The sequence below is a fragment of the Rhipicephalus sanguineus genome, chromosome 3, assembly GCF_013339695.2.
Source record: "Rhipicephalus sanguineus isolate Rsan-2018 chromosome 3, BIME_Rsan_1.4, whole genome shotgun sequence".
In the NCBI taxonomy this organism is placed as follows: domain Eukaryota; kingdom Metazoa; phylum Arthropoda; class Arachnida; order Ixodida; family Ixodidae; genus Rhipicephalus; species Rhipicephalus sanguineus.
Window position 1 is genome coordinate 176,537,645 of NC_051178.1, and position 122,720 is coordinate 176,660,364.

At 47.1% G+C, this 122,720-nt stretch overlaps 2 protein-coding genes across 2 annotated transcripts; both read right to left on the minus strand.

Annotated features, from left to right (window-relative positions):
* Positions 1-2,527: 2,527 nt before the first annotated feature.
* LOC119387716 (sodium/potassium/calcium exchanger 5) lies at positions 2,528-46,871 on the minus strand. Its single transcript, XM_037655194.2, has 9 exons — positions 46,415-46,871; positions 40,614-40,817; positions 39,116-39,199; positions 38,625-38,731; positions 23,574-23,674; positions 21,980-22,205; positions 12,658-12,871; positions 11,117-11,452; positions 2,528-3,039 (listed from the first exon to the last, which is right to left on the minus strand). Exons 1-9 carry the CDS (start codon positions 46,614-46,616, stop codon positions 2,717-2,719), a joined length of 1,797 nt encoding a protein of 598 aa, XP_037511122.1. The 5' UTR covers positions 46,617-46,871; the 3' UTR covers positions 2,528-2,716.
* Positions 46,872-56,226: 9,355 nt separating this feature from the next.
* Positions 56,227-102,621, minus strand: LOC119387714 (sodium/potassium/calcium exchanger 5). Its single transcript, XM_049413620.1, has 11 exons — positions 102,163-102,621; positions 82,441-82,625; positions 79,956-80,282; positions 79,591-79,674; positions 77,239-77,345; positions 74,211-74,311; positions 72,232-72,322; positions 62,396-62,705; positions 61,010-61,255; positions 59,038-59,139; positions 56,227-58,113 (listed from the first exon to the last, which is right to left on the minus strand). Exons 2-11 carry the CDS (start codon positions 82,619-82,621, stop codon positions 57,791-57,793), a joined length of 1,872 nt encoding a protein of 623 aa, XP_049269577.1. The 5' UTR covers positions 82,622-82,625; positions 102,163-102,621; the 3' UTR covers positions 56,227-57,790.
* Between the last annotated feature and the right edge of the window lie 20,099 nt (positions 102,622-122,720).

Genomic DNA, 122,720 nt, shown 5'->3' on the forward strand with positions numbered 1-122,720 from the left:
ACTACGCTTACAAAGCACGTCTACCCACCTCGTAATGCTTGGCTGACAGCCATGAAATGCAGCATAGACAACTACTCGCTGATTGCTTCGCATGAAACCGATTCCCACAAGGCGTGAGATCTGCCAATTTTTTTTTTTTTTCAGAGTTTCTCTGTTTCGGTAATCTTGTTTAGACCACTTACCACGCGAAACGTATCCGGTTCTGCTACGACTTCGCAAGGCCGTTGCACCTCTGATATGTAGGATCTCTTTTTCACATGACCTTCATTGTGTCTGCAAGTAGTTCACCTAATATCTACCGGTAGTTAAAAATCCTTACAAAATTACATGCGTCATGAAGACCATGCACGCTATCGGCGGCAGCGTTCTTTACTCGCGGCTCACGTACCGAGCCGCTTGTCGCTAAGTTGTGGCCTTCGAGAGCCGTTCTTACTTTCAACAGCTGCCACGACACAAAACTTGTCCGTAAGACAGGAAATTCACAAGTGCCCGAGGCGTCGACGCGCGGCCGCAAGCACACGTCCAAGACGCATTCCATTGCCTGAAACGCGAACGGGTCCGCATAAATATTCATTCTAAAAAGATAGGGTTTTTTGCAAACACGGACACAAGAAAGAAGTCAGGACACCACAAACGCCGGATATTTTTATTTTTATTTTTTACAGCTGAGCTGTTTAAGCTTGGCGAACCTCCGTGCAGTGTTCGCAGAAACTGCGCCTAGCCTCGCCGGGCGATAACGTGCCCATGCGCCATCTAGCAACGCGTCGGAGGAATAGGGGACATCGGAGGAATAGGGGACATAGGGGAATAGGGGACAATAGGGGATATAGGGGACAACTGCCGGTCGCATTTTTTCACGACTTTGACATCCCTGAGGGATAAGGGACTCAGGGATGTCGAAGTCGTGAAAAAATGCGACCGGCAGTTGTCCCCTATATCCATAGGGTGTCGCATAACCTGAAGAATGTTGCCAATCGTTATGGTGTGCCGGTGGTGTTCTCTGCCCCATGCAAACTGGCGACACTATGCCCCCGCATCGCCTCTGGAAATAGGAGCGTGCAAGCTTGCACTAAAAGCCACGCCACTCAGTTCGTCGAGTGCTCGACGGGGGTGGTATATGAAATCCCTCTGACGTACGGGAAAGTATACATCGGCGAAACGGGCCGGTGTATAAATGAACGACTAAGGGAACACCAGCTTTCGATAAAGAACGGACAAGGTTCTAATTTGCCTATTCACTGCAGCGCATGCCCGTCGGCTGCCTGTGGCAAACCGTGCCAGCCTTTGCTGGCAACAACAAAAACTTTGAGGCGTAGTCAGAACCAATTGGCACGTGAGCTTGCCGAGGCTTTCTTCATCAAGAAAAAAAAAAGAGACATTTGCGTCAGTGATACCTCCATAACATTGTACGATAATGAAAGCAGGTTCCTCGCATGCGCATAGATGATTTTGCTGTTTGTGTCGTATAAATGTGCGTTTTGTTGTTCAATAAAATTCCGTCGCGAGTCTGCGCCCGTCTTCGTTCACTTCCTTTTCCGTGTTTACTTCTCGCAGCACCTTGTTTCATGATGTACGACCGACTCGCCCAGCAACATGCATTATTGAACTAATATTAGTTTTCAGACTTTATGCACTGTTTTTCCAAGCTTATAGAGGAGATTTATTCAGACCTTGTCTTTTATAAAGTTACCTTGATGCAAACACTCAAACTGAGATTGCAAGGCACCTAATATTCATGGCAATTAGCGAAGACTAATTGTTTTATGGTGTAAGCTAGTGTCAGACACAAAGATACCGAATCACTTTACCTTGAGTTCTGATAACGAAAAGAAAATGTTTTGACTATGTAAAGTGATAACCACACTTAAACTTCAACGTGAAGTTCAAGAAATGCTTCACAATGAGTAGTTGTTTTCTAATTTTGAGCGGCGCTACGTGACAAACAATACCCAATAGCACGAAGAGTAAATGGCTTTGTTAATCGTAGGAACGATACGAAGTTCACAGCACAGCCGAATTCAACAATTTAACAACCGGACCGCCAAGCAACGTAAAGCCTCAGGGCCTATTTTAAAGGAAGATATATTGCGTAAGAATGACAGAAGTACATGGCACGACACATCACGCACGCGCACTTTGCAATTTTTCCCCAGGACCTCGCTTTACACAGGGTGTCACCATCAGGCGCACATTTTCTTACCGAAGGTCTCAGGAGAGCCTTCACAAAGTCTTGTAATCGCGTGAAGGCTTCTTCGTCGACGCAAGGAGCTTTAGGGTGGTCACGACTTTGACAGTTTCTTTACCATGCTCCACCTTTCAATTCCCGAAAAAAAAATTAACTAAAACAAATGATGACTGTGTGATGCGCCGTGCAGTTTCCTTCAGCTGGCATCGACAGCAAGAAAATCGGCGCCATAAAAGCGTCAAGAAATACTTACGCTGATCTTCGTCATTCAGCACTATCTTCTGACCCTTTGCCTATACAGAGCTCTCGCGAATTGAAGTGAGCGGTGGAGCTTACGGAACGTGGCCTGCAGCTTGTTTTACTTACGCAACTGCACGCCAGAAACGAAACATTGGGTAGTTATATTACAAAACACGTTAACGTCGTTTAAATACTACAGCAGCGTTCTGTCGACGCATTGTGTCAGAAAAAGTGTCCAGCGCGTGTGCACAGTCAGTCCAAGAGCGCGAGTGGCGGCGACCACTGCGCCCCCTACGTACACGTCGGCGGGTTGAAATCTCCGAAAACGTTGAGCTCGTACATGCATGCGAGCGTGATGAAGATGACGTACATAAAGACGCAAGCAAATCCCACTTTGTAGTTGAGCGTCCAGTGCGTGAGCACAAAGATGACGAAGAGAAGGAGCACCGTGGACAGGAGCGTGACGCTCGTATACGTCATTGCGGCGCTGTTGATGAACACCTCGTGAGAGGTGGACGCGAAGAGGGCCTTGAACAACCACGGCACGCCCAAGCAGAAGAGCACGTCGAAGATGTTGCTGCCCAGGAGGTTGCAGATGGCCATGTTACCCAGTCCTGCGCGGAAAAAAATCGAGAACACTTCAAATATCTGTCAACCTGTCTCCTAATAGCGTAGTTGTTTCCAAATTCGACGATAGTTGATCTCTTGATTTTTCCTAAATCGATATATGTCCCTGTGTCTATGCATGAAGAGCACAATAAATGGAAATCGATAATAATATCAGCTCGATCTTCACCACATTTCCACAATCTTTTGTGAATGTTCTCAATAATTGTCAATCAAAAAGGAGTGCGAGCATACTGAACTCTGACTGATCATGCTCGGAAGAATGCAAAAAAGTATAAATGAAAGGCCGGAAGGTTAACCAGGACTCAGTCTGGTTGACTACCCTACTGTGGGGGAAGAAAAAAAAAAGGAAGAAAAAGATGAGTGAACAGAAAGCACACTGTTGATATCATCGACGTAGTAACAGTTATGTGCTTCATGTCACAGACGGTCATTAAGAGAACAGCAGTTCTTTTACTGTAATAACACTTTCAGCATGATATCTATTGTTTCATCTGTAATCGTCACGTGAACCGAAAGCACACATGTTGCCCATAAAGGCACCAACTGTATCCCACGAATAAGAAAAGAAGAATAGACGACCCAAAATAACTCACGAAACAGGTATACGTTCTTTCAACCTCTGCCTGCCTGCGGCTCCCGCTTTCTCCCGACTTGATACATTGGGAATCACACTTCGAGCACAGCGCGGCTTTTTACAAGAATTTGCCTCTAAAGATAACATGTTCTTTGTTTAATAGTAGGTGTACAGCGGCGTCTCGTTGACACAATGTCCACGAGGACTGGCAAATTAAACGCATCATCTGAAAATTGCATTGTCCAGTGCAAGCTGTTATCTAAAGAACCTGTTATCTAAAAAAATACGTATTATACGGAATAGTATCAGCGAGATTCCACTGTAATTACAAGCATGGGTTCTTGTTTTTACAGCGAAAGCTGTGATGAGATCACAACAGCTGTTTTTGGCGCCGTAGTTGTCCGCCACTGCCACCGCCGGTGTCCGTAACCGCTATCGCGCGAAATAAAAAAAAACATGGCTGATCCCTCCGTCATAGGAATCGGTATAACACGAAACTGAAACGTGTCTTCACAGAGGTAGTTGAGCGTTTATTGTGCATTGATATGTCTATTGTCATTGTCATGTCATGTCATGTCTATTGTCATTGTCATGTCTATTGTCATATGTCATTGTGCATTGACAATGTCTATTGGGGTTTGGCAACTATAGCACCGTCAAACACAAAGAAGGAATTACGCACGAAACGAACGCACAAGTATACTCAGGACGAGCGTGAACTACAACTGTCACAGTTGTTACTTTTTGTCTTTGGGCAGCGCGCTCCTTTCGCAAACACGGCCGCTGCAGCAAGCGAAGTGACCTTCGTGCGCTCTCTAACTTCAACGCAACCTTTGCGGCAAACGCACAAGATGTACAAACTGTCCCAATCACGAGATAAGCGTCGGACACGAGCGACCATGCCCTGTAGGGAAAAGCACGGGTGGGAGATGTGCGAGCATCGCAACGAGCGGGGCGACGACCTTTAAAGCGCACCCTTCGCGCCATCTCGCTGGTGATAACGAGAACACGCTGAAGTGCCACCGAGCTCTGAGTGCCACCAGCGGTAAATGGTGTATATATATAGGTCGCCGTTAATGCACTGAAGGACGTACGCTCTGTGGTCGAGTAGTTTAGCGCCGCGCGCTATGGAGCAAGGGGTCGTGGGTTCGATTGCCAGCGACGAAACTTTTTCTTCTAATTCTTTCTTTGTCATCTGTTAGTGTACATTTTACAACGTCATATCCGTGACGGAAATACTTTAGTGAAGTCTTGGTGGCACCTGGCATAAATTACTTTCGTGTTAAAAACGAAATAAGAAAAAATATCCTGGATGGAACGGGGTTCGAACCTTGATTCGAGCCTAGTACTCTACCACAGAGCCATGCCGCTGCTTGAAACCCCTTCGCAAAAAGACCCTATACAGGCTTCATGTCGGGATGGAACCACATTAACATATGTAATATGTTGTGGTAGAAGAGTAAAATAAGAACCAGGCGTCACACAACGCGAATTCTGTAACCAAGCGTCACACAATGCGAATTGCGCAACGGGTGGCTCGGATGCTTCCAACCCGTTACATAGGGCTCAGCCATAATTCTTCGTAGCGGGAACCTCGCAAGTGCACTTGTATTAGTCGCCAAGGAAGCCCATAAGGCGCCCATGATCCATTTCCTCAGGGCCTCCCTAAAGTTCTTTCTCTTTCACTCAGGTTAACATATTGTTACACTTGAAGGAGACCGTCAAGGCTAAAAGGGGCCGTTTATTATGTCGTGAGGGTGAGCTCAGGAGCGGCCGACTAATTAGTGATTTTCACCTCGTCTTCTTCTCCCTCTCTAACCCGGAGCGGCAAGCACGTTCACTTCGTGGTCCTCGTCCATATGCGCAACAATATGTAATGTAGCGTACTAGGAGAGTAAAATAACGACCGGGCGAATTACGTAACTAGTGGGTCGTTTAAAGCTTCCAACCCATTACAAAGGGCTCAGCCATAACTCTTCATCGTCATCAGCCGCCGCATCAACAAAGTGCACATAATGCCTTACAGATGTGTAGCGGGTACCTCGATTCTCCGCAGATTGACGAATAATGGCGTACTGGGTGCATCCCAACTTCAAAAAAAGTATGATTTATGGCGTAGTAGGTACCTTGCAAGTGTACTTGTATTAGTAGCGTACGATGGGCTCTAGAAATGGCGCTCTTTCAGCTTTCGCTGTGACTGTGCTGCGCTTTCCACACAGGCCTGGCGGTTTTTTTTTTTCTTTTTTAGTTATGACGCGCATTGCATAAAGCTAAGCGAAAAGGATGAAAGGGAAGAGCGAACACGACCGACGTATCTCCTAGATCAGTGGTTCTCAATCAAGCTTGTTTTGGGGACCCCTTGTGGACCTGTGGAAGTGATTGGGGGACCCCTTGCAGCGAAAGAAAGTGGGGGTCATAAGTTAACTCAACACGCAGCGTGAAATAGGTGCCTTTTATTTCCACCTGGCCAGCAACGGTCAAACTAAAGTGCAACGCCGATTCGATCTCAACAGCTTGCCGATTAGTTGCACGGTCTGCCGCCACATTCAACCTGTTTCTAGCTGCGTTTGCTTTTAAAGTATGCAAGCCTCGAAAAAGCATGCTATGCAGATGTTGTAGAAAACTGCAACAAAAGCTTTACAGCCATCTCATGGAGAAGGAAAAACATGTCAGCTCCGCCGCAATGCAAAAACGTTTGCAGTGAAGCATACTAAAAATCGGAAAGGGCCGCTGCCACGCGGCATATTGTGGCTTAAAAAGACGCGTTTCTTTTCTTTTTTTTCCCCGACCATGGGTTTCGCGAGCTCCCAAAAATAGTTTCGCAGGCCCCCTGGGGTCCGCGGACCCCCATCTGAAAACCACTGTCCTAGATCATGATTTTTCTTCGTGTTAGTGATGCCAGTCCCCATGCTCAGCGTCCTTGTTTTCTAGATGTTGTACAGAAAAGCCGAGCTCGTATCTGATTTGTGTTAAACACAAAACCACGATTTTCTTGCTTTTCTTCAAAGTTTCTCACTGACTTGTTGCCTCTAACTAAAGTTTCGTTGTAGCTATAGAGCACTGTCACCCAAAAGAACAAGGTTCGAAGAAACAGGAGATCTCACAAGGTTGTTCATCAGCCGAGTCTTACCTCGGCGGCGCTGTGGCGTTTTCCCTTGTGCGAACAAAATAACAGAGAATAGTTTCGATCGATCTCCTGTGAGTGCATCCATCGTGGCGTCTCTGGCGAGACTGGGAGCTACGCGAGCCAGCTTCTGAGCCAGCTATTCGAAAGCCGCTGCTTCATCCTGTGAGCCTGCTGAGAAGCATTAGAGGTATACTTTTACCTGAAGCTCAGAAATTCCATGCATCTTCTTTTTAATCGATTCTGCATTAAGCCGATACCGGCATTTCATTTTTCGAGTTTCTGCGTACACGTTCTCGCACCGAATATTCTTTTCTCATAGAAGTATTTCTCGTCCCCTTCTCGGCACCAGTACTTTCCGAACTGTCATCATCATTAAAACAAGGTCGATTTGAATGTCAAAGTTCAAAAGAAACGTGGATGGTCTAAGGCTGTTACTAAACGTCGAGCCTGAAGACAGGACTTAATACTTTCAGAGCGCAAAGGCACACGCCTCGCCTTATCATGATGCAGGTTGTTCTTGCTACCGACGCGCTTCACTTAATTTGGTTCAAGGCAAAACTCGTGTACTTTATTGCGAGGCTCGCTGAGGTGTGGACCTTTTCAAATAACTAATAGGCGATGGTGGTAGGGGAATCCCTTAGTATTTATTGAATGCGAAGCATTTCTTAGATGAATATGACTGTCTGGTCATGACATGAATGACGTGAATATCCTGTTGCGTACGTCGTCAAACCCTTTCCTCCAGACACGTGTGGCCCATACCCGTATACCACGGGCAGTGGCATACGGATATGCGCCACAGGTGATTGACAGTTTATATCTAACCAGGAACGGCAAGAATAGACATTGGCAATTTGAATGCGAGAGTGTTAACAAAAACCGACACCGGCAGGATTGACACGCCGAAAGCAAAGAATAAAAATTAAGATCCCAGCAGGAATCAAACCGAAGCATTCTGCGTGGCAGTCAGGTATTCTACCACAGAGCCAAGCCAGGACTATACAAACTGCTTTGAAAAAAGACCCTATGCAGGATTAATGTCGCTGCAACGTCACTTTTAATTGTAGTGCTGGATATCTAATTTTATAATAAAGCAATAAACACTACATATGTACTCCTATGATACATTCGTCATGTCGGGTTAACGTCAATCGTGGTTCCAGTGTTGGCTCCGCTTTTATAGCAGTCAAAAAAGCATTACATTTCTATTTCTATGATTCAGGAATGGAAAAGGTTTTGAACAGGAGAAAATGCCTCAGACAGGCTGGCCTAACGTTTTAATAGGAAGACCTATCTTTGTCAAAGGCGCCTTGTCATCCTTGGCGTGTTAGTTTTAAAGGGTTAGTGATGACGTCATGTCCAGCGGTGGCGCTTGTCGCTGTTGGTAATTTTTGCCTGGAAAGAAAAACTAGAGCGAGGAGTGTAGCCCTTGCCACATCATGTCAAGAAAGCTTGCAACGGCGTTCCGGCCCCTCATCTCAGAGGTAGGGGGAGCTGCAAAGAAGGAAAAGAAAAAAAGGAAGAAAAAAGGAGGGAAGAAGAAAAAGAAAGGAAGAAAAAGAAAAAAAAAGGGGGGGAGGGGCGGTCTACCAAAGCGAGAGCCGTAGAAGGCTCGACAAAGCAAAGAGCGGAGTATGGAAGCAACTTGGAAAGGCTGCAGAAGGGCGGCGCGTCTAGCACTCACAAAGGGCTGCAGAAGATGGTGGGAAAAGCGGGCGGAGTACTTTTAAAGCCCACACGTGCTAAATGGGTGAAGTCATTGGCGGACATACGCATCAAGTGTCATCGATGGCCTCAAAAGTTGGGCGGCAGTCCAGAAAGAAGAAGGAGGAGAAAAAAAAGGGGGGGCCGGGGGGAATAGTCGGAATAAGGCACGGAGAACTTCTTGAGAAGACGAAGACTGTTACAATGCGGGGCAGGAGCGGTCGTAGAAGCGCGGGAAGGGGAAAGGGAACCGTGGTCCGAAGGTTCTGGAAAATGAAGGCTACTTAAGGGTAATATATGTATATATAATATGTACCCCCATACATACAGATTTATATATATAAGATTGAAATATTTTTTAAAAAAGAACATTGTTAGTGTATTACAGAGGCTAGTAGGGATTTTATGTTGCGAATAGAATATTTGCCCAGGTTATTTGAAGGCTGAGCGCGCTTTATGTTTCCTAATATTACAGAAATCATGCTATGGCTTTTAGTAATTCCAAATTACCACGTGCTAGATTTATTCCTGATGGGTGTAGGGATTGAAATTTGTGTATCAAATACGATTCCATGTATTTCCTCTCACGTGGTGACCGGAAATTTATTTGTAGAATGTAAAGTTTGGCTTGATCGAAATTGTGGTCTTGTTGGTTGAAGTGGCTGGCTACTGCTTTTGGTAAATTGTGCTTTGTGTCTGCGCGGTGGCCATTCAGTCTTACATGAATTGGTTGTCCAGTTTCGCCTATGTATTGTTTTTTACAGGTGGTACATTCAAGCTATATTCAAGCGTTGCTCGACCCCGGAGGAATACACTAATCAAAGGTACGTATGATATTCACATCATCGCACCATGGTATGCACTCCGTTTCGATAACACAGACGTCGGTGCTCTAACGCGAGTGCTGATACTACTGTTATAAAGCATGACACTCAATTAACGAAACATCTGTGGCATTTTATTCCACATCAGCATGGAACAAAGCAAACCCGAGTTCAGTCGTAGCGCGAGCGTCACGAGCCAAACACGCAGCCGGCGAGCCGCGCTGCTTGCTGGTGATGATGATCGCAGTATCCGATGCCACAACTACGTCAGACCATAAGTCACCATATAAACATCAGTCTGGTCGGCGTGCCTGGTAAGCCCACGATGCGCACACAACTCCTCAGTTTACAAAAACACGTCGATCCACCTCGTAACGCTTGGCTCAAGGCCAAAATATGCAGCACAGAACTACTGGCTGCCTGCTTCGCATGAAACCGATTCCCACAAGGTGTGGGATCTGCTCAATTTTACCGCTCCATTGCCTTTTAATCTCTTTAGGCCGCTGTAAACGATTTTTTTTAATAAATCAAATTTTGCTCTTTTGTTGGTATTTTTGCCCCTTGTCCATGTTTTTGCATGGATATCTTAGGCTTGGGCGGTTGTTCTTGTTTTTGGTTGTCCTTGTACTTATGACTGGCTGTTTTAAACATGTACCAACCCATCCTCCAACGCTATTTAGGACCTGAGAGTGTCATAATAAATGAATGAATCATTCCTTTGCAGCCCCTTCATCTCGGGGTTTAAACTTGTGCCTAAAGCTAAAAGGAAAACTGAGCCTAAAGGAACTACGAGACATTCCACGTTTTCGCGAGCGCAGGAATAACGTTGGTCACGATCAAGGAAAATCCACGTTTGCTTTTGTTTGTTTAGTTTTTTTTTATAAACTTATTCTGAGTGGTAAGCGTGAAGTCTGTTATTTTTTAATTTCGTTCACCTCTATTCTGATCTTCGGGCGCGCACAAATATTCGAATTAAGTGCGCTCGGTACGACTCCGTCTCTAAGTGGTGGAAGTGCGGGGTTAACGCTGAGCTGGACTTAGCTCCAGGACGACCCGAGACGACGAGGACACCGAGATTGTCGTCAGACAGTCTCTTAACAACGCGTTTATGGGTGTGTTCACACCATATCCCAGTACGCAGAGAGCGACGGCTCATTAAATGACCTTGTCTCTAACGAACATTTCCCTTTCGGACATACTAACGATACTGTTAGATTCTAGAGTCTTCTCGAGTTTTGGCGAGTTTTAGTGACGCATATAGTAAGTACATTATAGCAAGCAGATTTCTCAAGTATGCTATTTGGTAAGTCCAATGCCTCGCTATGGTATTATCCTAAGGGGTAGGCGCCACCACCTGTTGCTATTTATGAAGCCCCACCAGACAGCTTGTTAGTGAGCAATGTTGGTACATCGAAGCTTCATTTCTGGGCAACGTACGATCTTGTGACGTTGCACCGATTTAGAATGTCCGGATTGTTTTCTTTTCCACACACAGGTGCGAACATAGTGCTAGCTTTAGTTATAGTAAGAAATTCAACTAGGAACAAATAAAGCTTTACAATATTAATAGCAAAACATAATGAGCATCGTCACAAAGAAATAAGCCACTTTCGCTAAAGATGAACTACATTGGGTCTCAACTTGGCCACACTTTACAAACACACGGGGCGATCAGAGCTGTTCGGTAGCATTGGACTAGTCGAACAATTACGTTATGTCTACAAAGCGCCTCCGTGAAACAACGTAAGAGGAACTAGAGGGACGGGAGTCGGCGAGGGAAATGATGACACCCGCGCGTCAACACTCTGCCATCCGCACCAACGTGCACTCACCGCTTCGGGCCACGATGACACTGGAGAAGACCTCCGGGATGCTGGTGCCGGCAGCGAGGAGTGTGATACCGGCCACCGAGTCCGGGATGCCGAGGGTGAAGCCGATGATGGTGACCATCCAGACAGTCACGTACGACACGGCGCCGATCCAAACCACGGACAGGGCGAAGGTTAGCGGGAACCACTTGAGCAGCGACGGTCGCCTGCAGTCCGGCACCGTGAAGTGCAGCAGAAACCGGGCGGGCCAGAACAGCACCCACAGAATTTGGGTGACCGAACCCTCGTCGGGCATCGACCACAAACTCTCGTGCTCTTCTTGCTCGACGATCTTGCACACTAAATGAAGAAGACAGATAATGAGCTAGTCTCGCTATACTGGCTTACATTTAATCCGAACGTCTATGCAAAAACAACACTATTAAGCGAATATACAAACGCTCAAATAAGGCACCTAACTCGGATGCTGGGTTCCTGGCCTGGTCAGTAAGAACAGTGTAAAGCCCTGCATTACTCGTTTACACACGTCCTTTTCTCTCCAACGTTTGCTTCATCCGTCGAGGAAGTGTGTGTGTCTGTGTGCCTGAATGTTCGTTTTCATTATCATACATCACTGTCGAGACTTTCTGCCTTCATCAACTCGGACATTTCTACAATACCTGCATTTTTTACGCATTATGACGCCTACATTCTCTGCCCCCGCCCTTTTCCTTTACATCTCGCTCACTCGAGAGTAGCACGTAAGAGAATATACGCTGGCTGTATAGACGCTCTGCTTTTCAATAAATAGTTCTCTCTCTCTCTCCCTCTCTCTCTCTCACAAAAGAAATAAAGGTTACACTCAATCTAAACCAGCAAATTATGTAGGTTCTTGAAACAGCTGCAGTGCGATTTGTGTGGGTTGGTTTGTCTAGACGGTGCACATGAAGCAGCACGAATCACAACTGTTAAACAAGGACCCTGCGAAGCACCAGCATTGGTCTCGAGTTTTGTGTTCGTTTATGTTGACGCACGATTAATCTATCACAACATGCGTGGCTACGCGTTGTTTCCTGTGTTACCCGCGTGTTGCCATTGTCCGTCTCGACGCTGTAGTTGCTGCCCTGACAAATACTGGTACTTTTCGTTTCTTGTGTGATTGCTATCACACACGCAAGACATTCTCTTGCTACCAGGCAAAATGATAGCGCATGTCGGGTAGGCAATCCCTTTCCATATCGGTGTTTATAAAATTTTGTCATTTCTGATTGTGAACGAATATGTAAACTTAACTTATACTGCCGAATTACACGCCTTTAAACAAGAAATGGATGACGAACCCCCTAAATATCACTGACTTTCTTGCTGCAGTAGAGAAACATAATTCTTAAAAGTGCCGGAAACTAATTCCATAAGCTTAGATGACAAGAAGAACGCCCAGTCCGACGACTTCCAATTTTTTTTTTTTTGCGATGCTGCTTAGTCTCTTATCTACAAATAACGGGCTTTTCCATGATCGCGCGATCACTTGTTGGTTCGATAAAGGAGTCAGTCGGCACACGCACCACTTCCGGTCAGAAGAACGCTGTCCCGTCGCAGCCGCTCTTCCCCCGCTGACATGGCCGAGTCCCTCCTCCTCCGAGCCGTCGGCTCGGCGGGTGCCTCTTCGTCCCCACCTCCGAGCAGCGGTGTGGATTCTTCGACCATTGACTTGCCGTTTGACTTCACTGGGTTCGGACCTACTGTGCCTGGGAACCACCGATTCCGCAGGGCTTCAACCTACGGTTAGAAACCAACCAGGCAGTGACAGCGTCAGTGCTCCCGCTATACTCTGAAAATACAGTCGTTCTCGGTTTCGTCGCAGCTACGACGGCCCCTCGATTTACAGTAGAAGTTTCGTATCACGGCTGGACGAGTATCGATACAATGCAATTACAAGTACCGCAACGACCTAATATGCCCAAGCTGGACCACGAGCACAAAAATAAATATCCTTCTTTCGCACTGCCATCTTGTTCACTTTCCCGCTCTCTTCTTGCTATCAAAACGGCTCCTACGATTATAAATTGTGCAATCAGTCATTCATGTTGACCATGTGATAACGACTGCAGTAACACTGAATTCGGCGAGTTGGTTCATAGTTCTCCAAATGTGCAGTGCGAGTAAAACAGGACAAGAAGCAATACACACAACGACATCACAAGCGCTGACTAACAATTGATGACTAAAATCTGTGTTGCGATATGACAAACATTCGTGCTTAAATAGGTAGGGTTTGGTGCAAATAAAACCATCTGTTAGTCAGCTCTTGTGATGTCGTTGTGTGTAATCCTTCTTGTCATGTTTTATTCGCGCAGCGCTTATGAATAACGATTGCCTTCAGATCTTTTCAGCTAATCTTCGTTTGCTATTATTTTACTTCAAATACAGGCAGACACTAGAAAATTTTACTGCTTTACCTACAGCATATACCCCGATGATAATAATATCGTAAACTTGAATCGTCTTGCCCTTCAAGTTACTGCAGAGCTTACCGCACATTTTCATAATTCTTGTTGCGCTGTGCATATATAATTGAAGCTACTATACCGTCTAACCAAGCTTGCATCAACGAAACATCTCTGTTCGGGCGCAATTTTTAATACATAGTACACAATTCTGACATGCCGACCTAAACAGTCGTCGTACCTAAATCCAGTCAAGGCATAATTGAAGAGTTCACGAAGCAGTAGCCATTGTAGAGACCGTAATTCTCCGTCCCACACCTCCTCACTTCTTTTTTTCTCGCGCGCTACTTCTTGTCTCCGCTACTCTTCCAGTCTTCTTTTCATCTTCCTTCTCGTTTACCTAGTGTAGGGTAGCAAATCAGAAGTTTCTCTTCTGGTTAACCTGTCTGCCTCTCCTTCCTCTGTTCTCTCTCTCTCTCTCTCTCTCTAACATACATCATATTTTACCTATGTTGAAACTTGATTCAATTAATACGTTAACGTCATAGTTTATAACGTTATATAAAACTGCCAATAAACTTATAATTGTGAGTTAGATATGAGAGAAGGGCATAATTTGACATACAGGTGTTGTTAGTGTAAAGATGGGGCACACGCAATGTAATCTCTACACTCACGCATGCTGTAAATCAGACACGGTGCGCTTTCCATTTGCCGGCATGCATCACTTACACCAAAAGTGGAGGGTAAGGACGTGAGAAAACGTACATTCAGATTACGTAATACTGGTCCTGTTTCCAAGATATATGAGTTGGTATTATGGCGTGCAGGTCTCCTCAAGCTCGCCGCCTTCCGGGATAAGGACTTCGGGATAGGTTCACATCGCGCCATCTCTTGCAAGCGGCCACGAACCCCGCCATAACTGAATAGGAAACGTGCGAGAAAAAAAAAAATCCGGCGACGAAAACTATTTGTTAAAATCAACTAACAGTTATATATGGGTCATTCCATGCCAAATCACCCAGCGTTTTTCCGACCATCACAAATATGGCTGAAAAAATTTCCACGCTTTTCTTGAAGTTCCAAACTCGTTCTGCTCGTTTATTTCTGTTGCCAAAAATTTTCCCGCCTGTTTGTGAGGGTCTGTAGTTTTGCGCCGACTGAGCTAAAGGGCATTAAACAACAATTTTTTTCAAAGGGCGTTTATACGATGCACTCAATAAAATGGTATTTCCGGCAAGCTAATGAAGTGATGTACATGTAAAAATAATGACTTATTTATGTATATCGATTCTTCGAGGGCTTTTCGCACGAGCAAAATTGAATAAAGTTGCAAAGTTTGATATTTTTTTCTAGGAACAAGGCAAGCTCAAAGGGTAGCAATTAATTATATACTGGAAGCCTGTTCGACATACAACAAAAGAAAAAGAATTTAGTCGCTGAAGGTGTAGCAAATCGTCTGAAAAAAAAATTGCGAATTTCACTTTTTTTGAGAAAAGCTCTGTATTCATCGTCAAAAAACTTGCCTTGGTGGTCGGATTAAAAATATGCACGATACTTCATTTGAAAGCTCTATGTACTAGCTGAACATAGACAAAGTTACAAAAGGGTATTATTCTTAACTTGAGAAATATTTTTTTGAAATTTTGTATCTCCACCAGCTTTTCGCCGACGTAACTCAAGCGGCATGAAGCACTCGCAAAGGCAATCTTCAGCCCATGCCCACTGACCTGGGATGCAGACGTCAAACATGTTGCTGTCTATAAAGTAATGGAAAAGGAAATGGGGTTGCTTTATAGAGAGCACCATGCTTGACGTCTGCATCCCAGGTCAGTGGGCATGGGCCGAAGATTGCCTTTGCGAGCGCTTCATGCCGCTTGAGTTACGTCGGCGAAAAGCTGGTGGAGATACAAAATTTCAAAGAAATATTTCTCAAGTTAAAAAAATAATACCCTTTTTTTAACTTTGTCTATGTTCAGCTAATACATAGAGCTTTCAAATGAAGTATCGTGCATATTTTTAGTCCGACCACCAAAGCAAGTTTTTTGACGATGAATACAGAGCTTTTCTCAAAAAAAGTTAAATTGTGAGCGCGAAAAGTGAATGACTCTTCCTCCTCTTTACATATCATCATCACTTGTGCATCTTCGTCATCTGTATATATCATCATCAATGTGATTTCGGCTCGAGCACGGCTGAATAAAGCGGTTCCTCATAAGTGGTGGAGGTGCTTTTCGATCCTCAAGTCCTCTCGCCTGTTCTCGCTGGAGCTTCGCTCGGGTCGTCGCGTCATACCACCTGCCATGCCCGGTCAAGAAAATCCTGGCTCGTCAGACACCGCCGCCCCTCTCCAGCCTCCACCGCCCGCTCTGCCCATAACCAACCGCCTGCGTGATCCACCTGTGTTCTCTGGTCTTCGAGGGGATGATGTAGAAGATTGGATCCAAAACTACGACCTCGTCAGCGACTTGAACAGGTGGGACAACCCCCAGAAGTTGCGCAACGCCCCTTTCTACCTGTCTGACGTCGCGAAAACCTGGTACTGGAACCATCATCCAGATCTTCCAGACTGGGACACGTTCGCGCAGCACCTTCGGCAAATCTTCGGTGCCCCCACAGTTCGAGCTGAAGCAGCTAAGAAGAAGCTCGCTGAACGCATTCAGCTACTCGGTGAGTCATACACCTCGTACATTGAGGATGTACTTGCCTTGTGCAAGCGTGTAAACGCCACCATGTCCCCGACCGACCAAATACGCCACATTATTAAAGGCATCAACACCATCGCCTTTAACGCACTCGCTACGCAAAATCCTGTCACCACTCAGGATGTAATCACCATTTGCCAGCGACTCGAGGAACTCCAGACTCTTCGCCTATGCTACGATGCCACCGACATTCGTCTTCCTGCGACCCTCGACTTGCGTACGCTGACTCGCGACATCGTTCGTGAAGAGCTTCACGGGCGCTGCTCTTCCTGCGCTACGGAAACTCTACCTTCTGCACAAACCGGCTTGCGAGACATCATTCGCCAAGAGATCGCGGCCGCCTCGCGTCTGACGTGTTCCGACAGCCCCTGCGCTCGCCAGGCGCCAACGTACGCTGAAGTTGCGGCGCTCTCTGCTGCCACCACCGTTCCTGGGCCTACACCAGGAGACCACGCGTCTGTGGCTTCGTTGTCCCCGCCGGCGCGTGCACAGCCTTACTACACCGCTCCGCGCCCTCCTCGGCCCATATGTTACTACTGTGGCTATCGAGGACACATATCCCGCTTTTGTCGAAGGCGCCAACAGGACGAGCAACGCGGCTACGTTCCCGACGAACGCCCAGGCATCCGACCAACCACCAGCTACCAACGGACGACCTACCGCTCTTCCTACCATCGTTCACCTTCTCCTCCCTACCGTCCTGATATGGCTGTGAATTCACGCGAGTCTCGTCGCAGGTCACCTTCTCCACGTCGCCGTTCAGTGTCGCCTCTGCGACCCGCCTCCCACGTCACGAACGCCCACTCGGAAAACTCCCCTATGCAGTTTCAGGAGGGGAAACTGCATTTACCGGACAGCCAACAATTCCTCCAGAGCGACCATCAAACTTGTTAGTAGTGTTTGTAGAAGGTGTACGCGTCGAGGCTCTCGTGGACACTGGCGCTGCCGTTTCGATTATTCGTGCTGATTTTTGTTCCCGCCTTCGCAAAGTGACCACGCCTTACTGCGGCCCACCTCTCCGTGCAGCGACCAACTCTATCATTCGTCCATTGGCACAGTGCACGGTTCGCGTCTGCATAGATGGCATTCGTCATCACATTGTGTTTGCGGTATTTCGTGAGTGCACCCACGAACTCATTTTGGGGTGGGATTTCTTATCTTCTGCGTCTGCTTCCATATCTTGTGATCAGCGCCTCATACATCTGAATGCCACTGACTCTTCTTCGCCTGAACACGAAGGACGCATTCGACTTGTCGCCAGCTCAGATTATGTTCTTCGACCATCTATGGAAGAGATTATAAGCGTTAATTCCAACGACATTGTGGATGGTGATGTCCTCATTCTTCCTTACGGCCATACCCTGTCTCGAGGCATTGTGATAATTCCAGGCCTTATTCGCTTCTCTGACGGCTCTGCCTTCCTTACCGCTTTAAATCAAACCCCCGAATCTTTACTGCTGCCCCGTGGATCAACCGTCACTTGCGCGGTCGACACTCATCCCGTTGCGATTGTTGCCCTTCCGAGCCAAGAACTACCAGAGTCAACTTCGCCGCCACTCAATGCCTCTTCCACACCTTTGTTGGCAACCATAAGCCCTGACCTAACACCTGCACAGAGTCAAGATTTGCTCGCCCTATTGAACCGCCATCGTTCTTTGTTTGACGTGAATTCGCCCGTCCTCAGCATGACTACCGCCGCTACCCACAGCATTCAAACTGACGGCTCCCGTATTATTCACCGGCGCCCATATCGCGTGTCTCTCGCAGAGCGCAAGATCATCGAGGAAAACGTCTCGGACATGCTACGACGAAACATCATACGTCCTTCCTCGAGTCCCTGGTCATCCCCAGTTGTTCTAGTACAAAAGAAAGATGGCACAGTTCGTTTCTGCGTCGATTACCGTGCACTAAACAAAATAACGCGCAAAGATGTTTATCCTCTGCCACGGATCGACGACGCACTGGATTCATTACATGGCGCCGAGTATTTTTCTAGCCTTGACCTCAGATCAGGCTACTGGCAAATACCGATGTCGGAGTCTGACAAAGAGAAGACCGCCTTTTCCACCCCAGATGGCCTCTACGAGTTTAATGTGATGCCTTTTGGGCTTTGTAATGCGCCCGCTACCTTCGAACGCATGATAGACAGCGTACTGCGTGGTCTGAAATGGAAAACATGTCTCTGCTATCTCGACGACATAGTAGTGTTTTCATCCACGTTCTCGCAACATCTGCGACGTCTTGAGGAAGTCCTCACCTGCCTCGCAAAAGCCGGCCTACAGCTCAATACGAAAAAATGTAGCTTTGCCAGCAAGACAATTAAGGTTCTCGGCCACTTAGTCAGCAAAGAAGGCATTCGGCCGGACCCTGAGAAGCTTGCCGCCGTTCTCGCTGCGCAGCTTTCTGCGCAGACCTGCGCAGCTTTCTTGGGTTGGCTTCTTACTTCCGGCGCTTCATACGCGACTTCGCAGCACTTGCGTCTCCGCTCCATCAACTCCTCGCAAGTAACGCGCCCTTTGTTTGGTCCGAAGACTGCGAGAGTTCTTTCCTGGCGTTAAAGCAAGCCCTTACGTCCGATCCGGTACTGTGCCACTTCGACCCCGACGCACCCACCATCCTTCACACTGACGCTAGCAGTCATGGTTTAGGTGCCGTTCTCCTGCAGCGTGACACCATCTCGCGCGAACGCGTCGTTGCTTACGCTAGTCGTGCTCTCACCGTTGCAGAAAAAAACTACACCATCACTGAGCAGGAGTGCCTTGCTGTTGTTTGGGCAGTACAAAAATTTCGCCCATATCTCCCCGGCCGCCACTTTACAGTCGTTACCGACCATAACGCACTGCGCTGGCTTTCGTCACTGAAAAACTTATCGGGTCGCCTTGGTCGCTGGGTGCTTCGCTTGCAGGAGTACGATTTCGATGTCACCTATAGGTCTGGAAAGAAGCACCAAGACGCCGATGCCTTATCACGCTGCCCTCTGCCCAGCGAAGATAACCAACCATCGTCGCTCCAAAACGACACCGCATTTCCAGTCGCAGCGCTAAGTTGGCTATCATCCGACACCCCATCCGTCCTCGTTTCGCACCAACGTGTCGACCCTTACTGCCGCACTATTGTTGAACGCATCAACGGCTCTTCTCCTCCTCCAAACGCCCGACTCCGTCGACAACTCAGACAATTCAAGCTTAACGGTGGTGCTTTATATCGCTATGTTTACCACCCCGATGGAAACAAATGGCTCCCAGTCGTACCACGTTCTCTCCAACGTGAGGTTCTGGAAGCATTTCACGATTATCCAACTGCCAGTCATCTAGGCTATCATAAAACTTACGACAAAATACGAAGTCGCTGCTCCTGGCCTGGCCTTTCTTCAGCCGTAGCCAATTATGTCGCCTCCTGTGTCCATTGCTAACGGCGAAAGCGACCAACGACTGCTCCTGCTGGCTTAATGCAACCACTTCCCTGTCCCGCCTTGCCTTTTGAAGTCGTCGGAATAGACTTGTACGGCCCTCTTCCTACAACATCGAATGGGAATCGTTGGATTGTCACGGCCGTTGACCATCTGACCCGCTACGCGGAAACCGCCTCTCTACAATCTGCGACTGCCACTGACGTCGCCGATTTCTTTCTGCGCAACATCTTTTTACGCCATGGAGCCCCACGCGTTCTCCTCAGCGATCGCGGCAAAGTCTTTCTGTCTTCTATTGTTGACCAAGTTTTGCGTGCCTCCAACACCATTCACAAGACAACATCTAGTTACCATCCGCAGACAAACGGATTGACAGAACGCTTTCATCGGACCCTCTCGGACATGATCTCAATGTACATCCACCCCGACCACACGAACTGGGATGCAATCCTGCCCTTCGTGACATTCGCCTACAATACGGCGACGCAACGCACTACCGGCTTTTCTCCATTTTTCCTCGTCCACGGCCGCTCCCCGAGTTTCGCTCTGGACGTCTCGTTCCTTTCGGCACCCGCACCCTCAACAGCTCCTTTCTCTGAACAATTTTTGTCTCGCCTCGCACACTGCCGTCACCTGGCCCGTGTTAACACCGGCCTTTCCCAGGAAACTCGAAAGGCTCGCTATGACTCGTCTCGGCGTGTTGTGACTTTTTCCCCTGGAGACGAAGTTCTTCTCTGGACTCCACTGCACGTTCCCGGCTTATGCGACAAGTTCACCAGTCGTTTTATCGGACCGTACACGGTCGTCGAACAGACATCCCCTGTTAATTACCGCGTGTGCCCTCTTAGCACTCCATCTGATCCCCGTTGCCGTGGGACAGAGATAGTGCATGTATCTCGTTTGAAGCCTTATACCCGACGCATTTCATAGTACTCTCAGGCGGCCAGGCGGCCGCTTCCATCGCGCGAGGGAATTAGTGTGAGCGCGAAAAGTGAATGACTCTTCCTCCTCTTTACATATCATCATCACTTGTGCATCTTCGTCATCTGTATATATCATCATCAATGTGATTTCGGCTCGAGCACGGCTGAATAAAGCGGTTCCTCATAAAATTCGTAATTTTTTTTTCAGACGATTTGCTACACCTTCAGCGACTAAATTATTTTTCTTTTGTTGTATGTCGAACAGGCTTCCAGTATATAATTAATTTCTACCCTTTGAGCTTGCCTTGTTCCTAGAAAAAAATATCAAACTTTGCAACTTTATTCAATTTTGCTCGTGTGAAAAGCCCTCGAAGAATCGATATACATAAATAAGTCATTATTTTTACATGTACATCACTTCATTAGCTTGCCGGAAATACCATTTTATTGAATGCATCCTATAAACGCCCTTTGAAAAAAATTGTTGTTTGATGCCCTTTAGCTCAGTCGGCGCTAAACTACAGACTCTCAAAAACAGGCGGGAAAATTTTTGGCAACAGAAATAAGCGAGCAGAACGAGTTTTGAACTTCAAGAAAAACGTGGAAATTTTTCCAGCCATATTTGTGATGGTCGGAAAAACGCTGGGTGATTTGGCATGGAATGACCCATATTCTAGAAGCCCACTGCAGTATTCAGGAAGGACTCCAGCAGCATGCCGCAAATTGCGTATGTTACCAGGGCGTTTCAATATCTTACAACAACGACCATGGGAGTCTTATTCCCGGCCTTGTAGGATATGAAAGTGTCTTGTGATCCCTACGTGCTCTGAGGCGCAGTACTAAAATTTAACCAGAAGGTTCCAGAGCCTTTCCAGTGGCTTTCCAGTGTATATATAACTGTGACAACAGTGATAACAACGTATTTTGATCAGATACCCGTTTCGCCTATATCCTATTCCGCTGTGGAGGGGCCCACGTCCGTGAACCCCGCCGTGCGCCCAGAGGAAATGGTGCCAAAGAAAAGCGAACGGGTGGGAGCGTTATTCGAAATAACCGATGAAACTGGCAAGCGAAATTTGCCAGTGGGACAACAAAACCAGGGGCGTAGCTACGCCAATGAACAAAACCAAGCACGAAGTTTCTGACGATGCAGGTTACGTGCGACTGCATGTGCACGGAAACGGTTTAGCGTGAGTGTTGATACAAAATACGGGATTAGCACAGTAAGGGTTAGCCAAGTGAAGGTTAGCACAGAGTCTCGCAGGGACGCAGACCACGGATAGACGGTCAGAGAAGTACAGTTAGCGGGGTACAGTGTACGTTAGTACAGTGTACGTTCGAAAGGTGTAGTCACAGCGGTCGTCTGCTGCCATGCGAGGTGTTTGCCGTCCTTCGAGACGTGCCTTAATGTGCCAATCGTAGCAGTGGTAATGGTAGGTGTCGTTGACGCAGCTCTCGTCGGGGCACGGTGTCATACCGGGCCCGACAAGGTCTCCGGCGCATTGGTACACCGCGGCACGAAGCCACAACTCGCGTACCTGAAGCAGCGCGAGATACTCGATCTGCGCGTTGAAGTAGAGCACCACGATGTAGGCGCCGAACATGAGGATCAGTATCATGGCCTCGTACCTGTAAGGCAGGCGGGGTGAAAAGGAGAGGATGAAAAGAAATTGAAAGCAATTGAAAGGATGGTGACAGTACCGATAGTAAAAATAATACCCGCACCTCCACCACGAGTGACTCAACAGTTAATGCGACCTTTATTAGACCCCAAAGACGCGGAGGAGAGACCACACACAAAAGCACAGGTCACACACAACGCGAGTCCGAGCAACCGATGATGAAAAAGAACGCCACGTGATGATGAGAATCATCATCTGCAGCTAGCATCCTTGTCCTTCCGTTTGCCGATCACTGTGAGAAGACTGCAGCACGCAGTTTCAAATTTCATTGCTTCTCTGCCGTGCCACTGCTATCATCTAATACGAAATTGTCAAAAGAAACGCGTAAAAGCCACGTAATCAGTATATCACTGATGCAGAAGCACGAGCTTAAACTTGAGCTCTTGACACCTGTCGAACAGTTCACCTATTCACCAGTACATTTCATTGTATGTTTCCTATTCCACGTTACAGCAATCGATAGTCTTAGAGTGCGAAACATGAATATTGTGGAAGAAAGCGGAAAATACAATGAACACACAGGTCACAGCGCCGTAGAATAAATGTAATGCACAAGGGTGGGCAAGTCGGTGCATGAATATTGTGGTAGAAGAGAGCGAAAAATGGGGCAGAGAACGAGCGCCGTGTGTTGTGCGTTCACCGTCCCACTTTTTGCGCTGCTCTGTCACAAAAAATTGCAGGACACTTTGTAACTTCCAAAGTGTGTTCGGCGAATGCATGTGGCCATTCGACTGACTATGACATGGTACGAGGGAATCCACATTCTTGGGGCGCTTCTCCAAACCGCTTGCCGTGGAATCATCACCGGGCTGCTTGGGAGCCATCCGACTAACTCGACTGCTGCAACGAGACGTCTGACGAAGGATGTTGCCGCGCGCGCCGCTGTGCCATCACGTGATTGCTGAGAGAGTGGGAGGCGGCACGGACGGACGCCGCCGCTGCTGGACAACGCGCAACGCGCGTTGGAAGGATCAGCGCGCAACTGTTGCGCGTTGACGGACAGACGCCGCCGCTGGACGCCGCCGCCGCGTTAGCAACAGTTGCGCAACGCGCGTTGGAAGGAGCAACGCGCAACTGTTGCTATGCGCCGCTGTGCCTACACGTCATTGCTAAGAGAGTGCGAGGGGGAAAGGCCACAGCTGGCACCATTCCAGGGCATGGACGGACGGCGGACGCCGCGAGTATGAGACATTAAAGGCTTTCGCCTTAATATTCATAAACCAACCAGCCCGCCTAAGGAGCCTTGTGCGAAACATGCATTCTCTTTCATTTCGGCCGATTCTGTACACATTTTCGTTTTAAATCAGATACTTGCCATTCGACGACGTTGTTGCTGATGACGCCGATGAGAGCCAGCACTGTGATGGCGTACATGAGGCAGTCTCGAGTGATTGGGAACCAGTCGATGGGAACATCCTGCGGTAAAGTGATAGAAGTCGAATGATTATTCGTATTGTAGCATCATCTAAGCGATCAGCTGAACCGGCTACATCAAGCAGTTAGTCCAGTAGAACAATCTCCCTGCTCCTAATCTCCGCTAGTTCTTTCTACTCACAGTAACTGCTTTTGTACGACTCATTGTTCATGCTCTAAGGTGCCTACGAATGTGAATGCACCAAGCTCAACTGCGTGCAAAAGCCGTTAATTATAAAACGTAATCTCACTTGCTAAACGAAGATCTTATATGGTTAGAATGCAAGAAATGAAACTAAGAAAGCCTGAAGGCGAAGTATGTGTTTTCGTAGAAGATGTCACCGAATCTATTGAAGTAATCGTTGTCATTTGGAGCGTTGGCCCATATCGAAGCCTTGCCTAGGTTTAAGAACACTCGCTGCATAAAAAAAGGAAGAGTAATCCCTCGTCAGCTTGAGCCAAGCCAAAGAACACTTCGCTGGATGCACAGCGATGTATGACAATTATCGGTGTTTCGCTTTTTTTTGTATTTTTTCTCTCGCTATTCGAAAAATTGCACTTGAAAACTACTGGCTTGTGTTCTCGTTAATCATTAACCTTTGTTCTCATTAATCCCTGTTCAACACCAGCATAGAACGTACGAAGGTTTCTTCATGATATCGCACACATCAATTTCAACGCGCGAGCAACAGAGACTCGTCTCCTCTTCCCATTACATGCAATGGAAGCTTCAAGAAAAGCTTTTATTGATTATTACGCCCGAAAAAAATCGACAAGTCCGTTCGTACTTGACGGTCCACTCGTTTATGTGTAGACTAGGGATGGTGGATTAATCTTTTAATATAGGTTACCAATTACTAATCTTTTGCCAACTTAGCCATTAATCGGTGAAACCTTATCGATGAAAGCATTCTCATCAATTAATCAATTAATTGACATCTTTGTCGGGCGCATTCAAAATTGTTATTAATTTCTGGGGTTTTACACGCTAAAACCAGGATATGATTATGAGGCACGCGGTAGAGGAGGTCTGCAAAAATTTCGACCACCTGGGTTTTCTTTTTTTTTATACCGCGTGCACCTAAATTTAAAGGGGCCATTACACCCAATTTTCGCTCGTAATCTGTGTTATGTGTGTTAATCTTTGGGTGTTCACAAACAATCTGGCGAAATTTCAGCGCATTTGGTCGAGAACGTAATGTATAACGAGCATTTTTATAAACACGCGAGCGGCCAGAAAGTCTGACAACAGTGGCGCACTCGCGAGCCGTGACGTAAGAAGCCGCTTGTTTTGCAAGCGTCTGTATTCCGGCCAACAATATTGTTTCGTGGTTAGCTTCGCGTGCAATGGAGCTATTAGAGCTTTCTTCAGTTCGGCATTGAATATTGAACCGTTTGCAACGGCTGAAACTTAGGTAGAAGACGACGGCTCCACTTCATGAAGCACATGACGCCACACACGCCATCGCCATATGGCGGTCGTCGGCGGTGGGCGGGGTTTCTAACCGGCGACTTCCAGGGCTCATATTGCAATGAAATATTCTTTTACAGTCCATTTTTCATGCATGTACAGGCACAATAGACCCTCTACTTCTATATTTCGCTGAAAACCGCAATTTGGTGGGCGACCATGTCATGGCCCCTTTAAGTACGCCGGCCTCTAGCATTTTCTACTCCATCGAAAATGCAACCGTTGTGGACGGGATCGAACAAGCGCCGTTAGGGTATGCAGCCTAGCACCGTAACCACTATACCACCGTGGCGGCTGATACTTCAAAAAGGCTGAAACAGTTTATACTCATATGCAGCGTATACAGTTCCAAGCTCAACGACGTAGTATGGAAGTCAAGCTCCGTCACCTAGACTCAAGACCGCTGACAGAAAAGAAGATCTTGGGACCTTGGCCTACGGTCTCGCATACACGCAAGGCCACGAAAGCCCTCTTGTGCTTCTTGAGGACCACCGGACTTCACGAGCGCCTGTGAACTAACAGCGCGAGTTCGTGTTGTGTAGTTCATCCATCCCTTTCTTACTCTTCTTCTTTCTTCTTTACCCTTTCTTTTCTATTATTTCCCCTTCCCCCACCCCAAGTGCAGGGTAGCCAACCGAGCCAAAGCTTGGTTAACCTCCCTGCCTTTCCTCTTCGTATCTCTCTCTCTCTCTCTCTCCACCTTCCAAACGAATAAATAGAGCGCGGGCTTCATTTATTTGTATGGAAAGCAGAACAAAGATGAAAAATACGACTGCGTAACGGGTTTATAAACCGCATTTTCTATGTCTAATAATAAATATCATCATCAGCAGCAGCAGCCTGACTACGGCCACTGCAGGACCAACACCTCTCCCATGTTCCGCCAATCAACCCGGTCCTGCGCTTTCTGCTGCCACGTTGTACCCGCAAACTTCTTTATCTTATCTGCCCACCTAACTCTCTGTCTCTCCCTCAAGCGTTTGCCTTCTCTTGGAATCCAGTCAGTCATTCTTATTGACCAGCGGTTGTCTTGCCTACGCGCAACATGCCCTGCCCATGTTCATTTCTTCTTCTTCATTTCGACTAAGATACTAAATATAATTGGTACTAATAGCGGTGAACAACATATAACGTAATGCCTAACAAGACACGAATTCAGAGGATGATGAAGCCTTGAAGTGATTAAAAAACATGGCTCGTCCCTCCGTCATAGGAATCGGTATAACACGAAAGTGAAACGTGTCTTCACAGAAGTTGTGCTTATCGTGTAGTGATATATGAGAGCTTCTACAATGTCTATTGGTGTTTGGCAGCTATAGCACCGTTTGACGTCGATGCACCCATGTTGACGCCTAGTGGCATGTCTCCATTGCGACGACTAACGCCCATGATCAGGATTAAACCGTTGTGGTAGCTGAAGTTGTGAACATATATTTGGAATCAGCGAATCGTGAATCGCGCGTAAAGATGACATCAACAAGCTCATAATCAACACTGGTACCCGATATGCACTTCTTCAAAACGTCGTCAATTAAGGAGAGAAGCGGCGCGGTGTGCGCTTACTAGTAATGAGTTACCGACGCCTGTGTTCATGCATGCACTACCACACTGCGCTTCAGCAACGCGGGAAGCAGAGGTTCGTAGCTTGAGCCGCAAGTGCGTGCGTCCTTCTGGCCTCTGTCTCGCTCCACCAAGGCACGACCACGGGCACGACATTCGCCCGTCGAAATCGCGTCCTTTCTGCAACGCGTATTGCAGCAGTTTTGTTAGTCGGGTGCTCTCGCAATCGAAGCAGTCGGCGGCGGAGAAACCCCGTTGGTGCACGTGGAACTTGCACTAATCCGATGAGACAGCGCAGGCTAACACGAAGCGAAAGGCAAAGAACGTAACTGCGTCTAGGTTCCCTCGGCGACGCCAGCGCGGCCATGCAGTGTCCCTCGCTGGTATCGAGACGCTTTAACCATGACCTCCGATATCACGCGCAATCTCGGAGTAAGCGCTAGTAAATGTCGATCGTGACGCATTACTTCTTTTTACCTCTCACAGACGGCGGCACCGCACCGCTCCGCCCCGCCTACCTACACCGCCAACAGAGAGCACCGTGCGAGAGAGCATGTGTGAAAGATATAAGGCGCGTTCGTGGAGTGCCCGCCATCTGCCAAGATGGGTTAGTCGGTTGAGCGCCGGGCGCTTACCGTCGCGGCCGCAAAGTCGTGGGTTCGATTCCCAGCGGCGGACCTTTTTCTTAGATTTTGCTTTCTCACCCGTTGGCGTCCATTTTATCAACGTCATAACCGTGAATGAAGTACTTGGTGGACCCCGGCATAAAACACTTTCGTGTCAAGAGAAAGGAACAAAACAGATACAAGAGAAAGAAAGGGAACAAAGCGAAAAATAGACAGAAGCAAGGAAGGCAGCCCAGCTCCGCTCTTTCTTCAGGCTTGGCACCACTAGTGCGAAACTGCCGTATTTTTTTTTATACACTCATTTCTTTATCGCGATGATCGTCTAAGGTGATAAAGGGATGGACATACGGACGGACTGTTTTCTCGATGAGTCAGCATAGACAACTTTCTTACGCATTTGAAAGCACTCTCCAGGACAAGGTGCAGGCTAAAGCCTACATAGAGGATTGTGCCAACAAGGCCAATTTACACCCTGCGAACATTTACCGCCAAACATGCGTTTCGACGGTCGCGGATGCGGCTACCGTAGGGCCGTTTCAAACGTTGACGAACGCTGGGAAGAAGCTGAATGACAAGGTGAATGATACATTGACCAAAATGTACACGCGCCGCTCGGGTATTCGGGTCGTAATGGTAGCCCGCCATTCTTGAGTAGGTGTTTGCCAATAGATGACGATGAAGGATTCCCGTACGACTAGATCACGCTTATGGGCCTCCGCTTTCACTGGACTGAACACCCAATATTTTTCATAGTGTGAAGACATCTGAATCATATGAATGTGTTGTATACGCTGTGCAAAACAAGTGTAAAAGAAGAACACATTCTGAGAGAGCTTTGTTGAATTTCGTGGCCGTGGAATAAAAGGCCTCTCTAGGACAAGATGTAAAGCCGACATGGAGGATTTTACACATCAGGAAAATTCGGACATTGCGAAAATTTGATGCCAAAGTCGCAGTGATCGCGGGATGCGCTTTCTGTGGGGCCGTTACAAAGGGGTGAAAGACGCCGTGCCGATGCCTCCCAAAAAAAAGAACGTTCCGGGTAAAGCTGGAAGCTGCAAAAACATGGTTGATCCCTCCGTCGTAAGAATCGAACACGAAAGTAAAACGCGTCTTTACAGAAGTAGTTGAATGTTTACTGTACATTGATCTTAGTCTATTGGTGTTTGGCAGCTATAGTACCGTTTAACGTGGATGCACCCACGTTGACGCTTGGTGGTACATCTCCATGCCGTCGACTGACGCCCATGATCAATGATTAAAGAAGCCCTGGTTGTAGCTGTATAGTAGTTAACGGTGAGAGCTTAATTAGAGAAAGCGATATCACAGCCAGAAGAGCGTCCCTGACTGGATGCGGAACTTGGGCATGCGGCATCCCGCCGCATGTTAAAGAGTTATTGAACACCACAGCGGGCTAAAGGGAAACGCAACGCTCGTCGTGTCTACCCCCTAGGCCGGCCGTGATTTTTCTCGGTTCGTGCGTAAAGGCTGTTTCACATGCCGCGATTGCAGCGATAAATAGCTCGGTTCGCTCTATTCGCTCTGTTCGCAACCGCCGCTAATGGCGGTTTCGTTTCGTATGGAATGCGAATGGTGCGCGATTTTCGCTCTGCGACTGGTGCGGCGCGCAAAGTTGCTTGCTGCCGTTGTTTGTGGCAGACACTGCATAATTTTGGAATGTAATTAACAATCTGTGCGTCATGATTTTCTTAACTTTTCATCGCCGGTAGCGAAGAGCACGCGTGTTTTGTCATTTAAAAACACCTTCGAATCTAAATTCACTTCGGAATACGCAACAGCTAGCGGCCATAACCAAAGCAAACTCGTTGGCGCAATTTCGACGGCTCGGCCGGGTCGGCGCAATTTCGACGGGTCTCGGCTGAAAAATCGCTCCGCCGCTGCGAACAGAGCGAAAAATTTCCAACGTGTTGGTCGCTCGCCGCCGACCGCTGCGGCAAGGGCGATCGGCCGTTCAGGTGTTTTTTGTTTGTTTGTTTGTTTTTTCAGCGAGCGAATTCGCTGCCTAAAAATCGCTCTGTGTTGTGCCATGTGAAACGGCCTTAAGCGGAGAACGCGGTGTTACAGCCATGCGACCCAGGCGCGCGTCGCAGATGGATGCTGTGAGCGAGGCCTAAGCTTGGGCTAAGCTCGCCACCTCGCGGTGTGTTAAGGCGTTGAAAAAATTGCATTTCTCCGGAGAAGTGCAATCGTTGCTACGCACGCGTAGCAACGACGCGTTACAGCAGCTAATAGCGGACACCAGGGTCATAATGAATTACTTCACTTTACCGCTCCCAGAGGGCGACACCACCCCGCCAACCAAGTGTCCTGTGAGAGGAAAGTGTGAGATATGAAAGGCGCGTTTGTAAAGCCTCCAGTGTGTGTGACCGTGGCGCAGTGGATAGCGTGTCGCAGACCGAGAGGTCGTGGGTTCGACTACCGTTGATGGAACTTTTTTCCTTTGCCATGAGATCGCGTGCATTTTTTCGACGTCATTTCCGTGACGGAAATACGCAATTTAAGTCTTGGTGGGCCCCGGAATAAAACACTTGCGTGTTAAAAAGGCTCTACGCTTACGCATTACTTATAGACAACTCCAAGGAGGCTAAATAAACCTCCTTTGACAACTCCCAAAGGAGATCCTGCGTGGATTTTTCATTCATTCATTCGTTCAATGCTATGGTTATTAATGCTTCTTTTGGTAAATCCTGTCCCTTTTGGGGGGACGAATCCCTAGCAGTCATTTAAACGGCACCATTCAAAGAATTTTGTTATCTTGTGACTGCTTGCCTAAAGGGTAATATGGAAACTTAATTTAATTTTTCCATTATATTTTATTGTGCAGATTGCAAGCAAATATATTTTGGATAAGCAGACGAACTCTGAAATGTAACCAGACCTAGCACGAAGGCTTTTCAGGATGACTTAACCCTTTACTGCACATTGTTGCACTTGCACAACGTTCCATGAAATGGTGTAGAGGACTAAGATATGTACCTAGCTTTTTGTGACATTATTTGCATTTGTGTAAATGTGCTAAACATCAATTGTACTTGTTACCTCCGCGTCATTTCATGTGTTTATTTATGTCCATGTTACCGTATTATGTTTTGTCCTTCTCGTTAACGTATTTCTATCATGAAAACGTCATGTTAAATTGTTATTGTTGTTAACCGTCTGTGATACAATAAATTTTTCTAAACACACAGGAAAGCCGGTTTAAGCCGCCTGTGCATGTTGCTGCATTTCTGCAGCATTGCCTTGAAAAAGGCAGCGCATTGTGTTGACGTCAGTGCTCATCCCATGCGACTATTTCGAAAACGTCCACGGCAGACGTTGCACGCGCCAGCGTGCAGTGATACAGGCAAGTTTCGGTAGATTCCAAAAAACATTGTAATCTCGTAATAGTTTGTTCCTGTCGCTATGTTTCGCAAATGCAACAACGTGTACATGGGGTTAGTTCTCCTCAGAAATGGAAATTGACCCTAAATGCTTCTATGCCACAGTAGTTCCTTCTGATAGTGAAGACAACGACCTTCCGGGATTGACGATGACCGCCAGTGTAAATCCATTTCGATCCAACATGTGTGCAGCTTGTTTTTAGGTCATATGTCCAAATTTTCTCAGAGGAGCTCGGGGTATTAGCGCGCTACTGTATCGCTTCGTCCCGGGTTTACCCCCAGGTCTCTGCTTCTACGTTGTAAATTTTGGGCATGCATACCGCACTGTACGTCGTGGTGGTGTTTTGTAACACGTTCCCCTCTGCCCTCAGTTCCGAGCGCCCCGCTTCTCGTGCGATCGTGATCCTCTGCCTCTTCGTTCCTTCACCGAGCCCGGAACGTGTAATGAAAGTAGTTCTGCCTGCTCTAAAATTACAAAGGCTTTTTAAAGACGATAGCCTTTCTTGGGGAATTTAAACGCAGAAATTTTGGTCTGTCTGTCTGTCTGTCTATCTGCCTGTCTGTCTGTCTTTCTGTTTGTCTGTCTGTCACCCGATTCAGCTAAAGTCACTGGAACGGGAAAAGTACCGCGACCGTCATGCCCGCCGCCATATTTGGTCCAGCGCGGCCGAAGCTGTGGTGGTGCGGTGTTGATTTCACGCGGAGTAACGTATGTTTTACGCATTGCGTGCGCTTTTGCAGCCCTAATGAAGCATACCGTTGTTCTCTAACTAGTTAGGAAAGAAAGAGCGGCAGTTTTCACTTGCCTACACGCGCACGCACGTGTACTAACGCGATAAATAAAAGCGAACTGCGCGGCATTTATGCGCTCGGCTGTCGGCATTTATTAAATGCGAAGCATTTCTTAGCGAACTTCTGCGATTTTCAACGTATCTATCTATCTATCTATCTATCTATCTATCTATCTATCTATCTATCTATCTATCTATCTATCTATCTATCTATCTATCTATCTATCTATCCATCTATCTATCTATCTATCTATCTATCTATCTATCTATCTATCTATCTATCTATCTATCTATCTATCTATCTATCTATCTAGCCGCCCACGACTTTTTGCTCTCCTGGTCGTTTCATTAATGAGCTGTACACCAAATTTGGTATGGCATAACATGACTGTATGACGAATATATATTACAGGTGATAACATGAAAATAATGACATGCATGCCATGTACGACATGATTTACACGCCACGCTCATGGTGTGTGCTCGCGGCCGCTTCGCTTGCTTGATACACACCAAAATTGGTATGGCGTGACAAGAGTGTATGACGAACATAAGTTACTGGTTATAACGTGCAAATCGTGACAGGCATGCCATGTAAAACATGATTTACATGACGTGGTCTTGGGGCGCTCGCGGTCGTTCAATAAAATGCATATATACAAAAACTGATCTGACGAGATATTTGTGTATGAAGAACGTTAGTGACAGGTGGTAACATGTAAATCATGCCTTACTTGACAGGCCTACCATCATGTTACCTTCTGTTCAGAGGGACCTTAACGCAGCGGGATTTTAACGCCCTATCAGAGGGACCTTAACGCAGCGTAAAGCGCCTTGATCTTGTGAAAGTACCGCCATTCATTGTACTCGCCGCCACGCGCGCGTCCTCCTTTCTCCCTCCTCGCCCTTTCCGCGTCCTCCCATTCTCCGCCACTTTTCCGCGCCGACGATTGGTCTCCTTCGCCGTTTTAGAGACGCGTGGATCTTGCGTTTTGCTGATATTTTTCTTTTTCGCTAGCGCCATTTTACGCCGGGGCTCCGCGTAGCGAACGTTGCGCGCGCTTTGTTTTCTGTGCTTTGTGTGGACGCTATGCCGTGCTGTTGCGCCTATAACTGTAACAACGAGAGTGCAAACGGTTATGCACTTTTTACGATTCCCCAAGGTGAGCGTCATGGCTGGCGCAAGAAGCAGTGGCTGCAAAACATCGGCCAAAGAAACTTTGTTCAGACAAAGAACAGCGTTCTTTGCGAGGTAAGGCGCCTGTCCTATTGCTCGTATCAAAGCATCGCCGAATGCTACATTTTAAATATCGTTCCGGCCTGCTCATCAACGTCTTTTTTTCCGAGGCTATTTGGGCGTTGCTTAAAAATGGGGTTGTCCTCAATATGCTGAATATTCAGCTGAGAGTCCATCACCTCGCACGTCGGCAACTCTTATTCAGTCTAAAGTGCACAACTATAGGATCTGCTTTCCGCTGCGAACAATCACGCGCGATGATACAGATTCTCGATCGCGCTTGTCGTGATTGCTAGATTCCGTTTATTGTGAATGTTTGGTGTAAAAAACAAACCAATGGATGAATATAGATGAAACTTACTGGCGCTGGTCCCCAATTAGGTTTTTTTTTTTTTTGGGGGGGGGGGGGGGGAGGAGAGTTCACACATAAAAATCGTGACACAAATGCGATCAGTCGCAAGAACAAAAGAAACACACAAGCACAACGCACAAAAAAATAACATTCTGATAGCGAAAGTAAGCCGTTATCTAGCAGGCCGCGACCGAAATGGCTCGTCTTGGTCACACCTGCATTAGCATGTCTTCCGTTCATTAATGAAAACTAGATTATCTCTTATACCGATGTCACACGGGTAGTTTTGATCGTGATCAGAATCAGTCCGGATCGGATTTTTTAATCGCGACCAACAATCATCGATGCTATTCGGTCCAAACTAATGCGGATCGAGTTTGGCGCAAACGTCAGTCAATTCGCAATCTGGGAGCCAGATATCGATGAGCAGATCGCGATGATATTGATCCCGATCGGGCCTGATCGCGATTATAAGTGACGGCGTAGCAGCACCTGACCGGGAACGGCCCTGATCGCGATCAAAAGGGCCCCCGTGACACCAGTATTGCTTACGGCGTTGTCCTCTACATGACGAATCACTTTAGTGATCAGTTTTTTTCCGTGCCGTGTTTGTGCTTTCCTATTTTTCTTGCTCAGATTTGCATTTGTGACTACTAATATGCGTGCTTTCCAAAATAAACCTCAGGTACAATTCAGCGCTTATCCGTGTTGCCTCTACTCGCCCGTTCGTTTCTTTTTCCGCTTGTAACATTCTTGCAGGATACGTTGTCTGTTTTACTGAAAATTGGAACAGCGGCTTGTAAAGGCGTTATTATTCCAGCTTACTTTGATATGCGCTTCAGCCACACAAATGCAACGAATGCAGGCCCTGAAATAATGAAATGAATGAAAGAATGAATGAAAGCATGAAATGAAAGAATGTAGGCCCACGGTATTGTATCTCCTTCCCGACACGGTATCTCCTTCCCGACAACTAACGCCCATGATCATGATTTAACCCTTGCGGTAGCTGAAGTTGTTAACATATACCTGTACACCACATACGGTGAATTCCGCGCAAAGATGACATCAACAAGCGCATAATAAACAATGATACTCGATATACACTCATTCAAAGCGTCGTGAAACGCGAAGAGAAACGCGACGAGCGTCGTGTCTTCCCTCTAGCCTGGCCGTCAATTCTCACAGGGCAAGGAAGGAACGCGGTGCGACAGCCAGGCGAGTATCGGAAAGCTATTTTTAATATGGATGGATGGATGCCACCTAGAAAAAAAAATATTTTTTCTAGGTGGCTTTGCTAAAGCCCCTGAAACTTCGTAAAGTAGCGGCACTCTCCTCCTCCGCTCTCGTTCCTCCTCGGTCTCCTCTCTTTCGCACCCTTTTTTCGAACATGGCGCCACCTACCTTGCTCCTGCGTAGCAGACGTCCTTTCGCGGAGATAGCGCTTGCTTGCCAGGCAGCGCGCTGTAAGCATTCGCACCAGCCGCCTATATATCCCTTATAAAAATGACTATTGAGTAAATGTTGACAAATGATTGAAGAATGGTTGAATCAATGACTTTTCAACTAAATCTCAAATGTCGTTGAATCTTCTCAATGACTAGACAACGTAATTGTCATTGATTATTTTCAATAAAAAGTACATGTTGAAAGATATAGCGTTCTTTTCTTGATTTTATGTTGTACAGTGGTTGAGTTTAGGACCGACCGGCCCACGCATGAAGGTTGGCGTGAAACTTATTACAGATAATATCACGAGCACTCCTGCCATCTTATTAAGAAACCCAAACACACATGCGCATATAGTAGGTTTATTTGCCTTTTTTTTTGGTAGCCGGCATACATGACATTTAGTTTCCTGCAAGCAACAAATACTCTTGCACACAATCAACACTACAGCTCTACTTGCATCATAGACGCTCTCTATGTGTCAGCTAATGTAAAGCAAAATTTTCTTTTAAGCATATGCAGAACTTGCTGCTGCAAGTAATGGAATAAATTGCAAAAAATACAATTTTATTTTTAAATACGACTCCACATTTTACGCAACCTTATACAGTAATGCAGAGATGTAGCAACGGTAACTGATATTCAGAAGCGCATGAGGCTTGGGAATCCCCGAACTCAATGACCAAACCATGGGCATCCAGAGTGCCCGCGATCGAGCCCTCAAGTTTGACCTGGCGGTCCCTACGTGGGATTATATTACTAGCTACCTTCGGCAACGTGATTTCTCAAGCCTGTCCGTTTTAATTAGCTCTAACCGAATGACCCACTACATAACTCTTCATGCGGCGACAAAGCATTTCTGACTTCTTGCTTTAGTACCCGAAGCAACGCAGGCAACTGTAACCTCCTAGGACACGGTATACGGTGCGCAGAAACTGTACTGCAGCTGAATATACAAAGAAAGCTTAATTAATAAATTACTGGGGTTTTATGCGCCAAAACCCCAATATGATTATAAGTCACTCCGTTGTGGAGAGCTCATATCCGGAAATGTGAGACACCTGGCTTTTTAACGTGCACCTAAATTGCAGTAAATGGGTCTTTAGCACTTTCGCCTCAATTAAGAATGCTACCGCCGCGGCCGGGATTGAACCCGCGATCTTCGGGTCAGCAGCCGAGCACCGTAACCACTGTACCACCGCTGCGGTCCCAAAGGAAGATTCGTTTGAGGATTTAACGGTCATAAGCAGTGTTTAATGATAGGCACCATTCATGTACCGCCGTAGAGGCATGCCAGCAACAAAAATTGAGAAACCGTTAAGCTTGCACGCGATAGCGATATCCACACGCACGCACGCACACACATACGAAATACGTATAGTAAAGGTAAAGGTTTGCGCCCTCTTCAACAGCACATTTATGACAACAATATTTTGTGTGACCAATGTATACGGGTGAGTATCGCCTTGCCGATCGCTAGCCCGCCCTCGCTTCTCGGTAGAGACCGAAATCGCGCCGCAAGAAAAAGCCAAAGTGCGGTGCCTCCTGGCTGATATCTTTATTTGTATCTACCTCGAATTTTCGCTCACGGCCAACGTTGCGTTTTCACTCACACCCAAAGAAGCGGCCGCCGACACCGGAATTTCGGCGAAACGAGCTCTTTAACGCTATCGCGGGCACGACGTAAAAGTATCTACCTATGGATGGTGGGGGCCTCGGCGCGTAATACAGCGCCTGCCTGTACGCGGTGTCGACTAAACCATTATCTCAAACCTCACCGCATACATCTACCAGAGGAACGTGATGTACCAGCGACTATCTTTCCTTTTCATTTTATTTTATTACTATCCCTGCTGTCGCAAACGTACGCCACTGCGCCGTTTTCTCCATGAGAAACACGTTGAAACTTGAACGCTTGAACTCGAGCTTGCGCGCCATGTCTTATTGCGACTAAGCAAATAACGCCAAAAGAATAATAAATTTGTTGCGTTGCGTCAGCAAACATGCAGAGTGCGAAGATCGTTAACTAGCAAGGTTTACGTAACTTAATTAATTATAGCAATTACCGCCTAACTTTGTGACGGGCTTCGTAGCGCTGGTGCTCTATCCGGTGTATCCACCCGCGCCGTATGTGACGTCAGTCGAGTACGAGGTGATTTTAGCTTCCAGTCATCAGGTGTTTTTGTAAATTTGCGGAATAACTTGACCGATAAGTGTATCGAAACAATTCCATGCGATATTGCCACGCTCATTCCTCGGCGTAGTTGCGGATATTGGTGCGTGGAAATATTTTTCTTGATATCATATTCCTCTTGAAAAGTAGGCGCATATATTCAGGGACAACAGCTGCACCCGACAATTTCGACAGCCAAAGCAAAGACAGGCAAATGGACAAAAAAATGGTTTGCGCATGCGGTGAAGTAAGCTTTACAGGAACAGACCACAACGCTATGACGGCTCACAAGAGGCGCAGGTGCAGGTGGTGTTCTACTGCTGGAGTGAGATCCCCACAAGTTTCCTCCGCACACCTTGAAAAGCGATACCCTGTGCCACTAGCGTCGGCCGTTTCATCCCCAATACCCGTTAATGCAATCTCAAGATGGTGCCTTCATGAGACAGTGGAACAGTGTGCTACGTACCAGCGTAGCGTTTTCCCACTTTTTGAAAACACTCTCATATGAGAGTGTTTTTTTAGTAAACTACTAGCTTGATTTATATAAAATTTGTTTTATACTATTTCTTTTTAGCTTATATGAATATACCGCAGCTGGTTTTTATATGATCGTGTCGAAAATGTAGGCAAACCTGCAAGGAGTTAATGTTCATGTGAAAGTTCAATAAGTATGTGAAACGCACGAATGTCCTTTTCAAGTGCTCCTTTGGTGAAACACTCAGTACACATAGAGTTCACAAAATGTACTCATCAAATCAATTAAATTGTTGTCTATGAGAAAATCTTATAAGGCTGTTAAGGCACATTTTTGTTTATTGGGACATGACCCCGGCCCAAGTATTTTCCCAAAAGAAAAAAAAAACACGTTTGTCCAAATTACGCCATTCATCGCGCTAAAAACTTGATCGCTTGATCTTCGCCTTCAGAAGTAGAACGCGGTAGCGTAATCGGGCCCCGTGCGCATCACCTTCTCAATTGCTAGCCCGGTTTCGGCTCTCGGTGGATGCCTCAACCGCGCCGCATGGAAACGTACGTCTGTGCGCATAACATTGGCCGTTTCAAACTATCCTAGAATGCCTACTGCAAGTACAGTTTCGAAGTGCCCATTAAGACATAATTGTTCCTCTTGCAAATCAGCGAAGGACACACTACGCGTCCGTAAGGCAGCACGCGTACCTACGATGCTACTCACTCATTTTGTTGGTGCTTTCGCTGATGATGATGATTAAATATGTGTCAGCACTTTGTAATGCGTGGACCTTTAAAACACCCACTCGTCGTGCAATTTGCATGTTTTGTCGCCTGGCGCTGTTCTACGCTTCTGCCACACAATATTACATGCGGTAAGTAGACTGCTCCCACAACATGACATTCATGTAGCGTTTGTTTGGCTGTTCTTTTTTTTTTTTTTTTGCAGCGGTTACAAGCAATGGCGTGGTTCTGTGGCAGAATACCTGCTTGCCACGCAGAAGGCCTGGGTTCGATCCTCACTCGAACCTAAGTTATTTATTATTTATTTTATTTGCGGCTTTCTCGATTTTTGGATAACAGACAACGTTGATTTTCCGCTCGCAACCAACGACGCCGACACCGAAATTTCTGCGAAACGAGCTCTTCAACGCTATCGCGTTAATATTTTCTCTGTTGGTCATATCGTTGGCAGTCTATGAGCAAGTGCCCTACAGAAGCGTCAGTAGTGTCGCATTACGTGTCCGTGCATTGCAAAAAGCAGACGCAGACTTCCCTTGGGCTGTCTAATCTATGTATACTGCGTTCGGCCTGTCTACTGTGCAAGGCAGCCAACGCAGGCTTACTGTATGTAACTGGTGTCTCTGCTCCTGACAGGGCAGTCGAAGGCTGCTCAAAATGGCAAGGGAACAATCTCCAGCTTACGTTTTTCCACACGGCAAGACCGGCCACGCCCGTGACTCCGAGGATGTTGAACACAGCTGATCCAACAATGGTGCCCAGACCGATGTCGCCTTCCGTTATAAAAGAGCCTGCGTGCGAAAAGAGATGGATGGTTTCTAAGAAAGGAAAAACAGATGTGAACTGAACTGCCATAGCAAGATCTTGTATTACGGGCCTGGAACAATGTTAAACAAGGAAGATAAAAGCATGAACACGAAGTTGTGACTTAAGCAACCTGCATTATTCAAAATAGAGTGCAAATATACGCTTTTCGACTTCGCTGACACAATCAGGTTCCCACCTCGCTGTCTATTGCCGGACTGTCCAAATAACGCAAAGAAATTGCCATCCATATATTTTCTCTTGTACTTAGCATTAGTAAAGGCCTAGCGTGAATCGCTTGTCATCTGGCTAGCCATTCGCTCTATTCAACGCAACAGCCGAGAACTGCCTTAAAGTACATACCAGCTTACCTATAATTGAGGAGAAGAGCTCTGGTGCCGAAGTACCGACGGCCATAAATGTTGCCCCAGCAACGTCGCTTGGAACGTTAAGAGCTGAAAAGAAAAAAAAAATGTCGTGGAAGTTCTGTAAGACCGCTGTTGTCGTGGTGCGAAAATTGGAGGACCCTACGAGGAGGCTAAAAAAAACTTGATTTGGGCTATTCTGTATTTTACACTACTTAAAAAAAAGTGGGACAAAAAAGGCATATCAACGTGACCATTTTCGCGGCTATCATAAGGCATGAAGGATAACTGAGTGAAATATTTTTAAAACCAACCAATAAATTGAAGTAAGCAGCCACCTAAGTTTTATGGCCTCGACACATACGTACGAGGTGAAAAAACTGTCTTTACTTGCACTATATTAAGTATACATCGCGTCCCTAAAACAGCCCCTTATGAACGTACGGAAAAGTAACAACGAACAGTCACCCATCTCTATTTTTTTTTTCGAGAACGCAAATATCCACCACCCCACGCCAAACTAAACAAGAAACAGCAGGTTGCCTGGCGACAACTACAGACACACACGTACCCGAATCCGGTGATCCTTCGCCTCTGCTACCCAGACATTTATACGTCCGACGCGTGTAAAGCGTGCGGAGCCAGAGCGACGCTGCAGCACATGCTGTGGAAGTGTACCGGTAGCGAGCAGCAGCCCCTACGAACCCGGTAGACATGGCAGTCTCGAACCGCGAGGCGCGGTGGGAGGCGGCTCTGCTCAGCCACGACCTTGCCGATCAACTGTGGGCCGTCCGGCACGCCCAGGATGCCGCCCGGGTCCAAGGACTCGAGGCCGTCACCTAGGCCGGGGTGCTTGTAGCCCCACCGCGCCCACTGACGCCGGACATGTCCAATAAAGTTTTTACTCACTCACTCGAGAACGTCCATTTGACACGAAGATGAGACGCCCAGTCATCGGAAGTGACCATACACAGTGACGGCGCCTAATTAAACTAGAACGAATGGGAATTCCGCATAAAGAAAAGACTGCAGTTCATTGATTGATTGATTGATTGATTGATTGATTGATTGATTGATTGATTGATTGATTGATTGATTGATTGATTGATTGATTGATTGATTGATTGATTGATTGATTGATTGATTGATTGATTGATTGATTGATTGATTGAACACTGTTGGCATGAAGAAATTCGGTAACACAGTTTCTTTAGGACCGCCACTATGCCTCGGGCTTATCGAAGCTGCACGCAGAAGATAAGGCGAATTAACCGATTGGAATAACGGACATTTATCAAGCAATTCACTTTTGCGGAAAGCCCGCAGGATTGGAAAGACACCACGGAAGCTTTGTACCTATGTGCCACTGCCTAGGCGATGACAGCGTTCCGTTCACTTAACATATAATACCTATAGTTTACGCAACGTTTCTCTGTTGTATCCACCAACTGTATACAATGCGAGCGAAAACGTGAACGCAGACATAAAGAGAGGGTCGCCTCACATTCAGCGATGATCTCCAAGGAAGGAACGAAGTAGTCGTCGCAGATGTATCCCAGGACACCGCAGAGGTAGATGACGATTATGAAGTGGATGACCACGCCCCCTTGTTGCCGCTCCTCCTGGGTGAAGAAGTCGCCGGGAAAGTCCTCGATCGAAGGCCGCACGCAATCCGGTCGACCGTCACTGTCTTGCAGTAGGCGTCGGCCTGCATCGCGCGACGACGGTGGAAAACACTTAGCGTACCGCTACGAAGCCAGTCGATACTCGCCACTTCACCATGTGTAATCTAATGTAAGGAGACAATGGGTGTTCAGTTAATTCCGCAACGGCGCTTACAAAAGTCATACAAGGTTAGTGTGAAGTCACATCGCACCCGTAAGCACTATACGAAGAAATCAGCGCCCAAGCACTCCGTACAGATAGTTAACCGGCAAAGCGGAAACGTGCGGCCCTAGTACTGGGTTAATCCCGACGTTTCATTATAGTCTATCCGAATTATTAGTTGCGTCTGTCCAGAAATATAAGTTGGTGTTCGTGCCCGCACCCGTTCCCTCGTTCATTTTCAGTGCACTAATAACGAGTAGTGGGATTTGCCTATTTTCTACGACCACATACTTTGTCGCCTGCGGACGACTTCTTCACTTTTAGTAAAGCAGTGGTGAGTAGTAGGGCTTGCCCAATTTCTGCGACCACATACGTGCTACGAGTTATTTTCGCACTCGCGCCGCATTCGCACCTGCTGTTCTTCATTTTTAGTGAACCACTGACGAGTAATGGGCCTTGTCCTATTTCTGTAACACACACGCGCTATACGCGTTTTTGAGCACATCAGACTGACGAATTTTAGTTTCGCCTGGTCAATCTAGTTTCGCGGTAAAACAAAGGAGCTTAGGGGGACACCTAGGGAATACCTTCGAAAGAGACAGTATTATTTACTTCGTATTGTTTGTTTATCCACAGATATGGTGAATTTCGGTAAGGCACTAAACGGGTAGGTTAAAAATAACATACTTCTGATTATTCCATTTAACCTTTCATAAAAGTAAACTACTCTTTCAACATTTTCATGTTCTTTACAAATAGCATGACTTGTTCCTTCGTCTAAATCCGTAAATAAAAAAAACGCAGATTTGCAAATAAACATAACACATTTTTTTTTGGCCTTGTAATAAACAACCCACTGGACAAAACCACGGCTCAGCTTAACTAACATTATCAGATAGATTCTACAGCAGCGCGTTTTGTATTTCACAACTTGAAAAGAGAGCCATCCTTTGTTCGCTCACTGTTGATCTAACATTCGATGATCATGTTATCGCGCACATATCCTGCGACAGAGACAATGCTTCCTGTTTTTTTATCACGAATCGGCTATTTTAAACGGCATCTGTGCGTCACAAGTTTCAAGAAGCAATACAAAGAAAATGCGTTACAAGCGAAATCCACAACGGCACAGAATCCGATAAGCAAGCAGAACCTGATATCCGAAGCCCAAAAGCGAACCCTTTCACTTCTGCGAGCGTCACTGGCCACAGCCTCCGGTAAACATCCTATGATAAAAGGCCGGTTCCAGCTGACCCGTCTACGTCATTCATACTGTAGTAGGCGGCGGTCCTGGGTTCGGTGGCGTGCAGCTATCACGACTGCTAAGTTCTAACGCTTTGTCAAAATGTGCGTTCTGTATACAGAACTCATCAACTTTCACCATGTTAGATATCAGCAAAGAAAGCAGGGGAGACAAAAGAGAGATTGCCACCTCTACGGTCGCTATTTGCTTACGTGCGCAATCGATGTGTACCGAAGATAACGTCCCGGTGCCGTCAATGGAACAACGCAAACTCAGGTCCTGAAATCGCGCCGCTTCGTGCTGCCCCCATGCTGCGCACGTGGGTCCAGTTATCCGTTGCGCGCTGGGCCGCATGACAGTGTAAGGTGGAGAATGCCGCAGGTGACAAAAATGAAGTTTTCTGGTTGCTTGTTATAACGTGTTATCTCTCACTTTATTTTTAACATTGTACGTGTAAGCGTCATTATTCATTGCTGCTCGATACTCTCCAATATCGTACGAAGCCCGCACCACCGTCACTTCAACGTGTCTGGGCCTGGCTTGGTTACAGAAGGAATCTGGTTCAACACAGTAACTGACTTATTAGATGTTTCCAAACCTGACAAAACATTACTTCAAGTGTCTGAAGAATGCATGGAGAAAGGAAACCCCGCGCTGGCTGCTAGGAGTAAGGACGACTGTTTCGTACAGCACCGACGCACGCAATTTTGTTTCACATTTGAGGGATCTCTCCTGCTTTCTTTTTTTTTTATTGAAATAGAAAATAAATGAAGGAGTTGTTGTCACCATTGCTTGGTGACGGCTACCCCTTTCCACATAGTTCTTAAGATAACAGAATACTTCACTCACTTCTATTCTCATACATACATAGAAAACCGTGGCTCTATTGCATAGCGTGAACCTTGCCTTGGCTGAAAGTCGTGCCAAATATCGGTCAAATGGTCTTATTATCCTGTATGACATGTCGCATCGTTACTCCTCTCCAATTGATCACCGACACCAACTACATGCGCAATATCCGACTGATCTCTTTCTTTTTGCTCTTTCATTGCCACCTTTTCTCCAGTCCTTTGTGATGCAGGTGGATATCAGCATTTCCAAAATCAGTGCGTTCTTACGAATCGTTTACTAAAAAGATATGCGGAAACGCCGGCAGTCTCACCTTCTTAGAGACTTGAAAGAGTTGTCGCGCGCTTTCCAAATGGACGAAAACGAAAATGCTATATTCTAAATTTTGAGAGTCCCGGACAAATAAGTAGGCTGTAGGTGGTATTTTAGGCTGTAGCATGAGAACAACAATAAGGGATCATGCATTTAACGAGTTCTTCAAATAATCGCACCTCAAGATGTCCCAGTGAAACTGCTTTTGAAATCACTGGTATCTCTTGTTGCATTCGTTGTCTTTTCCAAATTTCACGCATATATATTTCCCACCAAGCTTCAGATATACGAGTATTTGAGTCCCTGACCTTACGTATAAGTGTCTCGTGTTATTCAGCGTCTCACGCAGGTTACCTCGTGCCATTGCAACGTCTCTGCCCCTTTATTTTTTTTTTCTACATTGCAGTTACAGAGCGCTGCAGTTTTTCTATTGCTCGTTGTAAAGATTGACGGAAGCGCAAAAAAATATAAAAATGTTCTTGGAAAAGCGAGCGTTCTTCGTTTCGCCGCAAATCGGATGTTGCGGAAGTTAACGGCGAGAGCTTTCAAAGCCTCCGACAGAGCGGAAGAGATGACGTAAGGTAGTTTACTTCCTGTTCGTACAAAGCTTGCGCGAACACGACATCTGATGGCGCTACTGCGCAGTGGAGTAGCCAGATATTACTTTTTTCTGGGAAGGCGGGGAGGGGACAATCACCCTTCACGTATGTTCGTGCGTGCCTTTGTATGTGCGTGTGCATATATACGCATGCAAACTTGAAAATTTTCGGGGGCAGGGGTGTTCAACAACCTCCTAACCCCTACCCCCCCCCCCCGGCTACGCCAATGGTCGGCGTTATAGATTAGTTCCTCGGGTAGCAGGTCAGAACATTGATTCAGACCGACCTCTCAGCTTTTCTACCATAATAAATATGTCTCTCTCTCTCTCTCTCTCTTGGCACTTCTCAGCGGAGCTCTATAAAAGCCCCTCAACCAGATCGCTGAAGTCCATAGCAATGATTCGGAATTTATTAATTCTAAATAACTGTAGCACAGTTGACAACGAGCTAGTTTTTTATTTTTGTAATAAAAGATAGTTGTCTAACTTTCATTTTTTAAGCATCGCAAGCCGTGTTAACTGCGCGAATTGTACTTATTTCCGTAATTCGTCCCTTTGGTGCTTTCCGAAAAATGTGTCTCTAGAAAACCGTTGGAATTTGCACTGCGTGTATAATCTAAAGTCTAAGAACACTATGTACGATCTCTTCATAAGGAATAATTCATAACAGTACCGGACATCGGTACAGAGGAATTAGCAAAGCACAAAGAGCACATCCGCGATTCTCTTTCGCCGTCTGTATTTTTTCACGTAATTTGTGTACAGCATATGCGCATAAACTTGCACGTTGCCAAGCAAAGCGGCGTATTGCGTGCCTAAGCAGCTCTGCCACCAGCGTGCCAATCTGAAAAAAGCAAGGAACGCGTTCGCTTATCATTCTTAACTGCTGGACGAAACCATTGCGAAATTGATCTATAGACTGATAAAAAATAAGTAAGTTATCTTTTTGGCACACGTTCTCGTCGGCAAAGATGACGCGCTGTGTGCCCTGTTTCACAACGGCCGCCCTCGATGGCAACCTGGAGAATTAATCTGCGACAGTCCGAAGGACGCTCCGATAGGCAAGATTGACCCAGACAAAGTTCGTCACATCGATTATGCGATATGTAAGTCGGAGTTGGGTCGCCAACATCGGTTCGCCGCATAACCTCATACACTGAGCCTCGATCATTTGAAGCAAGCGCTTGCCAGAGATCGAAGGCATGTTGTGCAACAACACATGCGCCCATGCCCAAGTTTATGAGAAGAACGCACGCAAGTCTTCGTCCGTTAAAAAAAAAACTAAATACCATCGAAACTTTTTTTTTTTGCAGTGGGAACGGTAGCTTCGCTATAGCGCGTGGTGTGTGTGTTATTACAACCGGCACGAAAATTCGGCGCTACTAGTGCTTGAATTGTGTCAGCTATACTTAAAATATTGAACATGCGCACCACAATCAACGCATTGAATACGCTCGTCAATGCTCAATGAAACATTTTCATACGGTTTTCGTCTATATCGTTCCTATGCCTGCGCTCGTCTGTTTTCTCGTAAGCGCGTGCTCTTAGTGGCAGAGCAGTACGACGCTGTAATGGTGTCATGAACGCTTGCAAACACTCGCAACATCAGTTTTTTTTAACCATTCAATTCTAGCTGCAGATAGCTTTCTTCAGTTCAGATTTCCGCTGTTTTAAGTGAATACAACGTAAAAAAACTGAATTAAGGTCCGAATGACATGCACCTAAAGTCGATCGTTTCACGTTCAAATTATAATGTAAAAGCATTCTTTTTGTTTGTTTAACATGACCCAAATTCGCATTATCTGCACCTTGTGGTAGTGATAACGATGCCTTTGAATGTACAGTACACGTGAAGATTACTTCCATGCGTTTTAAATTAAAGGAAATTTAGACACTAACGTCCACAGAAAAAACATTCACGCAATCCGCTGCCGCTATTGATTGAACCGCGGAATCGTAGTATCGGCAACATTTCTATGATGGTTTGCTTCAGGTAAGATATACTGTCTACAACCGTTGCACCGCGCAATTTTCATTCATAAACGAAACTGCAACATTCAGGTTATCTGCAGAGCGGGGACAATTGTTGACAAAAAACCAAAATCTTCGTTTAAATATCGAGCCTCAGTCCTGAAGCCTCAAATATCGAGCCTATGGCGTTCAATTAATAATCAACCTTCCAACAAAATCTCTACTTAGGGGCTCAAATGATGTCTTCAACGAGATCTTTAAACGGTGCTTACATACTCTCGGTTCAGGAGTGACGTATCTACGACTATTCACATTGCGCCCGTGTACTTAGATTTAGGTGCACGTTAAAGAACCCCAGTTGGTTGAAATTTGCGGAGCCCTCCACTACGGCGTCTCTCATAATCATACCGTGATTTTGGGACGTTAAACCCCAACAATTATTGTTAATACTACTCACACTTCGCTGTCGGATATTTGGGGAGTAAAATGTACTGAGCATCCTTACTCGAAGCCAAAGTTTGTCCCTCTTCCGAGCGAGCCACGTCGGATGAGGCCTGCTGTCGCTGGAAGAACGCAACCTGGACGATCACGAATACAGGCACTAGCCACAGGAGTCGACGACGTTTGCTGCTCATTCGCGGCATCGCAACAGCCAGGCTCGAAGGCCGCGAGAAAGGGGACACAGCTCTTCGCGTCGCGACGCTCATCGTGTCCGGCGTGGTCAGTTCCAGGCCATACGCCGCTTCGAGGGTTTCCTCTTGCCCAGGTGACGGCGCGCTGAGCGGTGGTACTAGGCGTTACGGCAGGCAACTCGCGCAGCCTACGCGCCTACTCTACCTTTGGCAGTCGCAGGCAGCGCGTTTCAAACCGTACGCGCGGCTTCGCTCCACTCCCGTCCCTGATGCGATATGGCGACGGACACTAGTGCGTCATCAACTGGGCTGATACGATACCCGCTGGCCGTCCATCGCCTCACACACCCACCAATGCTACATGCCCTCGCCTGCCCTACACCTTCTCGCACACTGCGCGGTGCAAATCGTCCAGCGGGGCTAAACACAAGGCCGCATTGTCCGCGAGCTCGCCTTTCTCGCGGCGTCGGGTCGTGGACTTTGTCGTAGATATCGCTCGGCTGCTGCCGTCATCGATTTCGATGGCCGTTTTTGCTTCTTTGTACCGCCTCCGAGTAGTAACACTTGTCCGGAGCCCGCGATGCTGTGCGTTGCTGATCAAATAGGGCACGCTAGTGCGTGGCTCTACTTTCGCGCAAATGCGCAGATGCAAGCGTCATGTATACGTTTCTGTCCTAGCAGCTGCACGCACCGGTCGGGGATGGACTACCGCACTTTTTACAGCGTACTGTGCCACTAGCTTGCTTTAGAAGCACCAGCTATGGAACGCATGGACTTGTGGATGCTTTTAAGTGCGTCGTTAGTGGCCTCGAACAGAACGATCTGTACGAAAACTACCATAAAGTTAATGGGGTTAAGAACAAAAATCAAATAAGGACGACAGGTGCGCGAACAGATTCCTTACCTGCGTAAAGAATCTGTTTTATAGCTCTTCTTGATAACAAAAGATAACAATTTTAATTTTTTTTTCTTTGACGACAATGCTTTTACGACGGCTGTGCGTGCCGCTCATTAGAAAACTTGTTCCCTTGTCTTTGATATCACTGAAATATCGGAAGCTCGTTCAAGTCTGGCGGCAGTGAAAGACTGTTATGGTGACATCTTGTCGTAAACATTCCACCAGGCATAAACGTAATTCACGGGGGAGATTGACAGCGGCGCTGGGTCAAGTTATCCCTTCAGTGATAAGACTGCTGAAGGAAAATGATATCCACTGCATGTCATATAGATTACTCGGTAAAATTGCCCCCCTTACCATTGCATCATATACCGCTGCAAAATACGCACCAGCCGTGCAGGGATATATCTCTACGGAAGTCGACATATTCTTTGCAACAATTTTCTTGTCAAGCGCATCGTTTTCGTTTTCGTGTAAAATTCGTTAATTTGTTTCAGCCGCATCTTTCGAATGTGCAAAATAGTGTCATTTGTGTGTCGTACAGCGATGATATGTTCCTGCCGACTAGCATGCGCTTAAGCATGAGAAGAAAACTTCGCCAGTTTTGGACCACAATAATAAATCTTCGAGGCCCATGTACTTTGATTTAGGTGTGCTCTAAAGAACCCCAGGCGGTCGGAATATCCGTAGCCCTCCACTACGGTGTCCCTCATAGTCATGTCGTGGTTTTGGGACGTAAAACTCCAGCAATTATTATTATTATTATTATTCGTACCCGTGGTTGTATAGGCTCTGGCTTTGCGCTGCTCGCGTCATACGCAAGCATGTTCCGCATTATGTCAAGTAAAACTGGTGGCTGCTCCCTGGGTCTCTACTGCGCACGGGAAGGTCTCCTGCACGAGAGTACGGGCTCGATTCCGGACCACAGCAGCCACATTTCGACGGGGCCCGAAATGCGAAAACGCACGTGCATACTTAGACTTAAAGCATTCAACTATGACGTCTATCGCAACTATATTGTGATTTTGTAGTGTAAAACTCCGATCTTTACTCTTTAAGTTGGCACGGCTTTGTTATCGTCGATGCAGAACAGCTCTTGACACCATGTTCGACTGCTTTAGGTCAGCGGGTAAGTGCTGGACATCGAAATGACAGACGCGACCCACAATTATGACATTTAATCTTGTTTCTTCATGGTCATAGTCGTTCACATAACGCTTGCCAATCCAGCGAACGGATGAAAGGGTGCGAAAGAAAAGAAAGCAGTAGACAAAAACATTAACTTCGGCCAGGCCGGCTACCTTTTTCACAACGCGACGGAAGCGTAAGTGGCAAGGCTGGATAATAAGAAATTATGACACAGTGGAATAAAAAGGGCTATAATATATGTGGATGTACCCATATCACGTCAGACAGCGTAAAGCGATTCTGCAGAATAGGCGACTTACGAACTGCGGCCTTGTTCACGTACAACACGTGTGCTCAATTTCTCCATATGGTTAACGCCTTCACTTGGTATTCCAATCGTTCATACTATATTATCAACTGAAAGTTCGAGCTCCGTCATAAGGATGAGACAGTTGAGAACAAGTAATTGCGCCGATATTTTTGGAAAGCGCAGGCGAGTTCGATAGATACATATTTATCGGAACTTGGCTAATGTCTTTACGTTTCGCATTCAATTATCCGTGACACGACAAGTTCAGCCAACGAATTTCTATTTCAAACAATTGGTGAGCACGAATTCAACAATATCATTACGCGAAAAAGAAGTATCTAGTCCTACTAGAGAAAGTAATAATATGCAACATCAAAATTTAACCTCTGACAGGATATATGACATCCTACTTTCCTAAGGCTATCGTAGCTGACTTCAGCAGCCTAAGCAATAAAAGCGTTGAATTCGGAAGGCCTTCTTCATATAGGTTAGTAACTAGTGGTACTAATTAACGGTAGCGATTACTGTCATGTCATAAAAACATTCGTACGAGCACGCTATTTCGAAATACCCAGCGTTTTTTTTTTCTTTCTTTCTTTCTTTCTTTTTCTCTTTTGCTAAACTGCAGAGCTGCGTAACTCTTACGTGCTTCAGTTTTCCACTGAAAGTGCTGTCACGTCAGATGTCGCATCGGTCAATGTCGCTGCGTTCTGCATCTCGTGTCCTTCTAAATAAACAAGGGGAGAAATGGTGAGTGATTGCAGTTGTTTCAGAGATATGCGGGTTTTCGCGAACGCATGATGAACGAAAGCATTGTTCTCTCGGATATTTCGGGTACGTTTTCCTTCATCAGCCGTCCTTCTTGTTATTGTAGCTTTTTTTTTTGCCTGCCCTGAGAGTTTGTCAACTGTATTTTTCACACTTGCTCTTTGTGTAAACAGTAGCTGTTTCAAATAGCTGTTTCGTCATTGCGTACTTTCAAGTAATATTCCAAGTAGCTGGCCCAACAAAACATACTTCGATAACATTTTATCAGGTTGTTCGCAACTCCTTCGCTGAGAAAAACGACAATCATGCAGTTCTAAATAAGAAATAACGTATCGCACGAGGTGTATGAAATTTTTCACAATTATTCATGCATAATGCCCTACAGAACACATGAATTTTTAGCGAAGCCACAAGAGTTTTTCGCACAGCACAAGGTGGAGCTATATGAATGGAGTCTCTTCACTGACACAACATGTACACTTGCTATCAGTGGGCTATCAGTGGCAGATAGCAAGCGCCCAATAAACTGTCATAAGAGTTGAGTGCACCAAACCAACGACAAAGCAGCGCAGGTGTATTCGGGCAGACTATACCGATAAAATTTCTACGTGGCTTCCTCAAATAAAGTGTTTTTCTTGGTGCATGGACGTAATCCGCAACTGACGAGCATGCCTAGGCTACAATGATCGTACCTTTGCCAGAAATCATGCGTTCTCTATCATAAAATTCAATGTCATCGCGAGTGCAGTTGTGTGGAGATAGTCTATGAATCCACGCATCCTTAAGCGGAGTTGACAGCCTGTGACTCTCAATTCCGCCTATAAACTGTATCTCGCTTTTTTAGAGAAAAACGCTCCTCAATTCTCTCAAAGCCACCCGAAGGTCGCGGGGTCGAATCCCGGCCGCGGCGGCCACATTTTCGATGGAGGCGAAAATGGTTGAGGCCCGTGTGCTTAGATTTAGGCCCACGTTAAAGAACCCCAGGTGGTCGAAATTAACGGAGCCCTCCGCTACGGCGTCCCTCAAAATCATATCGTGGTTTTGGGACGTTAAGCCCCAAAAATTATTATTAAAAATTAATTCTCTCGAAGCCAAAACCGAGCGCGGCGTACTAGCCTGCAGCTAAGGTCTTCTAGCCGACAAAGAAAAATGTAACAAAGTACAAATAAAAGTAACTCGGAGAGTGATCACCTGCCTGCGCTGATAAGATAACATTATTACCTCTGCGAATTGCGCTGAAGACCAAACAGCCGCTTCCGTTCGCCTAACTCCGATAAGGCCGAGTTACGAGTGAAAACATAGGCGAACTCCAAGATCATTGTTCAAGCACTACGTTGATTATCGCTCTCCACGTGCACACAAGAGAAAAAAAATTACGACATCAAGCCACACAGCATGCCCACTAGTACACCTGACCACATATTGCATCCGCTGGTCTCCTGGCACAGACGTGATGATTTGCGTTGCAATAGGCGAGCGCAGAGCTTAAAACCAGCCACGTAAGTCAAGAGGTAAAACAAGAGAAAAAATTCAACCAGCTCCGCTTCTCGGACACCGATGAAACAGCAAAGCTGATGGCGTTCCCTTCGTCAGGCTAACGCATTTCTATGTTTTGCAAGTCTTTCAGATATGTTATATCACTGCTCTTTATTAAACATTCCTTGTTAAGCTTTGAGGAATAGTAAAGTTTTATTGCATCTTGGGAGCGGCCCGCTGCGCGTTGAGTCGTGCACCTCAGGACTTACAATAAAGTTTCGCATCCATCCATCCATCCATCTTGACCATACTACTATTAGATACAAGTTTACAAAGACGCCTTCGCTTAAGATGCTCAGATATGTTGTATCACTGCTCTTCATTGAACACTCTTTGTTAAGCTTTGAGGTGGTATAGTATAGCCACCACCTTTTATAACCGCAAAAGTATCGTGTGACAGTGTTTTTAGTCGGAGCTGTGTGTAGTGGGATTTACCCAATTTCTGTCGCACACACGCGTTTATGGTGATGATAGTTTTCTGAAAGGCCGCGTAGATTCCTGTGGCACATACCCGTATGTTGGGCTAACTGTTGCCTTCATCTTTAGTGGACCAGTGGTGAGTAGTGGAATTTACCCGACGTCTGTGGCGTATACCCGTTTATCATGCCCACAAGCATTACCACGGATCCCGGACATGAAAGGCTCGACCAAGAAGAGTTTCGCTGTTAAAAATTAAGGAGCCCTTGCCCTATCGGAAAAATGGGAGCAAGGGAAGCTTGGCGTGGGCGTGCCTGACGTAGTACTGTGCTTGCTTTCTTTCTTTCTTTCTTTCTTTCTTTCTTTCTTTCTTTCTTTCTTTCTTTCTTTCTTTCTTTCTTTCTTTCTTTCTTTCTTTCTTTCTTTCTTTCTTTCTTTCTTTCTTTCTTTCTTTCTTTCTTTCTTTCTAATTGCGTGATGCTCCCTCCTAACGTTTTCCTGCCTACATGCTGAGAATTAGAGACCTTCATCCATGTGCTTAGCAGTACAACACTTCAGTTGCTACAGGCAACAACGACGGTCATATCCTCACACTCCGGCAAAAATGAAGTGTGAAAACGTGAAATGACGAGTGATCTCCATGAAAGATTAGATTAGGTTGTCATATCAGAAACGGCTGATCGCAGACAAGCTCACGATCGAGAGAGTATTAATTATTGGAAAACGGCGCATACAAATACACAGGTGAACCGCGCATCTTCGAGAGTCGCGTTTCTGTACGCACGCCGGCGCCGCCACCACAGAAACTTGTAACCCGCAACAAGATTCGCTTGAAAAAAAAAAGGAATAAGAGGAAGAGAAGCTATGAAGAGAATGTGTCCGCACAAACACAAAAAAAAAGGCGCCTGACAACGGATACAGGCTTCAACGTAGTCTATACCTTTCTATACAAGAGCACGCGGTTAACTTATCCCAGTCTTTCTCTGGCTCTATTGTCTATGTCATTCATATCGCTGCAGCTAGTAAAAAAAAAACGAGTCCCTGCAATTCTGTTATCTTTCTTATCGTATAGCGAGGGCCTCAACTTCGGCCCATTTCGATATATTAGCACACGAACTACGTGCGCGGCGCATGTCGGTAAATAGGTGTTCCACAACGCCGCGCCGGCTGACACTCCCAGAGCTAACCTTGTACGCATGCGCAAGTATGGTGGAAAGTGGGCGGGATAATGGCTTATCATGCTTCGTTGTTTGCCTCCTACGGTTGTGACACACAGAAAAAAAAATAGCCATTTAGATTCTCAGTGCTCTCGTATCAAGTTGAACAGACGTAGACTGGGTTTTCAAGAACTCACTTGTTCACCCGAGAGGCGACGACTGTCAAGTGCACTGAACCTGGCGCGGAGCGCTGTTCTTCGTGTGCACCGTGTCCTTTCATTTACCCATCAAATTTGAGTTTGACAGTGAGTTAGAGCTGGTCCCCAGCTTGCCAAAACACCTTCGGTTTCGAATTATGTTTCACTCCGCATATCAAGCGCGCACAAACATTTCCCGTGGCGTCATGCACAGAGGTGCAACGATGTTTTGCGCAGCAACAACAACGAAACAAACAAATCCTTCGATTCAATCTCTTTCGTTCGTTCATTACAAGGTATGACGTCATTTATGGAAAGCACTGAGCATGTTGAGAGATGCTTGTGCCAAAACTTTTTTTTTGTACATAGAACTGATATGCTCGAGGTTTGACATGTGCCGTCGATAGAAAATTATCATCATCATGAACAGGCATGCGCTCAATCACCACCCGATCACTTTGGGCAGATGGTCAACAAGAGAAGCGGAAGCCTGCGGCCCCTAATTGGTGCTTGCCGCCCGTGTGTTCCCTTAATTTTTAGTGGACCAGTGTGGTGAGCAGTAGAATTTGCCATTTTAACGCGATAGCGTTAAAGAGCTCGTCACGCAGAAATTCCGGCGTCGGTGTCATCATCGTTATTGTGAGCGAAAAATCAGCGTTGTCCGTGACCAAGAAATCGAGAAAGATGCAAGTAAAAGAAACAATAAAAATACTCGGTTCGATTGAGAATCGAACCCAGGCCGTCTGCGTGGAAAGAAGGTGTTCTCCCACAGAGACACGCCAGTGCTTGATGCTGCACCGGAAAAAACACTATATGAATGTCATGTAGTGGGAGGAGGAGTCTCCTTAACGCACGTAATATTGCGTGGCAGAAGCGTAGGATCGCGCCAGGCGTCAAAACATGTGAATTGCGCAACGAGTGTGCGTTTTAAACGCCCACCCATTACAAAGTGCTCAGACATATCTTGCCATCATCATCAGCAAAAGCATCAACAAAATGAACGGCTGCGTAGGTTCGCGTGTTGTCTTACGGACGCGTAGTGGGCGCTTCGCTGACTCGCAAAAGAAGAATTATGGCGTAGTGGGCACTTAACAACTGTACTTGCAGGAGGCATTCTAGGATACTTTGAAACGGTCAATGTTACGCGCACAGACGTTCGTTTCCTTACGGCACGGTTGAGGCATGCACCGAGAACCGAAGCCAGGCTAGCAGTTAAGAAGGCGACGCGCATGGGGCCCGATTACACTATCGCGTTCTACTCTTGAAGGCGAAGCTGAAGCGGTCTTCCAGTTTTTTTTCTGTGGCACATAAGCGCTATAAGAGTTTTACAGCAGAGCTGCTATGGTCGAGGTTAGCCGTTAGTCGTAGATAGAAAATTATCGTCATCATGAACCGGCGCGTGCTCAGCCACCGCAAAAGAGCTTTGTAGAAATGGCTAACAAGAGAAGCTGAACCAGGCGGCCCGTAACAGCCGCGTATATGATAGTGTATACAAGGTGTGGGAAAGAGATAGGTGAGAGGGTACAAGCCTAGTCAAGCCAGGACCAGCTAGGTGCCCACAAGCTCTGCCTTGACTCAGCCTTGCACGACTTAGTGCAAGGTGCGCTAATTTCTTTTTAATGAACATTACCATATAGGACGTAGGAGTAATGGGTACACTATTCGCGCTTGTCACATACCGAACAAAGGCGCTTGCAATGACACGGTGTGAACCTAAAGAGCATTTTAGCGCCATCACACGAGAACGAAAATTGGAGGCGACCATAATCCTTCAATTAGGTGTCTGGTAGCGGCGCTCGCACATCGGCATTCGTGCACCCTGGCGTATTCCTTGGGTTAACACTGTGTTTCGTCGCGCTTCCAAAGCTTATCTCAGAGGCCACATAGAATGCAGCGCGTGGTTGAGGTCTTCTCCGCCAGGTGCCGCAACGATCCCGCCTTCTCACAAGAAAACCGTCTCCTCTTTCAATGAACTCATTCAACTAATTTTCATTAATTATCCTTACAATTAATACACCCTTAGCTTAAGTATTATATTACTCTTAACTTGAACAAGAACCATCGATTTCGTAGCAGTTTTATTTTTAGAAGGCATTTCTGAATATTCGGAAAACCGGAAGTAAGTGCTTGACCAGAAGTTCTTCATAGAGAAGCAAGAGTGTCACTCGGTGCTCGCACCACTAAAAGGAACACGCAGATGCCACAAGGCGCTATCGTGTTGTCCTTATTTGTGTCCTTGTCGACCCGCCGCAGTGGTCTTGTAGTTATGACGCTCCAACGGTGACTCGCGAAGGTCGCGGGATCGAATCCCGGCCGCGGCGGTCGCATTTCGACGGAGGCAAAATGCTGGAGGCCCCTGTGCTTAGACCTAGGTGCACGTTAAAGAAGCTCAGGTGGTCGAAATTTCCGGAGCTCTCCACTACGGTGTCTCTTACAATCATATCGTGGTTTTGGGACATAAGACCCCAACAATTATTACGTGTCCTTGTCTGCATGGCTTTAATATTTATCCATCTTCGTGTGAGAACACGCCCGAAACACAGCAGCGTTTCAGGCTGTCAAGAGAAGTAAACCGAAAGGCGGTTTCATTTATACGGGTCTGTGTGGCCCCCCTTTCAATATTTATTTGAGTTATTTACAACATTTTCAGTGTCACTAAATGAACTGCGGCACGACGAATGAATGACGAATGCGAAGGCAGAAAGAAATCGTAAGACTCTGCCACAGATGCACAGCCAATAAAAGATAGTTTGTTGCATATCACATATTGAAATAAGTTTTGTACATCACTGGTTACGTATTTCTCGAAATCTCCCGATCACGCTGGGGTATGCCATTAATAAAGCGATGGCGGATTAATGAGCAACAAAGTTTTTCGCCAGATGTGTGAAACTAAATGCCCTAAAGAGATCGAAGCTTTTTTTTTTTCTTTGGTCCGGCAATTAGCAGGTTTCTGTGCAACTGGCCGCAATATAGACGTGATATCGCCGTGAAAGCATCAGTTTCTTTTTTACTTAATCCAGTCGCAGAAATATGCTCTCTTTTAACTTTGTGTAATTTCACTCTGGAGAACTGGTGACGCAGGCTCCGAAAATAATGTCAACAGTACTTTCTGGGGGAATTTATAGATGCTCATTTTACAGAATCATCTCTGCAGTAGTCTTAAGTTCAACAAAGAAGTTAAACCAGAGCGCGAAGTTACTGCGGTAAATGCATCATTACTTTCTTCTTTTTTTTTTTTTTTTTTTTTGCCGCTACTGTTGTTATTGTCGTCGTTCTGATTGTTGAGCTTTTAAACGCGTTATGTGCGCTTTAAATTGTCGTAGCTACCATGATTTCGATGGTCGAAAGTTAACGCACGATACCTAACGGTCAACCTGTCATTCAATGTATATCAAAAGCCAACATAACATTAAAAACAGTGCAACTCCCTGGCGAACTTTAATTGGATTATGGTAAGATTAAACCGCATATTTAAGCGGTTACAAGTATGAATGTACAAATTAATGTCGATTGCTGGTATCCTTCTTGTGAGAAATGTTAACAAAACATTGCAGTATGGCCTTGAAAAGTTGACGAGAGCCAGGACAGGGCTCTCTTCTGTCGCGAAATCGAACGCAATCTCAGTCATCTTCGGATACTATCAATCCTTACGGCAGTGGTCAAGAGGGTATACACACAAATCTACCAACGCCTGTCAGGTCAGGCGCCACTTCTCTCCTCCTGCTCATATTTCAGTCCCTTTTCACATTCCTTGATGCAGGGTACCCAACCGACCGTATATCGGTGTGTTTACCGCAATTCGCTTCCTAAGTATCCATCCAATTCTTAGCTTACTGTCTATGCCACGGGAACGAAAGCTCCCATCGAAAATGCTCTATACATATATCATGCATGCTCTAAACAATAACGTCTCTGTTTAAGAACTATTACGTTATTCGTAACAAGAAGTGAATAGTGTATATATGTATTGCTGTCACAACGGTACTACGTCGCCAAGATTCGCAACCTCAGTGAAGCGCGAACCCGTCGTCTTGGTCCTCAAGTTATAACCGCGAGTAAAAATGTATTCGTATGTCAGCACTTGTCCGCAGGTACAAAGTCTAGGAACTGTTAACGTGTAGCTTGGAAGTAACTACGGTGCCTACAAGTACATTTCCAGGTAAGCACACTTTAACACGCTCGTGTTTTGCAGCGTAACAACAGTACGAACGATAACGGTCCTACGTATACGATCTTAGGACTGAGGCCGGCATCCTCAAAGCATCTCGTACACTAGCGCTTGTAAGCATTCCGAACTTCGCTTATAAACATTTTGAAAAAAGTGTCTACAGCTGAAGTTCACAAAAGAGAAGTCCATACGAAATATTGAACATGTAGCGAAGGTGGCCGGTCAATGACATATAGTCCCTACAAGCGAAGAGCATGTGAGTTTGGAGCCCTTACAGACATACTATTGTCGATAACACAAACAACAAACATAATGCCTTCGCACTGCTACTCGCTCACGGCAAACAGAGGCTCTCAGATCGCGTTTCCCATCCTGGTCGTGACGGTCCCATTCCGATTGGGCAGAAATGGGCGTGCACCACGCTTATCAGACGCACGTTAAAGTGCCGCAGGTAGTCATGATGAATCTGGAGTCCCCCACCACGGCGTGCTTCATAGTCAATTCTTGGTACGATGTCCATGTAAGGTAGGCGCCGTGAAATGAACACGAGGACGAACGAAACGGCACACGAGGCCACTACAAAAGTCTGGTTCGTTGCTATGTTGAAGTTCAAGTGGCACAATGCACGTCACAAGTGTTTCTGCACAGAGATCCATCGATCTCCGCCCTATTCCCTGCACGTGGGCGGGTTGAAAGGTCCGAAGTAGTTGAGCTCGTAGCAGCACGCCAACGTCAGGAAGGCGACGTACAGTCCCAGGCAGACGAGGCCCACGCGCCAGTTGAGGCGCCACCTAGCGGCACACAGTGTGACTAGCATGAGCACGGTCGTGCCCAACAGCGTAAGCGTCGTGTAAGTCAGTGCGCCGCTGTTGATGCGCAACCGGCCTCCGGTGTTGCACAACGTCTTCACCAACCAGGGAAGGCCCAAGCAGAACAGGATGTCGAAGATGTTGCTCCCGATCAGGTTGCTGAACGCCATGTTGCCGAAACCTGCGAACGATGTTCACGTTTGCTCAGAACAAGTATGACTGCTGATGTACGTGCTGCATCGCCTACAGAGTTGCGTGAAACCCGCGTTTATCAGTCGCTTACTAACGAAGAAAAACTGATTGGAAGACCTCAAGTCAGCAGGCGTACTCGCACATGTGCAGAAAATTTAAAATGACTGCCAGTTCAGCGTGTCGATAAACGTTCGTGATGGTAAAGCGCTACTAAGAACGGAGACTTTGGAGGAATACAGGAAGCGCCTTGTTGTCTGTCCTTCTAAAAGTCTTCGTTCTTAGTAGCGCTTTATACCATCGCTAGAAAATTTAGGATGTAATACGTCAATCAATTAGTCCGCGTTGTCATTAACACCGAAGTTAGTGAGTTGATATTTGTCATTCCTCGAGAGTCACATTGCAGCCAGCGGCAGTCACTGTATATTTTCCTTTCCACTCCTGGTGTTACACTGTGCATATAAAGACCCAGAAATAATAGCTTCAATAATGTACAGTTTTAATGAAATATACTTATATTTCTTGGGTGACCTAAATAAAGTTTTTCCAGTCCAATAAAAAGTCTTATTGTCAATATAGTTATATTTCCTAGAAAGCTATCGTTTTCATCGCGTTAGAAGTTCAATGTGCGCTTATTGGCGTTCTTGCTGCGGATAGAGCTTATTCTTCTTTGTTTTTATTTTTTGTTGTGAAAACATTTATTGCCCATATAAAAATAGACTGCCAACCATCACTAGTATTCAACTTTTCCTTTGATAACAACCACTTTTCTAGAAATATGTAAAGTGATCCCGCCGAAAGGGGAATTTCTGCGTTACGTGTGCTTCTGATTAGATAGAAGAAGGGGATGAACCTCCATCTTAAGTAAGGACATCTTAAAAATATCCATAGGACAAACAAACGACGGCAGGCTCACCCATTTTAACAATGAGCACCGTGGTGATGATCTCAGGTACGCTTATCCCAGCCGCGAGAATGGTGAGGCCGGACACCGAATCTGGTATGTTCAGCGTATAGCCTACGACAAAGACACGAGAAAGATAAAAATCGCAAGAGTTAGCCTCCTCACTTGCAGCTCATAGTCACGGAGAACAATTCATACGAATGTCAGCTTAAAAACAGTGATACAACGAATTATCTAATATAGCAAAGTAAGTTTAGAGCTCCCGAACTTTATTTCACCGATGTCAACGTCTATGCTTATAACGAAACAAAGCGCCGGTTCGGGCTATTGGTTGGGAGGGAGGTTAACCATCCCCGCGAAATATATATATATATATATATATATATATATATATATATATATATATATATATATATATATATATATATATATATATATATATATATATATATATATATATATATATTGTCAAGACGTTTATTAACGGGGACTCAGCGGCGGCGCACGGCAGCGACAGTCAAAGCGGGGCCGACTCTCTGCACGAGGAGCGTGCTCTCAGAGAAGAGAACGACCCACTGGAAGGCGCTCGAGAGGACGACCCATTACTCAGTAGGAACGCTTCGCTACTATATATATATATATATATATATATATATATATATATATATATATATATATATATATATATATATATATATATATATATATATATATATATATATATATGCAAACACACGCGCGAGCATACATGAAGGCGGTTCGAACCAAGATTGTAATGAATGTTACATATCATGAACACAGTTTTGCAGTGGATATTTAACCTCGCAATGCCGAAGCTGACCTGTGTTATTGAATTAAACCGGGAAAAATCTCGGTGCTAAAAATATTTAACATCTTCCCGAAGGGAACCAACCCTGAGGTGATGCGAAGCATCGGAGGGGGGGGGGGGTTCCGTTGTTTTAATTGCGTAGACGAAGGTGAAACGGTTAACGAAGGTCTTTATTGAGCAGCGTCTAGTACTTGAGGTGTGCACTCTGCTTTGAAGAGGATGGCTTTGTGGTCGCTGAAGTGAACCGTGAGGGGATCTTGGTGCAGTGGGTGGATCTTGAAATTGGTGAAGACGTGATCAATGCATGTGCCGTGAATGGTAGTTGGCTGTTGTTTTCGGTCGTCGTGTGATACGTGTTGCAGCGAGTGGTGTGATGACATGTATTCAACTATCCAGTCGCTCTTCATGACATTGACATTAAAGTCGCCAATGAGCATGAAAGGATGTGTGTCTGCGTATTGCTTTTGGTAGTCACCCATGGCCTCGTCGATGTACGTACGTCTGATGCTAACGCTTGCTTGCGCCAACCCACTAACTGACGGGACTGTTGCTTCCATCACACTTCATCGGAAGCATCAACGGAGTCAAGCGGAGTGAGCCGAAGCAAGCGCTGAACTGAACGCGCGTAGCGCTCAGCCAATACCTCCTAGAACTTTTCAGGCCTGCGCGCAAGAATTTGACGTCACAAGCCGCCCGCCGACCAACCCGTCCGACGAGTTCGTTTACCTTGCATTCCAATCCCCTGTCTCCCCAGTGACCCTGCCTGAAGCGCGTGTGTCCGCGTCGTTGCTGAGGCCATGTTTCATGTATTTCTGCATTCGCTGGTGAGGAGAGAAGATGAGACTAGAGTGATGAGAGGAGGAGAGTAGCGCATGCGCCGTGAGAGCAGAAGCGAGAACGCAGGAGAAGCGCAAGCAGGTGATACGAGAGAAGTGGAGAGTGAGTGCGGAGTGAGTGCGGAGTGAGTGCGGAGTGCGGAGAGTGCGCAGTGTGAGTGCGGACGCCGACGAGCACGCGGGACATGCCGCCGCTGAGAAATGCTTCGCATTTAAAAGGAGAGCGGGACGGCAAGACGATGTCCGAAAGCATTGGACGACGTGTTCCACCCGATTTGTCACCTTCGGGTACATTACTCTCGAGCGCGTTCTATCGTACCAATGACGGTGACCATCCAGGCACAAAGGTAGGACAGCAGGCCGATCCAGACCACGGCCATGATGAAAGTGAGCGGGAACATGCGCGGCCAGCGTCGACAGTCCGGCACCGTGACACGAAACAGCAGCGACGCAGGGAGTGTGACCAGACACCACGTGCGGGACAGGCACCCACGGCTACTGGGTTTGTCGGTGCATGATTGCGCCTCTGAAGAGGCTTGGGGTTTCACGAAATCCACTTCCGCCTCTGTGGTAGGCAAATAAATAGAAGAACATGGGAATGTAGTTCATCGTTTCCAGTACCTCAAGAAAATGTCATGTAAAGGTATTAGTTGAAAGTTAGGTAATCGCGTTGTCTCCGCACTGCGTTTTAGGCGACCATCGTAAGTTTAAAAGAAGGCACTGTAACTCTCGTGATCAAAGTAACTTGTCAGCTATCGTACACGTTCCTCATAGGTTCAGCCATATATAGCCATCTAATAATGAAACTAAAGACCGTAGAGGTGTAGTGACATTTAACCCTTCCCCTACCGTTAAAAAAGAAGAAAATTGTACCAAATTTACCGGAAATCTTTTTTCGCTCGATTTGTAGAGCTGTTTTTATTAATAGAACAGTACCATTATTTCAATTCAATGGGGTTTCTTTATTTCACAAATTGCGTAAAAGAAGATAGCTCTGCGCTGGCTTCCTGCATGGTAATACAATGAAAGAAGGCAATGAAATGAAAGCCGAGACACAAATAGCACAACATGTACAAGTGTGGCCATCTAAAGTCAAGTAACACAACCATGACGTGAATAGTCGCCATTGGTTCTATGTGGGACCAATTTTGGTTGAGGACGAGTATAGTCGTCATCGGTCATTTTGATACAAAATCGCATGACCACTAAGCTCGTCAACTGGAGAGAAAGGGTTAATAGTTAATTGAAGCGTAGACATTATAAAGCTAAAGAGCGATGAAACTGGACGATGAAACAACTTGGCGCCAGTAGGAGCCTAACCCACAAACTGCGCATTATGGCGCAAGCTGTTCACCGCCCATGTCATGGGCGGTTATCGATGTGTACCTAAAGTGTACGCGCACGCACACTCAAATAAACACCAACGACATAAACACACACATACGTATGTAAATCTCCCGAGAGTTCTACTTCCCTACATTTTATCTCTTTGCTATCTATCTATCTATCTATCTATCTATCTATCTATCTATCTATCTATCTATCTATCTATCTATCTATCTATCTATCTATCTATCTATCTATCTATCTATCTATCTATCTATCTATCTATCTATCCCCGCGCGAAACAGCATAAGGCTGCGCAAGAATGTGAAAGATGTCCTGGACGTAAGTGGAAGATCGGGTACACGAGCCCGCATCTCACCGCCGTTGATCTCAACGGCGACGACTTGTGTGTGGCGGTCTGGCCTCATCAACGGACGGGTCCCGCCGCTTACGTCGTCGTAGCCATTCTCGGTGTCTACGCCCAATCTTGCCTGGCTACCGCTTCTCGGGACCACTGCAGCAGTAGACTTGATCGGAGACTGTGAGACGTGGTTGGTGGAGAGAAGGGGCGCCGCCACCTCGCTCACTGCAGAAGCGCCGGTGGCTGCGGCTGGGTCCGCCGGGGCTTTGCTTTTTCCTGGTCGCTCCGCTGACTTCTCGGACTTTATGTACGCCACAATGTCGTCTACCTGCGATCATCGGTAATGACTAAAGTTTAAGACTGCATAGCGAGGCATGCCCAGTATAGAGAGTGGTAATGAAAAATGTGAGCAATGATAATGCACATTTCCTGTATAAACCTTTCCATAGCGACTCTTGACGTATACTACAAATAAGTAAAAGTCTTGCATCGGCGAAAAAAAAAAGGGAGACACGAACACATACAAGGCAGGGGGCATAACCAGAAAATATATTTTGCTGGCTATCCTGTAGTGGGGAAAAGGAAAGAGGGTAAGAAAAATTACACCATTTCCCGCTAAAGGGGAGTGTTGTGTTCGAAGCACTCCCTGTGTCACGAGCGAGCCCCGCGAAGGACCGGATGCTGAAACTACTTCCAGATGTTGACTCCTCTCCTTCCCCCGCTCGGCTCAAACGAGCCACCGATCGTTTCCCCCGGCAGTTCGGCTGCCGCCTCCATCCGAGTAGGAATAAACTTGTTTTTAACCGTTCGAGGCTGTCTACGCTTTTTGAGACTACCGCGACCCACGCGTACGTCTATGGGCCGACGACAACACCGGACATAACAGTGGCGACGAGGAAGTGGATTTGGACCTACGCTACGCAACGATATTGACAAGCTACAAGCTATGGCTACGCACGGGCTCCCAAATCGGCTACCCGAATTCAACGGCTCATCATGGTCATCGTGGTTTGGACGCCTTCAATTTTACTTCGAGGCTAACAACATCACTGATGCAGCAATGAAGAGAGCCAACCTGCTAACGCTGTGTGGGGAGCAGACATACGACACAGTCTGTGCCCTGATTCAGCCACGCACTCCAGCAACCGTTGACTACGACGACATCGTAGCAGCGCTACAAGAACACTATGACCCAAGGCCATCGGAGGTCTACTGTCGAGCCCGCTTCCAACGGCGAGACCAACTGGAAGGCGAAAAAGTGGCCGAATACGTAGCGGCTCTCAAAAAGCTCGCTGCTGACTGCAATTTCGGGACGTTGACCGCGACAACTTCAGCTACTGCGCAGGAGGGAGGATCGACTGCCACACCTGCTAACACCACTATGCTCCCCTTGGACGTTATGTTGCGTGACCGTTTTGTGTGCGGACTGCGTGACGAAGGCCTACAACAACGCCTGTTCGCGGAGACGGGTCTCACCTTCTCCAAAGCCTACAACATCGCCCAACGAGCGGAGAGCGCCGGTCACCAGCAGAGGGATATTCGACGGAACGTCGAGCCGGTGCATCACACCAGTGAGCAGTCAGGTCATTCCACGTCTAAGGCGAAATCAAGCAAAAAGACACAGCGCTGTTGGCGATGCGACGACATGCACGATCCCCAGGTATGTCGATACAAGACAGCGACCTGCAATTTTTGCCACAAACTGGGACACATTGAAAAGGCATGCATCACGAAGCGCAAACAGCTCCGACCGAAGACTTCAGTGCAACGGAACAACAATGTCGACGCACAGGAGGGCCAGACCCAAGATAAAAGCCGAACAGCACTAACGTCATCGGTACTATATGACTTGAACGCCGTTGTGAACCTCGGCACGAGACCGAAGATTACGACTGAAATCTTGGTACACCAGCGCCCTATCAGGTTTGAGGTGGATTCCGGAGCAGCATGTACGCTCATCAGCGAGGACACTTTTCGCGCCACTTGGCGTGAGAACGCACCAGCTCTCCAGCAAGACGACACGCAGCTGAGAACGTGGTCCGGACATTCTCTTCCACTACTGGGCTGTGCCAACGTAGACGTGTGCTACAACGGTCAGACCCATCAGCTCCCCTTGCTGGTCGTTCACGGTTCCGGATCAAGCCTTTTAGGACGAAATTGGTTCACCCCTCTTGGAGTGGTCATTGGCGGAGTTCACCACACACCCACCTATCCGTCAGTGGAGGAGCTTCAACAGAAGTACAAAGCGGTTTTCTCCGAAGAAATACCTGGAAACAACGGACCTCCAGTCACACTGGAGCTTCGGGAGGATGCGACGCCGAAATTTTTGAAAGCTAGGTCGGTGCCTTTCGCCCTACGAACGTCAGTCGAGAATGAGCTTGACCGACTGCAGGAACAAGGGATCATCGAACCGACGCAACATTCGGAATGGGCTACACCACTCGTTGTCGTCCGAAAGAAGAACGGTACCCTACGCCTCTGCGGAGACTACCGGAGCACTGTCAACCTGGCGACAAAAGCATCTTCCTACCCACTGCCGACACCGGAAGAGGTTTTTAGCACGCTTCGTGGTGGAAAAATCTTCAGCACCCTGGACTTGACACAAGCCTACCAGCAGCTGAAGGTGAGCGAATCAACGTCTGAACTGCTCACGATAAACACCATTAAGGGTCTCTACAAAGTTAAAAGGCTACCATTCGGAATATCTGCTGCGCCAGCAATCTTCCAGAAATTTATGGAGTCTACACTTAGCGGGATCCCTGGCGTTTGCGTCTACTTGGACGATGTTATTGTCGGTGGCGCTTCCTATGAAGAGCACACAGAACGCTTGGAGCTCATTTTGGAAAAGCTATCAAATGCTAACTTGCGCATCAGCAAAGAAAAATGTGTTTTTGCGGTGCCTGAAGTGAAGTTTCTTGGACATCAAATTGACGCGCAGGGTATCCATCCCACTGAAGACAAAGTGCGAGCAATTACTGAAGCACGAGCGCCTACTAACAAGCAAGAACTGCAGTCGTTCTTAGGGCTATTAACGTTCTACGACCGTTTCCTAGAACATCGAGCTACAGTGGCCAACGATCTATACCAGCTCCTGCAGAAAGAAGTCCCATGGACTTGGTCGCCACGCCACCAAGAGTCATTTGTTGCCCTTAAGCAACTACTTCGTAAGTCTACAGTTCTGCGACACTACGACGAAAGGAGACCCCTACTGCTAGCCTGTGACGCATCACCATACGGAGTGGGAGCAGTCCTCTCCCAAGCTGACGACCATGGACGGGAAGCCCCGATCGCTTTCGCATCGCGCACCCTATCGCAGGCAGAGAGGAATTATTCCCAGCTAGATAAAGAGGGACTTGCCATCGTCTACGCAGCAGATCACTTTCGGCAGTACATCACGGGCCGAAAAGTGACATTCATAACAGATCACCGGCCCTTATTGGGTATTATGGGTCCCCAGAAGCCAATGCCACAGACTTTGTCGCCGCGAATGACACGATGGTGCATCAAGATGTCGTCGTACGATTACGAACTCGTACATCGCACTGGGAAGAAACACCAGAACGCCGACGCACTAAGCCGCCTGCCGCTAGACACCACAATGGATGAACCACCCCTGCCGGGTGATATACTCATGTTCGAGGCGCTGCCGAACCCTCCGCTAACAGCTGACACGGTAGCAGCGTCAACGCAGGAGTGCACTGTCTTGAAGGAAGTCTATGCAGCTATACAAGAAGGCAACGTGCAGAAGCTAAAGGGTGAACACTTCAACGCTTACCGCAAGCGAGCTACGGAGTTGAGCACTCATCGCGGTTGCGTCACCTTGGGATCAAGAGTTGTAATTCCAGCGGCACTTCGCGAACAGGCCATGTCGCTTGTCCACGCAGGTCATCGAGGCATTGTTGCCATGAAAAAGTGTGCCAGAAGTTATATGTGGTGGCCTGGTATCGACGGTGATATAGAATCGACAGTTAAAGATTGCCAGCCTTGCCAATGCAACCACAGAAGTCCGCCAAGAGCCCCTATTCCTGAATGGGAAAGACCAGACGCGCCTTGGCACACCCTGCACATTGATTTTGCTGGACCTATCGAAGGATGCTCATTCCTGGTGGTTGTAGACGCATACACCAAGTGGCTTGAGGTAAAACAAATGGCTACAACGACATCGGCAGCAGTTATCGACAGTCTGCGGTCGTTGTTTGCAACGTTCGGTCTACCGCGCAAGGTGGTCTCGGACAACGGCACTCCGTTTGTGTCCGCGGAGATTCTCAAGTTCTACAGCGACAACGGCGTCTCGTCTGTTACATCAGCTCCTTACCACCCGGCGACGAACGGACAAGCCGAGCGCTACGTGGCTGAGCTAAAACGCGCCCTTACTAAAGATCAGACTGGGACAATGCAACGCCGCATCGCGCGCTTTCTCTTCAGACAGCACAACACTGTTCAAAGCACTACTGATCAAACGCCAGCGAAATTGATGTTCGGACGAGAAATGAGAACCCAGCTGACAGCAATTGTCCCGGAGCCCTCAGCGAAAACACCGTCGGAGGAAGAAAAGCTCCCGCGTAGCAGGAGAATTGAAAGTGGACAGCGCATATACGCCCGCCAGTTCCACAGAAAGCCCGGCTGGGTTGAAGCGACGGCACTCAAACGCATAGGTTTGCGGTCATGGCTCGTCGACATCGGCGGAAAGGCCACACGCCGCCACCTTAATCAGCTACGTCGTTCAGGTAATTTGCCAAGGGAACCTCCCATTCAAGCAGCCACCTCGACGGAAGCTTCGTCCCACTTAGCCTGGCATCTCGCACCAGAAGAATCGGCGCCGCCGCCCGCCGGCTCTGAACACAAGAGAAGCGACACCCAGCGAGCGGAGGCTTCTCTTCCTAGTGCGCCCAGAGCGTCCACGCGCCCACGGCGGCCCCCAGATCGCTTCCAAGCGACAATCTAAGGAGGGAGGAGATGTTGTGTTCGAAGCACTCCCTGTGTCACGAGCGAGCCCCGCGAAGGACCGGATGCTGAAACTACTTCCAGATGTTGACTCCTCTCCTTCCCCCGCTCGGCTCAAACGAGCCACCGATCGTTTCCCCCGGCAGTTCGGCTGCCGCCTCCATCCGAGTAGGAATAAACTTGTTTTTAACCGTTCGAGGCTGTCTACGCTTTTTGAGACTACCGCGACCCACGCGTACGTCTATGGGCCGACGACAACACCGGACATAACAGGGAGCATGAGGCGATGCGAAGCCGGAGCACTTGCACGATCGCGTTCCGTTGGCGTTCTTTGGGCATGCTACCGACCTGGCGTCGTGGAAACCGAAGAGGAACGCTACGCGCGTCTTGTCTTCCCTTTAGCCTGGCCGTTAATTCTTACAGGGCGAGCGGGGAACGCAGTCGGCAGGCGTGCGAGAGGGGGGCAGCGTAGGAAAGGAGAGAGAGGGGGAGGGGACGGGCATGCGCTGGTGCTCATCGCGGCGTTGCGCAGGAGAGAATTTCGGTATGTCTAGCCCGCGTTTCAGAGGAAGAGTGGAAAGGGGAAAGGGGAGAGGTAAAGTGGAGAGGGGAAAGAGGAGAGGGGAAGTGGAGAGGGGAGGGAGAGGGAAAGTGGAGAGGGGGAAGGGGAGAGGGGATGTGGAGAGGGGGAGAGGGTATGTGCATGCGCATTAAGGGTGGTCACGCCGCACACCACCACCACCACCACCACCGGATTGAACTCCGCCATAAGATACTTCGCATCTAATAGGTTGGACAGTCGGAGACAGAATTAGGAGGTCCCTACACAGTCTCCGACCCCGTGTATTAATTTTGAGTCTCCCTTCCTGTGTATTGATTTTGTAATAACTTCACTTATAGCAATACAATATTATTCTAATTCTGAAAGAAACGAAATAAAATAAAAAAGGGGGCGGAATGAACAGCATCAAAATATGTGCGTAGGCGATGTCACGAGCTCTGTCAAATATAATAGCACTGTCTCACACAATACGAATGTCGCATATACATAAGCGTACCATCACACAGTCAGCTGTGTCAGCTGTGTCAGCTAGTCACAATTCGTTGCACAATCCGTTATCTCAACGCAGAAACCTTTTATGGACTATCACGACGATGTCCGTACAGGGCCGGTATACCAGAATTTCGGTTTTTGTTACGGGGAGATTGCTTAGCTGGTCTAATGTGGAATAGAGCGCCGTTGTTTGCTAAATAAAACAAAAACACTAACAAACACGACATGGGACTGTTTAACTGCACTTGCAACTCACTATCGCTTGAGACTTCAGTGTAATCAATGGAAAGATAAGGCAAATATAATCATTAATTTCTGGATCGCATGTGGTGGACGAAGAGGAATATATTTCAGCGCGAGCGCATGAGAAATAATATATCTGACAGAGACGCTAGCGCCGTGAAATCAATAACAGCCAAAGTAATACAAGTAGCAGCCATCGCACATGCAATTACTTTTCCCGTACAGTGTAGGTGCGTATAGCGTGCCTTCAAATATGTAAACACATACCATGGCGCTCCCACCCGGAAAAGCAAAGCGCGCAAACTGCGCCTGCTCAGATGGTACTGTGCGGGTGCGTATCGTGCTGTGCTGAAGGTCTGCATGCGCTTGTTGTAAGTGGATGTTGCTACAAGGCTAGCATCTATACGTCACAGGCGAAAAAGAGCCACGAGAAGGAATCAAACCAAAACAATCAGGACAATACGCACGGATGTCGCAAGAGAACATCTTTTTCTTCTTTTTTTTCCCTCATTGCCCGATGTCGGTAAAATACATTAAAGGAGTGGTGACACAAAAATTCGGACACAATTTGACTGTTGAATCACACTAATGGGTGCATATAGGTGCCATCTGTACAATATCAGCCACAAATACAGCCTAAAAGGTATTTTAATTGAGTTTTGAAGTTCGTGAAAGTGCCGGATCGGAAATAGAAGCAAAAGACGATGAGGTCACCGAGTGGATACCACGTACGTCACGACTTCTGGCCGGGTTACCGGAGGCGTGTAGGAGACCGACAAAGCTGGTAGCGACACCTGATGATGCGTAGCCTAACCAGAGACCTACAATATAACATCGCAGCGACTTAACCGCTTACTGATTCTATGTAAAGCATTTGCAATGAGATAATTAGCAACTCACAGTATTCTCATTGCTTTTTTTCCCGACAAGAACTACAATGCGACGGAAAAAATCGAAAAAAAAAATTACTGTAGTTGGACAAAACGCCACAAGATGTCGCTACGGGCTCCGCAGTTGTACGCAGTTGCTGCTGCCGCTGCAGCCGTCAACAGCTCCGGTAACCAGGTACCCGCAAACGACAGGAAGTCTACAGACGAACTAAAGCTCTCTGCTGCCGGGATCATATTGCGTAGTGGACAGATAACTGCTTCGACCCTCCAACGTGCGTACGTGGGATTGGTATGCCTTGAGAACGCGGCGTTGCCTGATATAAATACGAGTCAGTAAAGCGTACATCACGTCATTTGCATGTTACGCATAAACACTGTTACAGAGTGCCAACGTTGTGATTTCAATGCTTCCTTCGTCACTTCTCATCCTGCTACTTTACGAATGATCGGAGCGAAAATGTTTCAGCACGTCTAATGCTGCGGCTACTCCAAGCCTGGCGGAAAACGTCGCCTCAGTTGGACAACGACTACAAGAACAAAATCGCAGCTACCGGTGAGATTCGCAAAGTGAATCGAGCTTTTCTTACTGATTTTTACACTCCTGCCAGCTCTTTCGTCCATCGCCGCACTAGATAAGCAACGTAGTTTGACAATCGAGGAAACAAGCACTCGCAACGCACAACACCTGCTCAACACAGCAAACGAAACAGCAGCACTGACAACATAGCAGACGCTGGCCATTGACGTCACTGGTTCTTGCGGTCTTGTTTACCAAGTAGACCATCTACGTCACGGGGCTACCGAGTGCTCTTCGAAATCGAAACTGCCTCCGGTCGTAACATACGAGCATATAATTAAACATTCGTCTCGCGCTGGGGCAAATGAGTTTCGTTGCCGCTATTATCGAGTCAGTAGCCATTGATTAAGAGCAAAAAACAGAGGTTCACAAATTTTCTGTCACCACTCCTTTAAGATGTTACTGTATTGTGCATCGGTGGAATACCTGAAATTCTATTTAAAGGGACACTAAAGAGAAACAATGAATTGGTTTAGATTTATAAAGTGTGCTTGGAGAACTCTTGTGTAGTTTATTTCACCACCATAGGTTTATTATATTTGAGGAGAAAACCAAGTTCGAAGTATCATTTTTAAATTTCGCGCCGAACTTTGTAATTCGTGACGTAAAAGACTTCAAAGAGCATTTAACGTATTTTGGCGCCACTGGCTCGACGAAATTTCCACAAACTCGTTATGTCAAGTCTCTGGCCCCCTCAGAGGACAATGTACTTCGATTTAACCGATTAGGAACTACGTAGGCCCAAGCAGGCGCCATCAAAAATATGCGACGTCACGGCAAATGGTGCGGGAATTCCAAGGTGGCGTCGCCACCTGTATTTTCTTTTTGCGCGTTTTCTCGCTTATTAAGCGTCTTCGCGCAGTAAGCGTGGTGTTTTTGTTATCGTGGAAGACTACTTTACTAATGCGAGAAAAATCGTTTTGCTCTTTAGTGTCCCTTTAAAGCATTTATTCACTCGTGTGGTCGCTTACAATACAAGTGCTTAGGAGGCACTGTGCTGTCACGTGGCCAAATTCGGACACATAATAGGTTTCGTTAAATAGACCAAACTGCATTTTTGTTTCTAGCTCATAAGTGCGATGACCTGATCAAATAGCAGCCAACATTACTGTGATTGTCGCACGTGCAGTGCCATGTAAGTTGTAAGAGTACGTCTACGTGTACAATTTCAATTTAACAGCACCACTGTATATATAAATAGTCACCTATGTATGTCCCCTGCCTGGAAAGCTATATACATGTACAATCGCAGGTTTAGTGCGTGCGGACTTCTTAGAATTTGTTTGATCTCTTGAAGTATAGCTTGCCATGCGACAAAATCTCGTTACAGGGGTGTTAACGCATAGTTTATATAACGCCCATCATAACGTGTCCATTACGGAGAGTAACCGAAACAGATACCTTACGCGTTGCATGACCATACCTCCTAGACCATACCAACCATACCTCCTAGACTAATGTACGCCGTCAGGCAATGCGACGAAATGTTGGTGCGGGAGTCGTAACCCTGACTGCACAGTCACGCACCCGTGCGTACGCCTTTGCGCAAAGGCACTTGCGTTAACGCTGCGTTACGTTTCCTTTAGCCTCCAGCAAGCTTCCATCGAAACACAGCAGCGCAACATCCGAAGCAAACATCGCGTATGCAAACACGTACTAACGTGCACTCTGGGGCCAGTAAACACGACACAGAAATCGCTCCGCCAAGTTGCAATGCGACCTCGTCGCCGCCCCTGCTCTGTATACGTTACGTTCGCAACGAACGAAACTTGCGATGGTACTTCACATTTTCGCCCACGAAGTTCGATAGGTGACAGGGAGGGAAGGAAAGATACAGGCCTGAAAGAAAGAAAACTTGAGCAGGTCATCAGAACAAAGACCCAATTTACTACCCTATACCGAAAGTTTGGCGGCGCACAGTGATAAGACGGAAACAGCAAGAGACAAACTGAGGTCATGAACCTAATCACTGCTATTCACAGCATAGGATAACACTTGTCAGTACTTGAGTCGGTCACGCAGGTTTGTTAATTGTAATGTAAAGCATTCGCAGCCTCCTGACGCGACATACTATCTGCTCGCCATTGCCATCCTAATGCTGAGTTAAAAGATAACAAAGGCGTCCAATCAGAGGACGTCCCACTACCTGAGCGACGGCCAGGCTCTTGAGCTGCGGGTTGTAGTGCATCACCAGGACATAGACGCAGAAGAGCAACAGCAGAGATGCAGCTTCGTACCTGCACATGGTCAGACAAGGGAACACTCATTTATGCATGCAAGCTATAAATTTCACAATTTGAGAGGACGTCGTATTCAATGGGGTTATATACACTAAATGTGCAGTAACGCATGTCATTGATTACTTGATTGGTTGTCACAACGCTGGCGTTATGATTGATTGATTGATTGATTGATTGATTGATTTAATTGATTGATTGATTGATTGATTGATTGATTGATTGATTGATTGATTGATTGATTGATTGATTGATTGATTGATTGATTGATTGATTGATTGATTGATTGATTGATTGATTGATTGATTGAAATAAAAACACTTCAGCGCGTGTACACCCTTTCCATGACGGAATGCGGCCGTGCTGCGGGCTTGTATTCAAGCCCGTAACTTCATGCTCAACAGTATAGAAAGGGCCCAATCACTCGGCTACGGCGGTGTGTGCGTTTGTAGCCATGTGCACAGGTATCAACGCAAAGAAAAAAGAACACTCCCACATTCTCAATCGATCCTCGATTTGAGGCTCTTGCTCCGCTCCATGATGATGATGCTGCTGCTGCTGCTGCTGATGATGATGATGATGATGATCTGGCGCCCTTCCTTTTATAACGGGTCGTCGTATCTATAACGGCCTGTCTGGGCACAGCGTCGCCCTCAACTTAACAAAGATCTACACTTGTCAAGAATTGCAGTACAGCGCCTATGAAACCCAGTTATTACTTCTTTCGAGGGCGGTGCAACCATCGACATTCTCGCGTGTCGAGGTGGAGTGTTGAGTCGAGGAACGTTTTAGAATTCGGGAGACACTATCGCACGAAAAGCGAAGCATTGATAGTGATGATAACAATGAATTTGTGAACTACACAAAACAAAGTCAGAGATATCATCCTCCATATATATATTGCGGTAAACATCCGGTTACTAAGCATACATTTATATTAACAGGCATGGTGTTACGCGCCCACGGGCAAATATATGCAGATTACACTCGACGACCACGAACACTGGCTGTCAGAACGCTGGCGTTATGACCAGCGCATGGCGGAAGTGATAAAACGCATCACGCTCCCTCGCTTCAAGTTTCTGCGAAACATTCAGACAGCGCAACCTCCTGCGTTATGCGAGTTGACAAACAGCGCACGAAGCAACCGACCATCTTGGCTCGCTCAACATTTACGCCCACCACCGAATACCTGCAAAAGAGGGCGCGTGGGCCACCTTTGCGCTCGGCTGCTGCGACCTTCGAAGCGCTGAACACGAACGGCCCGGATGTGCGCGGCCGCCCTCAGGTGCCTATACGGCCAGGAGACGCACGCTCGTCCAACTCACACACGATGGTGCACTGTAGACGTAACTTTACACACAGCTGTAGACACAGCTCCACACAGCCTCACTTATCTTGATATATACTCGGGCCCGATGCTTCTCGTTGAAGCCAGATATGCGATTATTAGCCGCCTTTTTACATATTTCTTTTTTCTTCGCTGTACATGTGTGCAGCGGAAGTCTGCATTATCTTTCCTTTCAACGATATGCACGAAAACATTAATCGCTCCTTCGCTCGCGGAAAGGTGCCAACGTATTCGTCGACGCATATCCGTATGTCATAGTTGAAATTCGTGCACGGTACATTACTAAAGAATCAAACGCTGGAGAAAGTGCGCAAGGTTCTTCTATATATTCTCTTGTTCACGCGATTCTTATTAGCGATAGCCATGGGGCGCTTCAAAGTCCACATAACGCGGGTTTGTAGAAAGATTCCAAGCGCCGGCACTGACTACATAATTTTACGTTTTCCGTTGCTGCAGTTACCACACCATGTACCTGCATTAAACAAAGCGTAAGAGGTGTCCTTAAACTTATCCAAAGAGCGCTGTGCCGTGACGTACCAGTGGACAGTGCTGTCAGCGATGCAGACTGCGAGCACGCTCACGCTGGCCACGTACAACAGGCAGTCCCGCACGATGGGGTACCACTCAAGCTGCGCTGTCTGCAAACATATTATCATTATGGTTATTATCAGCATCGTTGTTGTGAGCAGTAACAGCAGCGCTGACTGAAGCCATATATGGTCATGTGTAGGCTTTCCCGGGCCCACCTTCATATATAAGTGTTCTATCATGCACGCATCAGTGATTATGTAAGGCAAATAGCCACTTGAGAAGGCACTATTTGTGTGTATTTTATCGAAGGCTTTGTGTATCATGATATATCACCCCAACAAACCATTCCGTGTCTTTACTAATTTTCTGTGAGCTTTTCTCGGTCCCTTAACTTGCTCGCATTTATATGTATGCTTTGTTATTTCCTTCACAATAGACCGATCCCACCAGACCATTTGCGCATGCGCGAGTTTCCGACAGTGGCACTGTCGCCATCTTAGTTGTAGTTCTCGGAGCGCTGCTGGTGCGGCTGCTTGCTGCGTGTTTCAGGTATATTGGCGTTTTGCACCAATCCTCGACACGCAAGACGATTGAACGCGGTGGAAAACTGTGTCCGCACCTCCAACGTATGTTATTTTATTTCAGGTTAACTGCATCCTAGCGCTAAAAGAAAAAAAGAACAGTTGATAGTGCTTACGTGTGACGAGGTGGTCTCGTCGGGTTGATGAGCTTGCCTCGTTTTGCTGAATGAATATTAGTAATAAAAAAAGAGAAATCACGGTCCCGTCGTCATGAGAGCAAATATCTTCTCCAGTGAACCCAAGCACGCAAGCGACACAAGCTACAGTATCCGGAAAATAACTTGCCCAAACTGCGCAGAGCTCTCCGCTGTACGACAACAGGAGAAAAAAAAAAGCCGAAGGGGACCAAGAAAAGAAGCTTATTGCGCTTTTTTTTGTCGAAGCGACACTTTCCATGTAGACTGTGTTGTCAACGCAGGACTTCGATCACAGTAATAAGTTAAACGTGAATGAAGATAAAACGGTCGCCGTGAAGCAGGTTAGAGGCGCATCCGCTGAACAGTGACTGGCCGCTCATGCCGTTTGGCAAAGGTTAACATCACGAAAATCTCGTGAATGGCATAATATTTCCTGCTGTACAAGGGACGGATGAGTCAGTAAGAGATTTTGGCGGCACACGCAATGCGGCGGATAAGCAGTAACTCGCTCCGGCTGGCGGCGGCGGCCTCAGCTGGTGGCTCGGCGTCGGTATCGTCGCTAGGCCTACCGCTTCGAAACGGCAGTGTACGGTTAATAGCCTACGCTCATAAAGAAGTCCAGCTTTGCTACCGCTGTTGCCCGCTTTACGATGCGTTCACAATAATATCGCATATTGAAAGGAACAGAGAAATCCCGGCGGCGGAGTTGGCTGCGATACCGGCACGGCCGAGTTTTCGCCGTGCGCTCCACGGCGCGAGCTGTACACACAGCATGCAGTCATAATCTTGGCTTGTATCGCAGGTCTCGTTCATGCTAGACGCTTGACAGTCGTCATCGCATTTGGTGAGAGGTCGGTTTAGGTCTCCCTATATATTAAAGCGATATCTGTTGAGCCCGGAAAGGACGTTGTATCCAACCTGTCGCCGCTGGCGGTGATCGGCCCGGCAAGGGGATCCAGCTCGCGTTATATGAACTTTTCTGTCGCTGATCGGTCCATCATTCGTGCAGCAAGGTTGTTATGACGCAATAGGGCACTGCTAAACCACGATGCATCATGCACAGGGAGTTCACAAACACGTTGAACAAGAAAGTGCGCGGTAGTTGCCTCTCTGTCCGACTTCGTTGACTGTCGCACACATTCCTGTCGGAGCTTGAAATCCTTTGAGAACACGCAAAATCCGAGTCATTTTGCTTCAGCCTTCTGTTGTAGCATTCCAGTACACAGCACGTCAACCCAACCATCGCAATTCCTCCAAATAAGGCCGCTAAAGCTCGTTAATGCAGCTCGCCAATGCACCAGCTGTAGGCAGCTGAACGTACCGAGTACTACAAGTACCGGCATGCACTGCGGCAGCGGTGGCGTAGTGAAACTCGCGGTGAGATCGGTCTATTGCATTTTGTACCGTGCTCATGTGCTGCTGGACCCTGTAGGGGGCCGGAGCCTTGTCAGGCTGCAGTTTGTGCGACTTCTTTTCCGTCACCCCCATAGTTCTCAGGAAATAAAAGGTCCATTGATTGATTGATTGATTGATTGATTGATTGATTGATTGATTGATTGATTGATTGATTGATTGATTGATTGATTGATTGATTGATTGATTGATTGATTGATTGATAAAATGTTACACGTGAACGAGATAAGTGGAGGTCGCTGAAAGAAAACTTTGTTCTGCGATGTACATAAGTACCTTGATGCCGATGGCTAAATAGGCGCCTTGATTGCCTAACACTAAATAGATGTCACCTAAGTTTTCTCAGTTAAGTACATTAAACGAAGCAGCTTGCACACACAGTGGCAAAAACATGCACGCGAAACAAAGTGTTTTAAAGCCCGTTTATGTTGAACGTAAGAGTTGGGCAGTTTTCATCGTGCTCCGTGATGTAGAGGCCACCTCGAAGGTCACTCAAATCAACTACTAACAAGCGCAACCTCAAGGTAACCCGCCTTTTGAGGTCCATTCGAGTGCTCTGTGGCGTGAACAATGATGAACAATGAGCAATTTGTTTACCGCAAACACCGTCACCAGACATGAACGCTCTTCAGACCGAGAGCGCGGTTAGCAAAAAGAAAAATGATGCGCCTCGAGCTCGATCACAGCGCACGTTCGCAGCCGAGTTTGATGGCCTGTGTCGCCATTAAGAAGAGACGGCTGTTGCGTCGCACGCCTTCTTCGAGAGCGAAGGGGCACAGACCCCATCTATTTCGTGTGGCGCTGAGGCGAGACGCCGTATCAGAGCGCACGCAGCTCGCACACAAAGAGAGCGTCGCTTCGTGGACGGTGGCATTCGTCAAATACGGACGCAGGGCAGCTTACCGTGCTGAGCAAATAGATGCCGGTCACGCTGGTGACTCCGAGGATGTTGAACACGGCCGAGCCCACAATGGTGCCGACCCCGATGTCTCCCTCCGTGACAAAAGAACCTGCGTCATTAATTTTGTTGTACAATCGCGAAGATAACGGGGAGATGTCGTTGCCCAAGTTGTCGGCTGGTTTCGGACACGTGTAAGCTGAAAACACGTATACCCTTACGCTTTCACGAAAAATTACAGTAATAAGTAAAGAATTTATCTGAGAAGCTATCGCTCTTAAGGTGTCGGAAGAGAACGAGCGAGAATAAATGAGGTTTCTCGCTGTTTCAATGTCTTTCTTCGAGTACCTAATTCAATCTGTCAACAATCTCCCTCCAGAATGGAAAGCCCTTATTCTTACACTCCCAATCCCTTCGGCCATGAGGATTAGTAGAAAAAAAAGCGGTGTTCTTTGGTCGTCACGTTTAACAAGGGGCGCTACGTACCCAGTTAACTATTTGCCCACACTGTATAATCACGCCTGTCTCGACAAAAAACTTGGAGGATGCTTAAGCTTCGCCTTCAAGAATAGAAGGCGATAGCGTAATCGGGCCCCATGCGCATCGCCTTCTCAACTGCTAGTCTGGCTTTGGTTCTCGGTGAATGCCTCAACGGTGCCGCAAGGAAACGAATGATTGTGCGCGTAACATTGGCTGTTTCAAAGTATCAATGCCTACTGCAAGTATAAGTTAAGTGCCCACTACGCCATAATTCTTCCTTTTGCGAATCAGCGAAAGGCCCACTACGCGTCCGTAAGGCGACACGCGAACCTACGCAGATGCTCACTTTGTTAATGCTTTTGTAGCTGATGATGATTAAATGTGTCTGAGCGTTTTGTAATGGGAGGGACTTTAAAACACCCACTCGTTGCGCGATTAACATGTTTTGACGCCTGGCGCGATCGTATGCGCTTCTGCCGCGCAATATTACACGCGGTAAGGAGACTGCTTTCCCTACATGACATTCATACAGTGTTATTTTTTTTTCTTTCTTTTTTTTTCGAAGCAGTTTCAAGCAATGGTGTGGCTTTGTGGTAGAACACCTGCTTGCCGCGCAGAAGGCGTAGGTTCGATTCTCACTCGAACCGAATATCTTTATTATTTATTTTATTTGCATTTTTCTCGATTTTTCGGTCACGGACAAGATGATGATTTTTCGCTCCCAACCAACGACGCAGACACCGACACCGACGCCGATACTGGGGTGCTCTAGAGGTTAATATTCATTTCGGTTAGCAGTGCTCATCAGAAACGAAAAGAACAAAGTGGAAGCTACACAACCTTGCTTTCTGTAATTTATGATTGTAATGAGAGCAAGATGGTTTTATGAAGCTTAGAATAACAGACAGCTGAGCTAGTTGGTAAGTATTCATTCTAAAAAGACAGTTTAGAATGGTTTTATGGTCACTTCTAATCCGTAGGTTTCTCACATGTTCGGCAGGCGCCGAGCGGGAGTCGAACTTGTGAGAAACATACGGATCATCTTCTCTCCGCTTTCCTTTTCCACCTTTCTTCCCCTTTCCCCCTCCCTTTAGTGTGGGACAGCAAACCGGATGCTATAATTCTGGTTGACCTCGTGCCTTTCTCTCATTTTATTATCTCTCTCTCTCACACACACACACACACACACACACACACACAAGTTTGGTTGTCACCTAACATGTGTGTATGTGAGCGCGCGAAATTCCTTCTAAAGACTATAATTACGGTTTTTTATAGCGACATATGCTAGTCACAGGGTATTTTACAGCAAGCCTTACAATTTACTCACGTTTCTTCGAGAAATTTCGAAACAGTAAAAATGTGTTTGCGCGTGGTGCTTAAGCTCGTGGCCCTACATCTCTAGCTATCGTTTCTATTGGTATGTCTATACGCATGCACATAGACCACTAGTACCTGTGCAGGTGAACGAAGCGGACAGAGGTGAGCCACTCCTGAGGAGAGAGTAATCTGATGCCGAAAATTCCTAATTTTTTGATCAGAAACTCTCAATGGAGAGCAGAGTAAAACGCTTATGTGTCAAAATATGCATCTAAATTTCATGGATTCTTTTTCTTTTTTTTACACTTCATCGTCGTTCTTTCACCACAGCACCATGTGGCGCTGGGTGTTGGGCGTGTCCGGTAGGCAGAACTAGCAGTCTCGGGGCCTAGTAAATCGACTACTGTTGATGGACAGTGCTCGGGCACCAGCAGCGAGCCATGCTTACCTGGACTGAGCACGCCGCTCAGCTTTGGGCTCAAGCTCGGTCGAACAATAAAGTTTGTCTCTCTCTCTCTCTTCACCATAATTTCATTCGAGCGTGGATGCACACTCACCAATTATGGCAGAGTACAACTCAGGCGACGAAGTGCCGACAGCCATGACCGTAGCACCGGCGACGTCCGATGATATCTTCAGCGCTGTAATATAATAAAAGAACAGCAGCATGGCGAAAAGATTAGGAGGCTTATAGGATGTACATTTTTGTTACTAAAGCGATCAATTTTCTACTCCTTGTTCGGGCCATCATCATATTGCCTCTCAGGCCTACAACAAGCGTGAGCACTTTCGTAACAAGCTTCGAGCTCAAACTGAATGCCGCCACTTCTCAAGGCAGCGATCTCTGGATAATGTTCTGAGCAGAAAGCTTGGTCAAAATAGCTTGACAGTGTTATCTAATTGAAAAATGGTGCACACTAACCGTCGGACAGCCGCTCCAGGCAGGGCACGAAGTACTCGTCGCATACTATGGCCAGCATGCAGCAGAGGTAGGCGAGCACCAGGAAGTGCATGGCCACCCATCCCTGGAGCCGCTGTTCCTGTGTGAACGGGTCCCGCGGGAACTCATCGATGGATGGCGGCACGCACGGTAACACCAGGAGAGGAGCGGCGAGCTGCTGCTGGTGCTGCCACGTGAACGATGACGAGGCATTTCCGGCTTCTTCCTCCTTCTGTACCAGCTGAAGCCTTTCCTCGCCCTCATAGGACACTGGGACCGTCGCATTCGGTAAGGAACCCGCTGGCTTGCCTTAGTTTGGTAGGGAATGGTGAGCAAGGTGAAAGACAAAGATGCGTTGCAAGTAAGTTTGGTAGTTTAACGGTTGACAGGCAAGACTAGATTAAAATGCTTTTATGAAAAACCCCCCTTTACGCATTGTGGAAACGCGCGCACGTAGTCGGAAGTTTTTACACATGTGGCGCTTTGTGATACGACCCTTTCAGTTATATTTCCATCCTGACTCTTTTTGTATCGCACCTAAAAAAGTTTACCAGGGTTCTTCTATACTTCGAAGGACTCTGGCTGTAGCCAGAAATTCCGATTCCGCACGTGTCTTCTTACCCCTCCTGTCGCACTTTCCGTGGCAGAAAGTGCAACAAAATGCTTCATCAAGTTGATAAGCACCAAAGTATAGTATGCGTGGTCTGCCACAAGGCTGACATCACCTTCGTGAGACAAGTTTGCACGTAGAAAGGGATAATCGCGCGTTACATTGGCGTCCGTACTTACAGCCGTACATTAAAGACTGATGTGCTGAGCTTCTTGGGTCCACTATGTTCAGTAGGCTCAGCAAAAGACTACTAATGAAAACGTAATCAAATACAAGTACCTGATAGCTATGATTCCACCATAATCTAAAATACACACATCAATGGCATGTACGTACACTGTGAAGGTATCAGCCTACAAGAGCCTTCAAGTCCCTTCAGACGACGGCCTTAAGAATTCGTCGCCTTCTCATCTTACATCGTCCATGCGAGGCTGAATAACTGCGCGCTATCACTGAAGAAGTTTTATAGCATTTTCCAGAAAGAACAGAATAATATCAAAGAAATCCCAACTTGCCTCAGATGTAGGCGGTAGCGCGCACCTTTCTATGCTCAATGTGTCACATAATACTGCATTATTAAATGCGAAGCATTTCTCAGCGAACCTTCGGCACTTTGAGCGTTTCTATCTACGTATATATCTATCTAGCCGCCTACGTCTGGGTGCTCTCATGATCGCCCCCTTGACTCGGTGTAGACCAAAACTGGCATGGGAGGGTAAGAGAATTTGACGAATATGATTGCCGGGTCATGACATGAATAACGTGAAAACCCTGTCGCGTACGTCGTCAAACCCTTTCCTCCAGACACGTGTGGCACATACCCGTTTACCACGGGCCGCGGTGTACGGGTATGCGCCGCAGGTTATTGACCGTTTATATCTACCCAGGAACGGCGAGAACAGGCATTGGTAATTTAAATACGATAGCGTTAAGAAAAACCGACATCGGCAGCGTTGACCCGACGAATGGGAAGTGTAAACATTAGGATCCCAGCAGGAATCGAACCCAAGCATTCTGCGTGGCAATCAGGTATTCTACCACAACGCCACGCCAGGTCTATAAACTGGTTTGGAAAAACAGTCTATGTAGGCGTAATGTCGGTGCAACGTCAATTGTGGTTGTGGTGCTGGCTAGTTAATTTTACAAGAAAGCAATAAACACTGCATATGTACTCCTAAGATACAGGGGTCATATCAGATTAACGTCTGCGGTTCCAGTGTTGGCTCCGCTTTTATAGCAGTCTAATATAAATTACATTGGTATTCCTATGATTCAGCAAGCTATATTGAAGCATTGCTTGTCCCAGGTGGAATACATTAACGAAAGTTACGTATCATATTCACATGACTGCACCATAACGTGCACTTAATTTCGATAATACTGACGTATGTACTCTAACGTGAGGGCTGACGTTACGTCGCACCATAAGTTGCCCTTTACAAGCCAGTGTTGCCGACGTGCCTCGTAAGCCCACGATGTGCACACGGCTACTACACTTACAAAAACACGTCGATACACCTCGTAACGTTTGCCTCAAAGCCATAAAATACAGCATAGAAGTACTCGCCGACTGCTTCGCATAAAACCGATTCCCACAACGCGTGGAATCTGCCCAATTTTTTATATGTTTTCAAAGGCATACAGAACTTGTTGAACTGTAAAAGGAGCACGGGTTTGGTCGACCAGGCCCGCTTGCCGTGTGCATTGCTTCTTTCCTCTGCCCTCGTGGTCCCCCATCACGCTTACCCTGCCTCAGTGTAAAGAAGATGGCTAAGGCCAGAGCAATGCACCTCCCTATCATCTCGAGTCGCAAAACTTTTTGGCTCCTTCTCGGAATAGTATCGACAGGATGCGTACCTTTCTCCGGCAGTAAACTTTGTTCATCGACGACAGCGGGACCGGAGTCGTTGTGGACACCCCTGGCGGCCGCATAATCGGCGTGCGCTAGAAGAGCCGTCGTCAGCAAACAGAACGACCACCTGCTGCACAGTACTCCGCTGGCCCACAGCGCGCTCCTACGGCGCCGTCCATGGCCCATAACACTGCGTGGAGAGTAGTTCGACGGTGTTTCACGTGGTGTACGTCACGTGCAGTGTTAGAGCAAGAGCAGTGCTACGCTATGTCCCCCAAGGTCATTCATCGCGTCGCAATGACCTTGAGCCGCACGAGCATAAGTGTGGCTGGCGTGACAAGTCACGTGATCCGCTGCGGAGAGGAGTCGCGGCTGCGCCCGTTGGGAGCCTCACCGCGGCGGTACCACGTGACCAGGTGAAGGCTTAAAATACTGTGTGCATAGTGTTTGAAAAACCAAGCCAAGCATACCTTTAGCTCGTGATAACTAGGATTACAAGAGTTAAACCTCAGCTTTTTTTTTTTGCTAATGCGTTACCCCGTCCCCCTTTTTGTGTTATCAGTGACAAGGTGATGTTGTTATAACTTAAATGAATGAGAGATAGGGAGAGAAAAGGTACACTTTATACAGAACAGCAAGAGAGCGAAGCGAGCGGAGATCGCTTCTCCGCTACACAGTAGATGGTCCCCTCAGTACAGGATCCTGTACGGTGTTCTTAGCTCCCTTTCTCGCTAGGTAGATCAATTCCAGCTGGTCCACTCAATTGGAGCTGGACTACCGTGCTTTCCATTGACGTGCTGTGAGATGCGCTATGGTCGTGAGTCCTTGCGCATACCCGTACATGTGGTGGGTCGTTGTACATTCCTCGCAGCGCAGATATTTCCAAGAGTATAACGTAAGGAGTGTAGCGCTGCGCAGGCTAGTTGTAGTTTTCGCGGTTTCCTCTAGAGTGCACTATACTACGGTTTCCTCTAGAGTGCGGTTGTTCTGCGACGGTGGTAGTGTTCTTCGTGAAAGGCGGTAGTGTTGTGCGGTTTGTGCGTGTAGGTTAGAGGCATCGGCTCGGGTATGGAATTGCTCGAAGCGCCCCTGTCGCGGCTGCCGGCACGCCTGCGCTTGGGCGCAGGAGCACACCACACCCACAGCACTAGTATTACTCCGACAACAGTCTAAACCCGGTGTAGATAAGAACTTTAGCATAACTTTGCAAGTCCGAGTTCGAGAGCGCGTATCGTACAGCTCTGCAGTGAGTATACTAGTAGGTGCTGAACGGTAATGTCCGAGACAAATTTCGACGCAAATCGCCTTAAGCATATAAGCACTCTTGCCGGGTCGTGTTCCGATGTCTGCGCTTGTACATGTCCTGTTCATATCCCGTTTTATTTCTTAATTTCTTTTTTTTTTTCAATTTTGCAGCGATCATTGCTCACCAGTGATTCCTGAATCATCGCTGCAGGAGCACAGTCACTGTCCTTGACATCTGCGCCAGTTGTGCGCACAACGGCAGCCTCGTATTACAGAAGTCCACATTAAGTACTAGCAAAGCCCCTCATAAGCTCTCCATGTCGTTGCGCATGCATACGCTCGCAGGACTTACGGAAAAGCACTCACCAAAGCTGGCTTCTCTGCAATATCGAGTAATTGTGGGGGAACACTCACTTCTGCGAGTGTGTTCGTTCTTTTTAAGTGAGAAAAGCGTTTCTTTAGCTAGCACAACAAATTCCGTATGGGTGGACAATCCAGCTGCCGGGGTGACATCATCTAACCGTGAGTGACGTCACACACACACGTGTGCGCTAGTGACGTACGCGCAGCGCATATGTACGTCAGATACACATAAATGTGTTAACAAAGTTTGGACGGCTGGTTTGAGCTAGTAGGGCCTCTATAGTACCGAAGCAACAGGCGCATGCCTCAGTAGGTGGAAAAGAACGCCATTAAGAATGCCTGGCGTGCAAGCAAGCGCGTACAGACCCTTGACACGTTTTCCGCGGCGCTGATGGTTTCTTCAAAAATTTCCTTTGTGCAAGCCAGCGCGGTGATACGCTTTGCCCGTTTTCACAACGCCGACGCAGTGCTTTAAAGTCACCGTTATGCTATTCGCACGAACAATGATAACTGAAACCTGTCAATTTCTGTTGTCACATTTTTTACTATGTTTATACTCTACAAGCGTGTATGCTGACACCCTCGTGTAAAATACCTGTCGTTTTTGGCCATTAACTGTCCCACAGGAGGTCTCCGTACTTAATCTGCCTCGGAAATCTCATTTAGTTCAACATAACCGACCATCTAAGAACACCGTTTTAAAATTTGCACGACAGCTGAAATCTAGATCGGTCATCTTACCCGAACAGGCAACAAGCTTACACGGAGAGTGAACTGGTTGAGAGTGGCTCAAAGTGTTTGCCTAGACGAGTCGGATACATTCAACTGAGGTGCAAGAGAAGGGAGAAAAAGATCACGTTTCATCCTGACGATCCGCAGTCCAGCCTTGCCATCCAAACCGAGTCTTGATACGTAGCCGCACCCTTTATCTAAGGCGCGTCGGCCAAGGCCTCAAAGAACCTCTCAAGAAGTGAGGTCAAGGTCCGCCTCGTCCATTTATGTCTTTCTTAACGCGCTAGCTGCAGCGTGCACTCGCTGCCCCGCAAGCGATAAACAGCACTGATTTCGCGGGGGAAAAAAGCACCTGTCGCTTCATGATGATCGCGCGGGCAGGATAGGTCAGGGATTAGTTTATGGCATCGACAAAACCAGCAGTAGCTTAAACCTTGTCTTGTATTGACTTGCAGTGACAACTTCTACTCGCTTAAGTGTGTGCATTGGCAGCAGCAACGCTCTGGTGCTGCGAGCCACGTTGCTCTTGAGCCAAATGAGCAAGTTCCCGCAAAATAAAATTGACCAAAGCTAGCATGACCAGCTGTTCCAATTAACGTGATCTGCTCTTACAAGTGCACGTAAAAGAGGCATACATCACGAAATGCTTTATATTAGAGCAACACCTTATGTTCCCAATGTGCCAGCAAAAAAAAAAAAAAAATCACTCCAAGGTTCACTCTAAGGAAGTACGAAAAGACACTACAAAACACTTGAATCAAAGTACGTAAAAGAAGTTTTGAATTCGTTAATTTTGCCGACGTTTGTTCATTCGACGTTTCAATTAAGTTGACCACATTTGGCGGTCCCTCAAGGGTCTAATTGTGGTCTAATAAAATGGTAATCGACTCTAATGCACATATGTGTAACCGGAAAACATCTGTATAAGACCGCACACGTGTGTCCTTTATTGAATATACGCCAAGATCTATAAAGACGGATAACATGAGAAGGTTGTCAGTGTTCTTTCTCTGTCCAGTGTTGAATCCGCCCTGTACAGTATTTAACATTATATACCAATTAGCTCAGCAACAAATTTTGTTAAGCTATATTTCTTCTGCAGTGGGCCCGTCTATTTGTGCCTTTAAAAAAAGCGCTTGTCCCGTGCACCTGTGTTCTATCTCTGTCCTGCGTTGAATCCGCGCTATTCAGTATTCAAGATTTTGAACCAACCAGCCAAGCAACGAATTTTGTTAAACTTGAAAAGGGCTGTATGACGGACTTGTCGAGTGGAATAGGACAGACTCATTTCAAACGACAATTAGTCGCAGAAAAGCGATGTAAACGCCACACCGTTTTTGGTGGTTTCTTGTGTTATGAACACACAACACCCTTCTCATGCGGCCCGCTTTTTTCTCGGCCCGTTGATTCGCACGATAATACTGGCACACACGAGGCTCTCGAAGTATTTCAGATAATAGACCGAACGTGAAAAACGTAAATCATATAACACGTTGCACATCCGGCCGGTTGCATGAGCACCAATTTCTGCACCGGATGCGCGATGACTCGGTGTTCCACGAGCTCATTTGGAACAGGTGTTTACAGGGTCGCCACATGTGTTGAACGACGTCAGCGAGCCACAAATATCTATAACGAAGAGCCACCGATTCGAGAGAAGCCTTTGTTCGTTAATGTAGAATTTCGCCATCCCAAACAATAACTTATAAGCGAAAGCAGGAAACTTTATCACACAGTCATTTTTCATCTTCTTTCATTTCAAAGTGCGAGCAAATATTGAAAATTGAAGGACAATTTGTAAATTCTAAAGTGTGTTCGGCGAAAGCCTGTGGCCATTCGACGCCGCCGACGGACGCCGTTGCTGTACGCCGCCGCCGTGTTGCTATGCGCCGCTGTGCCATCACGTGGTTGCTGAGAGGAGAGGCCATAGATGGCACCGTGCCAACGGACAGACGAACGGACGGACGCAAGCATGAGACAGTAAATGCTTTCGCCTTAAATATACCTTCATGCATTCAGAGCGACGTTTAGCTTGCGAACCTTCCCGGACTTTGCCGACGGTGCCTGCAGCTGTGTAGTTTAATAGCGTGCTGTAGCAGTCTTGTTAATTAGCTCAACACGGGACAGGTCGAGTCGGCGTTTTCAACGACTGCTCTAGGGACATCACCAAGATACCCTCTGGACTTGTGTAGAAATCGTACAAATTCTGCGTTACGCAACCCCCCCCCCCCCCCCCCAAGAAAAATTAAACGTAACCTCCCTCAACGGAAATTATCCAAGGTACCCTAGCGTTATCGCTACTGCCACGACTATATTGTTAGCTGGGAACAGTGACGTCTGCGTGTGCGTAAGTTATAAAAGGCAGCGTGTGTACGCACACCCACGTAGTGTTGCTTTTCATAATGCCAACCAGATCAACGGCCTGTACTTGTGAAGGTTAGGACCTATCTGGCGTTTCGGAATTGCGTGTGCAACGAGCAAAGTCGAAACTTAGATAGTGCGAAACATGTGCTATATATATTCTGCATGCTGCGTGGTCTAGGGCTAAAAGAGTGCGCTTCCGCTCTGTTCCCGAGCCTGCTGAAGTGACACCTGCAAATTCTCGCTGATGCAGCCGTATTTCAAATGATCGACGTCACAGACTATTACAGTGTGGCACTAGTGTTCCCAGCTTATTAGTTGCTTGTGCCGAATGCTTTACATATTTCGCTATTGAAACACACTATACGTTTGAGTGGATCGCTAAAATTAAGCAGGGGTGAAGCCGTTTTTTTTTTTACATATATGTGGTGTTCTTGAAGCATAATTGCCGTCAAAAGTTTACACATCATTTTGATGTCGATTCTCAATACTGAGACACAAGTATTATTAAAGTGTTTGGTCCTATTAATATTGTGAGCACATTATTCACAGCCTCCGTCCTTCATCTTCTTCACCTGTATATAACCATCATCACTGTGAGCGTCTTCTTCGTTCAAAGAATCGGTCAGGCGGCCCTGCTGAATAAAAGGCGTCGAGCCCACGACATTGCTGCCGTCTTGCAGAGTGGTGGAGGTGCGGAGTGCGGGCAATATATACTTAACGCTCTTCAGGAGGTTTCCGTAAGTTATTGCCTTTCAGTCACTTAGCACAGCAGCTCGATAGTGCAGCTGTAAACCAACGAAGAGGTGCGGAGGTAAACTTTAATAGGATCCTCAAATAAAGGTCTGGAAGACTGCATATACACGATAGAGATAATACCCAAACACGCGGTAGCTTGGTGCCCTTTTTGAACGTTCTTCCTTTCGCCTTTATAGTTTCATTTCTCTTATTAAAGGCAATGGAACAACCACTCTGAATAAGCGATATTCTCGAAGTCAACACTAGTCATGGCCGTGGGGGCTTGGGAAGTTCAACCCCCCCCCCCCTCCGATATCTTCACATTTTGTATGAATGCATGCACATGTATAAACACAAGCACAAACATGCATAATATATATATGGGTCGGCTTTTTCTGCCCCGTTAGGGTGGAGGGGAGAGGGGGTACTTTCGCATATTTAAGACAACTGTTGTGGAAGTTTTGTATATATTTTGCTACATAGCCCGTTGCAGCTCCATAGTTTGTACCACTGGTACAAATATATAGCGTCTATATACGTTATTCAAGGATATCAGTAAGTTCCATCCATAGCTCTAGGGTATCTGCGTCTAGGCTGCACTGCGTAAACTGCCTGCTATAAAAGTTCAGGTCATTTATATCACAACGAATTGACCTGTGCAACGAACGCAAGGAATGAAGCGCAAAGATGGCCCCTGCTCACATCTACCAATGCTTCCGCCTCTTGGCGTTGTTAAACTTGGCACGTATAGGCTACATATGATGTATAAGTGTGATGGTAGGCGTTTACACGTACTACGGAGGCGTTTTCAAGACAAGGCTTACCAATAAATACAAACGAAGAGCAAAGAAGCACGCAAGGAAACTTCACGGTTGACGAAAGGGTAGGTTGCTAATTGGCGGTCTGTATACGCGTCATGAAGACCATAATCAATGCAACACGACCGCTCTTTAAAAGTGAGCATTAGTTCGCCTCGCGGTGACGCAACTTCAGCGTGGCTTAAATGTAGATGCCGGCGTACTCCCATTGCAAGAAAGAAAAAAGAATAAGTATGAAAGAGGTTATATTACCTTGTGATGTTTAATTAACATGCTGAAACTATATCTGGGTCGTGGAAGGAATCACAGCAGATTGCAAAACGCTTCTATGTTGGACAGCTTTAGCTTGCCTCTGAATACCAATAGGCGGTGTTTTCTGCAATCATTCCAGTTAATAACCTGATCACAGATGCAGCGGATAGAACCCGCCGCGTCGTGCTCCGCATCAGAGTGACGTATTCATGCAGCAACGCTGCCAATTGAGCTTGCTATAATATATACAAGTCGATTACAAATTCAGAATGGCGCGAAAGTCGAGGACGAACGAAACAGGCCACCAAAGGCGCCTTCTCAGAATTTCTTTTTCAGTCGAAACAAGCACGTACTAGACGTAGGGACAGTATACTAAACGCGCAAGTGCCAGAAGCGAACGAATGAGCATACAACGCAACGCCGTGTATATAGAGCGTTGGCAGTAGAATAACGGATCACGGAAACACAAAGGACCCGCAGAGTTCAGCTTAACGTGCACGTTCACTCAACTGCGGGATAATGTCACTGAGATGACTGATTCGTCGTGGTGACTGAAAACACAGAAAAGAGCTGTATGAAAGCACTGTTAATAATCAACATCACCACCACTATTGTCATCGACATTATCTTCTTTGTCATCATTCATCTTCATAATTGTTATTAAAAGAATTGCTAGAAAGCAATCACTTTACAAACCTCCAGTAATGCGCAGGGGATTTTCGGAAAAGTCCTTCTTCCTCTTTACTACTGCGCTGCATTATTGAAATACCGCTGTTTTCGCGCGTGTTGAAGTCATGTGGTTTCATAAGTGTGACGGTGCTGCCCGACACAATATTCGCAGGAGAGGATTTGTATGTATGTATGTATGTATGTATGTATGTATGTATGTATGTATGCATGTATGTATGTATGTATGTATGTATGTATGTATGTATGTATGTATGTATGTATGTATGTATGTATGTATGTATGTATGTATGTACGATTTGATTGATTGATTGATTGATTGATTGATTGATTGATTGATTGATTGATTGATTGATTGATTGATTGATTGATTGATTGATTGATAAGGCCTAACAAAACTTATCCGACGCCCTAAACCTGCCTAAAACGTTCTTCATACGACATTCAATCGTAGCCCTGTTCGCAGCTGGCTACGGTGCGTAAGACTCAACCACTTCTTTCTACAAGTGAGAAAGCACCTTTCACGAGAAAGCCCGTTCCAACGCATGCGTCAGCGTTCCTCTCAGTTATGCCTTGGCTGCATGCTTTGTGAACTTCTGAAGGGCGATAAGCGCTGCGTCAAGCCGAATTCCTGCTCCCCACTAGGTAAACATCAGCGCGCTGCGCGCGCACTTACTGCGGCCTTGCGAGGTAGGCGGGAGCGGAACCATGCCCTGCACTGCCTGTTGTGCTCTCGAAACGTTACCCAGCGGCAGTGCGCGGGTGGGTGTTGGGATTCGCGAGCCGTGGAGTTTATTTCCAGGCGTCGAGTACGCGCGTATTACTGGCGCCTACCTCTGAAGCAGTAGCGTAGGGGTGGAGGGGTGGGGGGCTGTAACCATACTTTATGTATGTTCGTGCGTGTGTTTGTATGTGTGCCTGTATATATGCAAAATTGAAAATTTTCGGGGGGGGGGGGGTGGGGGTGTTTGAACCCCCTTGGCTACGCCAGTGCTCCGAAGTTAAACAAAGGTGAACATAAGCGAGCTCACTATTCTTAAATTAATAATAAATTGTGGCGCTTACATGCTTGAAGATGGTGGGCACAATGGGCTACGAAGCATGTCGTATACGAAGCCCGTTGTAGCGACATGTCTCGTACAGTGGAGGGATGCCTGGCTGTCAGGGGCGTAGCCAGGGGGGGGGTGAGGGGGTTCAACCCCCCCCCCCGAAATTTTTCGATTTTGCTTGCCTATATATACATGCACACATACAAACACACGCACAAACATACATGAAGTATGATTGAACCCCCCACCCTCCCCGAAAAAAATTTCTCGCTACTCCCCTGCTAGCTGTGGACTAATTTTGACTAGCCGCGTTTGGTTAAAGTTATTTAAAAGTCTGTCACACGATTTTTCTTTCTCTCGCTCCTTTTTCATCTTTCTTTTTTTTATTATTCTGCTCGCATAGAAATGTTGCCGTTGCGTCCACGGTATCAAGTTTCTTCATCCGTGCAACGCCACAACCACTGAGCTACAGCTGCAGGCCACTGGCGTCTTAGCGCTACTTGCTTTGAGCGAGGACGCAGTTTCTAAAAGCAGCACTCTCATGGGGCATCGCATCGAGCGAGCGAGATTTATCTAAACGTTACAGGCCTTCTTTGATAACAGGATACGTCGCGTTGTCTGATACACTAGAGATGTCGAAAGCGGATGCCTAGCTGCCAGGATTTCGCTTCACATAGCAGAGGTAGAGAGCGTATCTGGCGTATCTACGAGCCCCTTAAGCCCAACTTGGCCTGTGCTGAGTCTGGTATAAGCCGTGTAATCTTTCCAAGAAAACGCCACGTCGCTCCTTCACCAGAGCGCTCCTTTCTCTTTATCGTGATGTAGTTGACTCTCGAAGCAATGAACACGACCGAAGTAGGAGTAGGAAATCACCTGAAATGAAGAGAAGAAACGCGCGCGCCGGGGAGAAGCTGTCAACTCACGGCATATTAGCAGAAATGCGGCTAGCTGGGTCTGTCTCATCATATCATCCCGCTACCATGCGCATCAAGCAGTTAACTTGCGCAGCTAAAACGTTTTCGGGTCGTGGCATATTTAATACGTAACGATGATACTGTAACGTAAACGGTACGGTGTCAGCGGCACTGCTAAAAGACCTTATTAAGCGAAGCTTTTATGAGTTAAAGATTTCGGTGGCGGCGGCATCATGTATACGCGTAAAACACGGCGCCGGCGAGTGACCAGGAATGCGGGTGTGCAGAAGTGCGGCCCTCGAAGGAAGGTATACGCCGCTTTGCAATAATTGACGCTCTCTATATAGATCTATGGCTTGTCGGAGATCAGTCGTATCTGGTATTGCGATCGGGTCTTTTATCGAGGTCACTTGTGATTTCACGATGCCCCGTTTCATTGTTGCCTTTCATTGTTGCACTTCATTGTTCCACGCATGACCATCGTTTTTGCCTGTAGCATCAGAAGTGTTCCGCTACTAAGCACGCGGGAGAAGGTCCACTCCCGGGCATGGAGGAAGGAAAAAGTTAGGAAAGGTCATGGCGCAACGAGAAAGAAAGAAAGAAAGAAAGAAAGAAAGAAAGAAAGAAAGAAAGAAAGAAAGAAAGAAAGAAAGAAAGAAAGAAAGAAAGAAAGAAAGAAAGAAAGAAAGAAAGAAAGAAAGAAAGAAAAGCAGTAGGTCAGGCACGCATACGACAAGCTTCTATTGCCCCCATTTTTCCAGAAAGAGAAGGGCTCCTAATTTTTGTCTAAGGCAGTATACGTAGCACTTAGTATTACGTAGTATTACGTAGTATTACGTAGTATTACGTAGTATTACGTAGCACTTAGCATTACGTAGCAGTATACGTAGCACTTCGTAGTAACTTTCGCCCCTCCGATTACAAGGTGTAATCAATGTCGGTCTTTCTTGTTTTCTATCTTTCTTTCTTCCGTCTCATGCATATTCTCTATTTTCTGTACTTTCGCTAATAACCTAATACTTGTTGTTCTAACCGTGTCGATTGTTTAGCTTACATTTAATCTACTGCAGAACCAGGCTTTTAGCTTGCGATTATATTTCGCTCATCATTTCCTCCACGCATTCCACATAGAAAGCTATTCCAAAACCAACGCCCTTCTATAAAGGAGGCGTTGCCCAAACAGCGGCGCTGCCTCCGCATCCCAGAGACGATTTTGCAGCTGCCGACGTTCAGACCACAGGCGCATCGCGATGTTCAGCGACTGCAGAACAACGGTCCCTAACTTTGTCTTTACTCTCGGATCTTGGCAGACGCAAACGAGCCCCTTCTCCTTCACCCGGCAGCTGATCCCTTCCGTGTATACCTCCACCTTGGCCCGTCTCACCGCTGGCACACGGAACGATAGCATTGTCTTTGCTGTAGCCCGCTCCTCTCTTGGTAGCCTTCCAGCAACTTTCCGTCTGACGAAATCTAGGTCGGAGAACCCTCTTGAGCCATTATGTCGTGAGACAACATTCATTCAATTGCACGAACTGATCGTTTTTGCACGAGCACCTCTCGAATCTCTGTTGACACTTGCGCCAGAGTAAATTGATTCAGGTCATTTTGCCATTGCGCGACGAATGGTTTCGCAAATCCCGCAACGCGACCGAGAAAAAGAAACGAGAGAGAGAGGGAGAGAGGGGTATAGAATGCGAGAAAGGGGAGGAAGTCGATCACGCTCCAAAGGCGTCACACGCCCCGAGTCGCGGAGCTTCTTTCGTCATCGCGTGGATGACGGGCGCCCTCGTGCTGTTCGCGCGCTCTCAGCTGATGTCGTTGCAACTTCGTCGTTCGAGCCGGGCAGGGCTTATTTCTGGCAATTTTCTTGACGCTACGATTAAGATGGACCTACGCGACACCGTGCCTCTATACAACCGAGGGCCCGGTGGCGCTTCCCACCGAATGAAACCCCGCATTTTTCGTTCTATAATACTGAGAGGCGAATCTTGATTGCAAGACTATTCGTGCATAGAGAAGAAGTATTGCTTGAAAAGCCGTTGTGGCTGCTCATCTCTCGGCGTGTTCAAGCGTGTTCTTGGGAGCCTCGACTACCGATCGGCAGCGTTTTCTGACCATGCTGAAGAAGTGTTGTAGGGCCCCTCTACGTGTCACAAAATGTTCTAGCTTCCAGTCGGCCTTGTGCGGTCTGTAAAGAAATGCGGTGGACGTGAGATACTCGCATGGCCAGTGCGTATAACAGCTCTTCGAGAGATTTTTTTTTCTTTTTCACGCCGATGTTGTTGCTCATTTACGCATCCACCATTCCAAGGCAAAAATCCATTTCTGAAACCCGCGAAGAAAGATGAGGACGTTTTCTAGCAAGACCACAAAGAATAGCGAAGTGCTACGGCGAAAAAAACTGTTATTTCATGCAATCGAACAAATACGGCAGCTTGAATAACAAGACAAATCGTATCTCACGAAGCATTAACCGCATTGTTAACTGCTGCTGCTTCGCAGCGAACCAGAAAAATAAAGAGAGAGAGAGAGAAGCGGCGGCCTGGCTGCCATTGTACTTCGTGAGTCGAGTCTCGACGTTCCAATAAGTGCGAGCGATGTGAGAAAATGGCGCGAAGCAGAACTGAGAAGACAACTGCGACGAAAGCCAACGTTATAACGATATGACCTTACGATGCAGGTCGCGACGCATTCGTCGTATAAACAGCCTGTTCTTTTCTCTTCTTTTCTTTTTAACCAGCAGGGCGCGAGAGACAATGCCTCTGTGTATAGGACGAGAAGAGGAAACAGAGGGGCAATCCTCTCTCGCCTCCGCATATAAGCCCAGAGCCGTCCCTGACTGAGCTCCAAGGAAACGTCGCTAAATACAGGCTAAGGGGGCGAGCCAGTACGGCCTACAAAGTTCCAATACCGCCTGTGCACGGCTATATGCATCGCCATGTGAAATGGGAGGAGCGAGCATTGTCGCTTTTTGTTGTTTTTAACAGCGTGGTCATGAAGTTGCTAACACCTGCACGAAGCGCCACGTCTTAGTAGATAGATATACGTTACGAAGTCCCCACGCAGCAAACTCAAATGTGTTATAGCGCACGCGATGACGTACGGACAGGAATACATGGGACATGTGCATTCTATGTCCTCTTAGAGATAGGTTGCCTGTTAGTCGCGGGGTTGAATCTCGGCCGCGAAGGCCCTCCACTATTGCGTTTTTCATAATCATATCGTGGTTGCGGGACGTGAAGCCCCAACAACTATTATTATTAGGTTTCCTCTTATACGTTCAAAACACGTCCGATTCCGATGGACGCGGGACGTAGTCTCCCACGTACCCTAGGTGTCTGCGTATTTTTGCGTGTGCGCTGCATAAACATCGAAAATGACCGATTAAAAAGCCCAGTACAGTCACTCTGATCCCCCATCAAGCTTGATTTCGACGAGCTCCCTTCATTCTCTTAAACATTACCTTTTTTTTTTTCTTGTATGAGCGCGACCTTAGTATAGACACTGCGTAAAGGAAGGGGCGATTGGAGGAGCCGATGTCATTGAATATGAATGAATGAATGAATGAATGAATGAATGAATGAATGAATGAATGAATGAATGAATGAATGAATGAAACCTTTATGTCAGGGAAGAGGACAGCTCTCGGCCGCAGTTTGGGATGAAAATAAAAATACGCTACTAATACGCTATATCCCATGCGTATTGCGCTCATGCCCGAAATAAGATGCACCGCCTTTAATTACTTGTGCAGATATCGTCGTCTGTAGCTAAGTGCATTACAAGAACGCATGCGGCTGCCTGCTTGGAAAGCATTTTCTACGTAACTATACAACGGCGCGTTGTAATGCAAAATAGACACACGTCGCGGACCTGTGATGTTATAGAGGTTCCTGTGATGTCAGCGCAAAGATTCCTCGCTTTACACCACGAAGTCAATATATTCGGCGAGAAAATGAGAAGAAATGGACGATCCCGACATATTAGGGGCGTTTTTCTTGTGTGCTGTAGCGTCGCCCGCTTTCTTCCTTCCTTCTCAGCCACGGAGTAAGAAAAGAAATTGTTCTCATCGCATCAGTTATGGTGGCGAAATGGATGCTACGTTCTGCTGAGTGACGACGCGCGATCGGTTCCCGGCTGTGGAAATTTCGAAACGCTCGCATAGCACTTGAATTAGGCGCACGATAGTATAGTAAAAGGTTATCCTGAAGCTTTCAATGTACTACACGTCGTCTTTTAATAGCCCAGCTCTTGCTTGGGCACGTTAAGCTGAATTTGTCAAATAAATAGTTCAGTCAGACATGCGAGAAGGAAAGCCTATATACTCGGATGTTCAACTTTGAGTCAGTACGCCTCGCTTACCACGAGCGAACTTCTTTGGTTTTGGAAGAATCCGCTGATGGGCTAGTTGGTAAATGTTTTGATATGTACTAAGTAGGTACAATGCGAAGAAAGGAAGACAAAGAGAAGACACATAAACGGCGCGCCAGTCTATGTCGTTTATGTGCCTTCGCGCTGCACATACTTGGTAAATTCGGTATTAATGACGCGCCCAAACGACGATGTGATTATGAGGCACGCTTTAGTAGAGAACTAATTGTGACCAACCACCTGGGGTTCTTCAACGCGCACTTAAATCTAAGTAGGAATACACGGATGTTTCGCCTTCATAAAAATGAGGCCGCCGTGGCCGGGAATCGAACCCGCGTCCTCGAGCCAACGGCAGCGCAACACCTCAGCCGCTAAGCTACCAAGGTGCGATAGAGGCGAAATGACAAGCCGTACATGATAACAAGACGGTTGAAAAGCACGGGGAAAATCCCTCTGCGGCGTGTCTGCGAGCTCCAAGAGGAATACTGGAAAGGAGGGGGGGGGGGGGGGAACTTCCTTGCAGAAGGACGAAAACACTATCGCATATTGCAGAGCGTAATCGCAACGTAAAGGGAAAGCCTCTGAATGCAAACAGCGGCAGAGGAAATAACGCATTAGCGCGCGTCAGCTCACATTTTATGCGCGTAAACCGCCATGCGTCTGCGCGTTAACTACACGGCTTGCCGCACGCCAGGCTAATTTCCAGCACACTTTACCTGTCTAGATGAAATCCACGCGCAAAGTCCACAGAGCTAGGACACCCGCTCTCCCACATCTGACCTCTCTGCATGTACTCATTACGATTCCTAGAACTCCTCCTCGATGTTCATGTGTAACTTGGCGTTTCCCAAGTTTTCTCAGTAGCACATTATACATTGCTAACCGCGCATCTGACGAATAATAATTGTTGGGGTTTCACGTACGTCCCAAAACCACGTTATGATTATGAGGGACGCCGGAGTGTAGGGCTTCGGAAATTTCGCCCATCTGATTACCTTTAACGTGTACCTAAATCTAAGCACACGGGCCTCTAGCATTTCGCTTCCATCGAAATGCGGCCGCCGTGGCCGGGATTCGATCCCACGACCTTCGGTCAGCAGTTGAGCACCGTAACCACTAGACCACTATAGCGGCGGGTAGCATCTGACGAAGATAACAGAAGTCCTCATTAACGGGCATGCATGCTTCGGGGTGAGTGAGTGAGTGAGTGAGTGAATAAACGTTATTAAAAGTCCGGGCGAGGCGGGGGGAAGAGGGGATTAACCCCTGTCCCGTCCCACTCTCCGTCGATGATGATGGCGTCAGGTGACGGCTTGAAGCCCTTGGACCCGGGCTAGGGTCAAGGGACCATACCCGGGCGGCATCCTCGGCTTGCCGGACGGCCCAAAGTTGGTCGGTCAGCTTGTGGCTGGTGAGTGCCGCCTCCCAGCGGCAGCGACGCCGACGCAGCCGATCCGCAGCAGTGACCACAGCCGCGGCGGCGGTCGGCCCCTGCCCTCGCGCCGTGGTAGCAGTTCGTCCCTGCCTTTTTTTTTTTTTTTTTTTTACGGCGTCTATCGTTTACTGTGACAGCCTCCTATTATGATTTTCCTTAATTTACCTGATGGCTTGCGCAATAAATTATGGCGTATTGTCAAACCTGGGGTCAGGATGAAAGCTGCGTAAGGTCACGCAGGGCTGCAGACAGATGAAAAATGTATCGGATAAAACGCGACACTGTGGTTTAACGTGTACTGTGTCAGCACGTGGAATGTTTCTCATCGGTGTTCTGAACAGCTCCATTCCATGGAATAGATAAACCCGCGAAACAGGCACCTACAAACAGAAAACCATAGTAAGCTTTCAATGAGGAACTAACTGTTTACGTTCCCCGAGGTTACAGAGAAGAAAATAATGAAGAAACCATAAAGAAAAAACTTTGTTAACCACGTGTACAGTTGTTGCTGGCGAAATTTTTTTTCTTTCTTTCATTCCGCACATATCGGGTACTATAGTAACAACGGCCGCTTAAAGCACGCCCGTAGGATGATAGAACATCGTTTGTGTATAACCAACCATATATAGTTGAAGAGAGGACGCATAATATTACTTTTTTTTCTTTGTTTGTTTTTAAGCCTTTATGCGCATGTTTGTCTAGATAAAGGCAAAGCAAACAAATAAAAGACGCCCTTGGCAGCTTCAGAAATCTCCGGAATATAGGGGTATATACATATAGAAACAATTAAACACGCATATTCCTTAGTCTATGCATCCAGACCTGGCACTTAAGAATTTCTCATTGGTTGGTTTGTGGGGTGGTTCAACGTCCCACAGAGAGTCAGGCTATATGAGAAACGCCGTTTAAGGATGCACTTTACATAAAGTTAAAAGAAATAATTATAGTTATTCAAAGAAGTAACATTAGAATTTCAGTTCATATTAAACGACCAAGGATGCTTGCAGCTGGCATTTAATGAAGTCGATTTCTATCATACTCGATAGTGAGTAGGGGCCGCCTTCGGCTACAAAAGTTCCTCCCGTTTGACAGATCATGGCATCCTATGTGATCTATACAGCGCGTGTATGGTCATATGACTTGCTTTTGAAAGAATGATGACTCCTACAGGCCACTGTTCACAAAGCATAGCTCGTCACTGGCGATATCAACGCTGCACTCGGTACGAAAAGTACGATACGCATTATGTGACCAGCGCCCAAAAGAATACACACGACTTATTTTACGTTGATGGCGTTAATGTTTCATAAATGTTTATTCACTTCTTTCTCTATTTCCACTGTATAACGAGCCGTTAATGGCACCAGAACTTCACACGCATCGCCAACATATAAGAATAAATCATTCACGCGATAACAATGTCCTTATTAAACACCCCACCGTGTGATCCATTCCAAGTAATATTAAACTGAAATAGTGGATAAATTTCATGATATGCCGCCACATTTTCCACCACGATAACAGATAACACAAACCTTCTGGGCCTGCAGAAAAATCAAAACAAATACTACAATAATAACGCGCTTGAAGCCGTAGCTCGCTCTCTTTAGCAGCTCCATGGATTTTGTTGATATGAAAAAGCGCATGGGTGTCTAATAGTTTAAATACCACATCTACTCGATCCCTGACAGCGAGTTCTGATGGCAGCACTTTATTTATGCAATGCCGAGATAACGGAAACATTCTCGGCTTCATACCGTGCATGTGCGTTCACATATTGGCTTAGCACAACTTTTCACGCATGGGAACGCGCAAGAGGTGCTGCAGAGACTATTAAAAGATGGCGTACATCTGGCAAAAATAACGGTAGTAAGTAGGTCGAAGTGTATATAACGTCACTATACGCTAGCACGTGCAGTTAAGAGCATCGGAAGTATATGGTGCACTCATCGATCCACGAGCTTATACCTGCGTCTGTAAATACCATTCAGTCTTCTACAGCAACAACTGTATAGGAAACAGTACGGCCAATACGGCATCCCTGCACTGGGAAGTCTGATGCCATCAGCTGTGATAGCAGATCGTTTTCCTCTCTTCTTTCTCGCATTAAATCTTTATCATTGCTTCTAGCAATAGCGCCAGGTGCTGAAGAAAACAATACCATATCCGCCTGAGAGAAAGGGAGAAACATCATTGAATAAAAGAAGATTTTAGGCCCCGTGCAGCGCAGCTCACTGGCCCAGCCAAGCCTATTTTCTATCCTCATTCTCGTCCGCAAGCAGTGCCTCCCGTGTTCTGAAATCCTGTGTTCCAATAATTGTACGCACCTTATATGTGTCAGTCTGTCTGGGCACATCCACGTGACATGCGGTGATGTTGGTGTGTCCCTGTGCCGCGGGCATTCGTCTGTGTTTCGAGTGTGGTTAATACGGCTAAATGCTTGTAGGCTTGCGTACGTGTGTACCTGTATTCGGCACCAACTCCTCGCATATTGGCTGTTAAACTTTGGGTGCGCTAAAGGCTATTATAATTCACAGTTTTACAGCGAAAGCTGTTATGAGATCATTTCACCGGCCGTTTTTGGCGCCGTAGTTGTCCGCCGCCGCCGCCGCCGCCGCTGCCGCCGCCGCCGCCGGTGTCCGTAATCAGTATCGCTCGAAATAAGAAAAAAAAAATGAAATAAGAAAAAAATTCCAGGATGGAACGAGGTTCGAACCTGGGCCCTCTGCGTGGGAGCCCAGTATTCAACCTCTGAGCCATGCCGGTGCCTGAAACTGCTTTGCAAAAAGGTCCTATACAGTCTTCATGTCGGGAAGGAACCACATTAGCATATGCAATATAGCGTCGTAGAAGAGTAAAATAAGCACCAAGCGTCGCACAACGCGAATTCTGTAACTAGGCGTCACATAATGCGACTTGCGCAACGAGTAGGTTGTTGAATGCTTCCAACCAAGGAGGTTTAAACCTCCTTGCTTCCAACCCATTACAGGGCTCTGCCATAATTCTTCGTCGTCATCAGGCACAGCATCAACAAAGTGCGCATAATGCCTTACATGCGTTTAGCAGGTACAACGGCTCTCCGTAGAATGACGAAAAATGGCACAGTGCCTGCTTCCCTACTTCTCAAAAATTACAATGATTTATAGCGTAGTGGGTTCCTCGCAAGTGCACTTGTATTGGTTGCCAAGGAAGCCCTTAAGCGCATGATCCATTTCCTCGGGGTCTCAGTAATATTACAATGATTTAGAGCGTAGTGGGTTCCTCCAAGTGCACTTGTATTGGTTGCCAAGGAAGCCCATAAGCGCATGATCCATTTCCTCGGGGTCTCAGTAAAATTACAATGATTTATAGCGTAGTGGGTTCCTCGCAAGTGCACTTGTATTGGTTGCCAAGGAAGCCCATAAGCGCATGATCCATTTCCTTGGGGTCTCAGTAAAGTTCTTCGCCCCCCCCCCCGTCTCTCTCCCACGTCAACGTATGTTATACAGCATGACGGGAGAGGGAAATAGCGACCGGGCGTCACCCAATGCAAATTACATAACTGGTGGGCCGTTTAAAGCTTCCAACCTATTACAAAGGGTTGAGCCATAATTCTTCATCGTTATCAGTCGTCGCGTCAACAAAGTGCACATAATGCCTTACAGACGTGTAGCCGGTGCCTCGCTTCTCCGCAGAATGACAAATAATGGCTTAGTAGGTGCTTCCCAACATCACAAAAATTGTGATTTATGGCGTAGTGGGTACCTTTCTAGTGTACTTGTATTGTAGCCTCAAGAGTGCTTACAACGGGCTCTAGAAACGCCGCTCTTCCAGCTTTCGCTGTGACTGTGCTGCGGTTTCAGCGCAGGCCTGGCGTCTTTTTTAAAGTCCCAAAAGCAACAGTGGTTTTTCGAAAGACGCCAAATAGTTCTGATAGCCCGGAGTTATTGAATGTGCCTCTAATCGGCCGCAATATTTGGAAATCTTCATAAAATTACATCGACAGGAACGCGTTTTTGCGCTGCGTGTGTATTTGTGTAGTGAACGCGCGATATACCGTACAGGCCTTGACCTCTCAAACCCGATGTGTGTGTTGAAAAAAAAGACGTCTTGAACTCTGCTGCGAGAAATTTACGTACCGTCCATTTTTGACATCATAAAAAACTGTCAGCATGAGACTGCACCGTAGAACTTTAAAGCTAAAAGGTCAAGCGTTGTTTTGCGCGCTAGCAACAAACGGCTTGGAGCTGCGAAGAAAAATAAGCGAGCTTGAAAGAACAGTGACAACGAAAGAAAAACTATCGACTGACAGCCTAGAGGTATGCACGATATTCGTGCCCGAAGGCAGCGCTGCAGGCGCGAATCAGAGTGAAGTACAGACGTAGTGTGAAGTGCAGACCAGCAATGTTTAACGAAGTGCCGCTTTCAGAGCGCGCTCCACGTTTTGTTCCGCTTATCTCGTGCTCTATCTACAAAGCGCTTATGTATAAACGTCCCGTGCTCCCTTATGGGCTGCAGAAATAAGCGTAATTTCTCTCTCAATCAGCACTACTTCAAACGCTTTGTATATAAACTCTTTCTAGAAAGCGTCACACAAAATAATACACGTGTGGAGGGCCGAACCGAATCACGTTGCCTTGACAACCGAAACTGGCTTGTTGCTATTGAATAGGATAAGTCAGACTCTCCGCCACCTGGAGCTCAGTCACAAAGGCACAACCGTTGGACCCAGTACGAAAGCGGTCGGTGTCGATTTCTATACAGAGCGCGAGACCACACTCACCTGTACTAGTAGTCGCCGAGAGCCTCCAGCGTAGGTGCACGCCGACGAATGAAGAGGCCTGGCGTTGGGCGCCAAGCTAACGCTAGTGCGGTGTTATCTCCCGCAGCGCTTGTAAAGGAAGCAGTCGCTCGCTGCAGCGGTCCTTCCGTCAACGAGCAAAGGAATAAAAAGAAGGGAGCGGTCGTTGCACGAAGAGCGCAATAAGAAAGAAAGAACGAACGAAACGGCCAGGAGCTGCGAGAAAGATGGCAAGAGTACACCGTGAGTCGTCGCAATCTGCACTTCCACTCCGCTAGCGAGGAACGTGCACCTCCTCACTCGATGTCGACTGCTAGGCGTTTCTGTCGTTGGCAAGCAGCATTCCCTCATACAGGCCTCCCAGAGCAAACGTCTTGTCAAACGCGCACGACGCAAAAGTGCACTGCGGTCGTCTCCTTCTGAATACCTAATGTATACCACGTGCGCCTAGACGCACAGCCGTCGCCGCTGGGAACACGGTGATTATAAAAAAAAAAAAAGACTCGTTCAGCTGTTGCTAACAGCGTGGACGAAACGGAAGAGGCAGAGGGAAAAAATAAAGAGCTGGGAGAGGAGAATGTGATGCAATTCAAAGAGAGAGAGGGAGCTTTCCGTCGTACCCCTCTTGCAGAACGCAGAACAGCTGTTGCGCACTCGTCGCGGCAGTCGCCCTGGCTGCAGCCGGCACATGCACCGCGCTGGCGTGCATTCAAGCCGATAACAGATAGCTCACGCGCTGCAGCATTTTCTCCCAGAACGGCACAATCTCGAGAACTCTCGAATCGACATCGTCACGCAGGAAGGAGCCCTTGGTCGGAAGAAACCTATACGACTACACGAGCGCCAGTTCGGATGGCTTGATATGCAGCAGTCAGTCCCGTTGCGACAAGCTCTTAACCTAACGCATGGCTTCAGAACGGCGCAACAAGGAAGACGAAAAGACGAAAGATCACACGAACATCGTCTTTTCGTCTTCCTTGTTTCGCCGTTCTGAAGCCATGCAGCTGTACCAGCTCGTCCAATTGTCAGTGCTACTCTTAACCTAAATCGGCCAAGATTGGAACTCTCTTTCTCTGTCGCTGCAGAGCCCGACTTATGCAGTGCCCTTGACGTGAACGATTGTCTACATGCAGCATCAGAAGTCAAGGGCATTGTACTAAGCTTAAAAGGGCTTATCGCCAGCAGACCAGTCTGCCTATATATCGTAAGGGGCGCGTTATGCTGACCGCATGAAACGCACCTCGTTATCTGCCAGCCGGTTCGAGGAGCATACAACATTTTGCTTCATATTTCCAGTTTGGCGTCAGAACACCTTAACCTTTCAACTTTTTCTCCGGGCTCTTCATAAAAATGGAAACTTGAACGAGTTGGTAGGCGTTCATGTTTGGTTGAAGCAGCGCAGAGATAGGGGCACAGGCGCTGTGCTCCTATATCTTCCCTCTGTCCGCACTTTCTTCTGCCTGCAGTCTGTCGCTCGCCTGGATGTACCGCACGAGTCCGATTACGTTCACTCCGTCCAAATGAACACGTTCTCACGTCAACCTTTCTCAAACGTCGTATTTCTGAATGTGAAGGCGATCTAAATCACGATTTTCGCTTCTGCGCTTTGATCTGCTTCAAATGTCCTCTCTCAAGCATATTTGACAGACGCTCAGACAGAAACCTTAAAAGATTTCTTTCAATCCACTTTAGCGGACTCTCTGAATTTCTGTGGTCGGTAAGCAAAAATAGTGTGCTTGTACACGCTGATCCTGTTTCCACTTCTGTGGACCATAAACGACGCTCGAATGCTATCCAAAGTGTGAAGCATGCCATGCTGTGCTAATTGACGCGACTACTTCTTGTTTTTGATAATCGAAGTTTTATTTTTTCTCATTACTTGCCCTATATAGATATATTATTACGATATCAACGTTCTAGAGACAGAACGCTGATTTTGTGATAATAAGGAGCTAACATCCTTATGGGTGTTGGCTTTTCTTGTGGTGATGTTCAGTGCAAACAACTTTATCAGGGCGTTTAAAGCCGCAGTTTAGGTGGCGAGCGCCGAGTTTTCAAGAAACGCAAGCAAAGTAGACGACGATTACTGTTGTAGGACAAGAAGATTCAAAGCGATGCAAACTGTTTTTAGAATATAATGTCAAAAAGGATTAAGTCACTCTCGTACATGAATTTTTCCGACGTCTGAATTTGCTAACAGTCAGCTGAACAGCTACTTTCTTTAATCTTTCTTTTTTTGCCACCATTACTACAGGTAGGTTGCTTCAATCGCAGATACCTGCGTACATGTCGTAATTGCAGGAGTTTTCAAAATCATACAGGATAAAGTTATAAGTAAGTGCGAATGAAGAATGTCACAGTTTCGTCGCAAGGGCGAAGCAATGAATGCGATAGCAACAAATTGGAATATTATACGAAGTAAGCCCAACTCACTCCTTTAGCATCCTACCTGACGCAACTCAGCAACGCGCTGGTGTTAGGTAACGCGGCCGCTGCAGCGAGCCAAGCGGCCTTAGTGCTTTCTATGGCTTCAACGCGAACTTTGCGATGAGAACACAAAACGTACAAAGGTATGAGCCGTCCGCTTGTGCCTGTCAAGACAAGGTGCAGGCGACCGCACCCGGTCGATCAATGTAAGCAGTTCCTGTCGGAGCCATACAATTCTCCATCTGGGACATCCATCTCCCCATGCGCATTTCGCGCGACGGAGATGGCCGGCGCGTTTCCTCTCCGCTTGGTCCGCGATCGTCGGCAGCCCTAGCACGCTTTCACTCGCACATGGAATATTTACGACGCGCGGGACGCCACACCAGCCCTTCTTTCCACCTCACTCACACCTCGTTTTCGCACTTGTCCTCTCCTGTTCTGTTTTTGTTGGAGGAGTGTGTACAAAGCATACACATACACGCGCTAAGGTAGGCAGTTGCTGCTGCGAAGAAGACCACTTGTCAGACGGACGGATGGACGGGGCTGTAACCTTTTGATCGGGCAGCGGCTCACGCCACCTAGCCGTAACACATAGTGAAGTGCCAACTCTGTGTTGTGAAGGATGGATGAATAAACTTTATTTTGGTCCCTCGGAACGCGCCCTATACCACGTTGCGGGCAGCTCCCACGTCGGAACAGAAAGACCAAGTCTCTCTGCTGTGTCGCGGGCCCGTTGGACTGCCCATAGCTGTTCTTCGAGTCCGGAGCTAGTAATAGCAGCCTCCCATTTTGACGGCGTGATGACTTCGCCGCCACGTAACGCGGGCACCGCCAGAGCATATGTACTAGATTCGCTATATCCGCGCATAATGAACATGCATTAGTTGGCTGTACTTCTGGATAAATCTTGTACAATAGCGCGGGGTTAGGGTACGCCCCGATCTGAATTAGCCTATGTGTCACAGCCTGTGGTCTGCTTAATTTTCTGCGTGGTGGAGGGTACTGTCTCCGCCCCAGGTAAACATGTTTGGTGAGTTCGTTATACGAGGTGGGAGGGTCCCGATTCTCCAAAACCTCAGCGCCGCGCCCTCCGGTAGCTACGCGGTCTACTAGTCCTCGCGCAGCTTGTGGGCCGGCTCAGTGATATTGAGCGGGGCTCCCTTGACCACACACACTCGCCTGTGTTGTGAAGGGCTAAATTTTATTCCTGCCTTAATTTTACCACCAATCTGATAATCTCCTTTTTGATTATTTCTATCTGCATAAAGTCTATTTGGCCTTCACTGTCCCAAAACCCCAATGCTTTGAAAAATTCAGCCCCATTGCCTTGGACTGTACGGTGAAGCCCTTTAAAGTATAAGGTGTTCAGCCGTTTCTTCCTCCCCTCCATACGTACTTCACAGTGTGTCTATTCCTTGTTCGGTAGGTCTTAGTCCGCAATACTCCAGTCCAGGCTTCAAACAACAGAGCTACCCAGAGAGTTATGTAGATCTTTTCCTTGGCAATTTCCTGCATGAAATATATGTAGGTTTGCAGCGCTGATTTCGTAAGCACCCCTATTTTCCACAGGCCCCTCTCCTCTTCTTTAACCTTTTTCTTAACCGATTATTCTTTTTCGTTTGGTCCCCTGCTGTTGTCTAAGTATTTGCTTGACAATTTTCTGGTTCGGTTCCTGCATTCTGTATCTACATTCCTCATGTACAAGTAGCTGAAAACTTTCCTAGCCCGCCGCTCCTCCCCCATTTCTCTTAATCGCTCCTCAAAGTCTATCGTGCAGCTAGTTTAAACGTTGGCTCTAGCCACACCCCGTGTTCAAGGACTTTCCATCCCTTTCTCTATCAGTGACAAGCGAAGAAGTAACCATGGCATCAAGGAATAGAAGAAGACTGAAGACGCATATATGCACATCTGAGACAATCTTAGTTCCGCTGCAATGGCTGAGTAAGTCCAGTAAACTAGCACTGAAATTCCTTGTATGATGTGAGCCTAGTGGAAATTTTATGCACACCACACGAAGACACAACGAAAGAAGTTCACAAGGACCAGCGCAGACTTAACAACTGACCTTTATTCCATAAGAAAGCAGATATATAAATTACGGAAAGCACCTCATGATCACTGCGTATGAGCAACACGGCACCGTATATTCCTTTAGGAGGACAGGAGGAATGGTGAGGGGTGTGGAGAGGAGGTGTGTGGAGAGGGTATGCGCATGCGCAGTAAGGGTGGTCACGCCGCACACCACCACCACCGGATTGAACTCCGCCATAAGATACTTCGCATCTAAAAATTCTTGAACACGGAAGGAAAGTTGGATGGTGCAGGTAGTTCGGAGTTAACATGTCGTGATAGACGTTACATCAATGGTGGTGAACCATATCTTCTGAACAGCCCCTTAAAAGAACCCGGACCGTGTTTTTATTTAGGTATGCTTCCATATTGCTCGCGAACACGCACAAAGGACGACATAGAAAGAGACAGGACAACCGCTATGTCGTCCTTTGTGCGTGTTCGCTAGCAATATGGAAGCATACAATCAATACCAACTAGCCCAGCTTAATGCATTAACGTTTTATTTAGGGTTGTCGATTTTCCAGGCACACGCGTATAACACCCAGTTCTGTTGCCACCTTAGTCATGCTCTTTTTTTTCTTAATGGCGCCGCGTCTCCGACACAAGAAGGTGAATCACTGCGGCGTATACACACACACACACACACATGGCTGCGTCGCGCTCGTCACACGGAGTGAAATTGGACGCTGCAGCGGTGAGACCACGTCACCGGCAGGCTTTTGGGCGACCGCGAGCGCAAGGGGGCGGGCATTCCATGGGGGTGGGTGATGAATCGGGGAATGGACACTCTCATTTTCCTCCTTTGTCTCGCGTATTGTTGTACAAAATGCGCTGGCGTTTTAGGTGCGCACGTCAGATTAAGCGTCAGCGATGCAGTCATCCTCGAAAAAAAAAAAAAAAAAAAGGACAGCGAGATATCACGAACAGCGCTTGTGTTTGACGTTTAGTTGCTTGTCTGCGCTTCCTTCGCGCTGTTTCCTCCTTCTATTTTTTTAAACTTTTGTTCAAGGCGGATACACAACGACTCGTCCAGTTCTGAGCATACAGTTATAATGCAATCAGACGTTTCCTTATGCCCTACAGTGTTGCAGTCGTTGCTCACACCGAGCGCCCGTGGGCGCGGCCACATTCGATCACACGACGACATGGCACACATCGAGCCTCAGCCCTCGACCGACCTCTAACTGCCTGTTTATGCTGGCCGGCAAGCCACGGCACCGACAGACTTTTAGCAGTGCCGGTTTATCGTATCGTAAGTACGGAAACACCGTACGGTCATGGCAGGCACGTAGCCCTTTCAGTCTGCAAGACCTCGCTTCAGGGACTTTCATGATCTCTTGACGTTACCAATACGAAATGAAAAATTCGCTGGACTAAAACCTTTTAAAAAGCTGCGTGTCGACCACGACGGTTAGGTTGCCGTGCGCCCTATCTTTCAGCTTTCAGGTATTCCAGGTGTCGCGGATGCAAAAGCTGGGCAAGCCAACATGACTAATGGCACAGAGGAAGAAATAACTATAGGACAGAGTCACACAGACAGCCTCGGCAAGCGAGCTCTCTGCGAAGACACTCGCTTCGCTTTTTTTCATCGCAGTATCGGCCCAACACGTAACCTCTGAGACACAGAATACACTGGCCAAAACTTTTCCGGCTCAACTAGCGAAGCTTTGCCTGCAGAGGCATGTGGTAAGCCAACCGCGGGCTCTTGCGTGACTCAAGTCTTTGAGGAGAGGGAAGAGAATGGCTAAAGGGGCGCTATTGTCTGTAGCCAATCAGGAAGCATATATATGGCTCAGCGAGCGACGGGAGCAGGGGAATGAGAGTCGAACAATGAACGCGATAGCAACAAATTGGACTGTTATACAAAGTATCCGATATGGCGTAACTCAGCAAAACGCTGGTGTAAGGAAACGCGGCCTCTGCGACGAGCGAAGCGACTTTCGTGCTGTCTATCCCTTCAACGTAAACTGAGCGGCAAAAACGCAGCACGCACGAAGGTATGAGCCGTCTGCTGATCCCTATCAAGATAGGGCGCTCGCGACTGCACCCGGCCAGGAGGCGCTGACCCGGCCGTTCAAAATACGCAATTCCTGCCCATCCTCGGGACCCCCATGGACCTTTCGCTCTTCGAAAGACGGCTGGCGCGCTTCCTCTCCACTTGAGCCGCGATCCCTCGGACGCTTTCACTCGCACAAAGTACATGCGACGCGCGGGGCAATGCTATCTCCCTTGGACTTTACACGGAACCTCACTGCGACGGCAAAAATGGGCCTGGAGTGTCCGTAATGGCTATCGCATTAAAAAGAATAGAGGTATAGGAGAATTTGAGCCAACGTGCGGAGCGGGCGTCCGCACTCCTGCGAACTTCATCGATCAAGTGACCGATGAAGGCCCGTGTGTGTGGACGATACTATTTTTCGGTTTCTTCGTGTTGCGCAATACCCTCCCCAATTTTTTTCCTCGTTCTGGTTCATGCTCCCCTATACTGAAAGTTTCGGAGATGCATTGAAGAGGCAACACAAAGGTGTTTGCTCAATTCTGCCCGCGCTCTTCTTGCCAGCGACTGTTTTTAGTCATTCCATATGGTCGTTTGCTGGTGCGCGCGTGAACCCATGCTTGTCGATTAGAAAGCGAACGTTTATTGCAACATATACGACCAACAAAAACTGAAAGTCTTCGCGGTTTTTTTTTTGTTTTTTTTTTTTGCGACATTGCCATCACTATAAATGCTTCGCTTTTCTAGCGATACTGCGAGTATTACAATTGGGGACCAAGACTCTGGTTCCCCGAGTTGCCTTGGGTAGATTGCTCTGGGGTCAGAGGAGTAGCACAGTTTGAGAATAGGTGAAAAGAAAGCAGCGCTACGAAAGACGGCTGGCGCGTTTCCCCTCCGCTTCAGCCGCGATGGAACTTCGCCATCTCCGCTTGAGCCGCAACTTGAAACCGGATCATGAGTACTCGATCCAACGTAAGCGTTCGGTCGAGCACTCGGGATCCGGTTTCAAATCTTTCAAACGGTGACCGCGTGGCACTCGCTTGTTTATTGCCCACATGGTTGTGATCACAGCTGTTCACAGACGGGCGCTAGTACATACAAGATTCCTCGGCACGTGCAGCTACACGCGGCAGGATAAGCGGCCTCGCATTCATCAGGCAAGTTTTCGGATGCAACTCAGCGAAGGCACATAAACATTACATAGATGGCAAAATTAGAATGCATAAGCTAACTTGCGCAGTAAAAGTGCTTACTTTTTTCAGATTTGCGGTATCCTTGTGTAGAAATTGCGCCATGAGCGGTTACGTACTGACTGCAGCGCAAAGCTCTTCTTTGTTCCCAGGATGTTTCCGTGACCTGTGACCACAGAGCGATGTCATAAAGATGATTCGTTGCTGTTTAAGTACTTCCCGCACTATGTAAATGGCGTCTTCTACGGTGTAGTACGACGAACGACGATGAAGTACGACAAACCAACTCGCCCAATCTTCAACACTTGTAATACAAACGCATGTATAAAGCTCTCAGGTCAGTCATGCTTACAGCCCGACAAGATACAGCCTGTGGGTGGCTGCGGCTCGTAGCCGCGTAGGGCTCTCCTGGCTATCTCAATTTCTCGCCACTCGCCGGGCGATCAAAGACAGCCTGGGGACCCACGCTGATTTCCTATTTGGGTCAGCGCGACTGAGAACGGCCCAGAACGTCGCATACGATGGCATGGAAAAAAAAAATTGGCGAAGCTTGCACTAAGCACTACGCCGCGCAAGCCTTGAAACAGCGAAACTGGACGATTCTGAAGATAATCTGGTTGCTTCTAGGTGTCGTGTCTGTGACACACAGTCATGACACGACACAGATATCCAAACTCCAGAGACAGAAACTCGCGCTGAAACCAAGCGTTCGCACCTCTCATACAGTCACATACACGATATGGATGTCCAACCAGAGACAAACTCGCGCTGAAACGAAGCGTTCGCACCTCTCAGAGATCCACGGGCACGTCGTCGTTGGCGTAGGCCTTCCATCGCTTTGGTATCTTCTCGTAGCAGCCGTTGCCTTTCCCGTTCCCTAGTGTTGGGCTAACTGTTGCCTGCTTGCTTTTTAGTGGACCAGTGGTGAGTGATGGGATTTACCCACTTTCTGTGGCACATACCCGTTTATGATGATGACTGCAGTTTTCTGATAGGCCGCACAAATTTCCGTGGCCCATACCCGTTTATTACGGACACATTACGGCTAGCTTAAACATCTTCGCTATTAAAAACTATGTAATTTTATGTAAATTGTGGGATTCATATTGACCACGTCAGGTTTGTGTACCCAACGCACGCAGTGTACTGAAAACATGTATCCATGCAAGCATATGCGTACCTAACGCACAGCACACGTGCATTTCCATATTTTGCCCCTACCGGAATGCGGCCGCCGTTACCGCGATTTGATCCCGTAGCCTCCGGTTTAGCAGCGCTAAGGCCCCCACGAAGGGTTATAAATGAAGTCCATGAATAGAATTAAGCATGTTATTCAGTATTCAAATACTGGAGCCGCAACTTTATGCTCAGAAAAATTGCAGTAAACGATACGTTGCGCCAATCGCGGTGCGTAACTTGGAAAGGCTTTGGAACTACATGTTCGTGCTAGTACAAACTTCAAACCGAAGCACCTTTCCGTAATATTACGCAGTTTCGCCCTATTTCTTTTACGTTCAGACCGCTTTGTAAAAAGCAGAGGAGTCACTGTCTTGTTACGTGTAGAATGTCCGTACAACTCCAAACGAAAGCACAGTAACTCTACGGAGGGTCTTGCCGTAGTTCTCGAAACAGACATTATTCTTTTCTACGCACATACTGCGCGTCAGAGCACGGAATTTTTCTACATTATACTACAGGGTGCTTCAAGAAACGTGTCCAAAATCCTCAAAAGTCGGCGAAATGCAAGATTTCTTCCATGCTTTCACAATTACTTCTGTAGCTGCGGGCATTTTAAGATGGCTAAAGACATCATTTGGCACCGTAATTAAGAAAGTTAAATGAATTAACTTTTTAATTAGCCGAGCTAAGCGGTTATGTCAAATGGGAGAATAGAAGTCCTTTATGCGAAGAACCCATTGCAGCTTTGAGATTTCAAAAAAGCGGCCTCCAGTAAGAATTGAGAAGTAATGAAATTCACCCAAATTCAGCGGCAAAACCAACACCGAAACGCGGAAGAGCACAACTGTCATATTCTTCTGAGACGTCCAGAACATCCGTGCGTCCAGAATGAGTGAGCGTCGCTATATTAACTGACTTCGTGGTGTGGGTGTGCGGGTTTGCGCTTGCAACTGTAGCACGCATGGCGCACATATATTAACGAACGCGGAAGAACTACACCCTGTTACGTTCGGCCTAAAAATTCATCGAGGCCGACGCCATTGAGCGTACAGCTGTCTACCGAAATGCTGTCTTCTCCCCCCGTATCGGCGCTTAGACGGAGGCAGGAATGCCGATTCTTCCAGGAGGAGCCTATGTCGAGCGAACGAGCAGGTCGCTGTCGACGGATTTCCCCGAAAAAGGACGTCGGAATTCGGAGACCCCTTTTTGGCTTGTTGTTCTCTGCGTGAGATAGCATCGCGGGAGAGTTTCTCACCTAGCCACACCTGCATTCTACCCTACCGCAGCAGGGAGAATTAACCTGTGCCAGAGGGAGCGGTCTGCGTGTCTTCCGAAATTCGACACAGCCGCTTTATCGTGCGTTTTGGTCAGCGTGGGACTGTGCCGTTGAAGACGCTCCCATCAACCCAGGTGGGGCCTTCACCCGAGGCAGCCTTCATTCATCGCTTCTTCCGAGTATTCCCGGCAGTGGAAGCGGAGGTCATCGGCCCTTTCCCCTTTGGACTGAAACTCCTCGCCGACCTTCTCACCTACGAGTCTTCGGGGCGTGGCGAGTGTATTGTGTGACTCTTTGCCTCCTTACGGGAGGCCGGACGCCAGGACGACAGGTCACCGGATTGGCGGGAGATGTTGACACCGGTTTGCCAGTGCTTATGCAGTGACAGTCTCGGGGCTATAAAAGCCGAAGACTTTTGCTGTTATTTCTCTTCACTTTTCACCTCCTGACTTCATCATGTAAATAAACACATTCCTTCTTGAAAGAACGCGTCTCTTTCCTGGGAGCCAGCTACCGTAACGAGACCCGCCGAACCCCACTCCTTACAACTGGTTGGCAGCGGTGAGATGGACCTTGCGACATGGTGCTGCGTTGTGGTGAGTGCTTGGTCTTTGCTATGACTTTCCAGGCTTCATTTTGTGTGTACACTTAAGTAGTGTAGAAGCTAGATTGTTTTTTGTGTGGGTTAGGTAGATCACCTCTTTATGAGTATTGAGTGAGTTATAGGGATCACCTAACTATTAGCGAGCAGGACCAAAGCAAAACAGCAGTCATGGAGTTAAAGACAATGCTAAAAGACGAACTTTTGTTTGTATGTGAGGATCTAAGCATTGAGGTTGAGGAAGGAATGGGCAGGTCTCAAATTGTGAAGCTGATTATGGAAAGTGCCAGTGAGGGGGAGATTGAAACCGCGTTAAACACTTTCAAAAGGTTTGAGGAGCAAGAAAGAAAAAGAGAGGAAAAAGAAAGAGAGAAACAAGAGAAGGAAAGAGAAAAAGAGGAAAGAGAGTTGCGGAGAATCGAACTTGAGAATGAAGGCAGACGTTTGGCTCAAACGAGTGGAGGGGCTCCTGAGAGAGTGAGCGAGATAGATTCATACCGCATGGACAAATATCTAAACCCTTTTCAAGTTGGGAAAGATATAGGAATATTCCTCGGGAGTTTTGAACGGACTTGCGAGAGGATGAACTTTGCTCCAAGTACATGGTCGCAGCGGTTGCTTTCGCTGTTACCGTATGAAGCGGCTGAAGTAATTACCAGACTCAGCGCGCAAGAGGCAGACGATTACGCGAAGGTTAAGGCTGCCTTATTAAAGAAGTACCGCCTTTCAGCCGAGGCATTTCGTCAAAGGTTTCGAAACACAGAAAAGAAGGATAGTGAGGGATATCCGGACTTTGCCTACGCATGAAGAGAAACCTAATCGAGTGGTTTGAAAAGTGCGGAATCCTACGAGAGTAGAGACAGGGTCATCGAGACCATCTGTCTAGAGCAATTTTACAGGAGCATTCCACAGAACGTGAGGCTATGGGTGCAAGACAGAGATAACGTAAACACTGTGGAAAGGGCGGCCGAGTTAGCCGAAGATTACGCAATGCGTAGAAAACTGAGCATCGAGGGTGGAGGACCGGACGGGCGAAAGGGATCGCGGAAAGAGTTTTCGTTCAGAAAGGGCTCACAGGCGAAAAAGCTAGACAATCCGAGGGGAGAAACAAGTACGCCAGAGAACAAGGGTGAAAGCGCGAGTGGTGGACATTCCCAAAGAAAAGAGTTCGAGGCTTTCAGACCCATTCGCTGTTATAACTGTCAGAAGACCGGACATATCGCGGCAAACTGCAGAAGTCCTAAGGTGGTTTTTTCCTACGCGGACGAAAGTGACGAGAACATAGAGCTGTTACGCCCGTATCTCCATGACCTGGAGGTTAACGGCAAACCTTGCAAAGTGCTCAGGGACAGCGGCGCCACCATGGACATTGTCCACCCATCGTACATTACTGTAGATGACTTTACGGGAGAAGTGGCGTGGATCAAACAGGTTGTAGAGGAAAACAGCGTCTGCCTTCCTATGGCTAAAGTAACGATCACTGGGCCGTTTGGAGAAATTGTGACTGAGGCAGCGGTCTCGACATCTCTGTCGTTGCGGTACCCGTATATATTTTCAAATCGGTCAGACAGGATACTGCGCGAGCGGGGTCAGAAACTTGGAGAAGGAACTGTTCAAGCGCTGACTCGGTCCAAGGCGCGAGAGCTCGCCTCTGTGGCACCAGAAGAACCAATCGCAGCGTCAACAGAGACGGAGTTAGGTAACCCTGCAGGCGCGCAGATAGAGCCAGCTGATAAGCAAAATGAGGCTTTATTGACGGAGTTAGATCATGACCTAGAGGGAGAGTCAACTGATCAGCAAAATGAGGCTTTATCAACGGAACTAGATCAGGGAGAACTAGCTGACACTCGCACAAGCAAAATGGGGTCAGTACTGTCGCCGGCCTCGAAAAACTTTGATCGGCTTGTACGAGTAAACAGAGAGTCGCTGGCAGCCCAGCAAGAGAACGATCCTAGCTTAACTAGATTACAGTTTAACGCTAAAGAAGGGATCGCTAGGGGCAACGTGACGTTGCATAAGAAAGGAGGTTTGTTGTATCGGCACTACAGGGATAAAAGAGGCCGGATTCTAGATCAATTGGTCGTTCCTAGAGAATACCGGGAGGATCTTTTGAACCTCTGCCATGGAAACGGGTGGTCCGGCCACCTAGGAATAAAGAAATCCAAAGAGAGATTGCTAATGGAATACTATTGGCCTGGGTGCTTCAAAGATGTGGAGGAATTTGTAAGATCCTGTGACACGTGCCAACGCACGGGTAAGCCTGGGGAAAAGTGGAAAGCTCCGCTAAAATTGGTACCTATAATATCAGAACCATTTCGACGTCTGGTGATAGACATAGTGGGTCCCCTACCAGCAACTAAGTCGGGTTATAGGTATTTGTTCACCATGTTGTGCCCAGCCACGAAGTTTCCAGAGGCAATCCCTCTGAAGGAGCCCACTTCGACAGAAATAGTAGACGCGCTTCTGTCAGTTTTCACACGCGTCGGCTTTCCGGCAGAAATACAGGCTGATCAAGGGTCGGTTTTCACGAGCTCGTTAACTACAACTTTTTTACAGAAGTTTGGGATAAGGTTGATACACAGTTCTGTCTACCATCCTCAATCAAACAGCGTCGAGAGATGGCATTCAGTCTTGAAGCGAGTGTTGCGCGCTCTTTGTTATGAGCATAAGGAAGACTGGGAAAGCTGTCTTCCAGCTACTTTGTTCGCTTTGCGTACGGTCCCACATGAGGCCACGGGGTTCTCACCGGCAGAGTTAGTGTATGGCAGAACGCTGCGTTCCCCACTTAGAATGTTGAGAGAAATGTGGGAAGAAAGAGGGGATAGTCAAACAGTGGTAGAATACGTGCTAAATCTGCTAGAACGACTAAGTACGACACAAGGGCTTGTCGAAAAGAACATGGACAAGGCTCAAAGGAATGCCAAGCTTTATTACGACAGGAATGCCAGACTTCGAACATTTAGCATTGGGGATCAAGTAATGATTCTCAGACCATCGCGAAAGAACAAACTAGAAGTACATTGGGACGGGCCAGTCGAAGTGTTGCATAGGCTTTCTGACACTAACTACGCGTTGAAAGTGCCAGGTCGAAGGAAGGAAGTTAGAATCTACCACTGTAACCTGATGAAGCCTTACGTAGAACGACATGGGGTTGTGAATCTCACCCTAAAGGAGCCCGAAGAAATTCAATCCGAGTTCGACGGATTCACCAAAACTTCCGACTCAGAAATTAGCCTTGAAGAGGTTGTAGCTTTCTCGGTAGGCGCGGAAGCGCTTAAGCCTGAACAGGTACAGGAACTAAAGGAGCTACTGAGGCAGTATCTCGATAGGTTCAGTCATCGGCCGGGTAGAACCGAACTGATAACCCACGAAATAGAACTCACATCAGCCGAACCGGTAAGGTCCAAACCTTACCGCGTGTCCCCACGACAGAAGGAGATTATGGAGGCCGAGATACGGCGCATGCTGGAGCTGGGGGTGATCGAGCCTGCTGAGAGTGACTACACGTCACCACTAATACTTGTGGAGGTCCCAAACAAGGACCCTCGTCCATGTGTAGACTACAGGAGGTTGAATGCCATCACTAGGGATCAGTTGTACCCGATCCCAAATATTGAGGAGCGAATCGAAAGGGTCAGCGCTGCTAAATACATTTCAACGCTAGATCTCGTGAGAGGATACTGGCAGGTTCCTCTTTCAGAAAGTGCCAGCCGCTATGCCGCATTCATTTCACCTGTAGGCACTTTTAGACCTTTGGTTCTAAGCTTCGGGCTAAAGAATGCGCCTTTCAGTTTCTCCAAGTTGATGGACATCGTACTGAAAGACCTACAGGAGTTCGCACTCCCGTACCTTGACGATGTCGCGATATTTTCAGACAGCTGGGAAGATCACCTAAAGCATCTGAGGGAAGTATTTTCGAGGTTGAGAGGGGCGGGTTTGACAATGAAAGCGGAAAAATGTAGTTTTGGCTGCTCTCAAGTGACCTACCTAGGCCATGTTGTTGGGCAGGGAACGAGACAGCCTGCCGAACTGAAAACAGCTGCGATTGCCGGTTTTTCACAACCACGCACAAAGACCGACATTCGGTCATTCTTGGGACTTGTCGGCTACTACCAGCGTTACATTCCCAATTTTTCGCAACTGGCAAGTCCGCTTACAGACGCACTGAGAAAAGGGGAGCCCACTAACTTGCATTGGGATGGGGGTAAAGAAGCCGCCTTTCAGGGTTTAAAAGCATTGTTAGTTTCACGACCTGTGCTACGCGCACCGGACTATAGTAAAGAGTTTATAGTTCAGTGCGACGCAAGCGACAGAGGCATGGGCGTTGTGCTTACCCAAGTTGGTGATGATCATGAGGAACATCCCATTCTCTATGCCAGCCGCAAACTAACGGTCCGGGAGGAAGCCTATAGTGCTTCCGAAAAGGAATGTGCCTGTTTGGTTTGGGCAGCCCAGAAGTTGTCATGTTATTTGTACGGAGCGAGGTTCATCTTTGAGACAGATCACTGTCCTCTGACATGGCTCAATCAAATGTCACACAAAAATGGTCGCTTACTCCGATGGAGCCTCACCCTCCAGCAGTACAACTTCGAGGTTCGTTATAAAAAAGGGAAATTGCACGGCAATGCGGATGGTCTGAGCAGACTAATCTGAAAAGTGTTGTGGATGAATCAAGGGCCACATTATATTGTATCTTTTGTTGTTATCTTATGTGACCAAAACTGTTCTTTCTTTTTTTTTTCTCTTTGGCATGCCTTCTTCCATGAATGCTGTAGCTTTGGCGGCACGAAATTCCGTCAATATTTTAGAGTAGCGGGTTTTCATTTATTTATGTCTTGAGAAGCCTGGAGAGTTTTTTTAGCGAGTCCAAGGCGCTTGATCACGGCATGGCATTGTGTTGTATGGTTCACTTTGCTGCTGTCGATCATTGTGAGGTGGTTTGGGAGTTTGTTGCGAGTTCGCAGTTGCGGTTCCAAGACAGGACGTCGGCCTCGTCACCAACCATTCTCTTCGTGCCCAGCGGTTGTGAGCGCTGGCCAGCCGAGATTTTCCGGGCGGCGGAGGAGCTGTTACGTTCGGCCTAAAAATTCATCGAGGCCGACGCCATTGAGCGTACAGCTGTCTACCGAAATGCTGTCTTCTCCCCCGTATCGGCGCTTAGACGGAGGCAGGAATGCCGATTCTTCCAGGAGGAGCCTATGTCGAGCGAACGAGCAGGTCGCTGTCGACGGATTTCCCCGAAAAAGGACGTCGGAATTCGGAGACCCCTTTTTGGCTTGTTGTTCTCTGCGTGAGATAGCATCGCGGGAGAGTTTCTCACCTAGCCACACCTGCATTCTACCCTACCGCAGCAGGGAGAATTAACCTGTGCCAGAGGGAGCGGTCTGCGTGTCTTCCGAAATTCGACACAGCCGCTTTATCGTGCGTTTTGGTCAGCGTGGGACTGTGCCGTTGAAGACGCTCCCATCAACCCAGGTGGGGCCTTCACCCGAGGCAGCCTTCATTCATCGCTTCTTCCGAGTATTCCCGGCAGTGGAAGCGGAGGTCATCGGCCCTTTCCCCTTTGGACTGAAACTCCTCGCCGACCTTCTCACCTACGAGTCTTCGGGGCGTGGCGAGTGTATTGTGTGACTCTTTGCCTCCTTACGGGAGGCCGGACGCCAGGACGACAGGTCACCGGATTGGCGGGAGATGTTGACACCGGTTTGCCAGTGCTTATGCAGTGACAGTCTCGGGGCTATAAAAGCCGAAGACTTTTGCTGTTATTTCTCTTCACTTTTCACCTCCTGACTTCATCATGTAAATAAACACATTCCTTCTTGAAAGAACGCGTCTCTTTCCTGGGAGCCAGCTACCGTAACGAGACCCGCCGAACCCCACTCCTTACAACCCATGTAATAATAGTTGTCTTGGACAGTGACGTCATTCTGGTCGCCTGCTTGTTGCACTCGATACTTTGGTTTCGGTTTTGCCGTTGGATTTGTTTGAATTTCATTACACCACAATAATTACTAGAGGCTGTTTTTTCTATATCTGAAAGCTGCAATGGATTCTTCGCATGGAGAACTTCAATTGTCCCATTTGACTTAACCGCCTAACTCCACTAATTAAAAAGTGAATTCACTTAACTTTCCTAACTACGTACTGTCCCAAATAATGTCTTTAAACATCTTAGAGGACCCTGCAACACAAATTGAGCATGTCATTTTCAACACTTGTTCTAGTACTGAGTAATGTGCCGATATCTTTGCGCAAGTGGCAACACCGAAAACGAAGCTTTTATCATTTTATTTCACGGGATAAACTACCTTGATTTCGGACTACAGCGACACACATCAGCTATTTTTGTTACGGGAAGTGACGTTTCGTCATGTGGCAGTGACGACAAAGGCTGTACGTTTTGACTGGCTTGATGCGACAAGTACCATGTAATATACATATGGTGGTAGCTAGGCCATATTACTGAGCCCTAAAAAGAATAAAACCCCTTTTTACGCTTTCTCAGAAACAAATCATTTTTTTTTCTTACTGATGTATTTTCAAAACGGCGGGCACGACGACACTAGGTGCGTTGTGCAACTGGTGGGAATTAGGGTGCCTCGATGCGCGTGCCACTGCAGCGGGCATTGAGGCACTCTAGGTGGGAATGGTAATCAAACGATACTAACTCCATGAACGATACTCTTTCACGTTATGCTTTTTGTTGCCTGGGCGACATCGGCCACACCGGAGAGTGAAAGCTGGAGAGTGAAATGCGAAAGGGAACGTTTCTTGTCATCGTCTGCTCGAGTCAGCCGTCATTTCGTCCACATATATACTTACTTAAAATTGCAGTCCTTATATCATAAAGAAATTTGAGCTTACCCGTAAGCGGCACTGAATTTGCAGCAATGAGAGTGGAAAGGTGGCCCCGTGGTATTTTACCCATGCTCTACATGTAGTGTTCTTCCTTCATTGCATGGCGGCACACACGAGTGCTTTTTCTCGAGTGCGTACCGACACTTTTATCTCTCCCTGTGAGATACGAAACGTCATATAAGAAACATGAACTGCAGGAACAGACTGACTAACAAAACATTGCTGTTGTTCACACTTGTCTGCTTGCCAACATGACGGCGTATAATCGATATCATGTTCCTCTATCACAGCCTCCAGCATGCGACTTATCAAACCTCACTGCATATCCACAATTTTGACAAAAAGTGTTCCACGATGTTTACCGAGTTGATTTCACACTTGACTAGTGAGGTTTCTGTTGCAGACGCACAACTAAGCAAGTGCTACAAAAATTGTCGGTCTCGTTAAATTATTTAGGGTATGTTGACGCTTGAAGGTATGCGTTTTTTTCTACGGTTTAGAGATTCCAGACGTTTATGTAATGCAACGAATGTAGAGGGGGAATAAAATGTCAGTATAGCTACAGTTTTAAAGGGGCACTAAAGAGAAAAACGATTTTTCTTGTACTAGTAAATTACTTTCACAATACCAAAAATGCCACGCTTGCTGTGAGAAGACGCTTGGTAAGCAAGAAAACGCGCATAAAGAAAATGCGGGTGGCGACACCACCTCAATTGAAATTTCCACACCAGTTGCCATGACGTTATAGCAGTGGCGTAAATCATGGGGGGTCAGGGGGGTACCACCCCCCTTGTGTTGAGGCTGGAGGGGACACCCCTAGCAAGAGTCCCCATTTGAGATTTATCTTTAAAATGTCATATTTTGAATTTCTTGACAGTTAAGGATAGCGCACTTTTCGTAAAACGAACTGTGAAATCCTAAACCCTTCCAATGAACACAAACGAAGTACGAAAGTGAAAGCTGCTTGTCATTTCATAAAGTGCTGTAGAGCATGAGCTTTCTGGAATGCTACAAGTTAATTCTAACGTGCCACTAATGTTTATTAAATTATTACGCTGAGCTTTGAAGTGAAAAAAAAAAAAAAAGAATCCTTCGCCATCTGCCTTCATTTATGTCGACGATTTGTTGGAAGCCATTCACAAGGGAGTATAAATGCGATTGCTCAACTATGACTGTCTTATTTTAGTAAAAAATGCTGGTGAACATAAAATTGCTTTACAAGAAATTTACCAGGGGCAAATCAGGGGAGGCTATTTCTAACAGGTCTACACGATGGGGAATGGAGAAAGAAAAGCTGAAGCTTTTTGCGTTATCACACAAAAGATAAGTGCTAGCATTTGTCTTTCATGGTTTAAACCGAATAACATGGCTGGAAGGAAGTGGGCAAAATATGACAAAGCACATTGAAACGTGACGTCATCATCGGAGATTTTGCCGGGAAACTTCAAAGTGAAACTTTCATCATCGATTTTCTTATCTATTATTAAACCATGGTGGTGAATATAACGATACTAGAGTTTTCAGAGTATAACTTATCAGTCTAATCTAATTTATTGCTTCACTTTAGTGTCCCTTTAAACTTAAAAGTGCAAGGGTTATACAAAGAGAGTCCACATTAAGTAGAGAACACAGTTACATGCGTGTAGCCTGCATATCAAAGAACCACACAAGCACAACATAGCGGTACTGCTGATTAGGGTACATCAGGGTACAGCTGATTAGGGCACAGCAGCTCTCTGTAGGAAAACTAAAAAAGAACAGTTTCGCAACAACGGCAAAGCGAATAGGAATGTTATACGAATATTGAGGCTAACAGCTAACTCTAGGATACGATCCGGCATAACTACAAAACGCTGGCAAAGGGAATATGGCCGCTCCAATGAGTGAAGCGGTTTCTGCGCTCTCTTGTCGCTTAAAAGCGAAGCAAGCGGTGAGCGCACACCACGGATAAAGATATGAGCTGTGTACTGATACCCTCTAGATATATACAGCGTGCACAGCTGCGGGCGATCCCGCTCTGTATGTCAGTCAGCATTTCCTCTCGCAGGCACCCGGGAGCACCCTTCGCGCAACGGAGATGGCCGGCTCGTTTCATCTCTGCTTCAGGCGCGTTCATTGAGAGCGCTAGAGTGCTTTGACCTGCACGGAGAACATACAACATGCGGGTCGCTGTTATTGCTTTGGACTTATACGGAACACGACGGCGACGACAGAAACCCACAGCGTGTCCATATAATTGTTATCGCATTAATAGATTAAATTATGTAACAGATGTCACATGTTGTAGTTTGAAATCGGATAGCTAACAGCTGTGGGGGTGCTATCACCCCCTGTAAAGCCGTTTGCGCCTCATGGTGCACGCGCTTCTCGCGGATAGGCCGCAGGTAGGTTAAATAGCGTCCGAGCGAGTAGTGGCACTGTATTCGCGTGGGTTAGGGTTAGCACGGTGGCGCCGGCAGCGCCGCCTGCGGGAGAAGCTAGGCCGGCGGACAGAACACAGCAGCGAGTCTTTTTGGGTTCAGCGGCGTGCGTGGATGGACGTCTCCCGCGATGGGTCCGTGGGGGACAATACCACGGCTCATTTCCCGCGGGCCCCTCGTGGCGAGTTGTGCATCGGCGACGCCGTATTCGCGGTGCATTGTATATCTTATGTTGTCTTGTGCTTGTTATATTTTCCGTGTATTGCATTGTCATTGTGTAAGCTTACTTAGCGTAGTCCTAGTTTGTGTATTAGATTCGGCAGGCGAGCTCGCCGTATGTAAAAAGAGGTTAATAAATGTACACGAGCTGTTGGTGTTGCATGACTGCGTGAACTGTCTCCGTGTGTTCCGAGAGCGGCGATATCTCTCAGACCCCACACAGCGTGGCATGCAATGTATCACCAGTATAATTTTACTGTACCAAAATATTACCCTGCATGTGATCTATATTGCATATGCC

Excerpts from the sequence above, each read along its gene's own strand:
- LOC119387716 (XM_037655194.2), bottom strand. The coding sequence starts at position 46,616 with ATGAGCGTCGCGACGCGAAGAGCTGTGTCCCCTTTCTCGCGGCCTTCG. Across the intron at positions 11,453-12,657 it reads CGTTCTTCTGACCGGAAGTG|TGTGCAAGATCGTCGAGCAA; the intron begins GTGCGTGTGCCG and ends TTCTTCATTTAG. Across the intron at positions 3,040-11,116 it reads TGTCATCGTGGCCCGAAGCG|GACTGGGTAACATGGCCATC; the intron begins GTGAGTGCACGT and ends TTTTCCGCGCAG.
- LOC119387714 (XM_049413620.1), bottom strand. The coding sequence starts at position 82,621 with ATGGGCCATGGACGGCGCCGTAGGAGCGCGCTGTGGGCCAGCGGAGTA. Across the intron at positions 80,283-82,440 it reads AAGTTTACTGCCGGAGAAAG|GCAAGCCAGCGGGTTCCTTA; the intron begins GTACGCATCCTG and ends TACCAAACTAAG. Across the intron at positions 72,323-74,210 it reads GCTGACAGCACTGTCCACTG|GTACGAAGCTGCATCTCTGC; the intron begins GTACGTCACGGC and ends GACCATGTGCAG.